Source organism: Paramormyrops kingsleyae, chromosome 10 (genome assembly GCF_048594095.1).
Source record: "Paramormyrops kingsleyae isolate MSU_618 chromosome 10, PKINGS_0.4, whole genome shotgun sequence".
Classification (NCBI taxonomy): domain Eukaryota; kingdom Metazoa; phylum Chordata; class Actinopteri; order Osteoglossiformes; family Mormyridae; genus Paramormyrops; species Paramormyrops kingsleyae.
The window spans coordinates 13847439-13991617 of NC_132806.1; the positions used below are offsets into that span (position 1 = coordinate 13847439).

Here is a 144179-nt window from a genome sequence, read left to right on the forward strand (position 1 = left end):
TCAATCACATTCCAATTTTCATCTGATGGCAGCTTCATGCCAGTGGGACAACGGAAGGGCTGGGTGAGAGTCTGATGCCAGCTGGGCTGTGGGTGATGGGCACGCACATTGGCACAGATCAGCCATTACATGTTTCATAAACCGTTCCCCTGGGGTATATCTATGGGGGACATGTTCCTGGTACCACAACAGTGTGTTTGGGGTACCCCTGCCATTTTCCTGAGGTCTCTCCTCTGCAGACAGATTCCCACTGTAGCACTGTTAATGATCAAGGCTCACACACTCACCTACACATTCTGTCTCACTTTCTCTCTCTCTCTCTGACACACACACACACACACACACACACACACACACACACACACACACACACACACACACACACACAGACCTGTACTTATATCCTTGTGGGGACCGTTCATTTCTATGGGCAAAACCTTAATCCCAAAAATGACAACCTTAACCCCAACGGAGTCCTAACCTTAACCATAAGTTACTAAACAAAATATAAGGCCATTTTTAGTTATTTGATTGCAGTCACAGATTTTTACAAATTTCCCCTTGTGGGAACCGAAAAAACATCATAACGTCAAAATAACAGGTTTTTAATCACATTGTGGGGACATCTGGACCCCACTATGTAATGTATATCTGATCCACATAGCCACACACACACACAAAATCTTGAGCGTGCTCACACATGCCTTCACCGTGATCCACAGACTTGTGTGGATAATCTGACCCGACGCCGGCGGTGGGTTTAGTTCATGTCGGCTCCCCTCTGGCCAGGCGTCACAGGAGAAGGACGATACAGAGGCCGCTTGAGATCAAACCTCACACTTGTGTGACACAGGCGGCATGGGGGGGGATTCACAATCCCCAGTGTGTGGAAATGTGATCAGAGCGTGTGGGTACATCTTTGATGGTGGTAAGAGGGGCGAGGGGCCGGGCTCCCCGAATGCCAAAGCATTAGTTAAATAACGTATTTCTGGTCTGGAAGCAAAGCCACAGATACCAAACTGGTCAAACAGCAGTCAGAGATCAGCTGACTATCATCACCCTGAGTTTTGGGATGTAACTTTTGCAAAAGATTACTTATTAGGAGTTATGTGTACTTTATGATTATGATTAATGCAATTTTATAAATAAAAAAAATCAAATACACATTTAATTAAACTGAACATTTAACATCAAGTTTAACGTTTGTTTTTTTTCTCTGAGGTATTTAATTGCTCTGTGTAAACTAATCCAGCACACTTGGCCAAACACACTGGGCGTGGCTGAACGTCACGCACTCAGCGTCTGGTAGAGTTTACAGCAGAGCGCTCTCATGGGATACACTTACGTAACATTTACACACGGAGATGTCCAGAGGCCTGCAGGTTGGTCACAGGGAGGCTAGGACTCAGAACCCACTGGCAACTTGCGAAAAAGATTAATGACAGGCAGTCGGTCAGCAGGCAGAAAGCTGGCTCTCAAGGTCACGCGGCCTGGGGACACGGCGTGCATCGACGCGCTGGAGCGGACGCGGCTTTAGGCGCCAACATGAACACATGGAAGGGAAAGTTATAAATAATAAATAAAAAATAGAGTGTGACACGAAGCCGACGCCAAATAAACCGAACCGCCGCATTACGGGAGTCTGCGGCCAGCTCGTTAACGGGGGAGGGCAGGTGCCTTTCACGCTCGTCGTTTGGATTTTCTGACACGCGTCTGCGGTGCCAAACCGCACATTTACTGCGTCTGGTGCATGACGACCATGGGGTGGGGGCCGGAACCAGACCAGGCCCTGGTGACAGGTGGACGGGACCCCTGGCAGTCGTTTGGGGCGCCAGCGATAAAAATAAATGAAGTGAGCAGGACAGAGAAATATTAACGGAAATGCTTTCCAAAAGGAATCATTACCCACGAAACAAGTGCAGGAAGTCATAGTTATGTGTTATTATTCACTCTGAACTGAGCTGTCCCTCATTATTCACATGGCATTCAGTGGGACCAAAGGTGCAAGAAGGAAAATTAGCCTAGAAAAGGTGGGAACTATTTTGTAGGATTAGCACGTGAAATTCCCTGATCTGTGGGACCTTATATTACAGGTAAAAATGTCTTAATACCCAAGAAATGAGGGCTGAAGTGGGAAATCGGGCACAAGCTGCCCCTCAGCCTGGACAGAATTACTGCCATACCCCTTCAAAGACGTGGCAGAAGTTATTATACTGAAAACCGCCCAAAACACGTCAAATCTGTCAAATAATTACTATCCGTTGAGTGTCATGGAAACTCCTCCCTGATTTCATTTTAAGTACACATAATGCGTAGGTATTCCGGAGGTAAGACAAGTCACGAGATCCTGAACGCAGCCCCCAGGAGGGGAGAATGTTTTAAAAGGAAAATGTGCAGAGAGGTGCGGGGCGATGCATGCGGCCGCAGAGTGCGCGAGCGGCGCGGGTCCCTGCTTACATAATCACGTCCGCCCTGATACGCCGCTTTCTCAAACTATCTGGCCTATCAGGTCTGTGGTGATTATGAGTCCATCTTCTGAGCCGGATATTATTCTTCATTAATCCAAGGTTATTTTCTAACCCTGCATCCATAATCCCTTTTTTATTTCACATCTTATCTCTGACGAAAAGTATAATTCTGCCGGTGTGACCTTTCCATGCGTCATGGTGAGGTACTGGTCACAGTTTCAGGAAAATCCCAGAACGTCTGTCATCAAAGAGGCAATGCCACCGCCGTACGTTTAATCTTCTCTCTTTGTTTTAATTGTTATCTTTGTATTTAAATGAATGGGGATATCCATTTAAAAAGTGTTTGGCAGTATACTCCAGAGAAAAGATTTAACTGGTCTATCCCGAATTTCCAAGAGCGTAATTATCCCTGACATCCAGAGACTGGGTTTAATTTTTGTGTTACATAACTGTGAGATATCCAACTGTCCTCTGCTTTATCTTTAAAGACAGAACTTGCCCTATTCACGATGGGATGCCAAACACACGATCAAGTAAGGTGACCAGCCACGGTGAGCCTATGCCATTGCGCCATCTAGTGGTTAGAGAGGCGCCTGACCCGAAGAAACGCGCCTGCTTTCTAATAGCGCCAGACCTTTGTTATCATATCAAACACGACTGCATTCGGTTGGGTATTTTATTATGCTTGGTAGTACATTTGAAAACAGTCGAAAAGGTGTAATGAGCAGGGGTTAAATCAAAATCAGCGAGGAGCGGGAGCCCTGTTGGATCATGAACGAGTCCTGCACATTAATTTGTTATCATGTATTTATGATCACAATCTTAAAGATGCATCATGTTCAGTTGCAGGCAATTTGTGTTTCCACAAGCGGCCTTGTGTCGTCCTTCTCTAGCAAAGCAAAACAGACTGAAAATGTGATCAAAGACTTATTTTTATTCGATTTGATTATTGCGAATACCGCGTGGTTAAACCCATTGATTTTAAAAAACGTAACCTGTAAATGACACTTCAAACAGCATCAAAATAGATTATCACTATTAATATTCTTGCTTATCATTCTTAACGTTCTCGTGAGAATGGATATCAAAATATCACGTGATTCGCGGATTGCTTCTTACACAGGTCTTACCTCAAGCAGATTCTAGCTAGTAGCCTATATGTATAAGTTTTGGCAGCAGTGCGGTAAGGGAAATAAGTCAAAATATAAAACCAATTAAACATGGAACAGAAATCAAGGCTTTATGTAGGAATATCTGATCCACTTGATAAATCAGAGCGAATAATGAAAATTAACATTAAAGCTGATGAAAAAAATTCCTTTAGCGCAAAACTGACCTTTTATTAAATCGTTCACTTTGAAATTTTTTTCACTAAATTTTGGGACATAAAGAAAACAAGGTTAATACTGAAGGAAGCGGAACTGCGCTCCGGCAAGGTGCGATTTGGACATAGGAGGCGGAGCTGTACTCCAAACCCTGATTATAAGGTATTACTGGAGTACCTACACTATGCGGAGGGGAGACGCACTTAGTTATACACACGTCTGGGGAAAAGTTTACGTTCAAGCCGCCTCACCGAGCGTAGCGTGCAGCTGAGGCGAAAACAGAACTCTAATAATAACCCGGGCCACCTGGTGTTCGTCTACAAATAAGCACTGTGATGGATGGTAAGTAAAGGCAAAGTAAATATAGGCAAAATATAAAATGCAGGCACAAACAACTCACTCACCTAATGGGTCAGTGTGTGCAAGGGCACTGCTGACCAGCGTGCGCACGTCGGACAGTTGACTGGACGGGACGCTCGTGACGGACTGATAGATGGAATTACCATAAGAAGTTGTTTACAAGCGCAACTGGCGTTTGTTTTAATGAGGATTCGCCGGAAAATGTATTTTTGGACGGGGCTCATTTTAACTCGAGAATCTGGGTTCTGTTTCTAATACGCGGAGATACCTTAAGACTAAGGTTAGACTCTATCTAACTTCCAACCACATACTGAGTTTACGATTACGGGCGGGGGGCTTGGACTTTATCCTAAGAAACACAAGGTACAAAGTAGAACCCCCTGGATGAGATGCTTATCCACTATAGGGCACACACGTCATTTTACTTACCTGCATCTTTGGTTATGCAGTATTCCTGCAATAGTGTATGTATGAAGTAGTTGTGTAATTATGTAAAACAATAGGTTCCAGCCACATTACTGACACACAGTGTGTTCAAAAACAGGAGGAAGTCTGAATGAGCCTATCAAACACAGCTTTCTTCTCTTCCATGGAACTCAAATATGCATAAACAAATTATAAAAATCCCAATCATTTTATACCCTGTGCCCTTGACATTTAATGTAGCACATTTCAGCACCAACACAGTAAGATGACAAATTATTCAATTCCAATAGGATTTAATTCAACATTTAGTATAAGTACACAACACTCGTTTTCATATTTTACCAGAAAATATCTATGTCTGGAAGACAGAACTTTTATTAGTCACACCATAATAGACATTAAAAGTTTTAATATAAAGTATCTTCAAGCCATTAGGAAGCTCATTAACTATGTAGATTGTTCTTGAGTCCAGAGCCGTGTTGGGCCCGAGGCCCAGTACTGTGATTAGGAGGTCTTCTGAGAACATTCACACTACTTAAGTAACTAACATCTCATGGGCGTAGGGCACACTGACCGCACTTCCTGTGGAAAATATATAAGGAACAGGTATAAGGTAAACATTACAGTAGTAACAGGCTTCATATGCTTGTTTAATAGTTAACATAGTGAGGGACAAGAATGGTACGAACCAACACTGAACTGTCAAACAGCAGTACCACATCCTAACCATCAAAAACGTGAGCAATTGGGGGGTGGGGGGCAGCTGCCGTCCTCAGGACCCCCACGGCACAAACACTTCACCCGTCATTCAGAGATTGAAGTTCACATTCTGCCCTCCCCCGTAGGATGCGTGGGGCAGCTGCTGAGGGGCTCACAGGGGAACAGTGGGGGGCATTTACCGGGGGTTCGGAGGAAGACCAGGAGGAAGACGATGTCTGGGTATGTGCTCCGGAGACGTGCACCTCCCCATAAAAAAAAAAATCACATTTCTCAGCTTCTGAGGAGAGAGTCCAGACCAATAAGTGGCCCTGTAAGTCTGAGGTCCATTATAAACTTTGCTAAAATGTGGTCCAGTTCATTTTTTTTTTCTTATTTTGCTTCCAACACTGAGGGTGAGAGCTTGACTGTCTTGATAGTCTTGTGGGGGGGAGGGCACTTCCTGCCCCCTCAGATCCCTCCTCTTTCAGCGGAACGAAACTCCTCACTTGCACCTCAGTGTCCCAAAGCTTCTTTTCCAACACTCACAAAGACATGCAGTACAGAGCAGGTCCGATCCTCAGGTTAGGTTACACATTTATATAGATTTATACACATACACACACACACATATAAATTTATATAATTTCAGAAATGCTAATCTGTTTTGTTGGTTTATTTATTTACGGTATGTAATAAAGCCTCATGACACATATACCCCACATATTTTTTTTTAAAAAACAAGTCTCTTAAAAATCCCTTAATAAAAATAAGTTCTATTTGTTTTATTTTACAATATATTTCTTTGGCCCTCACGCCATGTCCTTTCTGTGCCCCCTGGGGGTTTACAACAGGCACTTTGTGCAGCCGCATTCCACAGGGGATTCCAGCTCCTCAGAGAACGAGGACCCGTCGCTGCATTTGAAGACCACTTTCCGCCGGCGGATCTTGACGGGGGCGCAGCACAGCCCACCCTGGCAGGCCCGGGAGCATTCCACGCGGGGAACCTTGCTGGTGGAGGTGCAGGTCTTGTGGCCCATGTGTCGCTTCAGCACGTCACGGAACATCTCACCCTGACAGGCCAGCTCTGAAGGGGGAGTAGGGTGGAGGGAGTCATGTCTGGTGGATATGTGATCCCTGCAGATGCCCAAAGTTTCACTTATGAACCCTGTAATCCTAAAATTAAGCACTGCATTTGCCCTAAACCCCTAGACATAACTATATGAAACATTTACTGTTGGTTAATTGGTTATAATAAACTAGGCTCAGTTGTGGGAGAATCCCCATTGGCCACATTCATTTGAACAGCTCAAGGTTTGTAGTCATTGATTCAGTTTGTTTACTGGTGCAATTAAGTACCTTGCCCAAAGGTACAAAACCAGGCCCTCCAGGGATGCCATCCAGGAAATGAGTTATGCATCCTTAATATCTGTCAGCAACTGGCAGCTTGTTCAGGTCGACCGTGGGCGTGAGCGTGCACGCCTGCCAACACAGTGATGCTGTGAATCCTCAGCAAAAACTCACCCGTCTCGCAGGTGGGGCCCGTGTAGCCCGACTGACAGCGGCATGTTGGTTCACCACCGTCCGTTAGCTGACACTCGCCATGCCCACACTGGCGCCCCCTACAGGCTGCAGGCTCCTCCCTGCGGTCGCAGTATTGGCCGGAGTAGCCCTCGGAGCATTTGCAGCTATAGGAGGAGCCTTTGGGCACACAGGTGCCGTGCACACACCTGGAGCGGGGGGATCAGAGAAAGAAGGTAAGTAAAGAGAAAAGGATAGTATGCAAAGAAAGGCAGTGAGTAGATTGAGAGACAGACAATGGGTAAAGAGAGAGACATTGTGTAAAGAGAGATAAAGACAATGAGTAGAGAGACAATGGGGAAGAGGATAAATCAGACAATGGGTAAAGAGAGGCAAGAAAGACAGACTGCATAGAGAGAGAGTGAGTAGAGAGACAGACAATGGGTAAAGAGAGACAGACATTGTGTAAAGAGAGACAAAGACAGTGAGTAGAGAGAATGGGGAAGAGGATGAGACAGAAAATGGGTCAAGAGAGACATAAAGACAGTGAGTAGAGAGAGAGTGAGTAGAGAGACAGACAATGGGTAAAGTGAGAGAGTCAGAGTACAAAAAGACAGTGCCTAGAGAGAGAGACAGAGTAGGTAGAGTGAGAGTGTGAGTAAAAGAGACAGTGGGATGAGAGACGGAGGAGGAAGTATGCTGCTGTACGCAGTTAGCGAGCACAGCCTAATAATATCTAAGAGTTAGCATAACAGCCTGACATTATTTTTAGTTGTGTTACAGATGCTGCTATTAACTGTCCCTGATTACCGGCGTGCTACCTGCTGGCCAGACAGGGACTGGGCTCATTATTGTGGTCGCAGAGGAGTCCGCCATGGCCAGCCGGGCACTCGCAGGTCACCCCGGTGTCTCCCCGCTGATGGCAGGTCCCATGCCCGCACACGCTGCATAAGTGGCAGCCTGACTGCACATCCTGCCTCCCCCGGCGGCCGGCGCCCAGGTCCTGCAGCTCGCCATTCACTCTCACATCCAGGATGCAGCCTCTGAAGGCGTGGGAGCCGCTTTGCCGCAGAGCTGGAGCCCCCACCATAGGTGGCGCACCTGGGGGAGACACACAAATTTAGCAAGTCAGTGACGGGCTGGGGGGGGGTGCATTTTACAGGGTAACGGTAAAGGTGCAACACACTCTGTGCGAAACATTAAGATTACTGTTGAAGAAACGAGCAGTGTGTGTGTGCGCACATACACATTCAGATCTCACCTCCGACATACAGGTGCGTGTTGTGGTCGATTGAGGGCTGTCGCGACAGCTTTCCCAGGCTCTTGGGGGCGCCGTTGTCCACCACCAGAACTAAGGTGTGGTTCTGCATGAGAAGCTCGACTGTATGGAGGAGGCTGTCGTTTACGGTCTCGTCACTGAACAACAGAGCGGGAAAAAGTGGGAAGGAGGAAAAGACATGAAAAGACACAGAGGGAAAGAGAGAGAGAGCGGGAAAGGGAGTGACAGAGAGACAAAAAGGCAGAGGAAAAGAGAGACACACAGAGGGGAAAAATAGTGGGAAGGGGGGAAAGAGGGATGAAAGGACAGAGGAAAAGAGAGGAAAAGATAAATGAAAAGACATGAAAAGAGGGAAAGGGAGGGAAAAGGAAAAGAGAGAGACACAAAAACACAGGAACAGAGAAATAATGGGAAAGACAGAGGGAGAGACAAAAAGACAGAGGAAAAGACAGAAACAGAGTGGGAATGAGATGACAAGACACAGTGAAAAAGAGAGGGAAAGAGAGCAGAGCAGGAAAGGCAGAAAAAGATTGAAAGAGAGAAAAAGACAGAAAAAAAGACAGAAAAAGGGAAAAGAGAAGGGAAACAGGGAAAGAGAAGAAAAAGAGAGGGGAAGAGTGAGAGTGAAAGAGAACAAAGGAAAGACAGAGAGGGAAAGACAGGCAGGAATGACAAAGATAGATGGGGAGAGAGGGAAAGATAGACAAAAAGAAAGAGAGATTATTTATCATATAAACATACAGATAATGCAGCTTCTTGACTTCCTGTCTTGTTCCTTTTTTTGTGGAGCCACTCATGCTAAATTCATCTTATACAACATCAATATCAACATTATACCCCTCAAGTGATCTGGGGAGCACAGGGGGAGAGGGCTCAGAATCTCAAACTTCACTTAGGACCCCAGAAGGTACCCTAACCCTAGCATCTCCCTGCCCCTGCTCCCTGCATGACAGCTTTACGTTCAATACAAAGAACAATGAGACCAATCAGGTTGATCTGGCTCCTGAAACAAAGTCCCGTGGACAGAGGCATGCTAAATCCCCGAGGTCAACAGAGGCATGCTAAAGTCCCGTGGACAACAGAAGCATGCTAAAGCCCCGCGGACAGAGGCATGCTAAAGCCCTGCAGACAGAGGCATGCTAAAGCCCTGCAGACAGAGGCATGCTAAAGCCTCGCAGACAACAGAGGCATGCTAAAGCCCTGCAGACAGAGGCATGCTAAAGCCCCGCGGACAGAGGCATGCTAAAGCCCTGCGGACAGAGGCATGCTAAAGCCCTGCAGACAGAGGCATGCTAAAGCCTCGCAGACAACAGAGGCATGCTAAAGCCCTGCAGACAGAGGCATGCTAAAGCCCCGTGGACAGAGGCATGCTAAAGCCTCGCAGACAACAGAGGCATGCTAAAGCCCTGCAGACAGAGGCATGCTAAAGCCTCGCAGACAACAGAGGCATGCTAAAGCCCTGCAGACAGAGGCATGCTAAAGCCCCGCGGACAGAGGCATGCTAAAGCCCTGCAGACAGAGGCATGCTAAAGTCCCGTGGACAGAGGCATGCTAACATGGTCAGGGGCTCCTGGGCTACTTCAGTTGTCAGAGGCCCCCTGTCTTCTATGATGATGTAGTTGTCAACTGCTGGGAGGGGGGATTAAAATTTTATTAAACAAGGTTAGTTGATGGGGTGGTACAGTGGCAGAGTGGTGCCTCATACCTCTGGAACTTGGGTTCGAGCCTCCACCTGTGTTACATGTGTGGAGTTTGCATGATGTCCTCGTGTCATTATGGGGTTGATGGGTAGATGGATGGAAGGCTAGTTGAGGCCTCTTTTTAGGGGAGGCCTCTGGGCTTCAGGGTGGGTAAGCCTGTGCATTAGAGCAGCCCTGACTATGGCGTGGCTAGAGCCCAGGACTTACACACCACACATACAATGTCACATGCTCACTAACTGACACATGCTGCTTTTACACACATGGCCAATTATCCCATTTCCCTAAGCCTCCCCAGCAGAAGATGGGCAAGCCAGCTGGGTATGGATTTCACACCCCCTTTGATTTGCCCTCCTCCCCATTGTAGTCTGCGTTTCCTGTGTTACCTCAGTTCCATTTCCAAAAAAAGCTGGTCTCAGAATTTGGAACCATGATGTGAGTGATGTGACACTGGTAGAGAAAAACACTTTACACAGTTTCACACCCAGTCCTGCAAGGCACTCAGCTGCCAGTAGGTGGTGAGACACAGGGGACCCCAGCTGTCTAACACAGCCACAGAAAATAAGCCCATCTGCCCTCTTCAAGCCCCTCCCCCCCCGTAACATCACTCTGCCTTGACCCACAGTGCAGGACCCATTAAACGGTAAATACATGGACATTTGGCAACCATTTACAATTTTATTTATTTCGCAGGCACTTTTATCCAGAGCAATGTACATATTCCTGTTAGAGCAATAGGGGGTTAAGGGCCTTGCTCACGGGCCCAATGGTGAAATCACTCTGCTGACCCTGGATTTGAACTGGCGAGTCTCAAATCACACACTCAGCATCCTCACACACTGTGTGAGCTCTCAGCTCCACTGCTGAAACTGAACTTAACCAGCGTGGCCAGCAGATGGCACTGTAACAACATCACTGCCATACTATGGGTGTAACTGAGCTCAGATCACTGACACAGAAGACACAAACAAGCCGGGAGTATAAATAGAGATTTCCACTGCTGTGAATCTAAAACCCCGAAAACGTTCGTACACAGAAAAGCTCCACGTTTGGTCACAGGGAGGAAGTTGGCCCTTTTCTGTTTGTAGATAAACAATCTAGCTCCTGCCCACAGTTTATAAAGGCTCAAGCTAAACAAAGACACAGAGCAGATGAAAGCGTGGTTCGCATTACAGTGTCTGCAACTCTATCCCGATGCCGAGACGGGGTTCTGCAGCCAGGACGAGGGTCCGTCTGGGCAGGCTTCTTCTTGCAATGTGTAAATAGCAGAGGTGGCAATTTCAGGTCCAGAAATTAAAAATCCAGACCATGATTTACTTTCAATCAACCAGTTGAGCATAATGAGTCAGAGTCACAGAGTACTCAACTGGTTGGTTGAAACAAAATCTTGGTTGGATTTGTACTTTCTGGACCTAAAATTTCAACCTCTGGTAAATAGTGTCTCTGGGTTTGAAAGCTGCTTTTTAGTGTAAATCAAATCCTGAAAGTTGAGGGCAGTGTGCTTCAAAATGAGATATGGTGTCTCTAAGCGGAAAAGAAGGTGGAGCCAGACTTTACTCTGTGATGCTAACACTCCCCATGAGTTCAGGGTGGGGGTACAGGGACCAATGTGCTGCATAGCTCGTCGTCTCACCACTAGAGGGCAGCAGATGTCCAGGCCAACATGACAGTGTCTTTCCCAACAACTGGACATCCTGCCAATACTGGGCTTTGTCTATATTTTGACAGGCGGGAAGTTTCTACAGGCCAAGATATATTTTTTGGTGGGTGGGGGAGGGGTGGTGTCTTTGATCTTTAAAGTGGTCCATTATGGAATTCAACAAAAATAAACACAAAGCCGTTGAAGGTCTTGGCGGCCTCAGGTCCCCTCACTCTGGCGGAAGGCAATTTCCCCTTAGTGGGGAGTGAAAACCACGCTGTAAATGACACATACACAAACTTCAGAACAATTACTGGCGCCTTTATCTGCTGGACCTATCTGCAGCAGCAACCCCGCGGACATGTTTACATTTCTGAACCCAATTACCCGGCACTATCGTGGAACACCATCACGCTCTTTCCAGGCGGCCCTGCCAGAGTGGCTGGAGACGGGCAGCGCCGTGACCAAAAGCATCCGTAACTCCAGTGCGCTCAGAAGAGAGTGGCCCTCTCTGTGGTGTCTGGGGCTAGCGGGACGTCCTGGAGCCTGGGGGCGCAGTGAGGTACGGGAGGATCCCTGGATATCACAGTGCATGGGGATCCCAAGGCAGCGTGAGACCTGGAGGTCGGAGCTAAACTCCACCACCGCAGCCATTCTCCTTTTGCGTGTGCTGAGACTTTGGCCACGTCCGGCTGGGGTGGCAGTGGGCCTGTAAATTGTCACTTTGATCCGCACGAGCTGGCGGCTGTTTACGCTGCCAGGTCTTTGTGCCCGGCTCTAAGACGGAGCCCCTATTTAAGGTGGAGCTCCTCTTTAAGGCGGCGCCTCTGACAGTGCGGTCTGACATGGGCTCCCTGCCTCCCTTAATAATTTAGCTCAGCTGCCAGCATTTCAGACCCCATGGTGCTGACCCACGTTTCGGAAGGGGGGAGGTTGTTTCACGATCAGTTTTGGGAGGGTGTGGGTACTGACCGCCGGCCTCCTGTTCCTCTGGCCTGCTGCCAACGTTGTTCCTTAAACTAATAAAGGACTCCGAGTGACATTTTGGGGAAGGGCCACGGTCCCACAAGGCCCGTGCAGGTGGGGGTTCATCTCGCCTTAATCATGCGTCTTTGATGAGACCCCCATGACCCACTGGCCCCAGATTGCCCTCCTTCCCAGCCTGCACCTGTAAGGACACCGGCCTCCCTCACAGAGACCGGTCTGTCCTTGTTCTTTTGCCCTGCCACTGTACCTCCTGAAGAACCCCTCCAGGTGCTGGGTGGTTGTGCTACAGTTGCAGTGAAAACAGCCCCCCCCTCCCCACTTCCTGGGATGCAGGATCTGCTCCTTACAGCTTTTCCTGCTTCTTTCCAAGCCTGAAGGAGCACCCAGAGGAGGCCTCTGGGCTCTACCTTGAAGGCTAATAGGTGGTACACAGCGGGGTCTCAAATCAAATGCAATTGTAGAGCTGCAAAAGGCAGCAAGAGGCCTGCTCTTCCTCTGCCAGAATCAGCACTATACACAAACTCTGCACGAACTGCTAACTCCAGGCTGACCTCTAACTGAGCGCTAACTACTAACTCCAGGCTAACCTCTGACTGAGCGCTAAGTGCTAACTCCAGGCTAACCTCTGATTGAGTGCTAACTGCTAACTCCATGCTAACCTCTAACTGAGCGCTAACAGCTAACTCCTCCATGACCTTCATCAGCATAACGCAGCAGGACAGCCCCCCCGTCCCCCCCCCACCACCACCCCACGGCCGCGATGGGACCGCGCCCTGCCAAAAGGCCTGCGGCGTGATGTCAAATGAGCCAAGCCAGACTGAATTACAGAGAAACAAGGGAAGAGCCAGCAGCAGAGTTTAAACACATCAGCAGTTCACCTTATGTCCAGCGTAAGACAGGCAAGACGTGAGCTTCTGACATAAACAGTGACTCCAACATAGGAGGATGGATAGGAGGCCCATATTGTACCTATCAGGCATTTTGGGATATAAGTACAGCACGCTAGGAAAAGTGTGTGTGTACTGACCTGTACACAGTTGTGGGCGGATAGCCAGAGATGTAGTACACGAGGCGCACGTGGCCCTGGTACAGCTCCAGAGCCAGAGGGTCCTGGTCCGCTTTGTACAGCAGGATCGCGTTGTCTGTGTCCGTGACGACCTGTGAGAGGGTGGGGGCAGCGTTCAGAGTGTGCCTGTCTGCGGGTCCTGGACTCACACGCAGGGCACCAACAAAGCGTGCAATGACGGTGGCTCTCCACTAGGCTGGTCACATGCAGTGGGGCCATGGCACTGAAAATAAAGGCTTTTAAATGACTGGGGCCGCCGATGAGAGGGGCTCTATCAAGGTGTCAGCCCTGGATGGGTCTGCCCCACAGCCACCAGGTTAAAGCCACTCTCGGTGGCAGTAAGAAATGACTCAGAGACTTTCCCTGGAGAATTTGAAGGTGACATAAGAACATAAGAACATAAGAACATAAGAAATTTACAAACGAGAGGAGGCCATTCGGCCCATCAAGATCCCGTTGAAGCCTCTCTGCTGCTAGATTAGTATCTGCTACCCCGCCCACCTTAGTGTCGTCTGCAAATTTAACCAGTTTACTGTATGTATTCGTGTCAATATCATTAATGTAAATTAGGAACAATAGTGGTCCTAAAATTGAACCCTGCGGTACCCCACTATAAACGGAGGCCCACTGTGACATAGTGCCTCTAATAACTACTCGCTGCTTCCTATCAGTTAGCCAGTTTTTGATCCAAGCTGCCACAGTTCCTAAAATTCCTGCAGCTTTAAGCTTTAACAAGAGCCGTTTGTGGGGGACAACATCAAAGGCTTTCTGGAAATCTAAATAAATCACATCATAGGCCTTTTTGTGATCAATTTCACTTGTAGCTTCCTCAAAGAATTCAAGCAGATTCGTTAAGCAGGATCTACCTCTCCTAAATCCATGTTGGCTATCCTTTATAATGTTATTTGCATCTAGGTAATCTACCATTTTCACTTGAATTATAGCTTCCATTATTTTTCCAGTAATGCTAGTTAAACTGATTGGCCTATAGTTTGCTGGATTACTTCTATCCCCTTTTTTGAATATGGGTGTTATATTAGCATGCTTCCAATCTGATGGTACCACACAGTTGACTTCGCATCCCCCAGCGCTGCCAGTGGGGGCGCAGTTCTCGCCTAAACCGAGACAGACAGGCCACCAGTGGCTTTGGATTGTGGCTAAGCCAGCTGCCAGTTATTCTTAACACCCTCTGCCTTAAATTAATGAGATATCGGTGCAAAAGAGATCATCTCGAGTCATTTCTAAGTGGCTGTAGTGATAATGACTCGCGCCACACTTCATTAGCATAACGAGTGTCCCTGTGGATGGACTGCTTGTTCCAGTGGGACAAAAGGTGACATTCTAATAATGTCAGGCCATGTGACTGCAGACTTGTGCCCATGTGCCCTGCCCCCTTGCTGTCTCCCCTCTTCCTGTTTGCACTTCGTGTGGGGGCGGGGCACTACCTGGAGCGAGATCTGAGCAGTAGGGCGGGGCTTGGCACCCGGCAGCTCCACGTAGGCGTCCTTGCCCAGGAAGTGCACGGCGGCCATCTTGCGACACTTGCTGCCGAAGAATCCGGGCAGGCAGCGGCACAGGGGCTCCTCAGCAACCAGCAGGCACGGCGCCCCATTCTGGCAGTCTAATTGGTCACATGGGCTGGTCTGCAGGAGGATCATGGGAGGTGGGACCTCACAGAACAGCCCGCTGGGGACAAACAGAATGAGCGCTCAGGGTTAGCATTAGCGTTAGCCTTTGCCTTCCAGCACTGCAACTTATGAAACCCTAATTCACTGTTTGGGTCACTGTGGAACGTGCTCCTAAAGCCAGACTGTGCTTTGATGCCTTTGTGATGCAGATTTCGAGGCCTCAACCGTTATGGCACATGGCACTGGTGCATGTGGAGGGCGGGTGGCCATGTGAGAGCTCAGAGAACGGCGCTGTGATCGCATTTCTGCCAGGGTCACAAGGTGAGCACCCCCCCAGCTCCACCCCCAGCCCTCACTCAGCACCTCCGCCCAGGGCCCCCCCATCCTGCCGCCTGTCTCACACACTTACCAATAAAGAATTGCATTCTTTTCCTGCATGACTTCCTTGGGCCGCCTCCGGCGCCTTGTGTATGTATGTGTGTGTGTGTGTGTGTGTGTGTTGTGGGGGGGGGGGGGCTGTCACAGAAGGACAACCCTGCTTCTGTTGGGATCTGCCCCTGGTTCTCCTGTGCGTTGGCGCTCTGCCAGGGGCCTCACTGCACACTGCTTTGCCAGGGGCCTCACTGCACACTGCTTTGCCAGGGGCCTCACTGCACACTGCTCTGCCAGAGGCCTCACTGTTTTCGGACTGAGAAATCTGTGTCTCTTCCTACAGGGCCCTAAACACAGAGCGGAGGGCCATGGGGGGGTGGCTGTACCCACCTGAAGTCCTCCTTACAGATGCAGGTGTAGCCGTTGACGGCGTCGACACACTGCGCCCCGTGCTGGCACTTGTTCTCCAGGCAGTCGTTGTAGTCCTGCTCGCAGTTCTGACCCACGTAGCCCGGGGGACACTCACACCTAGGGGACACGTGCAGAGCCTCAGCTGCTGGCTGGTGACACGGCAAAGCCCCGCGGACACCCCGGCGGGAGGCTGGGAGCACTGACCTGTAGCCTTTGGCGAGGGTGCTGCATTTGGCGTCGTGCTGACAGGGGTCAAAACCGGGGGCACAATGATCGATGACCTCATCACACAGGTCACCTGCAGGGACACGCACACAGTGAGACGTGGGGGTGCTGATTGTTTCAGAAAGACCGAACCGACTTCTCCTCTGACTCCTGACAAAGTGCGCAGGGGTGGGGGATTGGAGAAATACTTTTCAAGTCCCAGATGTCACGCCGATTCATTCATGATTAATATGACTCAGCAAAGGTCGTACATCACACTTAAGTTCAGTTTTGAGTTTCTCCACATAAGGAATGTTTCCTTAAATCTGTCTCATGGAGCTTCAGAAGAGCGTGATGCATCCCTCTGCACACTATACAAACGTTACAGTCCCACACGTCATTGCTTTACCTTTCGTGTCCATTACCAGCACCATGGTTACCATTGCATTATAATTAGGTTACCTTCTGGTGAAAGGTGTGCATGTTACCCTGATCCTGTTGCTCCTTAGCAACGGACTGCAAGGGCCTACAAGCGACATGAACCCCAAAGAGAACAGCCGGCCCTAACTTGACAGCTGCTGACCGTAACATAACCAGTCTGTCACTCAGTGATGATCCAGCTGGAATTATGACACATTTCACACAAAACGCAGAGGTATCGTCTGGCTTCTCTGTCTTTGAATTACCAAGTAATTAACACCCTACATTGCTCAGTGGCCACTGGGCCCCGCCCCCTTGGCTCAGACCCTGCCCCTATGACTCCACCCCCTGCTGGTCAGACTCTAGCCCTAGATGTGACATCATCAACTAGGGCTCCTCCCAGTGCCCAGGCAGACTCCCTGTCTCAATGTAACTAATAACAGGGTATGTATCCGGCAGCAACAGGAGGCCCTACGAGGCAGCTGTGACAGCGGGACAAAAGCCAGAGTCCGTTTCGGGACGGTTCTTTAAACATAAAAAGTGCCCAGTAAACGTTTGTGTCAAGCTCCATACCCCCCAGCAACACCAAGTCCTGTAATTACTGCCAAAATGGGCTGCCAGAGCCCCGCCCATCCTCAGGGTCACAGTGGTCCATTGAATCCGCACCACAAGCTGGCTGGTGCTGTCTGCACTGGTCCTTGAACCCCGTGTGGCCCCCGACTTGGGCCCTACCTGCATAGTTGGGGGGGCAGACGCAGGTGTAGTTGTCGATGCCATCCACGCAGGTGGAGTTGTTCTCGCAGTCATTGTCCTCGCAGTCGTCGGGATTGATCTCACAGCGTTGGCCCTCGAACCCAGGCGGGCACACGCAGCTGCACGGAGGGAGAGTGAGAGAGAGGGAAGGGTGTGACGGGAAACTGCGGTACTCTCACTGCCTATGGGACAGCTGGGTCTCAGGGAAATGAAGCAACACCCAGCCCAGGCTGATGCAACTGGGAGGAAGAGGATGAATGTAATTGGAGGTAAGGGCACAGAAAAACTGGTCATCTCATAAATGTAAGAGTTTGTCGATGGTCCTACCTGAACTGGTCCTCCTGGCCTGGCATCACGTGGCAGGTCCCGCCACTGAGGCAGGGGAAGCTGATGCAGGCATTGATGGCTACCTCACAGTTACGGCCCTGTGAAGTGGGGGGTGGTGGGGCAGAATGGGTGGGTGGGGCTTTAGAATAACCATCTGTACCAGCGTCTCTTCACATCACACGCCACTATCTGTATCGACACCTCTGCTTCCTTCAAGTCACTGCTGTCAAACTGTATTACTGTCACACTCAGGGCCTGTTGCTAGGTGACTTGAGATTGGTTGTCTAGCATGACTTTGGCTACATTTATGTCCTGTGATCAGAGTTCTCCCTGCACCCTCTACAGATCAAACCCTTTTCACACATTTTAATAAGTCTGGGGTCACTGCTGGCTATGAAGGGCACACACGCACACACACACACACACACACGTTTGTGGGGACTCTCCATTAATTTCTATAGAAAAAACCCTAATCCCAGCAACGACAACCTTAACTCCAACCCAGCGCTACCCTCAACCAAAAGTAACCAAACAAAATGTAACACTTTTGGAAATTTTTTGTTTTTTGACTGCATAGATTTTTATAGAATTCAGTTTCTCCTTGTGGGAACTGAAAAGGTGGTACATTTGGTTCCCACAATGTAAAATATACATGCTCACTCACACACACACACACACTGACTCTCACTTTGACACTTTTTAAGGACACTAACCCCATTCCACAGAACTGAAAAGTGGATCAAAAAGAATAACAAATGGAAAGTTTTGGCACTTTTAAGTACAAAGGATCTTTGCTGTTTTTTAAAAATTACTCTCTATGTTGGTTTTTTTTCACTACATTCTCAAAGTCAACCCCCCCAAACGAGGGCTTAGTCTAATTAAAAAGGGTGCTCACAGCTCCAGTGTCTCCAGCAGGCCAGAGGTTAAGCCCTGGCTCATATCCGCGGAGCTGCTGACAGTAACCCCACACCCAGATGATGGGCTGGGGTCAGAGGTCAAGTGAGTGCTGTTTAAATGGACTGCCGCTCCTGTTCAATGACGCCAGCTCCGTACTTTTCCTGCTTTGGGGCGAGTTTGGCGGGGAGTTGTCACGGAAATGATCCCCCCGTAAAACAGCTGGCTTCCTGTCTCATTGCTTATGGAGAGCTGAATGATCGGAAGTATGAAAGTAGACCTGTCAACTGCTACCAGCCCACTGCCTTCATCTAAGACCATTTATTAGGGTTGGAGCTTCATTCCAATCCAAAGCTGCATGGAGTTTCCCCAATCAGAAAGGAGATGGGCTCTCCGGACACCATGGTCCTCAGGGAGGCCAGTGGCGTGGCTCACCTTGTATCCGAAGGGGCAGGTGCACTGGTATGAGCCTGAGGGGTCGCCCACACAGGTGCCATTGTGCTGACAGGGCAAGGCCAGGCAGGGGGAGCACTTGGACATCAGGTTCAAATCCACGGGGCCTGGGAGGGGGTAGATGATGGTGAGAGCGAGAGACGAAGATGTAGGGAGAGGAAGAGAGAATGAAAGAATGAGAGAGGGAGAAGGAACGAGACAGTTAAACAGAGAGTTAGAGAGAAGGAAAAGTAGATAATGTCAGTGCATCCCATTGATTCACTCATATCCCGGCCAGGTCCTCCACATCCCCACATCCCGTTGACTCCCACACATCCCGGCTGGGTCCCCCACATCCCACTGACTCACCCGCATCTCAGCCGGCTCCCCAAAATCCCATCCGACTCTCTCACATCCTGCCCGGCTCCCCCACATCCCACCGACTCCCCCACATCCCGCTACATCCCTATAGCTCCCTCAGAACCCGGATGGCTTCCTTGCATCTCAGCCAGCCCTCCCACATACCACCGATTCCCCCACATCCCTGCCGACTGCCTTGTGTCCTACATACCAGCCCTCCTGCATCCCGGTCTTTCCTGGCTCCCCCACATCCCCGCAGACACACCCACTCCCCCGTATCTCAGCCTCCCACATCATAGCCCACTCTCCTGCATCCCCACTGGCTTCCCTGCATCCTGGCCAACTGTCCCACATCCTGGCGAGCCCCCATGCACCCCAGCCCACTCCCCCACACCCCGGCAACACACCTTTGCACTGGAAGCGGTTGAGGGGGGTGGTGAGCAGAAGGCGGTCGGCCATGTCGGGGGGCCCGGTGCAGCGGGCGATGCCTGGCTCCTTGAAGCCCGCCTTGACCCACTGGGAGAGCCAGCGCAGGTCACAGTTACAGTACAGCGGGTTCGCGCCCAGGGCCCTGCAGGACGGGAGGGACCGCGGTCACACGCGAACACACACACAGCCCAACACCTCCCACCATGCCGCTACGTGGCTCACACATAAAATCCCTATTCTCCTATCAGGAGGATCAACAGGAGTCATTGTGACTGTCCCTGCAATTTGGAACAGTGGGGGCACTGTGCTCAAGCTGGACAAGGGAAAGCGGCGACATTCCCATGTCATAAATGCTTTTTACGGGTAATGAGACTTTCAGGTTTGATATACAGTAAAACTCCTTAAACCTCGGCACATCAGAGCGGCCGCTGTCTCCGAGCCCGACGGCGCCGGCATTAATGCAAAGACCCCCCACGCACCCCCCCTTCACACTTACAAGTGGGATAAAGACGTCAAGTGGTTGAAGGCTCCCTCCGGGATGGTCGAAAGGTCGTTCCCATGGAGGGTTCTGAGGGGGTGGGAGAAAGCACACACCCATTGGTCACCAACTCAAGCATTGTCATTGTCACCCGGCCCCATGCCTGCATCTACATCTGGGGGGGTGCCCTCCAGGCACCTTCCCTCGCCTTTCATCTGCCTGCAGACCTCCAGCGTGGAAGGCCCCCCCGCTCAGGGACCCACACCGCTGCAGAGCATACTGGGAAGGCGCCGGTCTGGAGGCTGGCCCAGTGGCACACCCTCCCAGCACCGGCCTTCGCAACGGGTGTTTCTCCCCCGTTTTATTTATCTGTAGCAGATCCAGAATGTTCCGCGGCCCAGAAGATAGATAGCTGGGAAGCTGTGAGGAAGAGTGGCTCATTCATCACAGGTCCCGTGGGGTGGGGGCACTTACAGGAGGCGTAAGGAGCGCAGTCCATCGAAGGCCTGCACCGGGATGCAGCGGATCTGGTTGTAGCTGAGGATGCTGGGAAAGGGGGGGGGGGAGGGCGGCCATTACACATCAGCAAACACTCACGCCCCACCCAAGGTGGCAGGCCCATGTCGTCATGGCAACTTACAGCGTGGAGAGCTGAGTCATGTTGCTGAAGGTCAGTGGAGCGAGCGAGCTGATGCTGTTGTTGCTCAGGTCTCTGCGAGAGAATGGGAAGCTTTCAGTCACGTCACTGACAGGTGACCGCAGCGTGAGTGTGTCCTGATCACTTAACGGCCGTCAGAGTGGGATAACAGCTCCCCATCATTAGATACATACGGCCTTTGGATCTGGCAAATCAATTCCCGATCATGGTATTCTGGCCCGGTTAACTGCCTCTCAATCACTCTTGTGGTATTTGGATCCGGATAATCAGCCATCAGATTCATGGCCTAAGGAAACTGATGACAACTCCCCAATCAGAATGATGGCCGTAGAATCTGGATAACCGCACTTCTGATATATTCCCTGCTTTTGGATACAGATAACTGCTCCCTGATTACATTCATAGCCTTCAGATCCAGATGACTGCTTCCTGATCAGATTCACGGCTTTAAGATCTAGACAAACCGCTTCCTGATCAGCCTTGTTTCCCAAGTTTCCTGTACTGTCTGGTGATTCTGTTTGTTCGGTGTGTCTGGTACCTACATGAGAGTCAGATGCTTGAGGCTCGACAGCTCCTTGGGCACTGAGGTCAACAGATTCCCTTCCAGGTATCTGAAAAGGCAGTGCACACACATACACACGCACTCAGTTCCTGTTTGCCATCATCCTCTGGGCTGCATTGCAGTAGCTTTATCACACAGCTGGCATAAATGCCACCATGAAAAAAAAAAAACAGATCAAATCCCACTGGACAGCCATAAACCCCGCCCACTGACACTGAGCATATGGCAGTTTGTTCTTAAGGAGGAACGTGTACCACGTGTATAGAACATGACTGCAGCACAAACACAGAAAGAAGGATTCAATTCAAGACATAATTTTGCCTCTTTAAAGTCAAACCTCCCCCGAGGAGGCCAGAAATACAAATGAAATATTAAGGAAGCAGCGATGTGGATGACAGTCATTGCACAGGGGCCGGGGGGGGGGGGGCGAGGTGAGACTCTGTTTTCCTACAGGGTCGGCAGAGGGCTCAAATGCTCCCGTCAAATACAAAATTGGCTCTATTTCCCCAAAGAAACCAGCATTTAAGTGGCGTCACCAGCCTGTCCTGGTAACAGTGAGCTCCCCTTCCCCGTCCTTCCTGCCTCCATACAGCCGTAAATCCCCCCACCTCCCCCCAACGCCTTCCCCCATTCCTAATAAAAGCAGTAGAGGGTGGTCAGAAATATTTTATGAGTTAATTATAACTTCACTTTAACAGTCAATAATTATTTCATGCCTGTTTTTGCAGCTTTCTGCGGCCCCAGGGGCTGCTGGGATTTCAGGACGATGCTGCCATAGCTTTCTCGACTGTGTGCGCGTGTGCATGTGTGTGTGCGCGTGTGCATGTGTGTGTGCGCGCGCGTGTACAGAGCCGGCTTGCTCACAGCTCCGTCGCGTCCTTGGGAATGCCCTTGGGCAGCGAGCGCAGCGCCCGGTTGCCGCAGCGCACCACTGTGTCCGAACATGCGCACGACTCTGGGCACCGCGGGGCCGGCTGGCAGCTGCTCTCCTCCGTACCTGCAGGGGGCAGTGCGGTGGCAGTGACAGAGACAGGAAGATGCATCAGCCACAGTTTCCTCACAGACCAGGCCTCCGAGGAGCATTAATAACATTTTAACAAACCACCCACATGACTACAGGGACCTGGACACTGGCGTTCCCAGCAGTGCCTCCCTGCAATTGGATGATAGATTTTCCAGAGTTATCAAGGCCTATTAGGTGGGGGGAAGCAATCATCATAATAAAGATACAAATGTTGAAAATCATGTTCTAAATATTGTTGTTGGCTTGAGAGCACATCCCCACCCCCTCACCCCCCCAGCACACGTGCTGTCTGGCTGCGTCCTGCTTTAATCTACAGCCATGGAGATGGTATCTACCAGAGCTCCAGAGATCACAAAGAAACAGCTCATTAAGGCCTTAATGGGAAGTCAGAGGCCCGGTCCAACAAAAACAGGCTGGGTCTGGACTAGCAGGACCAGGGCGTGTGTGTTTGGGGGGTATGAGCTGTTTTCCTGTAAACCAAATTAGATTTCTGTTGTGATTTTTTTTTCCCTTGCCAGTTTTCTACATCTTTGGTGTAACTCAAGATATCTATAAATAGTGTAAGTGCTGAGGGCGCGGCCACCGGGGGGGGCGTCTTCAGCACCACACACCCGTCTCGGGACGCCTCGGGCCCCGAGGGGGCACATGCCGCATCGTACCGCCTCCTTTCCTGGCCAGAGGAGGGCGGTCCAGACAGAGGCCAAACCACATTTCCTTTTCGGAGTAAAAATTTATGTGTAGCTGAAGGATTCCGGTTTCTCTGGAGTCGCCAAGGAAACGGCCGCCTTTGCCATAAAGCCCAGACGGAGTGGGATATGCATGAGGGAAGAGCCCATGGACCCTGGACTGCTCAGCACAAGTCTGAGACCCTGGTGGATCCAATCCATTTGGGTCGAGATTAGAGACCGCTACCGCAGAACACCAGCTAAAGGCTCATGGCCTTAAACGTCAGACCCAACCTGCTCCACCCATCTCCCCTCCCTGTCTTGGCAGGGGGTGAACACAGCTGGGGCCCAGGGAGCAGTGTGTGTATGGGGGGTGGTAGGCGTACCGTCGCAGGTGAAGTCAGGTCCCGCCACGTCCTGGATGGGAATCTCCTTCAGGAAGGCAGGTTTCTGGCAGCGAGGGTTTCCGCTCACCACCCGCGTCTTCTTCAGCCAGGCTCCGAGCCAGGCCAGGTGACAGTCACACACGTAGGGGTTGGACAGCAGGTTGCTGCGTGTGTGTGTGTGTGGGGGAGGGGGGGGGGGAGGGTGAACAGGAGCACAAAGTGACCCGTTATCCTGCCCCCGAGGCTCAGTCTGCCGCCACCTGCAGCAGCTATGTGACTTAAACTTCACCTGAATTTCTATTTTCCATTAAGCAAATTAGCCGGGAATCGTAACACTAATGATACCAACTTTGCTGGAGTTTTTCTCATCAGGAGTGACCTCAGCACCTCCCTCCCTCCCACAGGGACCGTCTTTCTGAAAGGATCAGTGTGTGGGCCCCTCCTGACCAGGACAGCTGGCCATGCTGGTGAGGTTCTAATCTGGATGTTCATGGCCGTTATTCTCCTGACCCAGACTGTCAGTGCTAAACACAGCATCCCACAAGAGCTGAAGCCTGGATAAATAATCATGGGGGCAGGTCCCACCCAGCCTGTGCCCATGCTGAACACCGGAAGAGGAGGTGAAGGTGCCCCGCCAGAATTAGCCACATGGCTAACATAGCAGCCCGGGTATCAGGACGCGGCGACGCTCACGGTGCGGAGGATATTTTTAGCAGCTCGCCGCTGGAGCGGATTTGGCTGCTCCTGCCGCGGAATAATTAGAGATCTGTTATGCCATGAGAGGAGAGAGAGAAGGGGAACAACAGGAGAGAGAGGAGGAAAAAAGGAGAGGGGGAATGACAGGAGTGAGAGGAGAAAAGGAGGAGAGAGGGGAACGGCAGAAGAGAGGGGGGAAATGATGGGAGAAGAGAGGAGGGAGAAAGGAAAGAGAGGGGGAATAACAGGAGAAAGAGGGGGAAAAGAGGAGAGAAGGGAATGACAGGAGAGAGAGGAGGGAAAAAGGACAGAAGGAAAAAAACAGGAGAAAGAGGGGATTGAGAGGAATTAGAAACAGGAGAGAGCAGGAGGAGAAAAAGAAGGAACAAGATGAAAAAGAAGTAAGGCAGAGAGGAGAGGAGAGGGATCAAATGGAGAAGGAAGGAGAAGAGAGGGATGTGAGGAGGAGGGAGAATTGCAAGTGAAAGAGAGGATGGAACAACAAATGAGAACAGAAGAGAAATTAAGTGGTAGTGAAAATGAGGCAGACAGTGAGCGAGACTAAAAGAGGCAGATGATGTCTTGGTCTCTGAGCAACATGCTTCTGGGATTTTAACTCTGTTCTGGACCTCCACCCCTCAACGCACCCCCCCCCCCCCCCCGGGTGCTGCTGCGGATGGGCTGTACTCACATGGTGGAGAGCGAGTGCAGCGTGCTGAAGGCCCCCGGGGCCACACTGGTGATGCGGTTGTCATACAGGGAGAGCAGACGCACAGAGCTCAGCCCAGTGAAGGTGCTGTTATCCACACAGCTAATCAGGTTACTCCTCAGCATCCTGGAAACACACAGGGGGCATCAGTTGACCAATAAGAGATACTGCACACGCTAGGCAGCCTCCTGACTGGTCGAGCCCAAGGACAGAACTGGGACACAGTGAAATGGGCATCTCTCTAGTCCTCAGCAGGTGATCAAGGACCTGGGCTGTAGGTTCGGACACCAGCTGATGCTCTGAGTCAAGTCTTAATTTTAAGCCCTATACTGGTCACAGGGATCAGAATGAATTGATTAGGATAATGGAAAATAAATAATTACAATCATGAGGGTTATGGGTTATGTGCTTGGGGGGGGCGGGGGGGCGATATTACAATGGGGTTACAGTGACGCCCCCTGTGGTAAGGTGTGCCCTCATCAGCTGCATCCTCAACAAGTGGGAGAAATTGGGGGCGGGGGGGAGTGAGGTGGAGAGCATTAAGGGGCAGACAGATTGGAGAGACCCCAGCCAAAGCAATCAGAGCTTATAACCCTCTGTGCAAACTGGAGAATATAAACCAGACCAGGGAGCTCAGCTTGCTGGTGCTGCCACACGAACAAACTCAATCTGGCCATCTCTCCTGAGACTGGGGGTGGGGGCTAGTGCTTGATTCTGTTTGCTGACTCCAACACGTTCCCCTCCCCAGGTTTGCTAATTACGGGCCGTTTCAGCTCTCTGAAGGCCTTCCCAGCCGTCTGAGGCTATAAACGTCTTGTTTTCTTGTTTTTATATCTAACGAGCAGTATTCATTACCCATGAACCTGCAGTCTTTCTGTGTGGCTGATGTTGCCCTTGGATACTATGAGCCTGAATAAACTGCAGACTTTGCTGTCCAGTGAGGGCATTCTGTTCTGGGGGCGTTTAAGGTCAGTGTTTGCCCGTATTTGCGTGCAGCTGTTTATCGTGTTTGCATGTGCTTTTGCACGGCTGTGCCTCACGTTTGTTTCCACATGTGTCTCTCTGTAAGATGCACCAAACATACATAAATGCACACAATAAACAGGAAGCACATGACTGACAACTCTCCTTTAAAAAAGCCCATTAATGTTCCACCCTGTCCTCACCTGTCCTGCTTATTCACTCCCTTATTGTGCATGTCCCACCCACACCCAGGCCTCTCCCCACCCAAAAACCACCCCTTCTTTACATACTGTCCATTCCTCATCATGGTCCCGCCCACTTCCTGTCCAAGCTCCGCCCCTTTCCTCCTTGCCCCAACCAATCCCCAACCCCACCCTCCACACTCACAGTGTCTTTAGGCCTGTGAGGCCCTTGAACATGCGCCCATGCACACTTTGTAGCCGGTTCCCCGTCAGCAGAAGGTCCTGGATGCTGCCTGCCCCCTCGAAGGCCCCCTCTCGGATGTCACGCAGTTTGTTGTTGCTCAGGTTGCTACACAGCAGAAAAGAGAGACCGAGCTGCAGTCAGGCTGCCCCCCCCACCAAAGACAGCTCGCTCCTTTTAAAAGATGACGACGGGACGTGGCTGTACATTTTGCGCAGGTTTGGAAGCTTCTTGAAGGTCACCGTGGCTTCCAGGACGGCGATGTCATTGTCATTCAGGCGCCTGTTGGGATTAGAGTCAGGGAGAGAGGACAAAGGGTCAGGACGAAGGATGATGGCACAGAGGAGCACAGAGTGCAGAGTCATCGCAGTTTCTCTCCCCTAGGGGGAGCCAAGCGATACTGACGGATCCCATTGGCATCATTCTAAACACTCAGCGTAGCTGTGTGGGGGCAGCTGAATGGTTAACAGCTGCCGTGTGGTGTGCAGTGGGCGGAGTCAGGCCTGACGGTGTGTGAACAGCTGGAGAATGGGGACAGATACACAGGGGTCTTTGCGTGATTGATGAGTGTGCCAGACAGGACTGGCCCGTCCTCCGCTGAGCGCAGAAGGGCACTGCCTGGTTTCCTTGGCGACCGGCGCCTTGGGAGATGCTGACAGTGGATGTCAGTGGCTTTAAATCGAGCCAGTGGAGGTGTATTAAGCACCATGATGCACAAACAGCCAATCTAAGGGCATGGGCTGCAAATAAGGCCTCTATATATTAACAATTAACCTTATCAGGGGACTGTCAGAGGAAATGCTGACCCCGACAGGGCATACATGAGCCAGGCCTTCAGCTGTCAGCCTGCTGGACCTACAGAAGCCAGACAGACAGAGGGTAATGTCTGGCCTGGCTGCTGTGGATCCAAAATGATGACAGGATGCAGTGTGGTTGCAGGTGTGTGCTGGCGTGTGCCCTCACAGGTCAGTGGTGTGGTCTGGCAGGTGGGCAGGGACATGCGTGAGCTTGAGGTTGGAGCAGTCCACCACCGTGCCCTCGCAGCGGCAGCGGTCAGGGCACACCAGGTCCTGGAAGCAGTCCCCACTTAGCCGACTCCGGTAGTCCTCTGAGCCTGGGGAGAAGCCATCCATCAGGCAGGAGGGACACACACACAAACACACACTCACACACACACAGCGAGCACAGGTCCATGTTACCACACTGATGTACGGTGTGACAAACTGAGAAACTGCATTCGAAAAAACATGCAGGAGGGAAGTGAAAAGAAAGACACGGACAGACCAGAACCACACAGAGACAGACCAGAGTCACACAGAGACAGATCAGAGTTACAAAGAGACACAGACAGACCAGAACCACACAGAGACAGATCAGAGTTACAAAGAGACACAGACAGACCAGAACCACACAGAGACAGATCAGAGTTACAAAGAGACACAGACAGAACAGAGTCACACAGAGACAGATCAGTGTTACAAAGAGACACAGACAGACCAGAGTCACACAGAGACAGATCAGAGTTACAAAGAGACACAGACAGAACAGAGTCACACAGAGACACGGACAGAAAAAGAGAGTCACAAACACACATACACTCACAGACACATGCAAACACAGTCAGACACACACAGAAACTCAGAAACACACACACAATGGTTGAGAATAACCCTGGTGACAATGCTGGCTTTTTTTTTGGGGGGGGGGGGGGGCAGGTATGCTTTCACATCTCAGAGAGCCACAGCAAAAACGGAGCCAGAATCCCTACAGCGGTGAAGGGGGAGCCATCTTCAGCCTCGCCGGCCCCTCTCAGCGCTCCCCCTTTTGCTGTCATCCTTTCTCTGTGCTGCCTTGCTCCACTGCGCCAGGGGTAAGCGGGAGTCCCGCAGTGCTATCCCACAATGCCATGCTGCGTGCGGGTGCCCAGCGGTCCCTGGTGCTTGACGGAACCATGTGAAGGCGAGCGCAGGCGGCGGCACATGGTTAGATCAAGCACAAGAGACAGCTGCAGCAGAAGAGGAGGGCGAGGGCGACAGGGGCAACTAAGACAGAGCAGCCAGGAAGCTGGGGGCGTGGCCTGGGCTGGGGGGGCGGGTTGTAGGTGGGGTCATTGAAGAAAGTCTCTACCCCCAACCACACAGACACCCCACTACGTCAAACAGAGAGGCACCCTGAACAAACAGACTAACCAAAGAATGAATTAACGAAAAAAAAAGACTTCAAGGCAGATGGTCCAAAGCAGATCACATTGGCCTGGTAAGAGAGAGTCCTGAGAGATTCCCACTGATACCCAGAGGAAATCCCACTGAGCACGGGCTGTAAATCCCAAACCCAAGCTCACGGCCCCCAGCCCCAGGGCCCTAGTTAGCCCCTCCCATCCTGACAAGGACACACGGTGGCTGATTACCTGAGCAGCGGAACTTCTTGCTCTTCACCTGGCTGATGCGCTTGTTGGCCAGGCGGCGCGGGTGCGAGCAGCGGGCGCCGCTGGTCTCGATGGGATTGTCGAACAGGAAGTCGGCCAGCCACTTCAGGTGGCAGTCACACATGAAGGGGTTCTGGGCCAAATGTCTGATGGAGCACAGAGAAGGAGAGTCACCCTCAACGTGGCTGACACGGGGAGTGACTGTCGCCATGGCAGCACAGCATGTGACGTCTGACACGGGAGCTTCACCCCAGTTCCGGATGCACTATCCGGCGACTCCATGACCCACGATCCTGCCTGACCCTGCCCTGCTCCGCCCTCCCACACCCTAACCCCATCCACCCCAGCCCTGGCCCCACCCCGTCCCCCAGAGGGCAGACCTGGCACTCACAGGGTCTTGATGGACCGCAGGGGTGCAAAGAGGCCTTTGCTGATGGTCTGCAGCTTGTTGTCGTACAGTGAGAGGAGGTTGAGGTTCTGGAGGTCCTGGAAGGTGTTCACTCGCAGGCAGGTGATCTTGTTGGCATTGAGCAGCCTGCAGGCATGTCAAGGTGAAAGAGTGTAAGCATCATGATTAGTACTATACACCACTACCATTGGTATGACTGAAGTCACAGGAAAGGGAGGCCACAATGCACCAATACCACTCCCAGGACAGCTTGGAAACATAGGCAACACAACAGAAACAGGAACAAAGCACAGGGCAGGCTGGAGTAACACAGGCCACACAGCACAGGGCAGACTGGAGAAACAGGCCACACAATACAGGGAAAGCTGGATTAACAGAGGTCACACAACACAGGGCAGACAAGAGAAACAGGCCAGACAGCACAGGGCAGGCTGGAGTAACACAGGCCATACACCACAGGACAGGCTGGAGTAAAACAGGCCAGCCAGCACAGGGCAGACTGGATAAACAGGCCACACAGCACAGGGCAGGCTGGCACAACACAGGCCGCTCAGCAAAGGCCAGACTGGACTAACATAGGTCAAACAACACAGGGCAGCCTAGAGTAACACAGCTACACAGCACAGGCCAGGACAGCACTACTGATTGCATCGGGGCTGGTCCAACTCCACCCGTGTGCTTTGTCCTCATATCATTAGGCTAATGAGGTCTGGGGGCAATGGAGGTGTTTACCACCATATAAACCATGCATTTGTGGGGGCCCCTGAAGTGGCCTTTCAAGTGGGCCCCCAGAAACAACAAACTGGCCCCTGTCTGGGGGTACTGAGGGTAAAAAATAAACCAAAGCAAGTTGCTTGGTGAGCAGCCCGGGGCCCAAGAGCGGCTCCACCCCCCATCCCGTCCCCCACGCACACCGCAAACTGTAAACACACAAACAAGCAGAGACCCAAGCATCTCCGTCTAGTGAAACGGATAAAGAGCTGGAGACACGGGCGGCCCTCTGGGCTCCGGCGTCACGTTTGAGCGATGTTTCCATTTCGACATCCGCATAACCAGGTGTGAGAGACGTACTCTGTAATCACGGTCCATTTAGATGCTAATGATCTCACAAAGGCGGCCGCACGCTGTGGTGAGCGTTCCGGACGAGAGAGAGGTTCTTGGAGGATGTGCAGCACACGCACACAGGTCATACAGAGACAAACAGAGACGCATAGAGACACGAAGCACAAACACAAAAGACAGACGCTGACACACAAAACTGGCACAGGCAGACACAGACACACAAAGTGACACACACAGTCCTCCACCCCCACAGCCTTTTCCAGGGACTTACAGGAGCTGCAGGGACACCAGCCCATCAAAGAGTCCCTTGGGGATGTCGGTGATCTTGTTCCCATACAGGACCCTGTGGGGACACAAGCGTGCTCCATTTACGTAAGCACCTGAAATCATTTCCTGCAAATGCGTTCTGCTCTGGGTACCAGCAGGGGGCCTGGTGGTTAAGGATACACTGTACTTCTGGATGACAGCGGAAGGAGAAGAGTAATCACAGGGCTGCCAATGGTAATGGGACAGAGCGTTGGTGAAAGTGTGACAAACCCGATTCTGCTCCCATAAGGAGCAGCGAAGCTACACAAGGTGCTAATGACTTCCTGAAGCAGATGGGGGCGGATGGGGGGCCTCCTCTAATGTGTCTGCCCCCCCAGGCAGCCCCCACACGTGTCACTCGTCTTCCGGACATTTAAATGGAGATTCAAAGAGATGCCACTGTGCCCCATAGCTGCAGATACTGGCAGATTCTGAGCTGTCTGCGTCCCGCCTTCTTACTGTGCCTGTGTATGTATATGTGTATATGTCCACTCTAATTCCGTCTTACAGCACATTCTCTGTTAGCGCAGGTGTGTGTTTGCAGGTGTGTATTTGCAGGATTATGTTTTTAGGTGTCTGTGCACATTCCACTGCTGTTTCACTTCTCTATTCATCTACGTTAGGTCAGGAATATGTCCACCGCATGTTTACAGTGCACGTTTACACTGTGACTTTACACTGTGTGCTTAACAGTGTATATTTAGTGTGTGTGTATAGCGTCTGTGTATAGTGTGCTTACAGTGTGCGATGGTTTACAACTTACAGTGAGGTGAGGGACCGCAGGCCACTGAAGGCATCAGCTGCAATGTCGGAAATCTGGTTCTTGCTCAGGTCTCTGTCGGAGAGTGAAAGAGAAACAGGGCTGTCACTAGGTGTTATAAAGCAGGGCATTTTCACAGGCAGGGGCAGGGCATGGTCAGGAGTGAGGTACAGCTGGGGGCCGGGCATGGTCAGGAGTGAGGTACAGCTGGGGGCCGGGCATGGTCAGGAGTGAGGTACAGCTGGGGGTGGGGCATGGTCAGGAGTGAGGTACAGCTGGGGCGGGGCATGATCAGGAGTGAGGTACAGCTGGGGGCGGGGCATGGTCAGGAATGAGGTACAGATGGGGGAGGGGCATGGTCAGGAATGAGGTACAGCTGGGGGCTGGATGAATCCCCCCCACCCCTGCACTCTGCACTCACATTCTCTTCAGCTTCTTGTAGAGAGAGAAGGCCCCGGCAGGGATGCTCTTGATCAGGTTCTGCTCCAAGCGACTACAGGGGAGAGCAGATGAGGGTGGTTAAAACACAGGTTCTGTCTGACTGCCACGGCCCGTCCAACTTGGCCACGTCACAGAAGCCCAGTTTTGTGGCCCTGTGGACCTACATGAGGCACCCTAGAGGTAGACAGCCACTACCTAACATGGACCCGATCACTCCTGATTGTGAGAGTGTGTAAGACGGTATGAGAATTTGGTGAATATTAGTGCGTCATTGTGTATGATTTTAGATGTATTTGGATGTGTATTCAAATATGCATTTGATTATATATGTGTATTTTAGTGTATTTAGACATGCATTTGACTGTGAATTTGATAGTGTGTTTGAGTGGGTATTTCCATGTCTGTATTTAAGTTTGCATGTGCATGCCGGTCTTCCTTGCCCTCTGCCTGCACAGTTGCCTCATCTCTGTCCGGGCTCTGCCCTTAACCCTAACCCCACCCTGCATCAGTTACATCCATCCTCTATCTCAGGAGGCAGTGGTGTGGGGAGGGGGATGTTGGGGTCAGAAAGCCATCCACATCCCACGACTCATTTCGGGGCACCCAGGTGTGACGAAGAGGAATGGATTCAGAGCCTCAGGGGACAGTGAGCATGAGAAGCAGCTCAGCCCGTCGGTATGTAGCGATAACAGGAAGGGAGGGAATGGCAGCGAATGGCCCCAGCGAGCACAGCGTGCACGTTTACCCGGACTCGTCCGTCTCTGAGGGCACGAGGGAGGCAGCACTGAGTAATGGATCCTACCTGACGTTGGCTTTTCAGCAGAAAGGTCATCCCCCACACAGAAACCAGAGCATGCTGAAACGGACGCCGTCACATGCAGAGCAGTACTACCTTAACAACGCAAACAGAAAGCTTTCGCCAGCTAATCTATACATGAAATGGTCGCACCCAGGTTACAGGGGCTCACTGCAGAATTAACAGGCAATCCTGCTGGTGTGAGGAAATAACATTAAACCTTGAGACTTCGGACAAATCTCTGGGGGTTAAGGGAACATTTCTAGCAGAGTAAGGACTCCTGATTGGCCTAGAAGCATGAAAAACGGAGCCACTGAATAGTCAAAGCCTAGGAAAAATAATATCTGATCTAGGGGTGTGGCTTGGGTGTGGTCCATTTAGGTGTGGTCTGGGTGTGGCATATGCAGACACTGGGTGTGGCCTGTACACATCACTCACATCTCCACAATGCCCTCGGGAAGGTTAGCAGGTATCTCTGTAAGGCCCTTCCTACGGCAGTCGATGATGTTGTTGTTGCAGGTGCAGGCCGCCGGGCAGACCGAGGCCTGAGGTGCGCAGGTGCGAGGTTCTGCCTGGGTAGGGCCTGAAGAGGAGGATATTGTGGATGAACAAGGCATCTCTGTACTGATGCATTTCACCCAAGACAGGTCGGAGGCCAGTTAGCCACACAAGTGTCTCCCACCACGTCACTCCAGGTCACTCATATCGTAAATACCTACCTGTGCACACAAAGTCCTTCTTCTGCACATCGGGTACGTTGAGACCTCTCATGTTGGCGGGGGTCATGCACTGGGTGAACGGTGCCAGGCTTCTCCTCTGCCGGAGCCAGTCGGAGAGCCAGGCCAAGTGGCAGTCACAGTGCAGGTTGTTGGAGTGCAGACGCCTGTGGAAGGAGATGGTATGAGGTATGGCGTTCAATTAGTCTCAGCAGAAAGCCCATCCTCTCTATGTGTTTGCACAACAATCACTCTCTCGCTCGCACTGCGTTAAATTATTCTTAAAACTCGAAGCAGGTGCATGCATGCGGCGTGAACAGAAAACCCCTCTACGCGCTTGCACTCGCTGGACCCTCTCCGCTTCTGCTCAACACTCGCTCGCGCCACAGGTTGAGTTTTGAGACTTTGGATTTCTCCACTTTGTTGATTGGTCACTTTGAATCCTGTGATTGGCTGATTGCTTTGGAAGAGGATGAAGATGATCACTGACCATTCGATGAGAGAACAACTAGTTTCATGCTCTGTCATGATGTCGGAATCTTTCCGAGATCCTATTTTAATACTGTATATTCGAGGTGATAATAGGAATCAGACATGTGTCTGAAGACATCTAAGTGAAAAATATACGCTAATGTTATTAGTAATGCAGGTAGCTAATGCTAATGTTGGTGCTAATACTGACACCGGCACTGCTAATGCTAACAATGATGTCAACACTGCTAATGCTAATGCTGGTGCTAACACTGACACCGGCACTGCTAATGCTAACAATGACGTCAACACTGCTAATGCTAATGCTGGTGCTAACACTGACACCGGCACTGCTAATGCTAACAATGACGTCAACACTGCTAATGCTAATGCTGGTGCTAACACTGACACCGGCACTGCTAATGCTAACAATGATGTCAACACTGCTAATGCTAATGCTGGTGCTAAAACTGATACTATAATTGCTAATGCTGATACTAACTGATGCCAACAGCACTAATGGTAACGCACTGCCAGCGTGGCAGCCTCTGGGGCTCCATGCCTCCCCCCCTACCTCAGCTGCCCTTCAAGTGACTGCACCTTGGGACCCATTATAAGACAAAAAATAAAAGACGGATGAAAAATAGCCACAAAAGGCAGCGTGACACTTTTCAGGCCTGTCTATGTCATTTCTGCAAAATCCTGTTAGCGGCACATTTCTGCTCATTGAAGACGGCAATATGGCGTAGATTCACAAGCCCCTCCTGCTGAAAACCCTGTTTATGGCCTGCCGTAGCCTGGGACTAATCACGGCAAAGTGGGATTAAACTGGCATTGGGGCAGGGGGATTTAAGGAGGCCGCAAATGCAGGCGTAGACGTGGACGACCCGGACCAGGACGGCTTCATTCAGCTGAGACCAGCAGAAAGATTGCGGGTGGCGTGGTCATCAGGCAGCGGGGGGCACTCTCTTCTCCGTGTCTGCCCCCGCCCCCTCCCCAGCCTGCTCAGGGGACATCCATCTTGGTAATGAAATGGAGGCGGCTGCGTGGAAGTGGGATGAACCGCCCCCCCCCGCATAAGAAACCAGAAGCCCACCCCCCAGCCCCACTAAACAGATTACAGACATCTCTAAACATCTGATTTAATAAGCTGTTTTTACAAGCAAAAAATTCAATATTGAGACCTCATGGATATTACTGGAAGAAAATTCAATACAAAGGCAGAGGCAGGGGGGGGTGGGGGGGGGAGTTGTGTGGTGGGCTGGTGTGGATAATTCAATACTGCCCAGAGAACTGGAGGTCTGGCCAGGACAGCGTCAGCAAATTCAATCCCGCAAAAGAGGTTAGGGGCCCCGGGGCCAGGGGGATGGGGTCCTGGGCCTGTCGGCCTTCCTGATGGATGGGGGGGCCGTCCTCTTCGGGAAAGTGGAAAATCTCAGACCCCTGTGCCCCCAAAAATCACGGGGGGTCCCCGTCAACACCAGAGTGGGGCTACAGCAGTGTCTCTGGGGGAGGGGAGGCTCCATATTTTCATCTCAAACCTTCCTACCCCTCCTCGAAAAGGCCCAAACTGGCCAACCTTGAGGCGGCGGCGGGAGAGGTGAAGGTCGGCCATGGTCAGACCACGTTCCAGGGAGGCTGGCCAGCCCGCGGGTCTCATCCATCGCGGTCGCATCCTGACAGCTGAAATGCCGTGCTGTGACACGGGGCCGCAGACCAGTCACCGGGGCTTTTCCCAGGCGGCGCCTGTGCTGGCAGGCTGGCGGCCTTCTGAACTTGTGGCGCATTTTGCGCAGCGACAGCGGCACGTTTGAATCTGCCACGGCCCCTGCTGCACCATGTTGGGAATTACACAGCAACGCTCTTGGAAGGAGATTAACCTGTGGCCTGGTGCATTCAGAGTGGATAGTGCAGAACTGCCTAGAAGCTAAATAATTAAGGATACAATAATGACAACAATGGAGGTAATCAGTGACACTTACAGAGTCCGCAGCTTGGGCATATGGTTGAAGCTGGACAGTGGAATGAGGGAAATGTTGTTGTTGTTGAGGGTGCTGCAAAGACAGAGAGGGAGGGGGGTTTCATTAGCATAACTAAGGGGGGGGGGGTTGGAATCTGGTGAGTCTCTGCTGCTCCCCACACCCCACCCTGCCAGGGACACCCCCACAAGCAGTCCGTGGTGCCAAATCTGTATGGGTGAAGCTTCTTATTGCAAATAGTGTAACTTTGCAATCCAACCCCACAGCGAAACCCCCTAACCCCCCCAGCTGAACGATGAGGGCTTAAATGGCGCTGAGAAAGCAGCTAAACGGCGCCTCCTAGCAACTTGCGCTTTACAGCTTTACCTCTTAATGACAGGGTTACCGAGAGACGGCGAGGCTGTTCCTCCCGGCCAGCGTCAAGCGCCATGCGGCCCGTGGTGCGGCGGTCCGCTGATGTGCGTCCGAGCACCCCCCCCCCCCACCCCCGAGGGAATGGCCTCCCACTTTACGGTATAATAATCCCTTCCCAAACATTACCATACTTGTGGCATTTTCAAGGTTTTATTTATAACGAATCGGAGGGGGAGTAAGAACGGGGTAAAACATAACAACCGCAAGAGAGAGAAGATGGCTTTTCTGCTGAGCGGGAGGACGCAGGGGCGACGTCTTCGGCACACAGCGTAACGTGATCCCTGCATGGCGGCAAGGCTCACACACGGGGCCCTGCCAGAGTTTCGGGGGAGGCGGGCAGTGACGTATGACCCGTGATTGGGGGAGAGGCGGCAGCAATAGCAACGTAAGTTAAAAAACAACTCTGCTACCCAAATACCTGGCAGTAATCTTGGAAGGGGAAGGGATACAACCTTGACAAGACCACAGAAGAGTGGCGAGGGATCAAATCTGTGAGTAAGGCAAAAGCACCTCCCCAGCCGTAAAACATAGGCTGATTTACAAGAAGCATGAGACGAGGGCAGCAGGCAGCACTGAGAAGAAGAGCTGTGTCGAGACTACAGACAAGATGCAGGCAGACAACGAAGTCTCATACTGCACACACTGCACACATTGCATCCAGACAGTAAAGTCTCACACTGCATACACTGTGGCCAGGCAGTAAGCTATCACACGGCCAACACTGCATCCAAGCAGCAAAATCTCACACTGCACAAACTTCATCCAGGCAGTTAAGTCCCACACTGCTCACACACACCGCATATAGGCTGTAAACTATCGCACCGCACACACTGCAGTAAGGTTATACAGTCTCACACTGCACACACTGCAGCCAGGCAGTAAAGTCTCACTCTGCACTCACTGCAGCTTTAAGTTTCCTAATTACAAATATTTTGGTTTCATATGCCATGGAAATGCTGGTAGAGCACATATAAAAACTGAATAACCACAGTGATTATGAGGAAACAGCGCCCTCGAGACAGTGCTATCTTCAGGCTCAGTCTCGACCTCCATGCTAGTTTGCTGGAGACCACGGAATCAATGCTCACTGTCTGCATTCCCTGTGAGCAGTATGGTGGCCACGTCCACACAGGCTTCCCATAATTACTGAAGTCGTTCTATCTGCTCCTTGTGATTCTCCCGACTCTTGGGAACAGAAATGGCCTGAAGGAAGGGGCAGTTAGGAAGGCACAGCTGGGAGTAACATGAGGGCAGGAGAGGAGGAGAGGCAGGCAGAGCAGGATTTCAGACACACCATGTGGGGGGCAGACAGGGCACAGTGTAGGTGTGACGCCTGTCACAGCGCCTGGGATTTCTAGCCTGATTATATGTTTCAACCCTAGGATAGGAAGAGTGTGGTTCCCTGCTTGTGCACATGTGAGAGACAGAGTGGCCTTCAAAACATGAGGAAGGTTCTGCATCTTTCTGTCTGTTTCAGAATCCTGAGAGCACCATGGGAAAATGCGCCACTAGTCACCGATACCACGGCAACAGCGCCCGTAGTGTCAAGGCGGCCTTGAGTCGGGCCTCGAAGTCAAAACAAATGAACAAAGTGCCCCCAGATGAGGGCTAATTTCGTTACGGGATCCGGGGGCTCTGCAGAACTTGTTGCAGTGTGACGGAGTCGGTCCAAACAGGATGGGAATGGGTCTGCCTTTGTTTTCAAAGCACGGGGAGCTTTGCTGAAGCACGGATCTGCAACTGAATGCTACGCCACTAACTCAAACAAAACCTCGCTAAGGGTAAACACAGGCCTACAATCACCAGTAGCACCAGGTCCACACCGTGAGCCCCAAACCTGAAAGCAGGATCAGTGAAACAAAAGCAAAGACACCAGAGCTTTATGCTTGGAAAGCGAACCCTGAGCCCTCTCCAGAAGGAGGTGATGAAAAGGCCACACCCATGGGAGCCCCGAGCAGTGGGGGTGGCAGGGACGACATGAGCGGAGCGCTGACGAGGCCGTTATATCATAAACGTGGACAGATCGGGTGTAAGCTGCACCTACCTCCAGACGCTCAGAGCGACATGATAAATTGTCCCCCGGTGTGAAGCCAGCAGAAGAGATACTTACAGATCATACCTGATACCACCACGCAGCACCGTGACCGCAATAACACGGAGGAGGCTCTGTCTGGGGGCAGGCGCATTTCTTGGGCTTAAAAACATCACGATGATTCGCCCCCTCTCTCAACTGAGCTTGTTCCTGCCCCCACTTTCCCGTCCATCATGGTGACAGCCACATTATTTAGCTAAGGACTACAGTTTAATCGACCATGCGGAGGTCAGATCAATAGCTTCCACAAGGAGGTGGGCTGCTGTCAGCTATTAAAGAGGCATAGAATTGCTAATTAGCGTCACCTCGGGGGGTCCACTCGGCTCAGTCCTCGGGCCGTCTTTTTCTCTGCCTGCTCAGGTCAGGCACGAGGGTTGATCTTAGTACACGCTATATAACCAGACTATTATCTGGCAGACGAAACGTCACCACAGGTCTCTTTGTTTAGCGTGTCACACGTGTTGTCAAAACCATGCCAAGGGGATACTGTGGGTCAGAGACCCAGAATTCATCTCATGGGTTTATAAATGCCGTTTCCATGGTGGCGGGGCTAACAGCAGAGACATCCGTGCTCCATGGACCTCTTGATGATGTCACCTGGCTCCAGGAATCTAAGATCACGGCTCCCTGCGATGCACGTGCCAGGGGGACTGGCTGACCGAAATTGTGGGTTGGGCCCTCAGCAAACTAAAAGTCCATGCCACAGCTAAATGAAAGTCATTGGTTTGGAGATGACTGTGTACTCCGAATTACCAGCATGCATGAGTAATTCATCAAATACCCCTGTGCTCCTTGAAAAGAGGGCCTGCAGGAAGGTCTCCAGAAAGCCTGCAGTTCCGTGAGTGGAAACTGCAGGGTGAAGAACACCGTCTGGCCCTGCCTCCTGCATTCCTGACAGTCCCTGCCATCCACCTCCTGAAAGATGCAGGTGGTCTGTGACTTGGCATTTTAGGATGCTGTGCCTCTGATTGGAAGGTCGCCGGTTCAAATCCCAGGCTCAGCAGAACGACTTCATCATTGGGTGCCTGAGCGAGGCCCTTAACTGCCAAATGCTCCACAGAGTGTCTAAAACGTCTATTGCTCTGGATAAGAGTGTCTGAAAAATAAATTGCAGAGAACGTCTCTATGTTCCACAAAGCCCATGCTTGCATACATGCAAGGTGTTAATGTTAAAAAAAGGGAAGTAAAATAAAGACTTGGGGTCATTTTGAATCAACATGGTGTTCCTGTGAGCAACACCCCACCACTTTGGGGTGAAGTCAGCAGAGCTGCTCACTGCTCTGCTGCAGGCGGCAGACATAACTGGCTGACCCCTGGCTCTCAGAGGAGTTTGGAATCAGCCAGCGTCTGGATTGTTCACGAGAGATCTGACAAGTACTCAGGGAGACATTCCTCAGAATCCCATCAGGACAACATCTTATCTCAAGAAGATATGTTCATGAAAACATTGAAAACTATAATTCATTCCCGTTTCTTCAGAGAACTCACAGTTATTAATAATCATTTATTTAATGAAAAACACACTGCACATGAAAATCCACCAACTAGACCGCAGCTTTCAGCAAAGAGTGTGGTTCAGGGTCTGAGATTATCGATGCTAAAATCTGAAGACCCACCTTTGAGCCTGAGAGGGCTGTGGTTACTGTTCTGGTTCTGGTTAGCACTGCTCACGCCTAAACAGCGGGTTCTGTTTTGATAAGCGATGCCGGTGAGTGGGTCCCGTACCTCCCTGCTTACAGGCAGATGGCCCTGCATTGTATCTGCTCAGTGAACAATGAAATGGAGAAGCACTGGATCACAGCGGCTTTAATGTCCTTTATTTTCCTCGGACCGTCTCGATTTCACGCCGTTGTCTCCGTGCAACAGGCCACGTGCTTTAAATTTAATAAAGCCACCTGTTCAAATGGGGCATATTTCCACAGACGGAAGGCCGTTATTAAAGGTATTAACTCTCCACAGACAAAGCATGCACTGAGGTCATGTGTTCATGCTCCCTGGGAAACGTGTCACTGATGGTCTGAAGAAATATCAAAGAAGAAATACAAGCAAATTGAATTATTATCATTACTAACATACTTTTCAATGCTGGAATATTTTTGCAGCTGTGTTCATTTTTCAGAGCTACGTGCTTTTCTGGAATGAGCCCTGTAAGGACTTGCTCCGCCATTCCTGCTTCTCCACTTTGTAATTTATTGCAGTTTCTTTCGGGTTGAAAGTTTTCCAGATTTTTACAGCGTGCCGGAATCACGCCTGCGATCTTTACTCTGGCTCATCGAAATGCGAAGCAGCATCGGGGGTGAGGGAAGGCGGCCGTGCTCGGAGGCCATTAGCCGAATCGTTAGCTCGCTCATGTTTTAATTTGGAGAGGAGCAGAGGAGCCACGTTACTTCCAAGGGTGACTGCGCCTTGGCCGTCGCTTAAGCGAGCCGCCCTCCCGGATAACGGGATCGCTTAAAAAACAGGAGAAATTGGCTGCGCGGTCATGACATTCACATTACGTTTAGCAGAAGCTTTTATCCAAAACAATGTGCATTTTTGAGAAAGCAGGCTCAGACAGCCCCTAAATTATCTGGGGATTAAGGGCCTCACTCAGACACCCACTGATGAAATCACTCTGCTGGCCCTGGGTTTTGAACTAGCAACCTTCTTATCACAGGTATGGTACCCTACCCCAGTGAACCACACACCCTCCCCCTATCATGAGAGGACTTCCCAAGTGAATCCCGGTGAATCCCAGCTGAGATGGCTGGACTTACATGGCCCTGCTCCTTCCTGCCTGGAACACTGTCCTCTGTGAGACCTTAAACAGCATCACCGTGTTGAACAATCTCCAAACTGCCCCAGCGTTTCGCTACAAGTTTGATGATAATTTGACAAGAAACAGGAACCAGCACACGTCCTCTATGAGCCATGATCATCCACAAGGAATTTGCAATATATCACCAATATTCTGCGCTAAGGCAATATTGCTTTTTGTACTGATAAAAACCAAATGAGATGCACGATTACATAACATCAAATTTAATAGCGTTATCTGTTTCTGCTCAGAAATTTACTTCACACTCAGGCCCGGTATAACAATTTCTGTGTTTAATAACTGTGTAATAAAACAATCTGGAATGTAAATGACTGCTTCAGAACAAATGAATTTCTCGATGAAGAATATGAGACACGACTTAAGGCAAGGCCAAAAGTGCTAAACAGTACAGCTGGCTGGTGAACGGATGAATGTGTGAATGACGTGCAGTTCAGTTAACTGCATTAGAGGTTCAATGAATGAATGGCTGAATGCCACCTCAGATCAGCCAAAGAATACCGTATTTAACATATACATAATTCACCTATATGCCAGCCATATTTATCTAGCTATCTAAGATCTGCTTCTCCAGAGTGGTTCTACTTATATAATTAATCGATCTGTGTAAACCCTGATTAGGAACAAAAAGCTATGCAGGAGAGGTCAAAAGCCCCCACACATTTAGCTAGTTAACAATGAGTCCTAGATCTGAAAAGAGGTTTGTCTACCAGCCACAGGTTCAACACTGCCTGCAGGAAGGTGAGACCCACACTCACTGGGGAAGACTTTGAGAATGTTATCAAAACTATCTGTAGTATCTGTATCTCAGATAAACCACAGATACCCGATGCCAGCACTAACTACCAAAACCAGCCAGAGACACTGATCTCCAGCACTAGCCACCAACACCAGCCACAGAGATCAGTAACTACCTATACCAACCCACGGACACTCAACACCAGAACAAACTACCAAAACAAGCCCACAAACACTCATCACCAGATCAAACTACCAAAACCAGCCCAGAGACACTCATCACCAGAACAAATTACCAAAACCAGCCCACAGACACTAATCACCAGAACAAACGACCAAAACCAGCCTACAGACACTCATCACCAGAACTACCGAAACCAACCCACAGACACTCATCACCAGAACAAACTACCAAAACCAGCCCACAGACACTCATCACCAGATCAAACTACCAAAACCAACCCACAGACACTCATCACCAGAACAAACTACCAAAACCAGCCCACAGACACTCATCACCAGATCAAACTACCAAAACCAGCCCACAGACACTCATCACCAGAACAAACTACCAAAACCGCCGCAGACACTCATCATCAGCACTAACCACCAAAACCCACCAGAGACACCACTCACTGGCATAAATGCGGGACCGGCAAGGCCACACTGCCGCTCAGAGGACACTCAGGAAGAGAAAACGGACAGAGAGGAAAAGGGAAAGAAAGATCGGAGAAAAGAGAAGGAGCTGGCTCAGGCTCCCCGGAGCAGGTGGTGCAGGAACTCACAGAATCTCGAGGTCGCGGAGGGCGCGGAAGGCTCCATCCTCAATGCAGCTGATGTGGTTGCTGTCCATTTGCCTGCGGACCAGAGACAGGAGTCAGAGTTGTGGGTGAGGGTGGGAGTGGGGGGGGGGGCATGAACGGGTGGGGGGGGGTTGGCAGTGAGGGGCAGAGGGAGACGCTGAAGACACCAGCCCCACATGACGGGCTTTCAGTTCTGCTAACCGCAGCCCAAAGACAGAGCAGCTGGCTGGAGCGGCCATCGTCTCATTATGCCTGCTGCTGTAGGAGCGAGCAGGGGAGAGAGGGAGAGAAAGAGAGAGAGAGAGAGAGAGAGAGGGACATTGAGAGAGAGAGAGAGAGAGAGAGAGAGAGAGAGAGAGAGGGAAAGGGAGAGAGGCTGGCAGTGGTGCACAGCCCCTCACACTGTCAGCCCTCTCTATGTATTCATTTTCTATCCTTCTGCATCCCTCCCTCCCTCCCGATTTTGAAAAGGGGAATGGCAGTTGTTTCATTACATTAGGGTGCCCAATCCATTAGGCGCTTTTACCGGCCGTCACTGCAACAATCTCATTAAAGGGAAGCGCACGTTTGTAAATCAGCTTTGCCTTGCCGCTGGATGCTCTCCTGCTACAAACCTCCCATTTCGTCACTTTGATCCTCAGGCCTAAGTGGCCACCTTCCCACACCTCCTCAGAGAATGGGACAGATGGTGAAGGGGAAAAATGCAAAAAATTGTCCTATTAGGTTCCGTAACAGCCATGGGGGGGGGAGGTGTGACTCCCTGATAGAAGTCTCCATGGCGATCGGACCCAACAGGAAGCTTCCCAGCTCCCGCCCTCTGTACCAAGATCATGCTCCATCTCAGTCTGCCTGTTACACCTCCTGTGCCCCTAAACTGGCTCCCCATCTTTCTGCAGTCCTATCTGGACAGTTCCTGCCTTGGGGACAAGAGGGGACCAGTGTGGAAAACAACAAAGCACTTTCTGGGGTCACTGATAATCGATACCAGTAAACAGAGAGGATGTTTCTCATACTTCAACTGGTTCACTTCTGATGACATTTCTGGTGCTGAGGTTCCCTGTGATTCCAGTTATTTGAACAACAACGAGGATGGGGGAGAGTTAGCCTTAGTGACTGGAACTGTTCAGGGTTAACATCCTGCAGTGGGGGCTGGGACAACATGCTGGGTGTATGACGACCAGAAATACAACAGAAATCCTGTTCTTCTGTTAGATGGGTCCGTCATCTCAATGATGCCAGCTCTGGGGCAGCAGCAGCTGTGGCCCTGCAGACTTTGCATCTGCAGTATGTGGGTTCAGATCCCAAAAAGGCTTCCCCAGCTGGATCAATAGGTCAGCATCAGCTGCACAACCTGATGTAGCATCAGTCGATGGAGCTGGTTTGGATGGCGGTGCTGAGTGTGTGCAGGAGAGCCGTCCAAGGAGCCCACACAGATTTTAAGGTGGCCATCACCCATGTGCTCCCCCCCCCCCCCGCACTTACAGATCCAGCCGCTTAAAATTTCCCCACTTTCCATGACAGGTCCTTGACAGGACCTTGACTGGCTCTTGGCTGGTCCTTGACTGTAATGAGATCCCCCACGATGATGTAATGAAAAAGGGGGCCGGCATGATCCACCCCTCAACTCTCTGTGTGTAAAGTACTTGCAATGATCTATCCATCCACCAGGGAGAGCAGTAATCTGAAGTGACTTACCTGAAATCAGGTAAGATACCTGAATCAGGTATTGTAACTCCACTGCAAAAAATGAAAATCTAAGCAAGTACAATTTCCCTATATTTAAACAAAATTCCAATTTCATTAATAAACTTACTACACTGCAATAAATGGCCTGTGAAATTTAGAAATAGTTTCTGTTGTGAGGCAAAGATGGCCTAAAACTGTCAAAATGTGTTTTTAGTCAGTTTATTGATGAAATTACAATTTTATTTTACTTCCCTCTTTGGAGATGAGGCGGTCCCAAGATATGTCCAATACAATAATTACAGGCCTAAACAAAGTATTAAGACTGATATTGTCAAGCAATGAGAGGTATATGAAAATTAATCAGATTTGAAGCCCATTAAGCTTGTTTGGCACAAGATGAAAGATTTCATGCGCAAGGAGGCCAAGCCAGGTACAAAGCAGCAGCATGTCCAAGAGTTATTTTGGGAGAAGAGAGTGACCCAAGATGTGTGTGACAGACTAATTACAGGTCTAAACAAAGTAATAAGGTTGACTGTGGAGAATAAAGGTGTGTTCTTTCTTTCTGTCTGGCTAACAGCCGGATAGGCTGCTGGTGGCTGCACATCCACGGGGGGGGGGGGGGGGGGGGGTGATGTGTGAATGTGTCATTAACTTCTCTGCTTGGCCACAATGAAACAATGAGACAGATGAGACAGATGTTTGAAGCGGTCAAGGTGAGGTTATTTTTTTAACATAAGAAACACTGCTTTCAGATCATAAGAACATAAGAACTATACAAACGAGAGGAGGCCATTCGGCCCATCAAGCTCGCTTAGGGAGAACTTAACTAATAGCTCAGAGTTGTTAAAATCTTATCTAGCTCTGATTTAAAGGAACTCAAGGATTCAGCTTGCACTATGTTATCAGGAAGACTATTCCATATTCTGACTATCAAGCCAGTCGGTTAAATAAACACTACTAAACAGTCATTACACACTACCAGTCAAAACTGTTGTTGGCATGTAAATTAGAAACCAGAAGACTATAGTGGAAAAAAAGTATGATTGTCTACCAAAAACATTTATACACTGTATAGTCATGACTGACATGCTGAGGCTGGGTTTGAACCAGTGACCCAGGGAACACAAGCACACAGGCTTAGCCCACTGAGCCACACAGGGACCCTGAAAGTGCAAATGTTTTTTGCATGAAAGTTCACCATAGCAAATACCCTGAGCAAGGAACTGCCCACAAGCACAAGAAAAGTGGTGGGGCTGGGGGCTGGGGGCTGGGGGCTGGGGGCTGGGGGCTGGGGGCTGGGGGTGGGGGGTCAACTGAATGTGTGAAAGTCATTAACATCTCTTTTGACTGGTAGTATGTGTGTGTTTGTGTGTGGGTTTGCATAGATCACATTTGAGGACCAAATTGCCCCCAAAGTGTAGTAAAACCTGAAATTTTCCTACTTTTGGGGACATTTTTTGAGGTCCCTATTTGGATAAACACTTTTAAAGCCTCTGATCACAAATTTTTCTGAACACATACAAATCGAATTTCAATGAAAAAGTTGGCCAAAATTTCACATCTGTTCACGACTATACGCTCGGGTGGTGAACAAAAGCACTGGCAAAGTCTTGCATTTCTGAAAAGTTTCAATACGCAGAAAAAGGCTAGTCACATTAGAAACGCTATTTCGTGAAGTCTGGTCCACCATCTAAACGGCTAAACACACCAGAAGCCCCTGAAATAGAAGAAATCACAAGACAGAAAACATTTTAACATCCCTCCATCACAGAGCCAGACTCGCCATCAAAACTGTAAGCTCCTCTAAACCCAGCTTATTGTACCTTGATACCTTGTACGTTGCTTTGGATAAGTCTGTTAAATGCTTTAAATGTAAATATAAATATTGTACAGTGTAAAGCCATGTAGCAGAAATGACTTGGGGTCAGTAATCCAGGAAACATGGAGGTGTACAGTAAATATCCATTGTCTTCCCAACATCAGTCACTGAATGGTATTAAAAAAGCACTGGAGAGTTCAAAGCATACAATTCTCACAGTCTAACAGCACCACCAACATTCAGATGTAAATGAGCTTGAGATGTAAATGCATGCTGGCTGACCAGATCACCCCCCCTGGAAAGAAAATATCCCTATTCCCTTTTATTGTCCTTGGTGATTTTAACAGAGTGAATCTACACCAGGAACTTCCTAAATACAGACAGCATATCGACTGCCCCACCAGGGACAACATCACACTGGACCACTGTTACACCATTTTAAAAGATGCCTATCGCTCTGTCCCCCGGGCAGCTTTAGGACATTCTGATCACTGTATGGTCCATCTTATTCCAATTTACAGGCAACAGCTTAAACGTGCCAAGCCTGTAGTCAAAACTGTGAAGAAGTGGACCAATGCAGCAAAGCAGAAACTGCAGGACTGTTTTGACTGCACTAATTGGACTGTCTTTGAAGCTGCATCTGATAATCTGGATGAGTTGACAGACACTGTGACATCATACATCAGTTTTTGTGAAGATGTGTGTGTCCCGACCAAGACCTTCTGCACATACAACAACAATAAACCATGGTTCACTCCCAAACTGCAACATCTTCACCAGGCCAAGGAGGATGCCTACAGAAGTGGTGACAGGGCCCTGTACAGGCAGGCCAGGAACACGCTGACCAGTGAGATCAAAGTGGCAAAAAGAAGCTACTCTGAGAAGCTGAAAGAACGGTTCTCAGCCAATGACCCTGCATCAGTGTGGAGAGGCCTGCGAGATATCACCAGCAACAGACGACCCCTACCCCCCGCTGAAGCAAACAAAGACCTGGCAGATGAGCTGAACAACTTCTACTGCAGGTTTGAGATAAACAGATTCACACCCCCCATCCACCCCACTCCAGAGACAATAACCCCCATCACACCTCGTACCCCCCTATCCTCCCCCCTGGAACTCAGAATACACAAAGCGGAAGTGAGCCGGCTGTTCCAGAAACAGAAAACCAAGAAGGCCCCGGGACCAGACGGTGTATCCCCCTCCTGCCTCAAAACCTGTGCTGATCAGCTGGCTCCCATCTTCACCCGCATCTTCAATAGATTCCTGGAGCTGTGTGTAGTTCCCTCGTGCTTCAAACGCTCCACCATTATCACGGTCCCCAGAAAACCCACCATTACAGGACTGAATGACTACAGACCTGTCGCCTTGACGTCTGTGGTCATGAAATCCTTTGAACGCCTGGTTTTAGCCCATCTAAAGGACATTACAGGACACCAGCTGTACCCCCTGCAGTTTGCCTATCGGGCAAACAGGTCGGTGGATGATGCAGTGAATATGGGGCTGCATTATATCCTGCAACATCTGGTCCGTCCAGGAACTTATGCCAGGATCCGATTTGTGGACTTTAGTTCGGCTAAACGAGCATAGATTTTAACGAGCAGTTAAAATCATTTCAGATCCGTCACATCCTGGACACAATCTTCTCCAGCTACCCCCCTCTGGCAGGCGCTACAGATCTGTTTACAAAAACTGTTTACACTCTACCTCGCACCTTAAAATTGCACAGTGTTACTCACCTGTGTATATTTATAATATTTATAATTTTTCACATTTGTATTGTATTTGTATTGTATTGTACTGTATTTGTACAGTATTTCTTGTATACGGTATTTTGTTTTTATAGTGTCACTTATTGTAGAGCTGGGTGATATGGCCTAAAAATAAAATCTCAGATTTTTTCACAAAAAATCTGATTTCCGATTTTAATCGATTCTCCCCTCCCCTACTCAAAATCAAACTACTTTATTTAGCTTTTTTTACTTTAAACCTGACCTTTAGGAGCAGTGTGTGGCTCAGTGGGCTAAGCTGTGTGCTTGTAATCAGAAAGTCACTGGTTCAAGCCCAGCCTCAGTATGTCTGCAGCTTCTTGAGCAAGGCCCCAACAGGTGGCCTTCACAGACAACTTATTCTTCAAAGATCAAGTTGAGGGAGGCATAAACACAATTTCCCCACGGGGATCAATAAAGTGTCAGTTATTATTGTGAACACTTTTAGAAAGGTTTCTCTATAGCTTATTTTAAAACTGGCAACAACACAATACACCCTCAAACTTATAAATAAAAGTAATAAGTAATATTGTAATAACAATAGAAAAAAAACACATAATTTTATCATGTCAGCTTAGTATTAAGTAAATACTTTATGCCATTGGGTTTGACATATTATATTACAATTACAATTACAAATTACAGAAGTAGCAACACCTTTCTTTGGGCACGTGCCATCTTTTCCCCTGTCATTGCCATGTTGTTAGTGAATCTGCTACAGTGTTAATTTACCCGTGAGGAATGGTGCATCGCATTAGTTCCGCATTTGGCGCTTGTGTGTAAAAAAAGTAATAAAATCAATTTCATGAAAACATATCGTCCTGAACTGTAAATTCGAATTAATCAATTAAATTGATTTATCGCCCAGCTCTAACTTATTGTTTGTGTATGAGAGAGTATCAAACTGTGGGAAACTAATTCCTTGTGTGCCCCAGCACACTTGGCGAATAAAAGCTGATTCTGATTCTGATTGCTGCAGCAGGTGAGGATCATGAACTCCCAATGACCTACAAATTCTTTAATCAATCAACAGTTACAGTATCAACAATCAATGGCTGGACAGTTGATACAGGGACAATGATCACAACACACATCAGAACAGCCTTCCCAAAGCCAACAAACTGAACCCTATTGAAAATTTGTGGACTATGCTTAAAATAAAGCACTTTAAAACAAATCAATATACTGTAGGACCAAAGTGCTGTACAAAGGATAAATAAGAATAGACAATAAACAAACCAATAAAGCATATTAAAATAAAATAAGTAAATAAAATAAATTAAAACAAAAATGAGCTTTTTTAAGTCATAGCAAAGACCATTCAATCATTTAACCCTGTAAAAAGAAAAGTAAAGTTTTTGTAAAGACAGCGCCATCTAATGGTATCACCCTGCAAGTGAATGAATGGGCGGGTTTATAGTCAAATATAGGCCCACCCCTAGAAGAAGGGGGGCTCTACCTTTCGGATGGTAATTGGAAGGAACTTGGCTGGGATTTGGCTGCCAGCCAGACTGGAGGGGAAATTTTAAGTGGCTGGATCTGTAGTACTGTCTGCCTATTGATTATACATTCCCTGTCGCCTGGAGACCACCTCGCTTGGCCAGTCGGATGGTCGTCTTGATGGTCTGCTGAATGTCGTTGCTGAACAGAGATGAACATATCAAGGGATGAGTGTACATGGTTGGCGGGTGGGGGGGCGGAACACTGAAATTTAATTACCCTTAATCTAATTATTGTAGCCTTTGATAATCCCAGTGATAAGAGGCACTAGCAGACTTGCGGGGGGGAGGGGGGAGAGAGGGCAGGCGTAGGTCCCAAGCCCCCACCACTGTCAACCTGGGAACACAGGACTCAAAGATAGCACACGGTACCGAGTCTCACCATGGCTCATTAAGGGCTGAGAGATGGTGGGGGGGGGGGGGGGGCGGGGGGGTGCACGAGGGGGCGCTGGCAGCACCGCGGTTTCCTGTCTGCTCGTAAAACCTGCTGCTCCTATCGCCCGCAACACCATAACTCACAGGGACTGCGGCTGCCACGGCATTCTGGGTAGGAGAGCGTGACACCAGCAGGCTTTTTATGAGCTTATCTCAGCGTGGGGGGCTGAAGGGGATTGTTACACGTGTGAATGTGGCCCAATCCATGTCAGGGGCAGCTACGTCTTCGCATTTACCTGTGAATCACTCTGCACTGGTCTCATCTGAGGCATAGCTCAACTATGAGGCTTCTGTTCCTACAGATCTCAAGAAGGTCCGTAGACCTCCAGTCTCCACTGATCTCCACAAGGTCAGGGACCTTCAGTCTCTGCAGATCTCAGCAGGCTACGCAGACCTCCAACTTCCATAGATCTCCACACTGTCCATTGTCTCCCCAGAGTACCACTACAAAAGCCCCGTTTTCTCTCTGTGGGACCGTGAATCTCTTCATGTGTCTTTTGGAATGGTCAGTGGCATCTGACTGTTGACAACGTATAACGTAATGCAGACCCCCCCCCCCCCCCAAGTAGGCCAGCGCTTGCTAATGTGGAGACAGACACAGGTAAAGGAGAATGATGGGGCAGTGGGCTTGAAGAGGAAGACGGTAGGCGAAGGGCCCGGGGAGTGACAATAAGGACATAGGACATTCATCACCATCACTGCGAACCCCCAGAGTAATTCACCCCTACTTGTCCTTCCACGGGTCCTGAAGTGGATGAAGTTCTGTGGTGTTGTTGTTAACTTTTGGACACTGTGCTCAAAAAGCACAATAAGGAAGGGTGGTATTTATAATAACTAAAGCCTCATATTTCCGTGAGGCCCCCTATTGGTCACTACACTAAATATTAAATCACCCATTCCACAGTCCAGATTAGATGTGCATTAAGGCCATATTGGAGAGGAGCATGAGGTTAATGCCAGATAATGCAATAGCACACGCTTGTGAAGAGTAGCGCTGAGCTCTGGTGGCCCCCATCTGACTGTCACATGCTTAGAGGTCCAGGTGGAAGATGAGAGACCTACAGCAGGTCCAAGGTAGTGCCCTAAATGCACTTTCAATGGGCTCAAACACACACCCACACACAGGGCCCCTTGGATTTCGCTGCTTAGTTACCAAGGGAAGTATCACACCATGAAGTGTAACTTCAACAAAGCGTCTTGTACGAACTTTGAGGGATCACTCCCGGTCCCACCCAGGCCTGTTTCCGGACCCAGCTGTGTTTTGGCAGCCAGAAGCACAGTGTTTCCTGGCCTGTGCCAAGGGTCCGAACGTTGGCTCCCCTGCCCCCCTTCCCCGACCTGAGCATACTTCCATTCTGTAGCTAAAACTCTGTGAAGTTCTCCTGTGGCTACGTCTCTGTCTCTAACACATTCATCTGGCCTTAATGCATGTCTAAATTGGATTGTGGACTGCAAAAATAATTAAGACTGAAGATAAAATAACAAAATGACTTCAAAAATTTATATTAAGTCTTTTTATTACAGGGTCTAATTTCTCCTTTATCGAAAAACTTGTTAAATTAGCCTCACAGTTTACTAGACGAAATCAGATACCTAACCTGCTACAGTATTAGTCATGGAAAGACAGTGTGGTCACCTGACTTTATTTACACACAGCCTGAGAAATGTCCTCCTAAATGGACATAGGGGGTGGGGGTGGTACTTACAGGTTCTTGACAGCAGTGATCCCCCGGAAGGCTTTGCGAGGAATGGCCTGGATCTGGTTCTCGCTCAGGTCCCTGTCGGTTACACAACACAAAAGGGGGAGGGGGGTGTGCTTTAGCCAGGTGATCTCAGAAGTACAGTGAGTCTTCAACAACGGAACTTCGTTCTCTGTGTGTATAAGCAGTACATCCATCCATCCACCCATCCATCCATCCATCCATCCACCCATCCATTCCCAAAACCCTTATTCAATAAAAAGTTTCAGTGGGACTGGAGCCCATCTCAGGAAGCATAGGGCACAAGGCAGTGGGCATCCTGGATGGGATGCCACTCCGTTGTAGGGTACAGACAGAAAATCACACACTATGGGCACTTTTGATGGCACCACAACCCCGCAATGGAAACCTGCGCAAACACTGGGAGAACATGCAAAGACTCACAAATAAATATATTTGATTAATTACAGAGGAGACTAAGACCGCAAATCTCAGTGACGTGAAGAAGATGAACAGAGATGGAGGCCGGGGAGGGAGACAGACTCTCGCCGCATGTGAGTCATGACTCGGATTATTTCTGACATGTCAGAATGGGTTCGCTTAACTTAATTAAGCTTGTTTGTTTGTGGACTCTGGCTGGCAAATATAATTCTAAAACCAGAACGCAATTACCGGGAATGTAGGAGATGAACGAGATACAGATATCTGCCTGGCCAATCAGAGACCCCCTCTTTCGCCGCTCTCGAGAAACAGGACCACCAATTGGGTCGACCCCCATGACCCCGCTACAGCCAATTCTGGTGATAAACATTCAGGCCCGGGTCCAATGCGCGGCATGAACCGCAGTGGAACCCGGCCAAATCCCAGTGCGAGGCCCCGGGGATCTACGAGCTAAATGGCGAGCCGGCAATTTCCTCCTGAAGCGTTATAAAAACTAAATTTACTGCACACACAGCCCAGGAAAGCAGCGAGTGTTTCTGCTTGAAGTGACTCGGGTTTCAGATGCACACGCTGAATGAGGCAGTGTTGTGGCTGCCCCACGTTGATGCCCCTTCGACACGTCCAGCGCTGCGCCGACCCCCCCCATCTGTCACCCCCCCTCCCACCCAACAGACCTTTCCCGACCAGCAGCTTGCTGTTTTTCTGTCAGGCGCCTCTGAAAATGTGCTGCATGGGGGAAGAATGAACAGTAAATCTGCAACCGGCCATGGGGGGGGATACTGCACAAGTACATTAGGGCAGCCCCTTTCGTTCACACTGCGTAAACAGCGCCGCATTAGCGAGCTCCTCATGACGCCTGGCGAGCTGCACAGACGACTTTCTAAACATCCCACCCACCCCCCCCCCCCAAGCTAAGTCGTCATAAATATTTGATTGTTTTGTTTGCTTTGCGGCCTTTTTTTTTATCGTGCCAACGAAACATAAATACAGTCTGTCCGCCTGTGCCTGTTCGCCGGGAGTCACTGAGAACTGCGGAGACACACAGGCCCCCATTAAGACAAACAGGCATTATTTAAGGCAGCTGCAGAGCCAGAAAGACAGGGGCCTTAGAGCGTGTGCAGGGGCCGCCCGCTCAGGCATGCACACACACGGCCGCTCATTAACTCATTCATCCGTTTATTCATTCATTCAATCATCTGTTCATTCATTCATTCACAACGACCACTTCATTCATTACAGAGAACCTCCCCCACTAAATTCACGAGACTCATGCAGCCACGGCCCCCTCCTCCCAGACGCATGACAGAGACGAGGGCCTGGGGGGGATGGAGGAGTGCATTCGTCTTCCAAAACTGACAATCTGCTTGCAAATTTCATTAATTTCCTTTTGCTGCGCTGCCCTCCTCTGGATGGAGGCCATAAATCTCCCGGTTTCTCCCTATTGATTCCATTACGGCTCCCCTGTCCAGACGGGCCGGCGGCACCACGGCATATTACAGATAAAAAGGCGCAGGGCGGGTGTGAGGACAGCGGATCGGGGCCCAGGGGTCTGCCGGACAGAAGGGCCCACCCGGATGTAGCAGCTTGCACTGTTAGCATCCCCGCTCCCAGATTAGCATCAGGGCCTGTATCCTAGGGACATCAAATTCACCCCTCAAAGGTAAACACAGAGCCGTCTGACTGGGGGATACATGAGTGGCAAAGCTGCTGATCATTAATGTGTGTGTTTGAGGTTGGGTTCATATGGAAAAACGGGTGACTGACCGCACACTTGTGGTCCAGAGGGGTCTTAACCATACCCAGGTTATCTGACATGAAACTCACTTTTATGGATGAAAAAAGGAGTCCTGGTTTTCTGAAATCAGCTTTTTGTGACTGACTGACTGTGAGCCTCCCCATGCATCGATGATGGTGATGGTTTGTAGCCATGTGTTAAAACAGACCCAGCTTGAAAGAGGGGGAACAAGCTCCCATCCCTTAACAGGCAGCTTCCAAGATGACAGTGGCTCCTCGTTTGTCTTGGATATAAAAAAAGTATAAAAATGTTCCGCCCTCTGGCTGAATGCCCCAGCAAGGGCAGCACCCCCCACCACCGCCATGTGCCTCTCCTGTGGTTTTCACTCCTCCACAGTTCTGTTAAAACAGTCTGGGAGTAGGGGGAGGCTTTTTGAGTGGTTTAAAGGGGTCCAGGGCCCTTTGATTGAGGATACCCCCCCAAAACAGCTGGATCCCAGCTAACCTCCCTAAGATGAAGCTAAAGGCTACATGCTAATTCTTCCGAGCATCGATATAAGGGAATCAAGGCAAAAAACTGAGAATGAGATATGGGGGTCACATTCAAGTGGTAGACTCTGTTTAATTAACTCACTGCTGAATAGACACATTTTCATATTAATCATCCCAGAAACTGACACAGGCTGAAGCTGGCTAACGTGGACCAAAACCAGCTGAAGCTAGCTGACGTGGGCTGAAACTGGCTGATGCAGGCTGACACAGGTTGACATGAGCTGACACAGGTGGAAGCTGGCTGCCATGGGCTGACAAGCTGAAGCTGGTTGATGCCCTTGTTGATGCAGGCTGACATGAGTTTACACAGGCTGAAGCTGGCTGATGCAAGCTGACACGGGCTGAAGCTGGCTGATGCAGGCTGACAGACTGAAGCTGGCTGATGCAGGCTGAAGCTGACTGATGTGGGCTGACACAGGCTGAAGCTGGCTGATGCAGGCTGAAGCTGGCTAATGTGGGCTGAAGCTGGCTGATACAGTCTTATACAGACTGAAGCTGGCATACATGGGTTGAAGCTGGTTTATGCAGGCTGACATAGGCTGAAGCTGGCTAACGCAGGCTGACACAAGCTGAAGTTGGCTGATGTGAGTTGACACAGGCTGAAGCTGGATGATACAGGCTGATGTGGGCTGACAGGCTGAATCTGTCTGTTACAAGCTGACAGAGGCTGAAGCTGGTTTATGCAGGCTGACATAGGCTGAAGCTGGCTGATGTGGACTGACACAGGCTGAAGCTGGCTAATGTGGGCTGAAGCTGGCTGATACAGTCTTATACAGACTGAAGCTGGCATACATGGGTTGAAGCTGGCTGACAGGTTGAAACTGGCTTATGCTGGCTGATATGGTCTAACATAGGCCTTTCCATGCTGTCCTAAGCTTTGCTTACAGGAGCATTTAAATCATCACTCAAATGGTCCCTGGGGCACTGGCAGCTCTTCACTTCAGCTGTGATGCTCCCCCAGCGCTCGCAGGAACACGCCTGTGCATGGAAATCAGACATGGAAATAGTTTTTCCCCTTGTAAGTATCTATTACGCTTTGTCAATACTTTAATGAAATTGGACAGCTTAATGTGATTTATCCTGATCCATACGCTTTATGGTCATAAAAGACTTTTTGGCTCCACTCCTGAAAAACACTGAGCAAATTTAGATGAGTTGCTGGTAGAAAAAGACAAATAGGCGCAGAGCCTCGGATGATTTGTTATTGGTTAATTCACTTTTATTCCCCTTTTGCCATTTATGTGAATTCTCTGTTCCCTTTCTGAACAGGAGGGTGCGACAGCAAGTCCATCTGGGGACATTTACAGCAGTAGTAAAATGCAGCTGTGCTGGACATGGTGGGGGGGTGTGGGGGGGTGCTAGGCTGGGATGAGATCCCCAGGGGTTCTGACACTTCAGGGACGGAACTTCCAATCATTAAAAAAGAAGAGCCTCCCCTAGACTGTTCACACCACCCACTATGTGCAGGTACATTGTGGATAGACAGAGTCAGAACCTGGGTCTTGCCAAGACCACAAGAACGATATCTGTGTTCTTGGTATTAAAAAACACCCCATGACAAGATGTGTAGTTTCCAGTAACTATGACAGGGGAAGGCCTCCCGTGGGCTATCGGGGCATCACCTCCATCCAGGCTCCAGGCTCACTGGGCCCTTTTCAGCACAATGCAACCAGAGGAGCTGGGGGTCGGGACCTGTACAAAGGCAGCCGTGAGAGGCACCTGAGCTGGGCAGACTGCTCGTAATCCCCCTGTAAACACAGACCCCATTCAAACAGCCCAGGACCTACAGGTCTGTCCCATGATGAAAACATCTAATAAGACCTGGGAGAGCAGGCAGCCCTGGACCTGTCGGACATTGGGGGTCGAGGTCACAGCTTGATTAGGTGAATCCCTGGCGCCCATTGGAGGAGCTCGAGTGATTCCGCCATGCCAGGAGCTCCCAGGAAAAGAATGTTGGAGGCGTACCCTCTTTGTGACCTTCTACACACTCCGCAGGCTTCTACTGAAGCTGTTAACCCACAGCTTCAGCCCTGCCCTTACAGCATGCAAACCCTACCAGCCTTACTGCATCTAAGTCTTTCTCACAATGCTACAGGATGGAGCTGTGTAGGAGCCTTGGTAATTTCTATGTTTGCTAGATCTACTAATCTCTTTATAATGGATGTAATTTAGTTAGCTCCAGTGAATGGCCAGTGTCTGTCTAACTGAATAACAGCCCAAACTGATCTGGTCCTGTGAGAGGACCACCTGCTGGGCTTTTTAGCAGGATCAGAGACCCCGAACGCGCAGCCTGGAAGCTGCAGATATGCCCTGCTTGGCTCCGGAGGGGGAGAGTGGGGCGGGCGGTACCCCCCTGCTAAATCCAGCTTCAGATTTAGCCCCCCATTTCATACCGAAACTCCCCTGCCTTGATCCTGTAGCTGTTCCGCTGTGCGAACAGGTAGTGAGAACATTTTAAGCCCATTGCTACTTGCTTTGGATGCAAAGGAACTTCTGAAAGTCAGTAAATCAAGTTAAAAGGAAAAAATAGGCAGCTTGTGACAAAGAGCTTGTACTTGTCTTAAAAGGATGTGTTTTAAATTACAGTGCATCACATGACCTTCTGCAGGTGGCAGAGAACAAGATACAAGGTCATAAATGACAAAAGAAATGAGATGGGGGTCTCTGGGCACGCAGGGTGGGCAGGGGAGGACTAGCTACTCCGCAAGAGCTGGGAGAGAAGGTCCCAAAAAGGTGAAGAGTTCCTGTAGATCCTCTGAAGCTTTTAACCTCATGGGTCACAGCAGACGTCACACGGCGACTGGATGGCGTCCCACTTCTGGATGAGGAGAAAGGAATCCTGACTGAAAGCACTTGGCCTCCAGTTCACACACAGTTTCTGGGTGGGTGATCCCCTCCAGTTTCAGCTTATAGGGGCCACACAGGACTGGGCGGGAGATCAGACAGGAACACGAAGTCAGGTGAACAGGAAGTTAGATGTGATTGGTCGGATGGGGGCACTGTCTCCTTCACAGGGCCCAGTGAACACTAGAGCTGCCCCAATAGGGAGCTTGAGATGAAGGACTGATCAGATTGCTCATGAGATGCGTGTATGGACTGAAGTAGCAATGCAGACAGGACAAAGGTCCCATTACAGAGGACAGAATACTAATGCAAAGCCACTCTCTTTGGAAGACTCTGCAGGCCAGAGAACCTTCCAGTATGGTTAAAGCAAACAACTACAAGCTAAGAGACCCATTTCCTCCGAGGATAGGGGTTAGTCGTGGACACTGTTAATTAGCACGGGAATTTGGATGTTCCGAAAATAGGGGGAAGCCAGGAAGATTCCAGCAGCCTAGCGACCGAGCCAAAGAGGGCCATTGTCAGGAGAGTTTTCTTCACCCCATAATTACTCGACATATGATTCGGAGAAGGTCAGAAAATGCCCTGAAACCCTGGTAATTAATATGTAACCCAACCTAAGAACACCTTAATTGTATCCAGATATAGGCAAAAGGGGACTCTGAAATTAACCAAGAAATTAAAAACAAGAGCCCGGCTCCAAGGCCCCCGCTGGCCCGCAGATCCACTCCACACTGAAGATCTACTGTCTCCCAGTCAACCTGTAAGCATCTGCCCAGGATGCTCCTGCCTGCAAGACGCAGGTGTCCGTCTGTCCACAAGATGGCGCCCACTGGCTTCTCACTGTCCTCAAAGGCACAAAATCAACACTGTTTTTTTTGGCGGTGCGGCAAGGAGATGATCAGTGGTGTAGTTTTGGCCAGAATCCACATTCCCAACCATGTTTAAATGTGAACACATTATTGCATATGACGCCTAGGAGAAAGCAGAGGCCTTGGACACCTCTGAGGAGACCCCGACTGTCCGTCAGGAGGTCTGGATGTGTGGTGACAGCAGGGCAGTGGACTCACAAGCGTCACTCCTGTCCATGGTGGGTGGGGTCAGGTGCCCCTCCTGTGAGACTGGTAACTCTGGTATCTATGGATACCACAGGAGGCCAAGCCCAGAGGAAAAGGTGTGATGTCGCATTCTGATGAGGAAGTGAGACCATTCTCATGGGCAGGTTCTCTATGCACTGTCACACAGCCTGGGGACACCATGACCCCGTCACCGAGTTCCAGCATGCAAACAAGTCTCCACGCTCAAAAGCTCGGCTGGAATTTAATCAATCACAGCTCCTCTTGAACTGGGTCGGCCAAGGAAGTAAAATCTATGCTTCCCAGTTAAGTTCACCAGTTGCCACTGGGCAGTTGGGAATTGGACTCCAACCTCATTCGTGCCTGGGTTCACGGCCACTATTAGCTGAGTTCCTCATCTTACTGCTCCACATCCTGCCCTTACAGCAAATGCATCCCACTCAAACCCAGCATTCCTTCCTCTATCTTTTGCCTGTCTTTTGATTTCCTCGCTTTTTCCATCCCCTCAGCGGCGTCTGTATGTTATCAGAGCCCGCCCCGCCCCGCCCCGCCCCCCCCCCTCTGTGTTTCCACACTGCCCATCCTGGACACTCCAAAAGCTTTAAGGCGGTCCCATGGGGTGGCCCTCAGCAAAGCTGAACAATTTGCTGAAATACAAAATTCAAGGGACGGAAATGCCAGAAGGACCCCGGGCCCTACGCCCCCCCCCCCCCCGGTGCCCTCTGTCGAGCCGCGTGCTGATTAAAGGGACACCGAGGCCCACAAACACAGCGAGTGTCTGGCCGGCTTGCCCATTCATGGCTGACGTGAATAAAGCAGCCGTTCCCACATTTATACTGTATCTGAGCAAAGCCGCTCATTTATTCATACAGAGCACCACAAGCTCACTGTGCGCTCAGCTCTGGGCCACCGCTCGGTCCCCCTCCTGTCTCTCCTGCGCGGACATTCCACCAAGAAGTGGGGAGGGCGAGAGGGAAGGTTCCAGTTCTCCATCACGTCTGGCCTTCTGCACAACCACCTTGCACCAAGCAGTCCTGCTCTGATGGCTCCGTCCTCGCGGGTCGCTGGGCCCATGAGGCCCCCCTGGGAGGGGACTGGGACAGCCGGGCGGTGATCCCCACCCCCACATCCACAGCCTGTAAAAGGCAACCCTGCAGAGATCAACTAAAAAACATCTCAAGATGGTCCATATAAACCCAGCATGGAGCTTCCAAGGACCGCCTAGCCGAGGAGGATCGCTCATACTCCTGTCCAAAAAAATGGCTGCCAACCCCCCATGAAAACTGGGACAAAAAACCTCAGGGAGGCATTTTGGACAGATGGACAGGCAGACAGACAGATGGCAGATTGTCAGACAGACAGACAGAGTAGCAGGCAAACATGCATCCGAACAGACAGCCTTGTAAATAGTCAGAGTGACGGAAAGGCAGGTGAATAGACAGACAGGGGAATCATGGGAAAGCGTGGCCCATGGACCACAAGACCGGGAGCCTTCCATACTGAGATCATGCAGGGATGTTCCGTGACACACTGGAGCGTGGGGTGAACATGACGTACTTCCCCCTCCGTGTGGAATGTTCTACAAACGCACGTGCTGTCAGGCCCCCGGCAGCGGGGAGATGACCTCACTGATTATGACATCACCACGTAAGGTTGATTTATACGGGCCCTCTGCCGTGTTTAAATAAACACCCCCCTTTCTTCCCACTGAGGTGGTACTGCTCCTCAGGGAACTATAGACTGGCTGGGGGTGGGGGGGAGATGGCAGAAAAAAAATTGCATAAGGAAGTGTTCCTGGGAAGGGGGGTGGGAGACGTGAATCAATAAACTACATACTCTGGCCTTAAATGCCCCTCCCCCCAGCACCTGGATAATAACCCCCACCCAGGCATATTCCGGACAAAAGGCTCTGGGTGTCCTCTCTCACCTGGTCCATTAAAATTGGGGGGGGGGGGCAACAGGTCCACACAGGACGCGGGGCTCAGAGGCCAAGCGGTGTGTCCGTGTTAACGCCCCCCCCCGGCCTCAAATTGAATTCAGATGCAGGCTGGATTGTGGAGTGTTTTACGTGCTGGACTATAAATCACCAGGCTCACTAAATGCTGCCCCTCTGACTACACCCCCACCTTCCCGGAGAGCCTGTTAGCGGCCCACTGCTGGGCGGCCGTGCGGGACAGGGGGGTGGGGGGTGATTATCAGCATGAGCATCTCCCTCTCTGACCTGGCCATCGATGAGATGGAGAGGGAGAGCGACATAGGGTGTCATCCACGCTGGTTTGCTTTTGACGGCGGTTTGTACATCCGCTCGTGCCGTGGGGCGGCGTTGACGGTGTGTGCAAGCGCATGTTGGTTCGCAAAGTTTTATATGTGCTTTCTCACGGCGGAGCAAATATGGCAATGAAGTTAATCACCCCCCCAGGGCCTCGCTTTTATGGTGCGACACCGAGGGGCTCCGACTGCGCTGCTTGGGGAACTGCCCCTATACAGGAGGAAAGGGCCAAATACCTTTTTTACTCTCTGGGCAGTTTGGTAGGCTGGGGGCCAGAGGGGGGGTGGTTTCACACTGGACCCCAGAGAGAGAGAGAGCATTAGAACATCATCCAACAGGAAAGGAAAACAAGAACTGATGTGGAAGAAAGGTTTCTGATTAGTCACGGGGGGATATGCAAGGCCGGGGCTGGGGGGCCCAGTGAAAACGGAGCAGGAGTAGCCGTTCCTGTGCCCCGGCAACCATGGGTCAGGGTTATCTGGGACCGGGGCAGTGGGGGGGCTCGCCTCACTCCCCAAAAGACGGCCTGCACTGAATCAAGGTCTGACCAGCTGTTTTGCTCCCTTCCCATCTCTCCTTCGGGGACGTCTGACTGGGAGGGCTCCTTTCGAGATGGAGAGATCCGGTTTTCCATCACGTCTGCCCTTCTGCACCTCCACCTCGCCCCAAGCGGTCCTGCTTTAACAGCTCCATTCTCGTGGCTCCCTGGGCTCACAAGGCTACCCTGGGAGGGGACTGGGACAGCCCCCCTCCCCATCCAGAGCCATAAAAGGCGACCCTGCTGAGGTCCACTAAGAAACACCTCGAGATGGTCCACGTAAATGCAGCAGGGAACTCCCAAGGAGGATCAGTCGTACTCCTGTCCAGAAACATGGCTGCCAAGCCTAGGCTCTGTTTGTAGTTAGGGCAGCTGACAGGCTGAGAGAAACGAAGGGAACCAAGAAAAACTCCCACCCTGACTGGGGAAATAAGCATCAAGAACAGGCAGCCCCCCCCCCACTGCTTGGTGACCGCAGAACTGCAAGCTCATGTCACTTCCTGCCAAGAGCATTTCACCATAGCGTTTACACGCCGGGGACACCTCCTCCAGAGAGCTACTGGAGCTCGCTCTCCAAAAGTGCTGTGTCGGCCACCACACAGAGCGTGACCGCAGTAACCCCTTCAGCCTCGCACCTTCCCAAAGAACGTCCTTCCAAGGCCTTCCACATGGCTAAATCGACAGACGGAGCTCTTCCTGAGTGCCCAAGACATCTCGGCCCGACCTGTTCTCATGCATAAATTTATTCCCACTCGATGCCTTACAGGAAATATAGTGATGCTAGTTTGTGATATGTGGCTCAGCAGGTTAGAACTGCCTGTGATCAGAATGTCGTTGGTTCAAATCCCGTGAGATGGTGATTTCACTGTTGGCCCATGAGCAAGGCCCTTAACCTTCCAGGTGCTCCTGGGACTGCCTGACCCCGCTTTCTCAATGATGTGTGCTGCTCTAGATAAAAGCAACTGGTAAGTAAATAAGATGTATGTGCCTTTGGGCTGCAGGAGCGGAGCATCTGTAAGAATCTCGGGGAGAACATGCAAACTGCATACACGGATCAGGAATGTGCGATTCGAGCCCCCAGCGCTGAAGGGCTGAGGCCTCTAACAGTTCAAACAAGGAGAAAGTGAACGTTGGGAAGGTATCATGCCACAGGAGGCCAAACGCTACAATACACACAAAATTTACAACCAGCAGGGAACTGCATTTTTAATTACAAAGTACCATTAACTGCGCAGTTTCATCAGGCTCAGCTGGAATGTACCCCCCTCTCCCCCCAACCTGACTGCCCAGGCTAAAGCATGCAAACTGTTGGGGGGGGGCAGACTCTAATAGGACAATCGAAGATGTTTGTTCACAGCCTTACAGGCTTCTGTCAAGTGCCCACCCCAGTCTGGAGGGAAAGTCAAACACAGCACACTGGGGGTAATACAAGCCGCTCTGTTGACTTCCTGAGCTTGAGGAGCACCAGGGTCACGACGGGGCACCTGGAGATGTTTGCCTTCTCTGGGCCATTGTTTGGCCGGAGCCCATCCAGGAGCTTAGTCGGAGGACGGCCGGAGAACGGCTGAGACGTCAGCCCTCCAGGCCACCTTCTGCATCCATAAGGTTCGCGTCCACTTTACTCCGTGTTCACAAACGCTTGATGTGATACTAACATGGCGCCTGCTAGGAAGGAATCAGAGCCGGAAACCGGGACATTAATGTCCCTCAGCTGCAAAAGGTTATGGCATTAATAGCCACAGATATCCCTCTGCTACCATCAGCCAACCTCGGCACCCCGTGTTCTACCTGAAGCCAGCCAGCTTGATGGCCTTTCCTCCCCGAGTGGCCGGAGCGCTGGGAAAAACGCGTGATCCTCGTAACTATGGCGGCACAGGAGGCTGTTTTTCTGCTCTACATAGCATTTCTGTGATTCAGCCTTGGAGCTGGATCAGGCGAGCGGGCGGTAGGGGGCTAAAGTCGGGAAGTTTACTTTAGGCTTGTCTGCTGCCGGGGTGCTCTTCTCTCTGGGCTCTCCTCGCACCACACAATTTGTTTGCGAGCGGGGCTCAAACAGGCCTGAAACAGACACCCCCCCATCCCGACAACCCCCCTGTCGCTCCTCTTTGTTTTACTGGATCCAGAGCCCCTCCCCCACTAAGAGGATCTGTTTTGAATTTTAAACACTCTTGTGTTTGGCCATACAATTTAGGAAATTTGAACCAGCTGATGCTTATAAATTTGACCCCCCTCCCGAACCGCCCCCTGCCCGCCCCCTATTCGCCCCAAATTTAAATGCATTTTTTATGCGGTTTTCTTCTCTCCCCGGTCCCCTATCATCTCTTTACGTCTTTAATAAATGTGTGCAAACATGCTGGACTCCTCTGACTGGATGACAGTGCTGACAGGAACGGGGCTTAGAGTACAGGATGAGCGTGTCCAGGAAAACAAATAAACGATGATAACCACCAAAATTCCACCCCCCCCCCCCCCAATCCATCTCCTTGGGGTGCCTTGTGGCTTCTGTGAACGTGTGTGGGGAACAACGGCAGTAACCAAGGTACATGAACTGCCATCCTTGTAAGACCCATCTACCCAATCCTCCATGCTAGCACAGATATCACACACACTGGTCTCAGTGTCCAAGTATGGTAGTATGCACCCTGACCACAGAGCGAGATCTTCAGAGCCCTCAGCAGTATCAAAATAAACTGCTCCTGCTTGCACACGTCTGACCACGTCGCATGTTGGGCTGTCCAAGTGCACGTGCATCCAGGGCAGCACGGCAGGATGTGCTGTGAGCGCAAAAAATGGGTGCTGCTCTGGGGGAGGTTGTTGGAGCCACTTCAACCCATGGTAACATCACTAACTGCTGCTGGGGCCCAACGCTGGGTGTATGGTGGGGAGGGGGTGGAGTTCGGAGAAAAATTGCTTGGGCAGAAATTCTTTTGACGCTGCTAATCCGCTAAAGATCGCTGTGAAAGAGCAGCTCTGGTAATGACTGCCGAGCAGAGGCTAGCTGCCTGCACTCTCAATTTGACTTTATCTCAAACCAGGGGCTTCTCCTAACCCCCTCCCCCCCCCGACATGAAATTGCACCGAGACTGCTTTTTAATCGTTTTCACCAGATGTGTTTCCGTCTGTGGGACCTGCAGACCCTATCAAGACTGAGAGTCCCCATTATCCCTGCGACAGTCTGTCGAACACTGAAATACTGCAGCCATCAATCACTGGAGACATCATTCTGCTGGAGTCGCTCCCATCTCTATCTTCCTCCTCTTCTTCTTCATGTTAGCCGTCTTTTTTTGGATTGGACACTGCTCAAATCTGGAGGATCAGACTTCCAGTGTCCCCCCCACGTTGACCCCTCTTATAGCCACCCAGTCCGTAAATCCCGGACTGTCTCCATCAGAGTCACCCTCCCCCTAATTCCCCGCAAACCACTCTAGGCCCACTCACAAACCCTCAGCGCCCATTTCCCAACAGCCCACATCCAGTCGCTGTGGGAGTCCCGCCTCAGAGTACACACAGCGTTTCCCCAAGTATGTTTGGAAGTGATACCGGGAAATTCATTATCCTCCCAACATCAGGCTGGAATCATATCACTGTCCCTTTCCTTCAACCCTGGGCCCCTACAGTCTTCAGGGACAAGGGAGGGAGACTTACCCATGCAAAGATGCCTCTAAGTCTGAGAGAAAAGTGAGGAGAGCCGCTGGAAGTGTGCGGACTGGCCTGCGGAGACGCTTCCCTTTGAACCAAGTCCCAGAACAGGTCGGTGTTGACAGAACTTACCAAGAAGAGAAGGATTCGGCACCTTGGAGTCGACGTGCAGTGGGGGGGCCTGGGGGCCCTCAGAGGTCTGCATGATTTTTTCATCACAGCCCTGGATCACGTTTGGCAGTTCTAAGGAGCCAGGGAGGTGGCTGTCCATGATGCCCGGAGATACCATCACCAGGAGGAGCCAAGATGAACCGGCTGGTGACTGACCATCAACCTCATACTCCCAGTTCTCTACAAAGGAACTGGAATTGCCATGGACTGGGAAGGGATTCTGGTGCGGCCCAAAAGGCACGGCCAAAAGCAACAAAGCAAAGGGCAAAGAAGAATACGTAGTTCATCTGGATTGGAAGAGCCTTGGGCCAAGGTGTGCTGGACATCCCTGCAGATCCAGATGGCTGCTACTGGCTCAGGGCCAGGGGAGCATAAGCACAGGTTCCGGAGCCTGAGAGAGCTCCTCGCGCCCAGATGGATGACAGACGGGCCCCCCTCCAGACTGCAGCTCTTATTCGGTGTTCCCCGTCCCCGGCTCGCTCGTGCCATGCCTGAATGGCCAGCCGTGTTTCGGATTAAGCCCTGGGGATGAAAAGGCTGTTGCTCATGCATTTGAAAGCACAACGGAGACCAGCAGATAGTGGGTCTGCCGTAGTGTGGAAACATAACAGTTTGTTTTTTTTACCCCCCCCCCCACCCTCCCATATGCCTGTGTTCAAGTATAACAAAGTAAAAAACGAATGTGGTTCACCGAACCTGCCTGCTCCTCAACAGCGCAAGTTGTAACTAATAAGCGATGGTCTGCTCTCACAGGAAATAGACTGCCTTCTGGTCACAGTGACCTACCGCTCATGAGGCTGTGAAGTGAATCCACAGCATCTGCCTTGAGCAAGGTGATCAAGATCAAGATGCCTGGACTCGCAGGGACATTAACGGCCGCAAAAAAGTTCCCCGTGTGTCTTCAGAGTACCGTCCTCTTAAAGGCTGTAAAGAGGGCCTGGCCACACAGGCCATCTCTCAGCTCTTTCTGGAAGATTCCAGTACACTAGGGAAAGGCAGTCACTCCTGTTTTGTATCATCACGGATGGGATTACAGCCGGCAGATTCAGAGAAGTTCAGCTGGTGCTGCAAACAGACCTCCATCTACTGCTTGCGTGTGACCCCTTGCCTTGAGCTTCAGGCTCTAACCACACTCATATGTGCCAAGCACATGGGACTAGTCCCTTAGCGGGATGCCACCTGATCTTTGCCTGTGGGGGACACAATAAGGCTTGCTGGGAGAGATACCTCAAAGTGAAATCTGAAGACATTTCATACCAGAATACAGTCAATTTCTGGCAGACCACAGGACTGCCATCCATGCCCTTGCAAGTTTGCAAGTCTCTTCCTCTTTGGAACTAAAACCAGAGTCCTGCGTTCCCAGAGACTGGCCTCCTGGAGGGCATTTCAGAGTGGAGGGGGCAGTGTCTCACCTGGGGTGGTTGTCCTCCATCCTGCTGCCATGCTGTGCACAAGACAGGACTCATCATCTGGCCCCGCTAGTCAGATCTCCTTCTGGGAGGATGAGTGTGCCCAGAGAACATAAACCCCAAGTGCGTTTTATGGGGCTGAGTGAGAGAACAAGCCAGACGGTTAGAGCCAGCCAAGTGGTACTGTCCCCTCTGGAGATACCATCTGGGACTGTAGGTGATGGAGCAAGAAGGCCCAGCAACCTGACAAAGTCAAAGGAAAAAGCGGCACGTCTCTACAACACATCTGCCACAGTATCGACCTTCCCATCTGAAACAGAAGCCAAGAAGTGCTCATATACTCAGAGAGCATCTCTATTTCACTCCTTACTGAAGGTGTTTACATTCCTCGCAGCTGCAAAGCCACATTGTGGTTCCTCTCTCTGTGAATACTCGAGATCCAGCACTGATAAGATTTCCCAAGGCGCCCGCCACCCATATGAACACAGCCTGATTCACTGCGTGGTGGGGAAGGAGAGGAGGGGGGGGCTATCAACCGTAGTTTGTTTTCTCGAAGATGCCAGTGGTATCTATCTGGCTAGAACCTGTAGAGACGCTGCAGTAGAAGCCTCATACCCAACTGGAAGCAGTGGTGCATTGTGGGACAGCTGGCACCAGCTATGCTCTGGTGAGGTTAATGAGATATGCAGGGGTATCATAATTATGCTCAGGAGGTACTTCCATGAAGCAGAGAGTCTATTGTAGTTATTAGATTGCCATTGATTATTTACTTGGCAAACGCCCTCTGAGCTGTTACCACAGCAACTGTGTCAGGGTTACCCATTCATACAGCTGAATGAATGTTCAGATATATCAAACTAAGCTCCAGGCTAAAGCACACCGTAGCAATATTTACGAAAGGCCCAGTTCCTGAACCATTTTCCCACACAGTAGCACCCGAGGCTTGAGAAACACTGGCTTGATCTCTGGGCCAGACAAACTCATCTCTGTCAATTTGAACACCGACAGGCTGATCTTTTCAGCTGATGTTAGACATACAAACCTTGTTTAAGGAACCTTGTTATGCCACTGGGTTTCTCTGTGTTTGAGGGTGGTGGGGGGGGGGGGGTTCCAGCCTGCTCCATTTTTGATGTATCATTGCCTAACCTTAAGGTGAACTTCGGAGAGGCGGCTTGTCACAAAGACTCCCTCAACAGCTCAGATGGCTGCTTTGCCTGTGCCTGAGGGCCACCAAGCGCAATTTCTGCAGAAAAAACCACCTTCAAGATGGAAACTTCACAGTCTGACAAGCTCACACATCTGTAGCACAGTCTGACAGACCTCACAGCTGAATGCAGTCTGTCAGAGCTTGACATCTGTACCACAGTCTGACAGACCTCACACAACTGAATGCAATCTGTCAGAGCTTGACATCTGTAGGACAGTCTGACAGAGCTCACACATCTGTAGCACAATCTGACAGAGCTCACATAGTTGTATGCACAGTCTGACGGAGGTCACACGGTTGTATGCACAGTCTGACAGAGCTCAACATCTGTAGGACGGTTTGACAGAGCTCACACATCTGTAGAACGGTCTGACAGAGTATACACATCTGCAGTAGTCTGAAAAAATCGCACATCTGTAGCAGTCTGACAAGCTCAAACATCTGTAGCACATTCTGCCAGAGCTTACACAGCTGTATGAACAGTCTGACAGAGCTCATATATCTGTAGCACAGTCTGACAAGGGTAACACAGCTGTATGTACAGTCTGACAGAGCTCACACATCTGTAATACAGTCTTACAGAGCTCACCCAGCAGTAGCACAGTGTGACAGAGCTCACCCAGCTGTAGCACAGTCTGACAGATCTCACACAGCTGTAGCACAGTCTGACAGAGCCCACAGTGCCCAAAATTTTAGGACGAAGAGCTTGGTCCAGGCAGGGGCCAAACAGCCACCAGTCTGGTGTCAGGCAGAAATTGCATTATGTGTACTTTTCCAAGCCTTCGGTGGAGTTGTTTGAAGAAGTTCAGACCATGAAAGCAGGCCACCCGGAGGCTATTAAAGGGGGCGGGGCTGTTGACTTTTACACTGTTAAGGTGTCTCACTGCTTGTTCGGCTCTAATGAAGAACTATTAACTGCCAGGCATTTATTTCCTGGATCCCCCATTTGTGTAAGAGGACCCCTGAAATCAGCCCCCCGAGGGTAAATAGAGAGCAACAAAGGGGTAGGAAAGGCCAGCTTCACGGCACGGACCCGACACTTTAACAGGTTGCTGATTTCATTTGGTCCTGTGGTTCCCACGAGGGGCCTGATTGCCTGTTACAGGGGATCACAGGTCCACTTATTTACGCTCAGAGGCCTTATTGACGAACCCTCTCTAATTCAAGCTGGCGTCCACCTGCAGCAGTAACAGCCAAGGAACGCCTCAGACCTGATTCAAACCACTCGTCTGCAGCCAAAAAGCATTTCTGTAATGAGAACCAAGAAAAATTTGGTCTGTCTGTTTTTGACTGCACCAGAAAAATTGGCTTTACAGCCCTGAAGGAGGAAAAAAAAGGCAAGCAAAGCAAATAGCAGGCTGGACGTCGATTAGCATAAAGCCCATCGGCTGGTCCTGGACATGCTGATTTGGTCTGCAAGCTACATCTTTACAGCTTTCATAAACACAGGAGCAGCTTTGACTCCCGGGTTCCGCCATTCCTCCATGCGGAGTGGCAGAGACGACGTACTGGTGCCCCTCGTGCTGGAGACCAACCCCTCCGAAGACCGGCATTACCTCGCCGCGCAGATACGGCCCCGGAAAAGGCGGTTTAAACATTTCAACTCAGGTGCGTCACCTCGGTGTCTCTGACTCGACAAAGTGCGTCGGGAACCATTACGCGCCACTTTGCAGGCCATGGAAATACAACGTTGAATAATTAAGCAAGCAGATAAGACCCCCCAGCCTGCGTAATGTCAGAAACGTGGCCCCCGAGGGAAGCTGGCTGCCCGGCCAGGACACATTGGTTTAATTAGGGATCACGCCACTGTTATTCTGGCTGATGGATGCATGGTGAGGAAATGCAGTCGCCTTCTGGTGCCGTTGAGATCAAATGAGACCATGGGGGCCAGACGTGGCAGCCATGGTATCCCAGAATGCACCAGCGGCGCCGGCTCCTGCCGCCCCGAAAACTGGTGGTCGTGTGACGCTGCCCCATATCTGTGCAAGATGGCTGAGTATGAAGAAACATAGCTTCCTGCAGGCAATTACGTCACTCAGCGGACCACGTGGGCAGCAGCTCTCTTAAGTTTGAGGGACGGAGGGAGCCCACCCTGTTCATGCCTGCAAGGTAATCAAGAGCAGAGCAGAGCAGACATGGACCAACCCTCTCCAGTGCCAGGAAGACCCTCAACAGCCTTTCGGCATGGCTCACACTCATCCTAACCCTTTATCACTAGCTCTTCATGTTGGCTGTCACCACTGCAGCCTTGGGGATGCTATTTGGCTCTCCTAAGGCATCTTGTGCGTAGAACACCTCAGTAGGCCCTCAGATTTCACCGGTGTAGCATTTACATGCAAGTATTCATTTACATCACTTCACAAAGCTGCTGAAAAGGACCAGGAAGTCAGAGGAAGTAGAATGCAGTCTGTACCGGCTCACCGGATCGTTCTCATTTAGCCGTCCCCCCCCCACCAGGCTTGGCACCAGCCCTGCACTTCACCTCAGTCACCTCTGATGCCTTTTAAACACCCACAGCCGCAGATTTCATTTCCACTGGCCGCTCTGTGAGCCACATACAGCTCATAAATACACATTCACTCTAAGGCTCTCCATCTCCGGCTCTCCTGTTTGCCCGCACTCTCATGCACACATATTTTTAAGTGATCAAAGGCAGCCGATCTATTTCAGTCACAGTGTCTGAGGGAGCTTCCGTAAATCAAAGTTCAGAACTCTAGTGAAAAAAAAAGAAACAGAATAAGTGGCAGCCTAGAACCTTCCTGTCCCAGTGGTGCCATTAAAGGAGCTGCAGGTACACAGAACGACAAACGCAGATGGAGGAACTCATAACTGCAACCAATCTGGAAGGATTATGGTTAGGATTAGTTAGGGTTTAGGACTGGAGAGGTGAAGAGTACTTAGGGTTAGAATAAATAGAATAGTGATACTTTATTAATTTCCGTGGGGACATTCCCTTTTCGCCTACCCCTTCCTGCACTCCATAAGACATACAACAACATAAACAGCTACAGGCTGTCAGGGTCAGCCAGCATGCAGCTCCCTGAGAGCTGGGGGTTAAGGGCCTTGCTTAGGGGTCCACAGACATGTCACTATTCTGCTGAGGCCGGGACTTGAACCACCATCTTCCGAAGGTGTACAGAAGCCTAGTGAACTTCAGGGCTCTTCAAACATTGATGTAAATCAAGTTCGTTGAGTCTTCATTTCGTCCTGGGCTGCCTTCTGCAGCCTCGCACAGATGAGTGTGACCCCCCCCCCCTCCTTTTTCATCCTTTTACAAGGATGAAGCACCTGCTTGTAAAAGGCTAGAAAAGTGAGCGGGATTATGGGAAAGCCATAGTCACAGTCTCTCTCAGCCTACCATTTTTATAAACAATTATTTTTCTGTGAAACAATGTAAGTCATGGCCTTGATACTGGCCCTTTCTGATTAACAGTGAACCAGATTAAAAACACCCCTACCCTGCAATAATAATCATCAGGCCAAAATGATGTAATAAGGGTAAGATTTTCTCAGCTGGACATGAGATCTAGATGGTGCTTAATGAGGTCCCAGCTTCTCTTGACACATATTCTGCAGGTGATCACTGCCTTTCAAGTACCTCTCCATTTCCCAGGATCCATTGCTCACTGTCAGCTATTACTAGAACCAGTCTACTGCCTCCTGTCTGCACGAGAAAGGAGAGGGTCAAGCCCTGCCCTAGGAGCATCTGTCAGCCATTTTCCCTAAATAACATGGAGTAATTAAGATGAGGCAGGTATTTACGTTGAGATCAACTGAAGCTGCCACCAACTGATCTTGGTCTTTGTGGCTATTGTTGTCCAGTCTGGTTCGCTGTGATGAAGGGGCCTTTGTTGAGGGAATAAAAAGGTGCCCAAAAGCGAGTGTGAAGCACACACAGTGTCCTGCACTCCTCCCTGTCACCATTGCTGCCATTAATTTAGGCCGAGACCTACAACCCTTCATAACACAGTCTTCAATTTGCCATCCTTGGCATTCTTCTACTTAGATACGCGTTCTGCTAAGCCGGTCTCCATGGATCCGTGGTGGAATTCCTCAGTGTGTACGGAATGAAAGAGCGAAATGGAAGGTGGAACAATGGCTCGACGTAAATAGGGTAAATCACGTTGGGTCTGGGTTGGCTTCGGGGCACATGACAAACCCGGCAAACATCTGTGAATCATCCCCCATGGCGGCCTGGCTCCTTTACACACGGGCGGACTTTTGAGGAGAATATCCAAAGGCGTCTGCAGCCGCGCTTCCAAAATATTTACCCAGACAACTCATTTGCATGTGGCCAGGCCCCGGGGGTGTGTGCGTGGTACCGGGACAGAAGGTGGGGGAGGTCTCTGAAGTGGAGAGATTGCGCTGATGTCAGTTCCCGAGGACCCCGGTACCACCCGGGCGCTATGGATGAGGAAACAACAAAATGAAAAAACAACAACAAAAGCAGAGAGGCACCCCCGCCTCTTACCCGAGCCATGATCTTAATCACTACCAGCAGAGCTTCTCTGCATAGATTCCTTACCCCAAAATGCCACAAAGAGGGGTACAAAACAGAAAGAAATGACCACAGCCCCAGTGGGACACCCAGGCGGCACAGTGTGGGGTCCACTCCCACCAGCTCGCTCTGACATCTAAGTGAGCAGAACTTCTAGAAAGATCTCCTTGGCTGGACGTGGTGCCATTCTTCAGGAGCCAATTATACATTACCAGCTGGCCTAATGGCGTGGAACGCAAAATATGAAAGCTTTGTCAGAGGACACAACATGCTTCGGCCTCCATGGGGCAGGGGAGCTAAGAAAGGGGGGGCTAATGAGGCTAATGAGGCTAATGAGGCTAATGAGATTCCAGATGAGCTGCCTATTTTCTGGAGAAACCACTTGGTTCAGGGGGCTTCACTGCACCATCAGGAGCACTAATAATTCGACATGCTTGAGGTACAAAATCCAAATTAGAGCCCTCTAGGAACTCTTACCAAAAGAGGCACAGCGCAGTCGCCGAATGGAAGTGCATGCAACTGCCAAAGTCCTGTAAGAAGACCCCCCCGAAATGTCCCTAATAAGGCCCCTATCTTCTCCTGCATGCTGATTATACTGGCATCTTCTCAGGCCCTCAACACTGCCCCCCCCCTCAGAGCCCTTCACAGACATGCTACACTAAAGGATCCTGTAAGCAGCTGACATTAAGACAACGGCCAATCACAGCTCCTTAAAGGGATACATTTCTGCCTTTAAAGGTGATGCACTTGCAAAACCTGCACAGCAACTAACTGTGATAATCTCATCAAATGCCGTGATGAGATAATTGAGGACCCTATGACCATCTTTCTCCAATTCTGCTCAAAACACCAGCTCAATTATGTGGACGATCTGTAATTTAATTCCTTGCCTTCCCATTACTCTCAGTTCCAGGATGCTTTGAAGTATGAAGAGAAGATTCCAGAAGACCTGCCCTCCTGGCACTGAGAGTCGTTACCACACAAATCCTATGGCACATCACCTATTCTTATCACGACTAAAAATGTACAAGAGGTCGCAAAGCTTCTTCTTCAATATTGCTTCACTAATTTCGTGGTAGAAATAAGTGAGAGCAGACGTCTGTAAACCATATCAAGAGAAGAAGAGTGGCTTCCCCTCTTCCGAGCAGTACGAGGTTATCCAGCCATCCACATCAAAGCTGCATTTGCTCCACACGCTTTTACACACATAGCGCAGAATTAATGATGTGTAAATTATGCAAACAAACCGTGTGTCTTGTTCGCCTGCTTCGTTTGTCTAAAAATAGAGATTTTTCCAGCTTATTCCTAACGGAATGAGACAACATGGGAAGTGCCTGATTTCCTTTCTTCGTTAATACCCTAAATCTGCAAATAAGATCCCATCTTTGTGGACAGCTTACAGTGTTTGGGAGACACCAGAGGACAGGAGAAGTAATGCATGCAAATGTAGGCCACGCCCACCACACTCTTTCAATTAGCACCTGGTTCCCCATCCCCCTCGTCAATCCAACTCCATAGGTAAACATGTCCATTCTGGGAGACCCCCCCAGGTCAATATAAGGAGGTGGGACTGTCGCCGTGCACCTGGGAGTGTTTTCTCCTGCTTGTAATGATGAGCCTGGGGAATGGCCTTTCCGGTCGCACCTAAACCCCATTAATGCTGACATCTGAGAGCAGTGCCAAGAACAACTGAACTGAGAGCTTCGGTAGGGAGCCAGGCTCATTAGCGGTCATTAGCGCTCTACCTCCTGATTGTGTCTGTGGATAAGGACACCACGGGGGACCACGTCAGACCCTTCCTCTGTTGACAGCTGTGGGACTTCCTTCTCCATCAGCTCAGGAAACGCGGATAATTCCCCCGGCCTGACATGTGCCGCACGGACGTAGCTTTTGATCTGGCCACGAGGGAGCTGACAGAGGAGATGAATGGAGACGACAGGAGCACGACGAAGCTGGCGAGAATGCAAACAATCCGAGGAGTGCCGGGCCACTGGGAAAGACGTGCTGCAAGAGGCAGGATCCAGGAGGTGCTGGGAATGATCTCGGGCTGCCGTGGATTCAAGCAGGAGGCACAGTAGCGGGTAGGAGGATGAGTTCTGAAGCAGATACTCACGATTGAGGTGACCCGCTGTTCACACTTTGTGGCAGTAAAATGAATGCTCGCCACTTATGGCGGGAAGCTGAGAGCTCAACCCTAGTGCGCTTCTGGTTCAAAACGAATCAGGGTGCCGTAAATCTGCCTACATCCAATGCTGCCATTCAACATTTCAACACCAATGAAGGAGGAAGAGTAATGGAAGAGGCTTGTAATTAGCGGTGCTGATTCAGCAAAGCCAGTGTGGCAGCTCATCTAAAATCGATATGGGTGTGAGAGGGGTGCGGCATTGGGGATTTGATTAAGTAAACACCGTTAACCAGAACCCACAGTGAACTATTCACTGGTTAGCAGTTTAGACCAATAGCCATGACCTGAACATCTTTGAACAACCTTCCATTAGCTCATCCCTCAATTGATTATGATGCACGGACATTAAAGGAAAATAACTCGCATTCCACTCGTGACCATATTATCTATTTATCAGAAAGTTAGCAGGAAAGGCAGGAGGACCGTGAAAAGCCCTCTGTCGTGGTCTCCAAATGGCCTCCTGCTGCAGACCAGGCAGCCTGAGATGCTCTGCATTCTCTGCATATGGTTCATCGTAGGGCTGCCACTAACGATTCTTTTTCTATAGATTTATCTATTGACAATTTTAATGATTGGTCAATTAATGGAAACGATTAATTTTCCATCAGAAAATCAACTGGACCATTTAATTTAAGGTCATTTCATTTTGACAACAACAAACTGTATGCCACTGTAGAGCTTCAGATAATGTCTGCCGGCTTTCTGGCACTACACGTACATTTACGCCCTCAATTCGATAAGCCGATCAGTAGCATGCCTGAGAATATTAATGAGATGCGTGTTGTGATGCCCAAAAGATAGTAATCTGTATAAATTTGGCGTATCCTCATGCTTAATAGATTCGGTTAGCGGTGCGGACCAGATGCGATAAGCATGGAAGCGGCGATGAAGGAAGCAACAGATCAGCAGCCACAACATCTTTTAAAAGAGGAGATTCTGTGGTTAAACAAGGTAATACGTTGTTGCCTGTGTGTCGGTACTTTTTGCAGATCAAAGTCGACAGTTTTTTTTTTTTTTTCCGTAAATATGGTTTTCATTTTCATTTCAGCTCACAAAATATTTTCATTTATTTAGTGTCCGTTTTCATTTCAGTTTCAGTTTACGATAACAACACTGGTTCCAACAAATCCGACGTGCACAAATGCGCACACTGGCAGCGTCAATCAATGTAGAATAATCCCAGACTTTAGCCTAAACATTTTCACAAACACTTATTCAATGAAGATTCTAATGTTTAATGTTTAATAATGAGTGTTAAGCAGCTACAAGGGCAAAAGATATTTAAAAGCTCTCTATTCTAATGCTCATTTAACAAACATGAGTAGACAACACTTAGGGTCTCGTGCGTTTTCTCTTCAGGTGTTTCTGCATACAGTAGCACTGGTGCCGCTATGGTATGTCATTGCACCTTTTGTTTTGTGATAATTTGAACTACTCCCACAATCACTTAGTTATACTAAAGGAAAGCACTCGTTATAATTAATTGAAGCACTTTAGAAACCATAAAGGTAATTTTATGAAAATAAAAAAAAAACGATGCGTTGATTTAAAATATTAATGCCGACACATTTTCAGCGTCGATGTCGTCGACCATGTCGACAACCCTAGTTCATCGACTTACGACGGTAATGATAATGGCACTGCTGTGGTCACTAATGTGTCATTTCCACAACTTAGTGGTTTGTGTGGTGAAGAGGTGAGATGGTTATGAGACCAAAGCCTTGATGGCCTGTACATGGGAAGAAGAGAACGAGAGCATGTGAGACGGTGACGCTCGTCAGATGGCCCACTGCTGGAGAGAGAAGCTGTTCTTACACTTTCCTAGGGCTGTTCTTCATAACATGAAGGAGGACAGGTACCTACATTGCAGAATAATAGTGGCGCAGCCCTTTCCATGGACTTTGGGGTAGGGAATTTAATAAACGATACAAAAACACTGCCTTATTGTCATTGATAATAGTAAGAGATACAGCCAAAAACACTGGAGATAGTGTGCGAGCAGCAGATGGCGAAAGGCAAACGGAGCCGTCCGCAGGCATCCCAGCGGCGGGATTCCTCATGCGGTCTCCCAACACCTCTCGGTGTTCCAACATGTGCTCCCCATTGCCAGGACCTGTTATCTTTCTTAATCCCTCCTGTCAGATAGCGTTGCTTAATCATAATAACGTTAACGAAAAACAGAAAATAAGACGACGGGAGAGTGTGGGGGGGTACAGGTCCACCCTGAATGGCTGCAGCTGCTCCATTTGGGAAGCAAAATGGGAACCTCCTGGTCCTGCTTCAGGGTGCTGCTCCCCCCATCCCATGAACCCCTGAAATCTTTGGATTATTATTTAGTGCTTGGAGTAAAGTGAGCACATAGGCCACACTCTGCTTCAGAGCCCCCAACCTGTCCCACGTTAGTTTTGCTCATTCCAGAGAGACTGCAGTGCATTATGGGTACCAGGCCACCCATTAATGGTGGGTCAGGGATCAGGTTGGGTCCGCTTGCCTGCCCATACCCCCTACTGGGCACGACAGGGGGAGGGCTTGTTTTAACTACACTGTATTTGAACACACCTGTTAGGGGGGGGGGGTATGTTTTGCATCCTCTCAAATCGAGTTGTCAGACAAGGAGGAAAAGAGGAGACAACTAACAGAGCAGGAGAAAACGAAGGAGGCCAAGGCCAAACTGGAGTCTGATGGCACACAACCCCCCCCCCCCAAAACTAAACAAACCCAAACCAGACTGATAGTGCCCATCTGATTGTTCAACAGGATAACATCTGGATCCCAGCTGTGCGGATCAGCGTGATCTAGCACCATCCCCCCCTCCCCCACCCCCAAGGCAGACCAGGATTGGGGCTCAGTGAGGGCTTTTGGGGGGGTGGGGCGATTGGCACAGTGGAGTAATCAGAAGTGACGGTGCAGTAAACCTCAAACGCCCCAGCTAAGCATGTGTTCTGCGACGAGGAGCGTCAGCAGTGGGGTCCTGGGCCTGGCGGTGTGCTGACCGGCGTAATGCGGCAGCCGTGGGGGGAGGGAATCCAAGGCCGGGCGCCGCCTGTCATGCCGCCTACCCACACCACCCCCTCGCCTTCCCATGATTCCACGGTACCACACAATTTGTTGCTGTTGGCAGCCGGCCACAGCACATGTTACCCATGACACCAACTATGTAGCCGCATGTTGTCATTCAGCCAAGGCTGGGAGAGAATGATCAGGTTATCTGCAGCCCGGGGGCCAATTCCGGGGGGTTGGGGGGAGGCAATCAGTCAGAGAGGCGCACGGGGAGGGACGCCGGGTGAGTGCTCTGCTAATCGGCACGCTAACCGGGGCCCTGTACATCAGGGCACCAGGCCACTCTGTAAATTTCAGCCACAATCTGCAGTGAATGGAGACTGAGTGCGATGTTTCCTCCCTGTTGTAATGACAGGTAATTTTGCGGGAAATGATGTCTCCTGCAGTTATTAGTGGCTGTTCCCCGAACACAAACATTAGTGCAACGTGCTGATGGACAGCGAACATGCTGGCGTGGTCTGGCCATCAAATCGGGCTTCTCCTCCCCCCCCCACACGTCTGTGGGCCCTCCCCCACACTGGTGCTGAACGTGATGAAAGTCACTCTCCCGGACCCCTGTGGGAAAAGCGAGCGGCCGCGGCCCAGCAGCCGGGCGAGACTCCGCCAATTAAACAATTCAGAAACGGTTACGGCCACCGACGCCGAACGCTCTTTGATGTCAGTTTTTATGGCGTCGCTAGTAAACACAGCCACATGCGTCGCACATTCCCGATATTCCTGTAAATATGAGTCAGAATTTAATTTTTTCTGGGGGGCCTTTGATAAATTAACATACTTGTAAATCATGTACAAAGTGCCCCTGTGCTGTTTGTCTCCCCCCGGGACCCCCCGATGTGAGAACGGCTCCAGACCGGCCCCTGTCTCCCCCTGTCTGTCACACCCAGCCCAGAGATCAAAGGCCATGTTCCAGCCAGCTGTGAGTTTCTCTAACCCTGCGTGCCGAGACTTGACCTGTCCAAACGGCTGCCTAGAACCTGGAGGGAGTGAGGCGGGCTACGGCCGGAGGAGCAGCAGTGACCTTTGACCTCGGCTCCCTGGGGTCACAGGTCATCGCTGCTCTGGGACGAGGAAGAAGGCGAATCCCACCGGATCCAAGTTCTACATTCTACCCGTCCTTCACAAGTCCTGAAGCAGACCTGATTTTCACAGAGGATGTGATGAAACATCTCTGAGTCACCTCCTGCGTGCATGTGTGTGTGGGGGGGGGGGGGTTGGGGACAAGTCACCAGGCACAGCAAAGGTGTCACGGGGAGGATCCCATGCAGGTGGCTCCCTGGTGCTGGGTGGTCCATCACCTACCTTTGTAAATTCCTTCGCTGTTGCCTCAGGTGCTCCAGCAAAGTTATTTTAGTAAGAAATGCCAAATATTAGCACCCAGCTCCCATTATTTTGTAAATTATTACCCCATAAAAATAGGTACCCTGTGACAGCTTGAAGCGAACATTTGTTTTCGGGCTGCTCTCGGTGGGACATGTGGTTCTCATTCCTCCATAGCCAGTCATAAACGTTGCTGCAGTTTAGAAACATTAAAAAGAGCCATGAGAAGGGGAGGGCTGCGGCGCGTTGTGCAACGAAAGCCGGCGAGGCGGCCGCTGGGCGAGGAATCTTCCCAAAAGAGCGAGAACCAGAGGAACAGTAGGGAAGGATGCTGAGCCACTCCCTGCGAGTGGACAGGAATGGCGCGGGGCCCTCCGTGGGGGTCACCGGCCCCTCCGCACACGCCAACACCTAACAAATCAGACCCTTGCTCCGCTCGTCCTGGCCTGACGGCACCCCCAGCCGGAGGGGCGCGAGTCCGCAGGGTGCGGGGTCGGCAGCGGGGGCGCGGTGCGAACACGCCGCAGCTGCCGCAGCCCGTTGGGAGCTGGGAGCCCAGACAAGGTGTTAAGGGCCCCGAGGAGCCTGCGGGCCATCAAAACGTCCGCGCCTGCTGTCAGCGGCCAGCGGGAGCGGCGTCTCTGCCCGGGAACCTTGCTAAAATTACACAGCCGGCACTTCAGGACATCCAAGCGGGACGGCCCCCGTTTTCCTGCTGGAGTTAAAAACGGACACGGGAGAAAGTTTTGTGGGAAACGGGGAAGCCGCGGGTCCTGAAGTGGCAGAAATGCCGATGTGTTTACAAGGAATGAAATAAACGGCACACAATTAGGCAGCCATGATTCCAGCATTGAAATAGGTCACCGCTTATGCTAAACGACCCCCCCCCGCCCCCCCCCCCCGTCCTGTGGCATCTTCAGCATTTTAAATTATTCCAGATAATGCATACTTCGGATTCTGTCCTTTTTCATAATTAAGACCCTTCTCATTAGTCCAATAAATCTAATTAAAGAAAATGTTTTGGCACAGCTTGCTGTTTTTCCCCAGGATGGAAACTGGAGGGACGGGTCTGTGGAAATTTTTAATTTAATTACAAGTAGGGCGCATTTAGTTACCGATGAAACCGTAATGAGAGCGGGAAGGCAGTCACATGACATGAAGCGAGGAGAGAGGGAGAACACGGCCGCAGAGTAATCACAACAACAATAATAATCTGCCACCGCCCTCCATTTCGAGCACAGAAAGAGAGATAAATCAATTTCCATGTTTTATCCCCTTATTAGGTGATAAGAGAGCCAAGCAGAATTAGTGAGCAGAGGCTGGAGTGATTATTGCGGATTTAATGAGTTCAGCTCAAAGGAAGAGTCTTGGTCTCCTCCCAATGCCACTGATTAAGCTCGTTAAAAATCTAATTAAGAGTGGGCCACACAGGAAGCTTCCGGCTGGTTCCGTCGTGGTGGAGGAGATGTGGACATGGGTAAGGCACCGACAGCAGGATACACTTCCTGGCCAGCTGAGAAGACCCAGTGAAGGCAAGCATGCAAGAACCTGCTGGTGGTAGAACTGAAGATGTCTAATCTGTTCTACTACTGTCTCAGAAACAGTCATCTCCTCCCGTCAGAGACATCTGTACCTGTTCATAGATTTTTCTTCAGTTTTTGACCCCATCCCCATCCTTACCAATATGTATGACATCCCCTGCAAACAGGTGATATCCAAAATATGTCTCTCTGCTCCTCACGCACTCACTGGCGAATCACACTCATACCGGTGAAGTCTCTCACCTGAGGCCTTCCTCTCAAGGTCTATAAAATCATATAACCTCCAGTGGAACCTTTAACCCAAAGCACCTCACAGCATTTAACCATTCATCACCTCGTTCAAAGGTCCAGCAGAAGAACCAGCCCGGGATCCAAATCAGGAAGCTTCAGGTTACATATTCATCTACTTGATAAGTTCTTCCTGACCTACATGAGGGGTACACATCTCTGACCTCCATCTGTCCCCCCATTGCACATTAACATTCCACTTCGCATTTTAGCAATAATTATTTTACCATTCTGTGATATATTTGTATCCTTCCCCATTGCACTTGTTTATTACTCATCATCACACATTCTTACTGCATGTTTGTCTTTGTCCTGTTATTGTCTGTATGTGCTATTGTCCCCCCATGCACCTGTCCCCTCACCTGCAACTGTGGCATAAAAATTTCACTGCATTGCTCCACATACATGTAGCAATTGAACTTGAAAAAACTTGGATATCTGTATGTACTCCTGTTCACACCCATATACACTCCCTACCATCTATGAAACAGTTTGGCAAACAGGGGTTGCTTGTTTGTTTTATTTTGTTTGATTGTTCCTTGGGTTTCACCTTGAGCCATTTGCTGCACAAATACCCATTAAAGGGTTAATGAGGCGCGACGGGTGACCAGTGTACCCCCAGAACAACCCAGAGTGAACCAGCGCTGTGACTGAAAGAGTGTCTCTGCTTTCTGCAACCAGGACAGATACTCTCAACAAGGACATACAACAGGCTGAAGAGGAGGCAGTATTCCATAATGAAAATAACCCAATGCATCTCCATAGTAAGGCCCTGCCCCCAGCCTGAGGGGAGCAGCTCATTGATGGAATGCTTGAGGTTCACATTAATGGCAGGTCTCCCGGTAACCATCAGCAATCTGGGAGCCAGGCCCGAGAGGTCACAGGTCGCCCAGGTGTCTCATATCGACAAACGCCTACTCTTTTGAAAAGTAGTACCCTTCCCCTCTCACTAACGGCGTCAATCAGCTGTCACTTTCAGCCGCTTCCCATTCATTTACAACTGGGCTCATTCCAGGGCCCCTCCCACCAAACACCTCCCATGTACCCTCACTTCCCCTGTGTGCAAACCTTAACCTACCGATGGCCTCCGCACAGCTGGACCCCTGCAGGTGATAAGCTGGCCCAGAATCACGCTTATGGCCTCTTGAGGCCATGAAATGGTCCGTTACTTCACTTGATTCTTCATTTAGGCCTCACCCTTCATTTGCTCTTTCATTTAGTCTTTCATCTAGTCCTTCCCTTCATGTACTCCTTAGTCAGGTCCAGATCCCTCGATGGTTCCTTAGTCAGGTCCAGATCTTTTGCTGGTTCCTTGGACAGGTCCAGATCCTTTGATGGTTCCTTAGTCAAGTCCAGATCCTTTGATGGTTCCTTAGGCAGATCCAGATCCTTTGTTGGGTCATTGGCTGATCCAGATCCTTTGATGGTTCCTTAGTCAGGTCCAGATTCTTTGATGGTTCTTTGAGCAGGTCCAGATCCTTTGATGGTTCCTTGGCCAGGTCTAGATCCTTTGTTGGGTCCTTCGGCTGATCCAGATCCTTTGTTGGGTCCTTGGGCAGGTCCACATCCTTTGATGGTTTCTCAGTCAGGTAAACATCCTTTGATGGTTCCTTGGGCCGGTCAAGATCCTTTGTTGGGTCCTTGGTCATGTCCAGATCCTTTGTTGGGTCCTTGGTCAGGCCCAGATCCTTTGGTGGGTCCTTGGTCAGGCTCAGATCCTTTGTTGGGTACTCTGTTGAGTATGTATCCTTTGTTGAGTCGGTTAGGTATCCTTTACTGGGTCCTCAGTCAGGCCCATATAGCATTCATAAGGTCCTCAGTGTGTTCTGTATCCTTTATTAGGTAGTCGGTCTGGTCCGTATCCTTCATTAGGTCCTTGACAAGCGCTGAGTGAAGGTGAACCCCACCTCCAGTTTCTGTGGAATGCCACTTTACTGTGGTAATTAGCGGCATTCCCCATAGCTCTGCCACCATCATCACCTACACTGTAATTATCCATTTAATTCCAAAACATGTTTCTGGTCTTAGCTGAGCTAAAAGTAAGCAGCTTCAGCAGCGAAGAGCATGATGGTGACAGTGTCTAATGACCATCCTCCAGAGATACAGTCCTAAAGAAGCAACAAGGCGATGGCAGGCAGCAGTGGGAACATCTAAAGCCAGGTGTCCTCCCAGGAAGTATCACCTAATGAGACAGATTATCCTAAATGTGGAGCCCGTTTCCAGGAAGGGTTGGTCTGTATGTTATGGCTCCCACCATTTTTGCTGAAATCAACTACAACAAGACCATACGATCAAAGTACTTTCTTAGGAACTTGTTCACTTGTCCCTGTTTTTCCCCTGAGCAGTTCATGCCATCCATAACTCATCATCTAGAGGATAAACACAACTCTCCGGCCATCAGATTTCCTGGTACTAAAACTGGCTGGGATTCCCTGTCCAGTTTCCACAGATGGTGAGAGATTGGGCTGGGTGGCATATTGAATTTTTAAAGTGTATCAATATATTTAAATAAGAGCTAAAGCATAATAAAATACCCTTCATATCGATATACTTTTATTGTGCGTTGTTATTAGGACTCTTTCCCAGAATCCACTGCTAAAGTCAAACCAATTCAGTTTGACTCACGAGGAAGGAGATCAAAAGCAATGAATCATTATTAGCTTCATTTACATTAACTGCTTCACATTTACAAGGACTATGGGTGGAAGATCCCTACCAATGTGAAAATTCACAAATAACACTTGGGCACCCCTAACCCTAACCCTAACCTTAACCACAACAATCCAATTTCTAAACAAACAGTACTTTGATTATCAAATTACTTCATTGTCATTCCCCGTCAAGTCCCTTATATAATATACAAGCCATCTAAATTATACCCCTGTATGTACAAAGCTGCTACTGTATGCACTGAGAGCACTACTTTTTGGATTCATGATCAGGTTAGGTCAGGTCAGTTTGGGGAGCATGCGCGTTGCCGCACCCACTACATGACGAAACTCCTCGGGATCCCGGCTGGCAACCCCCTGGCAGACACACGGTCCAGTCCCACCCTCCGGAAATGGCCATCCATCTGCCGCAGCCAGGTGTTATGTGGGCGTCCCTTTGGCCTGGTCCAGCCGCTCGGGTCCTCAGCAACGAGGATCCTGCGAGCCGGATCACCCTCAGGGAAACGCGCCACATTAGCAGGTAATGTGCCTCATTCGGGACTCCTCTAGCAACCGCTCATTTGACACAAAGTCAAACCAGCAGTACCCAAGGATTCTCTGAAGGAGTCCAGTCTTCGTCTCAGCTCACTGGATAGCGTCCATGTCTCACAGCCATGCAGCAGGACAGGGAGCACCAGGACTCTAAAGACTTGGACCTTCGTCCTCTTACAAAGATATCGGGAACACCACACACCCCTTTCCAGCAACCTCATGACCCCCCATGCTCTCCCAAGACATGGTTTTTGGTGAATACTGCCTAGTCCAAGAAGGTGGTGAGTAAAAACACACAGCTGATCTTGAAAGAATGAGGGCTATTGTGTTGATTCAGAAGTATTCCGTTAATGGCGATTCCATTAATCATACATGCTTCTGTCATCACTGCACAGTGATTAGCAATCTCTAGATGGGACCCCCACATGCAAACAGGCTACCATGAAAACCAGAGACCCAGGAGGACCGAGCAATCTCGTGTGGTGGGAGTGGCACGGGACAACGGCGACAGTTGTTACGGAAAGTTTTCCGGTCTGATGCTTATCAGTGATGCAATTAATGCTGGAGGTGCTGCAGCTTAAATATCGAGAGGAAAGGGAGAGCAGGTGTGATGTTTGGGAGGAAAAGGATCTGGCTGTGACGTGCGTCTGGGGAAGGAGAGGGAGCATGCAGAGTTGACGGACACGTCCGTGTCATAAGCCCGCCTCTTCCTGTCTGGCCCGGGCTCCTACCTGCCCACGCCTTTGCTGTTACACTTGGTCGAGTATTTGGCAAGAGACCCAGTGCAAACATTCACTTGAAGCCAACAAACACAAAGACCTAAAATGACGCCACGAGTCCCACAGCCGGCAGCGTACAGTGAGTCCCGAAAGGGACCTTCCGACACTTGCCGTAGTCTCACAAGACCTTGCTGTAGTGTCACACGACTGTTCCATTGCTGTGCTGGGATAGCAGGCTTGAGTTCCCTTCCAAATGTGCCTCAGACTTATTTGATGCCATAAGAGTCATTTGAAAGTAACGTCAGACAATACATCCATGGAAAATGAAAAGCGAGATCCAGCGTGACCTTTCTGCTAATAAACAAAGAGCTGACCACACAGGGTTTGCACCCCCCCCCCCAGAGCTCTTCCACGGAACACCCCTGTTTACTACGAGGCCCAGCAGTGTCACCATGACAAGATGGTGCTTGCGATTAAATCACAGGCCTGAAGCCTTGTTGTAATTCTCGCCAGGCCTTGTACGCTCAGAGGGCGTTTATATATGAATTATTGACTATCCTGAGATTTAATTGCCAATAAACAAGAATCAAGCGCGGAAATCCAAGGCATTTCCAGCACCTGCCGTCCTCTCGAAATGCTGGGAGATCCTGAAAGAATTTTGATGAATATTCTGTGGAGACCCTGAGGGAGCCCTTATTTTCCTGTTTTGTATTTTTAAAGGAGTTTGCTGTCTTTTTGTTGAAACTCTCCCAGTCACTGTCAGCCTATCGCTCTAGCAAACACACATACTGTTCCTTTTTTCTTGCGCTGATCCAAACATCTGTATATTTTCAAAGTGCAGTTATCCGTGGGGCTGCACCTTCCCTGCACTTTGCTGTTGCACCACACCAATATTTAAATGTTTTCCTGGGACGAACAGCAACAAAACTTCCGGCATGTGTCCAGCTCGGCTGATGTGAAGGTTTTAGAGCCGGCTCACTTTCCATCCGTGTTGCTTGGGGATCCACGGGGACGGATTCGGAGCACGGGATCATGCATCTCTGTTGTGTCCGGGGAGAAATCCCAGCTCCAGAGTGCGTTCTGGAATCCCGTCTCCCATGGTGGGTGGAGCTTATCCACAGTGACTGGAAACACATTTTTGCCCCGCGAACCTTCTGCATGATCACATGCACGTCTGATAAACACGTCAGGCTTTTTGCTCGTTAAATTAATGAATTCGGCCCCGTCTTTATTTCCTTCCCCGGTCCATTCTTTCTCTCCACCCTTCATTGCTCACTCTCTCTCCAAGTAACAGCGGTTTGACACAAACCAGTTGTAAAAGCTGGCATCTCTCACATTCCTTTGAACTCCTTTGTTGCACAGGGCGGGATTTTCACCCCAGCAGGTAACCCCACAACCAACCCTGTGCTAAAACCCAGCTTCTCCAGGGTCATCTAGCTTGTGCATGTGGCGCTTCCATCCAAAATGGCCACTCCGAAGACCAAACAAACACTATTACTGGGTATTAATCATGTAAGTGATAACAGCCCCAGCTGCTGGTACAGCTCAGTTTAGCTGCTGGCTATACTGGGAGAGGCTTCTCTGCCTTAGCGGGCAGATCAAAGTGTTTCACCTTCAGCAGAGGGAAACTGGGGTGTGAAAAGCCTACCACCTCCACCAGTCACGCAGCCATAATTACAGGCTCTCACAGGAAGTGCACGGCTGACCACGCTATGCCTGTCCCCACCATAAATGCTAGTGCAGTGAAAGTCCCCGTGAAAGAGGCAGATAGTGATTCGGAGTGTCAAACGTGGGATAACATAAACCGCTGTCCCTGAAGGGCCCCCCCCACACCACCCACCCGGACAGGGAGGTGGCCCAAGGGTTTGACACGCTTTCAGGGAGAGGTGTGTGTCCAATGGAGCCGTCATTCTCAGACGTGTTTTATCCAGAGGGATGTGGACCAGAGTTTGCTGGACACACTGGAATGACCATCTAAACCGGGGCAAGGTAATCTTATCCTCAAAGGGCCAGTGTGTAAGCAGGTTTTTGGGATAACCTTTAGGTCAGCTGTTCAAACCCAGGTATGAGGACTCTTCAGATAATAAGTCCACTAATTAGTAATCTAATTAGGGAGTTGCAGTGAAAACCCACACATACAAAGGTCTTTTCTGGATAGGACTGGCCACCCCTGAGATAGACAGAACAGAGAATGCCGATACGGAGGAAGTGGAAACAGAGACCTATATACAAGGCCAATCGGCCCAGTCAACTTCCCGCAACTGGTAGTGATTAAACATAGACTGAGGTTGCTAGAGCCCAGCTTAAACTCCTATGTCCAAATCGCACTTTGCTGGAGTGCAGCTCCGCCTCCACAACATTCCTCTTTTTTTCATAATGTGCCAAAATATAGCAAAAGATTCAAAGCGAATGGTTTAGTAAAAAGTCAGGTTTGTGCTACAAATCATGTTTTGTTCCATCAACTTTAATATTAAATTTCATTGGTAGCTCTGACCAGACAGTCATTTCGTTAGTGGATGAGATATTCCTGCATGAAGCCTTGATTTCTTTGTTTTTGTTTTTTGATTTTTTTCCGCTTATCGTACTGCTGCCAAAACTGCACTTACTAGCTAGTGTCTGCTAGAGGGGAGACGTGTGAGAAGCATGTGAACAACTTGATATTTTAGTGCAATTTCACGGGGACATTACAAATGAATAAGCAAGAATATTACCTGTCGCGATAAGTCATTGTGATGCATACGTTTTATTTACGTCATGTTTAAAGAAGTCCATGTACTATTTAATCATGCTATATGTACATTACCCATATCAAATAAAAATAAACTAAAAATGTGATCAAAAAGTTATTTTGTATTGCTTTAAAGTGGTAACAACATGCCAACAAATGAACATACTGCATCTTGAAGACTGTGGTTATAAATACGTATGATAAAGAACAAAGTAATGTGCAGGGTGGCTCATTCAGGCCACCCCCTCCCCGTGTACCAGACAGGACACCCCCTCCTCACTGATTCTGACTTAACCCCTGTGTACTGGGACCTTAAATCAAATACCAACCATATAAACCATCTCTCAGGAGCACTATTGTGACTCAGCTGAAAGTGACCAAAAGTGCTTTGTTTTGATTTTTAAAAAATTTCCAAAAAAAATCATCCACGACTTCCCAAATTTGTAATTATCAAGGCCACAGAGTGTTTCAAACTCTGACGTTTAAAGTCGAGTGGATAACATCAACACTGCAGCCTACATGTTTCCATCACATAACTAAGGAGGGTGAACTAAGATGTAAACACTTTGGTAGTTTATCAGACATTCTTGCAGAAAGCGTCGATATCCTGGACTAACATGGACACAGGGCAGCCGCAGGAATGTGGGGCTCCGCCCTTTCGGATCTCTGAGCGGGACTTCGGACTAAACAGGGTTCTGTCCAAGCCAGTGTGTGAAACCAGGCCCCCATCCAGCGCCCGGTGGGGGCCAAAGCCACACACTGTGCCATGAATACCTACCCCCCCCCCCCCCCCCAGCCACCAAAAAGGAGGCCACCTGCTTTCATTTTGAGCACAGCGGAAGTTGGACTCAACCACCCCCCCATCCTCTCTTAGAGGGTGGGGTCTGTGTGCATTAACAGCCCATTTGACAGATCCTCCCTTTGTCTCTTTGCCCCCGGCCCCCCAAAACCCCCACCCTCTGAACCCTGCCAGTGGAATGTAGCTCTAGTTGATCTCCTGAAGGGGGGGGGCACATTCCAGCATCGCACACACCTGTGGGGCACCTGGGGTCAGTGGGCGGGGGTGGCCTGGACGGGCCAGAATCACCGGTCGCACCCCCCCCCCCCCCAAATGGCATCCTCAGTTCCCTGGGCTGAGAGCTCTCAATCGGATGGATCAAAGCAGCAATCGCTGCACAAGGGGGACAAATTGAGTAACGTGTGAGTAAAAAACACAAGGAGGAATTACAGCCAGTGGGGGTGGGGGGTTAACAGCAGGACACCCCACTGCCGTGGTTCATAGAGGAGCCACGATAGCAGAGGAGCACTGAACCAGGACGTGCTGGTGTCAGAACACTCCATGGCAGCTCTGCACCACCATTGGGTCAATAAAACTTCAGCGATGACAGGGACATGCCCCCCTTGGCCACACCCCACCCGACACTATAATAAGTGATGTCACAGATGGATGAGCGTGGCTAGATTACCACACGGCCGCTGGTGATACCGTAAGGAGACGTTCAGGAGCATTAGAGCCTGTGAGGGAGGCCACAGCCACGCAGACACTGAAATTAATATACACAGGCGCACACTAACGACACGTACACCAGGGCTCTTAGATACAGATAAACAAATACACAAGTGCTCTCAGATACACGCTTTCTGACACGCACACAAACAAAACAGGAGCCAGCTCCCGTTCCCGGGTCCCGCGGCAGACAGATGGCCCTCGTGTTGAGTAAACACACAGGAGGAGCAGGACCCGCAGATGGAGCGTGGAGGGTGCAATGTTCCCCCGAATCTGCAGGTCCGCTCCAGCCCCAACCGCTGAGCTGTCAAGGGGCAGGCGGCCGCAAGTTGGGGAGGGGGGAGAGAGAGGAAGGCAGATTATGAGAGCAGCTCGGAGATATCCTGCAGACAAACGTCCAGGCCTGGCGGAGAAAATCCAGGAAGCAGAAGCCAGAGCTACTTGTGTAAGAGGTCTAAACCCAAAAGGACGCCAGGGCCCCGGAGGTGTGTGGGTCGCGTGGTCCGTCGGGCCGCTCCGGTAGGTGCGCAGACATAAATAACTATGACTCAAACACCAACCGGTGTGGAACAGCGTCCAACACACCAGCTGCCTGAGAGGAAAATGCTGCGCTCTGTGCACTAGGGCAGCAAGGGTAACGTCGGATTAATTCGACCTGACAGTTTTATTCCAGGAGGAAACTGGCAAAGGCCACCGCCTTCGTCCCACTGAGCCAGATTCACGTGAACGACAGCAACTAACCCTTGCTTACGTCACCCTTGGTGGGGCATTAAAGAGAAGATGCTCGGGTGCGGCCAGGTGGTTTGGTCATTATGGAGTCTGTGGGCGACTCTTGCCAAAAGGGGAATCCTCCCAACATGCCAGAGCGCCTCAGAGGGCGAGATGACCGGCACGTCGGCCTCTGCACCCCTACCTGTGCCATTGGAGCCTGAGAATGACCCTAACCCTAACCCTAACCCTAACCCTAAACTTAACCTTATCCCAACATGTGACACAGCTAACCTAGACAAGGTTGTACCCTGCCAATGTGGCCTGCGAAAGGGGGTAAGTCAGAGTCTGTGTGCGTTACTCACAGCAGATTACTCAATGGGCTGAACCAGGATCGGTGGGAAGCGTGGAGACCCGCTGGGTCAGACAGAGAATGAGGCAGCCAGACATGTATCGGGGTTAATGGTGTCATTTACAGAACTGGTGGAACGCATCTCTACAGCTTGGACTGGAAACAAACGTCAGCACGGATGGGTTTGGCTGGAGACAGGGGCCTGGCCAAAGGGAGGGAGAGAGAGAGAGACAGGGAGGGAGAGAGGGAGTAGGGGAAGATGGCTCCCAGGAGGCGGAGATCAAAACCCTGTAACTGGGTCAGTACCATTCAGAGCAAAGAACTGAAAAGCGCTCAGCAGTCACGGTCAGTGTGTCAGTCGCTCCCAGAGGTACGGTCAGTGTGTCAGTCCCTCACAGAAGCAAGGTCAGTGTGTCAGTCCTTCACAGAGGAAGGTGTGTCAGTTGCTCACAGAATCACAGTCAGAGTTCAGTCACGCACAGAGTCACAGTCACTCTCGGAGTCTCAGTCACAGAATCAGTCACCTGGGACAGCTCATATTGAATCTGCTTCAAGAAAAGGGCACAGGGTCACAGCACAGTAATCAGCAATTACTTAGCAGATGCCTTCATACAGAGACATGCATCCTCTTACCCATTCATAAAGCTGGATATATTTAATGATGCAATTCAGGTCAAGAGGCTTATGTTACAACACTGCTAGAATTTTTACAGACAGTTTTCTGGTTACCAGGCTGTGGTCCTTAGTTACCATACTGTGTATTACCCTGCTGGCACCGTGGTCCATCCCTCCTGTCAGAGACAGGAATGCATGGCTTTCGTAAGATCTCCCAGCTTGCAGAGTGCGCCCCGAGCATGCACACACACGCACACACACACACACACACGCACACACACAGCACACTGACCGCACACTAAGGGCTCCCAGATGGGCCTCTCTCACTGCCACAATGGACTGGGGGCTTCCCTACCCCACGCTAAATGGCCCCATCCTCAGGCTTGACCCCTATAGCCTCCTCCGGGATTTTCCGTCTGGCAGCCCCCACCTCCTTCTCCCTGTCCCCGACTGGGACGTCTTCATCAGACCTTCCTCTCATTCCTCATACTCCTGAACCACTGCACCAGTCATGCTGCTCCACAGGCCCGGGCCGCCTCCCGAGGCCATCGTCAGGCAGGATGGGGGTTGAGGCCCCAGGACGTTGCCAAGGCTGAAACAATCCAGCCTCCAGTCAAGCCTGCTGAGCCTTCAAACAAACCAACCAGACGCTGCAACCTCCATGAGGGAAAATACCATCACGCCAAGGTAGCTAGCTCCCGCTAATCAATCAATTAGCAAATGATAAATGAGGAAAATCACCCCTCAAAAACCCTACAGCATCAGCAGCAGACCCAAGTGAAAATCACCCGCCACACCCACACTGTCCTTACCTCTAGCACCACGTGGGGGGGGGCACAAAGTACATCCCTTCAGCTCAGACTCCACGCAGCCATCAAGTAACTGCTTCACAACAACTTGCTTCAGTAAACTTCAATAATCTAGATGACTACAAAGTTCATTTAAATATACCAATGAATCAGTACCAGTCCTAGCCGGTGTGGCACCCTAGGCGAGCATCACCGCCAGCGCCCCCCGCTTGAGGCAAAGTGAAATTTGCTGGCAGTTCGGCGCCTCTTCAGAAGTTGGCGCCCTTAGCATTTGCCTACATTGCCTATGCAGGCCGGCCCTGCAATGAATAGACATCGTTAAGAGGGGGAATCCCAAGCTTCCCACACTTTTTGGATTTGGACAGTTCTTTCATATCGATGTGTCGTGTATGAAAGGGAAAAAAAAAATTTAGACAGCATTTTTAGCTACAAAAGAAAACTGCCATTTAGAGACAGAGTAACTGTCAGTGTAGGAGCGAGAAAGCTGTGATTTGGATGATTAGGTTTAGAGGGTAATTACACGTCCAGACTGCGGAGTTTATTTATAACGACACGAAATGAGCGCCTTGCGCGTGTAACGCTGTACCAAGCACACATCTGCAGCGTGGCTTGCATACTCCAGCCTGCGAGCAAGTTTTAGGAGTTGTGGGGGTGTAAGTCTGTGTGTTTTTATAGCACACACTATTTACAGTATATGCACAAATACAAGGCATAATCACACAATTCTTGTTATTCTCTCAAAGCGCTCCGCAGCACGTATCTGAATGTGTGCGTACATACGTGTTTATGTATGTACATGGTACATGAAAAGGTCTGCACCTGTGTTTAAGTGTGTGTGATAATGCCCATGTGTGTGCCGGTGTGTGTCTGGAATTGTGGGTCTGTGTTTATGCGTGGTTTTTACTTCATGGTCATGTGACTATATATGTCTGAGCGTGTTTGTGTATATAACGGGGGGCTCTGTGTGAGAGCTTGTGTTTGTGTCCTCTCTGTGAGTGTTGTTGCCTTTTCCAAACTTTTCTAGAGAAAATGCCCCCATCCTGGGAATCAGCCCATCCGGACCCATTCCTCATGAGGCGAACGACTGGCTTTAGAAAATACAGAGCACTGAAGTCTTTTGTTCGCTGTCAGATTTCAAGCTTTTCACTTCTCTCAGAGTGGACTTGACATTGATATTTGTATTAAATTTAGACTTTGTGGAAGAACACACCATGATAGCTAAAAGAAAGTCTGTGTAACAGTGTGTATACTTGTGCATATGTGTGTGTGTGTGTGTGTGTAGATTATGTTGTAGAGACCAAACGTTATTTTGACATTGAGGAGACCATTTTTTTGGCCCCCACAAGGGGAAATTCAATTTTATAAAAATCAGTGACTGTAATCTAACAACTAAAAATGCCAAAAGTCTATTATGTTTGGTTACTTATAGGGGGTTATGGGGTTACAGTTGTCACAGTTGGGATTAGGGTTTTCCCATAGAAATGAATGTATAGTTCCCATAAAGACATGAATACAATCACGTGTGTGTGTGCACGCACGCCCCACCCTGAGCTCCGGGGGGCGCCGTGTACCCAGGTGAGGGTCGAGCAGACCAGCCACTGAGGCTCCCAGCCAAACAGCCTTTCATCCTGCTGCTGAAAGGTCCTTCCGGGCTGAGTGGCCCGTTTACTGAACTCCTCTGTCGGTTATTACTGAAACATTACTGAAAAGGGTATTTTTCTGGTGATTAATGTGAGTGCAAGCATGTGCGGCTTCACATGTGGCTGCGGGTGTGTGTGCGGGGGTTATGTATATATTACGTTGTGGGGACCAAATATGCCCACAATGTGATAAAAACATATTATGTTATTTTGACGTTATGGGGACCATTTTTTTCTGTCCCCACAAGGGAAATTCAATTTTATAACAATCTGTGACTGCAATCAAACAACTAAAAATAACCAATATGTCCTCTCTGTATGTTATGCATCAAGCAAATGTATCAGTAATGGAGGAGTCACAAAGGGAGTCCTGACATTCCCTTTCCTCAGCATCTGTTCTTCTCCAAGCATATACCCAGGCCATTCCCCATATTCCCAGGCCATTCCCCATATACCCAGGCCATTCCCCATATACCCAGGCCATTCCCCATATACCCAGACTATATTTCTATTTCCTTATGAGGGATGGCAAAAAACCTCTCAGGGGAAGTGTAGCAATGGTAAAGCCAAAATTACCTCAAGGGCAGCGGTAAAACCAAACTGAATTCAGCAAGAGCAGCAATATTCAAACTGACTTGAGGTACAGTGGTAAAATAAACAGACTTCAAGGTGATTCTCAGAGCTGTAAGGACTTCAGGAACGATGCTGAGTGTCAAACAGACTCCAGGAAATGTGAGGTCATATAACTTGCTGCTTCAAATTATGAAGGAAACAAAGTGCCCAGATGCGGAGTGACTGGCTCATCTCCCATGGCACCACTCAGCTCCCCAGGGTCACCCGCAGGAACCTTTCAAAGAGGGTCACCTCCCCAGGAGTCCCCGTCTTCAGGGGTGCCTCCGTTTCAGGCATTTAAAGACAAACGCATCCTGGAAAACACACAATTCAGGAAACCATTCGCAGCAGAATGTCCCTTTTGCCTACTTTCAATGTAAATAAAACTATACAGCTCTTCCGTCTCAACCTCTAGGCCTGTATGTTGATAAATTTAAACAACAAAGCTAGAAACGAGCATTTTTTTATACTTAAAAGGCAAAGACTCCCAGATACATGACTGAACAGAGTGTGTCAGTGGTTTTATTTAGCTTGCTGCACTGGTAGAACTGAAGCCCTCTGAGGTCTTTGAAACATGACGTGACTCAGTGACCTTGAGAAAGTGAGGCGTTCTGAGCCTGTTGGCTGCTCCCTCGGGGTCTTCCCCTGGCATCCTGTCAGCCTTCAGACCCCCGAGCGGGAGCCATACTCGACCAGAACTTCTTCCTCCTATAACTCTGTCAGAATGCATCACGCTGCATCTAAACACAAACCCCGGAGATTTCTGCAGGAAAGATGAAAGTCGACGAAGTGAGGACAAGTCCACGCCCCAGCGGAGTCACAACACGGGACACACTCATTCCCTTAGCTGGAGGCTCGGCCCTTTCGCTCGGTGAGCTAATCCCGTTTCCTGCCCGGAGGGTCTCCCAGGTCGTAGCAGGGCCAAACGCCTTATGTTATCGATACATGATCGTACCTTCGGCTCAGGGGTAGCCTGCGCTCCAGGTCCGCCGAGGCTCGGCACTGGGACACAGGGGCCACTCCAAAGGTTGGAGCAAGTCGCTGTTCCAAGAATCGTAGTGTTAATGAGGGTCATAATTACAGACAGAAGAGCGTGTCACTCAGCTATGCAGGGAATCTGGGGCATTCCGCCTTGCGTTCGCAGTTGTTTATCTGCACGGCGCTTGGCGCGTCCCCGCTGTGGTTTCCAAAGCTTGCTGGCTCTCTGCTCTGTCATGTTGCTGTCGCCCCATTCTCCCAGGACTGCCCCCCCCACCCACTCCTGCTGATATACACCACATGCTGCCTGCCCCCCCCCCAACACTGACAGAAGGGACCAGAGCAGAAACATGAGCAAATTCAACAGTTAAGCTAATTTAATATGCTGCTCTTTAGCTTGCAACTTGTAATCAATCTCAGTTCTCTCATCCCCATGCAGCCAATCAAACCAGAGAATTTTAATGAAAGCCCAGGGGGTGTAATTAAGCGTCTCAAGATCAATCCCAAATCGGGGGGCAGGAGGGGGGTTAATGAGGGGGCATATATTACGGCTTGACTCTCACTGGGATGTGAAGGGTTAATACCTTGGGCAACAGGAAATGGCGAGGCCACCATCGGCCACGACGAGATAAGCTCACCGGCTGACCAAGACCAGGCCCCAGCAGAGCCTGAAATCGTTCACGGCTGGCCCAAATCAGGGGTAATTATCCATACAGAAATATTGTATCACGCTTAATTAGACACCAGCATTTGCTTTACTTTGGATCAGATTTCCCAGATGGAGAGAGGAGGAGATTTGATGGGTGATGCTCAACCTCCAGCTATTTGGGGACATCTAGCTAAACCTTGTCTTGGCGAGAAGACCCACCGACGCCCAGAGACCCCCGATCAAGACTACATCATGACCCCCGAGAGCATCTGCAGCCATTAATTCACGTCTGCTCTAAAGCCCGAAGATTCCCACATGCCTTCAAGTGAGTCACTGACGATCATGACGAGAAATGACCTAAAAACCTGCGAGCAGGCCCCAAAGACGTTGAGAAATCGCAGTGCCCACAACCCGGTTGAATGCCGATTTTCCAGAACAGACTGACAGACAGTTGTTCCAGTTGTTCCACCTCATAAATATTTACACCAAGATGTCGACTGACCTGTGTGTCTAGGCCACGGGATTCAGGAGCCGTGGGGATGGGGACTGGGGGGGGGGGGGTTGTAAGAAATAGCTGTCCTGTCATTCACACCCTAAGGGGCAAGTGCCAAGACCCTGAGGAAAACGCCTGTCTGCACTGACCGAGGTCTTGGTCCTAGTTGAGATGAACCAGCAACCGGCTCCTCACGCCAGGTCACTTTCATTTGTTTGTTCAAAGTGACTCATTTAATCCGAACGGGACCAGAAGGGACCACAGAAACTTCCAGAGCCGCTGACGGCGACTGGGCCGTCACGCACTCAGGATACTCGTCAGGATACTAAAATCCCCTGTGGTCCATCTCCCCCCCCCCACCCCCCATGGCCGGCTGTCTCCATGAGAGGGCAACAGTCTGGGAGCAGGGTGCCCCCCTTATGCCGAGAGTGACCGTGGGAGGGGGTTAAATAAGACATAAGACCCAAAGAGACCCATTTTCCAACATTTCTCAGCTCCCTAACGTGTCACAGGTACACCCCTGTGCTGTGGTACCCCGCTGGGCTGCGGCCTCCTCCACGCTGGGCTGCGGCCTCCTCCACGCTGGGCGCTCTGCCTCCCTCTCATTACTCGGCCTCCCCGGTGCGGGACGTGCTCCCTGCCTGACGTCAGCCTGCCTCTAAGTGGGACGCCCTGGCTTTTTGTTTCACTTCCCGATCTGTAATGTTCACGACGTTCTCTAAACTCACACTGCAATCAGCTCAGAGAATGACATCATCTTTCACTTCCATGTGACTGATTTAAAGTTAGTTGAACCAATCAAATGACGCCTACTTTTTATGTATTATACATGATATACACACAAAAACATATTTTGCAGTTTTCCCAAAATCAGTTCAGTGCAGCTGTACACGACTGGCCTGGTGGATTTTTTCCCATTCCGATTGTGGATCCTCTTTTGGCATAACAAAGACAGCCCCCCCAGGAATCTGAACCTGTTTTTTTTTGGGCCCCATTCAAGAACTTTGACCAATATATTACTTTGTTAATGTTCCCTTTTGTTTGTGTCCATCTGGGGGATCTGCTGCATGTACAACTATCACCTGACGAACAAGTGGATTCCACTCTCCAGATGCGGTTAGTGCACGATCTAAAGAAAAACAGCGCAAAGGAACCACGGATCCTTCCAGAACCCACAACGCCACATCCGCTCTGGGACCAGTGCTCATTTTAACTCACCCTCAGCCCCCCCCGATGTGCTTTACAGGGACAACCGCGGTAGCCAGGCTTAAAGCAGTTTTATGAGTTCGTGCGAGGTCGACCGGGGGACAGGGGGGCTGCACAGTAAACCAAACGGCGAGGACACAAACCACAGAGTCCCTCTCGCCCCCCCAGAGCCCTCCGCAAAGAGGAACTGCTGCACGTGCACCGGTCAGAGGGAAGGGAGTGACCCAGACCTCATCAGTTTGCTTGCCACCTTCCCCCCCCCCCCGGGTGAAGAGGCGTGACGTTCCCATGAAACAGCCGTGATGCGCTGAGCCGTCTGCACCTCCGAGTGACACGGCCGTTACCGGAGCCTCGCCCCGACGACCCGCCGGGCCGTGAGCGAGACAGAAAGAGCGAAACTCGAGCCTCCCCTTGCAGCCTGTGGGGATCTGGGGAGATGGCCTGCGGTCGGAGCCCCGGCTCCCATAAAGGAAGCTGTAATTAAGCACCCCTCTGGTGTTAAAAGCGGCCCAGGGGCCAGAAGGCTGGGAGCGAGGCCACGATACTGTGCAGACGCGACGGCAAGAGGCAGGGCCTGCATCGCCAGCTCCCGGCTCCCCCGGAACTGCAATGAGGGGCCAGGGACCGGGTACGGGGCCAGCCAGAGGACAAGATGGCCGACAGGTGGCGTGGTGTTGGGGGCTGACCCTGAGAGTAACAGCCATACAGAGAAGCAGCCTTTGATTGGATGCCTGAGTGGACTTCTAGGGAGCCCATTTCCTGAATCCCGAACTACAAAGCGCATCACACGATGTTACACCGAGGATGCTGACAGGGTACCTGCCTACAAGGGCGTCTGAACACGTCCCCTTGCTCGTGGCCGCGCATTTCACGCCCAAAACATGTCACCTGCACCACGTCCGCGGCACTTGTATAAATAAACGGCCGAAGGCACAAGCTCCCAGCAGAATAACTGTGATAAAAGGATTTTAAAGGAAAACCGAAAGCTAAGAGGTGGGGGCCCCGTCACTTCTCACGTTCAGCTCGCCTGCTGCGGGGGGGGGGGCCACGTTTACCGCTTCATATGGCACCGGGTCCCGCTGTGTCTCCCGCTCAGATGAGTACATACACATATAAATATCCATGTTTTCAAGTGGCTTAAGCACATGCTGTATTTACACAGGCATGTGTCCGCCAGGCCAGACAGCCGAGTCCCCCGACGATAAAGACCGTTCTGCTTTTGGCTTCTCGCGAGCCCGCCAACCACACCAGCCCCGGGGACGGTTACCCTGCAGATTGTCCAAGATGGGCCACAGGTCCTGCGGTGCCCAGCTCTGGCACGGTCAGCTGGAAAGCCCATTGTAAGTGGCCACACCCGCTTCAGTCCTGCCGCACTTCCAGCCTAGAAGATCGACGTCAGTCAGAACAGAGCGCGAAGGGCTCATTCCAGTCCAATTACCGTATCTTCTGGTTGTCATGGGAACCACCTGCGATAAAAACATCAGCCCTCAAAATGATCTGGCAAATTACAGGCGACCTCAGGGCATTCGTGGTTATGCAGGGCACTCAGCCAGTGCCCAGTGGACCACAGCGCTAGGGCGGAACTGCTGCACTGGCAAGCAAACCCCCCCCCCCCCCCCAGTAGTCTACATATTTTAATCAGGGTGCTGCGGTCCGCTTCAAACAGCATGGGGAGGAGGGAATTTACATTCAGTTACAGCTGTGCAAGGCATCCAGGAACAAACCTGCCAATACAGTACACCTCTACGGGTTGCTACGGCGATGTAAGAACCACGTGAACCTGGGATTGGTGAAGGGGGACAACTGAATCTGGGGGAACCTGGGACACCAACCTAAAGACACCCAGAGGGATGGTCAAATACAAACCCTGTTGAACCCGAATAATCAGACATTTGCTCCTGAAAGCCTCACCCATCACCCCACCACAACAGACAGGAGTGGCCAGCATATGCTGACCACGCCCCCCCCCCCCCTTACATCTAGGCTTCACCAAGCCTGGAAAACACCAATTGTGTCTGACCAAACATGCTTTGATCTCCTGCGAACAAAGCAGGTGTGTATGAGTGTGTGTATGTGAGATAGAATGTGTACATCTGGATACATATTTAAACCCCCTCCCACCCCCCCACAGAGCAGTGGAAAGTTTGTTTGCGATACACAGAAGTTTGCAGGGGCCAGGTGAAATTAAACTGCCAATCAGAGAGGCAGAGCAGGGACATGGCAGCAGTCGGGCTAATTCCCATCTCTGCTAACGACCTCTCGTGCCGCCAGACACCCTCCCACCCACCGCACTGCGCCTCTTTGCCGGGGATTTCCACAAATCCATCTGTGAAACATTGCATCCTGCCAAGGAACCAGAAAACCATAAGACTCTCGGCACTGTGATCTAGTGGTGCACTGCAACTCCACGGAGCACTATGACATCAATGAAGCCCTGCAATACCAGTGAAGCACTCCAATACTAGTGAAGTACAGCAATACCAGTGGACCACTGCGATACAGTGTAGCACAACTAATCAACAGATGACTGCGATACCAGTGGGGCACTGCTACTATCTCAATGGAGCACTGCAACTCACTCAGTGGAGCATTGCAATACCCGGTGAGCACTACAACTAATTCAGTGGAGCACTGCGATATCATTAGAGCACTGTGACTCAACGGAGCACTTTTGTATCAGTGAAGCACTGCTATACCAGTGGGCTCAATAAAGCTCTGTGATCCAGTGTTAAATAGAGGAGCACTTCTGGGGCACAGAGCACCCTCGACCATATTCCATGTACTGTAGGAGCCTGTAGATAGACAGGCTGTGGGTAGCAGGCTGTGTTAGATGCTTCTCTCAGTGTGAATAAGGACAGAAGGGTTGCGTGACTCCTGCCCTAACAGGATTAGCCAGATCCACCCTCAGCCACAACCCCAGCTGCCTGCGTGTGAACCGAATGAGAGGCAGTTAACGGGCCAGGAATCCCCAGGTCAGAATCCACCTCCACAGGAGGGTCCTCGCCGTTATTTGGATACCAAATTGCTACCACGTGCGTTGTGCTATTTAGGAACGCACTGCGTGCGTGTAAATGTGTGTGCAGTAAAGTGTGGGGCGAGGTCCCAGCAGCCTCCGGTACACGTCCCCTCAGCGGCCATGCACAGACAGGGCAGGGACTGCGTCTCAGGACCAGAGAAGCCAGCGCTCCTCCACACACCGGCACTGCGTACACGGCCAGGGCTGTCCCTCCGCGGTGACCCAGGTTCCAAAACTGGGTTCCTCCCTTCCCCATTGCTCTACAGCACCCCCTACAGAGCTTAAAAATCAGTGAGGGGAATCAAGTGAACGCTCTTCGCTGCGTGAGATCATTGGTACAGGAGACCAGAGACTTACAAGAAACGGTGTAACTAATCGTTCCAGGTTGATATACTGTGGGAAAGTGCATTAATTAGCCATGATTGAAGTATTAGTTAGACACCTAACCTGATACTAATAAGCCATTTCAAATCCATTTACCTTTTGCTCATGTTCATTGAAATGATCATGTGCAAACACATCAACTGATTTAATTGTTTTGAACTCTGCCAACCAACCTGCAATTTCTTTGCCAAATCAAGCAATCACAGTCATCCACTTTCCACAAAAATTGTAATCCTTGTAATTCTTGGTTCTAATTATGATTTAAAAAAATTGAAATCTATGCAGGCTATTCACTTTGTAACTTAGTCAAGCAGAATTAATTAGTAGCTTAGCCGTACGGGTGGGAGGGGCTCATCTGCCCCCCCATCAGCAAACACAAACTGAGAGCGGGCAATGACCCAGGATGGGCTCAGTCGCCCAAACTGACCTTCCTTGTGGGACTTCCTGCTTCTCAAAGGTTTACGACTGTCTGGTAGCAGTACGTCCCAGACCACGAGGCAGAAGAGAGACCACCTAGCCTGTTAGATGGATATCGGAGCCAAAACGGAGACATTGGGAATCACTGGCCGATTATGTGGCTCATCGGACACCTAGAGGAAGCTGACTTCATTCCATACCCCCAAAAACATGCACACACATATCATCATATCATATATATTTAAAATTTAAAATACGGAACGGCAGTCATGGGAAGGTTTTCACTGCTTCCCTGGGCGTGTGTAAATAAGAGTAAATCACAGCACTGCTGGACCAGATCCAGGCCCCCTCTTCGGGATATGCGGAATGATCCAGAGGTGGGGAGATGAGGGGAATGCCATTGGGTGGGGGAGGGTTGGTGGTTGCAGCACAGCTGGTACCAGGGGAACCCAAACCAACATAATCCTGCACCAAGCTACAGCCCCCTACATCCCCATCATGGGAATCAGTTTCCCGTAAATTAAAGGTGCTGTACAAATTAACATTCCAGACCGGGGGGGGGGGGGGTCTGGCACTAAACCTGGAACAGCAAGGGGGTCCGCTGAGACATATGTAGGTTCCGGTTCTGGATCCAATGCTCTAGGACAGCAGAGGGCTTTCGTGTCACCCAGTTTGAGAGTCAGCCGCCCCAGCGCCCGCCATTACATTCCAGCAGAATAACTGCTCCGGGGAAAGATAATTAGGCTGAGATTAAAGGGACGGCCGCAGCGGACTCGGGATCGGACAACATGCCGTATTATCCCTCGTCCCCCCCGCATGCAGCGATCACATGCAACCTGAGCTGACAGTAATGCCCCGGAAGCCTTCAGACCCATGGGTATCGCTGACAGGGACACGTCAGGGCCTGGAGGGTCCGGGGACAGGACGAGACGGACAGGAAGTACGGGAGCTGTGAGCCTCCAGGGGCGTCTGTCGGCTATCTGTAAATATTTGCAGTATGGGGAATGGCAAGTTAGGTAGGGGGTGAGTCAGCAAATCCAGAGAATTTCCTGGGGTAAGTCAGGCCAAGCTTGTCGCACACACACACACACACACGTGAATATGCTCACGCACAAACCGTACAGCCCTGTATCACCCAGTCTACTCCCGCTCTCCTCAAAGCCAGCTGCAGGGTTCACCAGATGACATCTTCCTGCCCCTCTCGGCCTGAAGACAGGTGCTTACGCTCTTTTGGAACTGCCCGGCCCGGCTCCGGTTCCCGACAACGCGCGGCACTTCCAGCTGGTCGGACCCCAGCTCGGCAGGGCTGGCGTTAAGGGCGCGCCAGTTCACGTCACGCTAAGCCGGGCTGGACCGTAACGCCACATGACACACAGTGGGTAAGAGCCGGGCCATAAAAAGGCTGTGAGCCGGCCGGCTGGCGCTGAAGCAGATGGGGACACGTGCCGTCCAGCGCTTAAATGTGCCGATCGTCAGAAACACCAGGCTTATAATCCCACAAGCCACTTGGAATTTTCAGCCTGTTTCCAGAGTTTGGAAGCAAACTGGATGAAGAGGGCGTTTCCTCTGACAGCGTCAGTGTCAGTGAGGGTTTATATGGGACAGCGTGGGGGAGGGCAGGGGAGGGTGGTTCTGACAGCGGCCAACATGCCCAGGAGAGAGAACTACCCTCTGCAGAGTAGGGTGTCAGCCATGCTGGTGCAGGTGAGGTACTGCTGAATGAATGGACGCATTTTTTTTTTTTTGAAAATGACCCAGAGCACCAACTCCCTGCCGCTTCCTGTGAATATTTTCAAAGTGACCTCAAAGTTAGAAAGCTCAATCCAAACCAACCCCCCCCCCCCAAAACAAAAAATTTAAAAATCTCAGTCTCCCCTCCACGTCTCATGTGACCTTCCCCAAAAACAGACAGTGAATCCCGGGCTGAAGGCTAAAAATCAGGAGAAGTGAGGGAGAATACAGAGGCTGCACTAAAATTCTGACCTCCTGCCCAGGTTCCGAGCCAAACACCCCCAGGTGCACGTTTGCTCCTGCCCCACACACCGCGGCAGGCGATACTGACATGAACGGCCACGAGTCGCGACCCCCCATCATACACCCATGAGGCTGACTGCTTCTCCAGCTACGCAGAAGCAGCTGACAGTGGCCGGAGAGGGAGAGGTGGTCACTCACAGGCGGCCCAGTTTGGGCGTAGACTGGAAGAGAAGCTCCGGAAGAACCTGCATCTTGTTCCGGTTCAAACGCCTATGGGGTCGAGAGAGAGAGAGAGAGAGCAGTGAGGGAGGAGAGAGAGCAACAACGACAAACTAAATACCTGTGGTGTTGATGAGAATTGTTAACACTGCAGGTCGTTAAGGTTCTGATCGATATGTTTGCGGATGTTGGGTAACTGGGTGCCAAAACACCCCATGGAAACTGGGTTTTTTGTTATCATACAGATCTTGGGGGAACTGACTGAGTAGCAGTGTAACAATGGATGAATCTCTTTTCAGTGGGTGTGTGTTAGAGAGACTGCTGCAGTGCCTGTATGTGTGAATATCCAGAAGAAACAGGGACGCCGGGGGGCAGCTAAGTCATGGCCAGCCGACAGGTCGACACTGATGCTTATACAGCAAGGCTGTCATTGGACAGGGGTGTGAATCAGGCCATCAGCGATTGGCTGGTACTGGGTATTTGTCCCTGAAGGTGTTGAATGGTCACTCAGAATTACACCCCCACAGCTGCGCATGGGACAGAGGTGGGGTCATATGGTGGGGGGGGGGGAAGTACTGTGAAATTCCGAACGTCAGTGAAAAGTGGGCTGAGAGGACAACGGCACCCAATGGGAAGGGAGGACTAGGGGTCTTGGCGTTTACCTGCCGATCAGATAGCCATGGGGGGGGGGGGGGGGGGGGGGCACACTAAGCAACACACCCATCTAGAATCAGGCCTCCCTGCTGAGTGTGAAGCTGCTGCTCATATGATGCCCACCTGCACGTTTTTGTGCCAGGATTCCCCCCCCCCCCCACACAATGCTCCTCACAGGAGCAGCTTAACATTCACAGTATTTATGCAACTGCTAAGCAACAAATCGCACAGCAGAGCTGACTGGTACAACAAGGGAGAGCAGGCTCTGTCTGGATTGGTCTGTCTGAACATCGAGGCTCCGTTTCACCTATGAGGGTTTATCTGAACTGTCATTCCATTTATCTGAACTGTGGGTCTATCAGGCTTGTTTTTCATACCCTACCATCCTGGGTAATGTTCTTCTCCAGGTCAGCGAAACATTGCAGAGTGCAGGTTAAATGGAGACATGTACTAATATACCTGGACAAACATCGCAGCATAGATGGAGTACGATGTAGACGGGGAGTGGGTGGAGCATCAGGGAGGAGTGTGGGGTGGGGAAAGTCACGGATGCGGCATCAGCGCACTCAGGAGACCAACACCAGGAGATACTCACAGCCTCTCGAGCTGCTTCAGGTCCTGGAAGGCTCCCCTCTCGATCACACTGATCTGGTTATCCTCCAGGTGCCTGCAGGACGAGGAGAACGACAGAGCAGTTAGCACCACCATCTCCAAACCCGGGGCTCCCTCATCTCCGAATCCACGGCCCCCGCAAGCTCTGAATCCAAAGCCCCCGCAAGCTCCAAAGCCGCAGCCCCAAAATCTCTCACCCCATGTTATCCTGGTCCTGCACCCCATGTTGCGTTTCACGTTCCATAAAGTTTTCCAGATGAAACCTGCCAGGAGCATATCTCCACAGATACTCTTTGTTTAGATTGCAGTCCTTTTAGATTTAGGCCAGCATGGAGTGCTGGATATGAAAAGCACATGGACGTTCAGCAGGGTAGCTGAACATCTCTTGATAAGCCAAGCCAAAAAAATGGGAAATTATCCGTCACTCGCAGTGTGGAATTCCAGTTTGGCAGATATGGGGGCGGTTATAAATGGCCTTTAAAACAAATGTTTACGTGCATGTGACCATTTTACAGTCATTAATCCATGTTTTTTGTCACATTATTTTGTCAAGAGCAGACGATGAAGTGGGCTCCACTGAAGGGTCTCTGAGGGGCTACCGTGAAATGCAACACGGCTTTGAGCTTGGGGTCCATGGAGAACCCCCTCCCTGAACCAGCCCCTGCTGCTTTGGCTCCAACTGTCTCCGGGTAGAAGCTGGAACACTGGGCCCACACAAACCACACACCCAGACAAAAATATCAAGGTCTCATCCTCAGTCCAAGTCCAGGAGATCGCCAGCAATACTGTCAGCTGGGAACAAGGCGTGGAGCTGCGTGGGCTAAAACTTGGGGCTGTCCGGAATCTCATTCCAACCCGAACCCTTACAGTTGAGTCTGTCCAGAACACGATGTAACCTAAACAATCGGGGCAGCCCAGAATCTCCATCTAACCCTGATCTGAATAGTCGAGGCTGTATGGAATCATGATATTCTGAAGTGTAATTGCAGGGGATGTCCAGAATCTTGATCCAACCTTAACAGTCGAGACTCTCCGGAATGACAATCTAACCCTAACCTTAACAGTCGAGACTGTCCGGAATGACAATCTAACCCTAACCTTAACAGTCGAGACTGTCCGGAATCACAACCTAACCCTAACCTTAACAGTCGAGACTGTCCGGTATCACAACCTAACCCTAACCTTAACAGTCGAGACTGTCCGGAATCACAACCTAACCCTAACCTTAATAGTCGAGACTGTCCGGAATGACAATCTAACCCTAACCTTAACAGTCGAGACTGTCCGGAATCACAACCTAACCCTAACCTTAACAGTCGAGACTGTCCGGTATCACAACCTAACCCTAACCTTAACAGTCGAGACTGTCCGGGATCACAACCTAACCCTAACTTTAACAGTCGAGACTGTCCAAAATCACAACCTAACCCTAACCTTAACAGTCGAGACTGTCCGGAATCACAATCTAACCCTAACCTTAACAGTCGAGACTGTCCGGAATGACAATCTAACCCTAACCTTAACAGTCGAGACTGTCCGGTATCACAACCTAACCCTAACCTTAACAGTCGAGACTGTCCGGGATCACAACCTAACCCTAACTTTAACAGTCGAGACTGTCCAAAATCACAACCTAACCCTAACCTTAACAGTCGAGACTGTCCGGAATCACAATCTAACCCTAACCTTAACAGTCGAGACTGTCCGGAATGACAATCTAACCCTAACCTTAACAGTCGAGACTGTCCGGAATGACAATCTAACCCTAACCTTAACAGTCGAGACTGTCCGGAATGACAATCTAACCCTAACCTTAACAGTCGAGACTGTCCGGAATGACAATCTAACCCTAACCTTAACAGTCGGGGCTGTCCAGAATCACAACCTAACCCTAACCTTAACAGTCGAGACTGTCCGGAATGACAATCTAACCCTAACCTTAACAGTCGAGACTGTCCGGAATGACAATCTAACCCTAACCTTAACAGTCGAGACTGTCCGGAATCACAATCTTACTCTAACTGTAAAGTTGACACTGTCTGGAATCATGATCTAACCCTAACCACAATAGTCAAGGCTGCTCAGAATCATGATCTTACCTTAAGTGTAACAGCTGAGGCTCGATCTTACCCTTATAGCTGGGGCTATCTGAAATCTTGATCTAATCCTAACCCTTATTGTTGCAGCTGTCTGGAATCCCAATCTAAAATCTGGATCTCTTACTAAACTGTTGCGTCCCTGCCCATGGCAAATGCAAAAAAAGGCCAATGTCATGGGTAGTCTACAGCGAGACAGACAAGAATGAGAACAACTTATGCCTTTTGGCTACCTTTGTCTCTATCCCTTGAACCCCCAAAGACCAAAGGGGCCCATTGTTAACCACTCCACACTCATTCACCCAGAGGAGATGGCAGCGGGTACAGGGGTCCTGCCAGTGACTACGGCTCCCAGAGGTGCATCTGGCTCTGTCTCCTGGGAAACAGGCCACACATGCAACAGCGGTAGCCGACCCCCTGAAGGAGGATGTGCAACTCAGCGGGAGGTGAACTTACAGAACACGCAGGTTTTTCATGCCGGAGAAGTCCACTTTGGTAATCCGGGTAATGTTATTCCTGTCCAGGTCCCTGGAACAGAGGACAGCATGGCGTCAGTAGCTGACTTGTAAACACAATTTTGTTGTTTAAAGACGTATATGAAATGCAGGTACAGCTCACAGGGAGCAGGGTGACATCACACACACACACAGACAGAGACACACATGCATGCAGGCTCTTCTCCTGACAGTGTCCATGCTTAGTGTGTGTTTCTCATAACGTGCATAAACATTTATAAATCTGATTTAAAAGCATATTGTATTTCAAAAGGCTCCTCCGGCATTAGAGAGGGGCACCTTGGACGCCTCTAATGGAAGCCATATTCTAGGCCGAGCTGGGCGGGGGGGCTGCTTCTCTCTTGTTCCCTCCCTCCTGTCCCTTTCTATAGGTTTCTCTCTTTTTCAGCCCCCCTCCCCACACGTACCCTTCTTTGTTTTCCTATTGACTCATTTTTCTGTATGTAATTAATGACTCTAACCCTCAAGCACAAATTATATGAAAGCTGATAAATTAACATTTTTGGATTTTTTTTTTTTTATTCTGACTACCGTATATTAAACAGAGACATTTACCTCATGGGGACATTTCCTGGTTTACAGCATTAGCCATTTTTGTAGGGACATTACTATCAGAAATGTTCCCACAAGGTAAGAAAAGCACGCACATCCCACTCAGTCAAACTCTCTCTCGTTGTTACACACACACACAGTCCACATATTCATATCTTTATGGGGACTCTCCATTCATTTCTATGGCCATATCCTTCAGCCCAACTATGATGAACCTACCCAGCCATAACCTTAACCATAAGTAACCCAACAAAATAAAAATGCCAAAAGTCTTTTTTTATTGCATTCGATTGAGGATGCAGTTGAGGTTGTCCATATGGGTACTAAAAAAATGTCTCCACAATGTAAAAAGTTACAGGTTTTTATCACGTTGTGGGGAAATCAGGTCCTCACAATGTAATAATTACAAACGCACACACACAGACTATCCGCTTTGTATGTGGTGGACACACAGAGGACCTGGCTTCATTTTCCAGAAACATCACCCCTTTGGAGGCATTTTCCCATGAGACCTCTGCAGAACAACACACACTCAAGCAGCCGGGAACCCGAACGGGACGCCCTGTCTGGTATAGGGGCCCACACGGCTGGCCCAGCACAATTCATGAGCCAGGAGTATCCCAGCAGCCCCTGGGTTTGTTTGCCGGGGGTGGGGGGGATAAGCTTGCGGTCCACACCGCAGGTGCCAAGAGCACCGGATATCACTTAGCCAGGCTGACTGCCCTCTGGCCAATCACAGAGCAGCATGGGGTCCAGCCAGGCGAGTGGTTCTTTAAACCGCTAAACAAACTAGTGCAGCTTATTAACTTACCACCCGCCCAAGCCCCCACCAAAGCCCCCCAGAGGGCCACTTCAAAGGCAGAACCAGAGAGGGGAAGAGGCAGGGAGAGGGATAAAATGAAAAGACCGAAAGGAGGGCAAGCAGGAATCCGTTCAGAGGTGAAAACATTTATGAAAACGGTATAAAGGTGTAAAGGTGTTTGTTTTCTGCGACCAGACTCTCCACGTGCTGCGAGGCCCCTTTTCCCTTCCTGTAAACGCTGAACATTATCAAACCCTCTTTGAGCGCAGCATGGGGGCACTTCGGGGGGGAGGTTCGGAGACATTTCGGAAACGCTCCCCTCACGCCCCGCAGGCTAGAGGAATCAGACCCGCGGCGTGATGTTATCGCCGCGTGACAGCGCACCTTCTGCACGGCATGCTGGGTAGGGAGTCATTCCGAGCGGAGATACGGCAGACCTCTGTGATAACGCGGTTAACGCGCTTCGCCGATAAGGGAACTGCAGCCGCATAAACCTAACACTGGCGGGCAGGCGGACGACGGCCCATTCAGCCCGTCAGAGCAACGGCGTAGAAAGCCATTAACGCCTGAGTGCGACAAGCTCAGTGTTTGCCATTTACGAGGGTCAGCTTTCGAGTTTAAATGCTTGGTGCTGTGGCTCGCTGCCCGCTCCTGAGGCTAACCCGTTTGTTGAGGGTGTTGGGTGGACCGCTTCACAATGTAGAGCCACGCAGGGGCAGCGTCCAATAGGATAGCAGGGTCTGAATCCATTTCCCTGCCCACAAAAAATGGCCGTCTTTACTAGCAGGCCATATGCCAGAGAAATAAAAGATCACCAGGAATGCCCTTCACTCCTCTGGGATGCTACAGTGGTTCGTGGGAGCGGGCCGCAAAGCAGGCCTGGCCCGGCCTGGAGCTGTAAAGGCTGGCTGCTTCAAGCTTGGTGCTGCATTCTCACTGTTTACATTTTACAGCCTACAGGTCCTGGAAACAATTAAAGTGGAGCTATTAAACGTAAAGCATTTAGCTTCAGGGTAGAGCAGCGATGACCCCCTGGGATGTGAACCCGCACCTCCTCCCCCAAAAGTTGCACAGCTCACATTGTTGCTGTACGTTATGGCTGCCATTGTTCAGCTCCATGTTCCTTAGGGTTACGATATGCGAGGCAGGCCTTCTCCGCGTCACGCTCACTGGCCGTGTTTCCCACCTCTTGCGGGCGAGGCCAGAGGACAGTTTGCTTTGGCTTTCCCTCCGTTGAAACAGCCAAAATCTCCCGGTTTTTCCTCGAGTTTCTCCTGATAAATGAATCACACAGCTCTCCTGACATCTGGCTTCACCTAACAACGGTCAGAACCTCCCGGAAACAGCAGTCCCGTGTCCTACACGCAGAAGTATACGACGCAGCCGCACTCCGACCACGATCCTTACAAGAACAAATTCCCGTGAACCCAAAGACACGTTTAACTGAACTCCAGGAATCCCCCATACTTCATACACATGATATCGACCAAGCCCCACACTCCAGCCCTGACAGGAGACCCAGCAACTATACATTTTTAGCGCCTTTAGGTTGTGGTTCTGTTAGCCTGAGGTTTCACGTCCATGATGAACCTCTCAGGCTTCCAGCCAGTTCCCCTCTCCTCCCGTCAGCCTTATGCATCTAATTAAATCCCGAAAGACATGACAGGCCACCCCAAATATCTTAATGTCTGTCAGGCCCCCTGGGTGATCGCTGTACTGATGGGCATCTGCCTCCTGCTGTGTAGGCCGTCCATTAACCTACTTCAGCAATAACTACTCAGATGGGCCCTTAGAACACCAGTGGCAAAGCATGCTGGGAGACACAAAGCATCAATGATAAATTCAGAGATGCGATCATTTAAAAACTGTCCCGGTGGTGCTGCAGTGTGCTTCTTCAAGCTGCGGGGGGCACTCTTTCCGAGGAGGTGGCTAAGACACGCGGAGAGCTGACTGTACGGTGAGCGAGCATGGCACCCCCAAGATGTGCCAAGATGCACCATGGCCCCTCCCACCTGATGCTGAGAAACCTCAAGGTTAACAAAGCAGTGGCAAACCTAAAAATCCCACATAAAAATGCGACTTTTTAACAGAGGCACAAGGCCTGCCCCCGGCTATGCTCAGCCTACAGCAGCTCCGGGCCCCCGCAGGATGCACTCCTCTAGCCAAGAAAGCAGCGCGTTTCGGTGGGAAAACAAGCTTCCATATAGACTTCACATTCCCCTCGATATTCCGATGAATCGCCGGCAGCTGGGTAGCTCGTTACCAGCTTACTTGTCTGCTTACCAGGTTAATGGTCTGTTTACCAGGTTACTGGTGAAGAGACCCAACATCAGAGGACCATACAGTTTATTTGGGAATATGAGCTATTATAACCACTCAGGAAAATCCTGGCAGGATTGGTCCCACTAGAGAGTAGTAGTTAGAGAGGTACTGCCTCCGCAAATGCCAGAAGAAACCTTGTCGAACCCGGGACAGTGCTGTGCGCAGCTCTGTGTCATTCTTGGAGGACTCTTGAATTTTAAGAGCATCTGGACTCCTGGACTCCACTCCCACAAGGCGGCCTTTGATGTAGCGGCTTGTGACTGGGCACCTCGACATGTTTCCCAAGGAGGGTTTCTCACAAAGAGACGGGAACCGCCCTAGGCGTCCATCCGACATGTCCCCTGCAAGGAGGGCTCTTGTCTGACTGCATGGGGCCACCTGACCCACAGCTACCTGGCGGCCCCCAGCTTGAAGCCCCTCGCCTACTAGCTTGTGTGTCTCATCACGCACGCCGCGGCGGTCAGAGTCGGCGCCGTAACCGCATCGCCGCTGGACCACGACAGGGAGGAATGGGTCCCCCCGTGGTCCCGTCTCCCCGGGGGAGCTCTGATAAGAGCCAGGAAAGGAGGTCTGGGGGTAAAACCGCGTGCTGGCAAGCCTCAATGTCCTGCATTGTTCCTAAAGTGGGCTGAGGAGGACCTTCAGCTGGGGGTGTGGGGGGGGGGGGGGGGGAGATTTAGAGCGTGCCCTCATGTGTGAGAGAAAAGAAAGAATTTTCTGGGTTACTGACTGCTCTGCATTATACACACACTTAGCGGGTCCAAGAGGCCCTTGAAGAGGCGGCCATCATGTCTGCCATAACTGGTCATGTGTTCTTAATACTCAGTAAATATACGTTTATGGGGAAAGTGGTGTTGCAACGTTGACTTTAGAGAGAGGCCACCCAGCCTGCGTGTGTGCGAGTGTGTGTCCATACATTAACAGTCCATGGTGTCCTCTGGGTAAACACCACTGGTTTGGCCGCCTACATCATGGCTCACGCCCTGAGCGGCCGGTGGCCGGGCCTGGGCCGTCCCACGCGAGCGGGCTACCGGGCTGACCAGCCGTGGCCGACCACGGCGCTCAGTGACCCGGGGCGACGCAGGGGGAGCCAACGCCCAGCTGGCCACGCCCCCGCCCCACCGCATTCCTCATGTTCACGGCGACGTGAAAAGGTCCAACCACACATGCGAGGGGCGGAGGGAAGAAACTTCTGAGTAGGTCAGGAGAAGCAGGGGGCCTTCCTCCGGTCGGCTTCTGATGTCCTTATTTAGCTAGAAAAGCACATCATGATGCGACGCCCACGTTATACAGGGTCTGTGAGGTTTAGCGGGCCCTTGCCTAAAGGAACAGCCCTGTCAGCGGGTGGCGGGGGGGACATGTATTTTTCCCCAGGGCCTAGACTACTGGGGGCCCAGAATGAAAGGTATGTCTTAAGTTATAAAAGATGAAATCTACTGAGAGGGACCCCCCCCCCCCGACTCAGTTACCATGGGGGCCCAAGGTGACATTTCGCTGCTTCCAAAGAAAAGGCTTCCGCGTTGGGAACCTATGGTAAGGTTATATCTGGTCATCAGCCTAGGGGTGTTTAGGCTCTATGTTAATATGGACAGGCCTCTTAGCAGAACCCAACCACAGTGGCACCACAACCTCTCCCTCGGCACCCCCAACCCGCTCTCTCCAAAACAAGCTTGTGGTTCTCCCTCCATGTGCACCAAGGTACACACAAGTGCCACGAGACGATTAATCAAGGCTGCATGCTTCATCGGGTCCCTCATCAAGGCCACAGGGGCTGCCTTTTTAAGCGCCCAGGCTTGACAGACGGACCCGCAGACCGTTCCAGGCTAATCTGGCTGCTGGCACCCCGTGCCGACTTTCAGCCGGACCTCCAGTCCAGCACAGCTTCCCCCAGATCTTTGCAGTCGCACAAATCAAGTTTCACTTGGAAACGCCACCATTAATCCAGCATGCCTGTCTCAGTGCTGGACAGGCTCTGTGAGCCTCTGCCTGCCAAATACCCCCCACCTTTCATCAGCTGTCTGTGGGGAAATATACTCATTTAAAGAGGATTTCATCTCTTCTCATCAGAACCATAACTTGTAGTCCAAACATTCAGTTCCCCATAGAAGTAGCACCGCCGTCTCTGATACGCAATCAGCACTTTAAAACGATATACAAAACAAACTGTCAAAAACATGTATTTCAGCTTGAACAACGTAATTTAAGTTTGTTCTCATATGTCCCTAATTTGTTATAGCTGGTGGATTTAAAACGATGCTGTGGATGTTAGCGGATGCCATGATCGTAACGCTCATGCAGTTAGAGATTAAAGTTTGATAATACGAGGACATCGGCTCTATTTTTACCGTGCGAATGACGAGCGTCAACCCAAAGTGCCAGCGAAAATGCTGAAAGCGGCGCCCTTAATTTAGGGAGCGGGCTCTAAGTGCCGCTCTTCAGGGCACCGCATCTGAAGCAGAGATTTCCTTACTTATACCTTTTCATTTATTTGGTAAGAGGGGTTCAACTGCCCAAGGTGAAAACAGGTGTCAGGCAGGTAAAACTCACCGCCGACATTACATTCGTTTCCGAGCAGGGTTATTGAGACATGTAAGTAATGCGTATTTACATTTATTTAGTATATATTTATGTTTGGAGGTCCCTGCGTTAAATACATGCCGAAAGGAGGCAGCGTTCACAAGTGATGTGCCTTATAAATTCATCAGACACCCGGCGGTACTCACAGCCTCTCGGCGCTCCTGGAGATCCCCTTGGGTACGCTCCTAAAGCCCTGAGTCTGGCACTGCACATGGGGACCCGAGCAGCTGCACTTGTGCGGGCATCCGTCCACGGCGATGCCGAGCAGCAGCAGCCCGCACGCAAGCATCGCCGGCCAGCGTGCAGCCTGCGCGTCCGGCAGCATCATCCCGCCCGTCCGCCGAAGGGAAACTTTAACAAAGAAACGTCTCGCAAATCAAAATACAAAAAAATCCGACGGTGGTCGGTGACCTTGTAAAGTCCCTTAATTCCCGCTGATAGGTGAAAACTGGACGCCACCTAATTGATGCGCATGAATGAGTCAAATTAGCTTATTGCAGCTGAGCAACTTCTGATAGAACTCTGAAAACTGACGATAATTTCCACTGGTGATCTGTTGCTTCAGCACCATTGAAACTGAGAGACTGTGGAAAAAAGAGAGAAAACGGAGCAAGAGAAGGTTCAAAAGTTATGAAATGTTAAAAAGCTTCTGTCAAAATGATTATAAATACGGGCAACCAGTTACCCGAATAATGCGCCTTTTCTTCGCTAGTTTTCAAACTTCTGGGTAAAGTTCATTTTGAAAGTTAAAAAAGGCAAAAAGGAGAAATCAAAAGAAAAATATTCCCCGGTGTTACCAAAGAGCGCATCTCTTTGCGGACCTCCCGTATAAAATCCTAATTGCAGTGGCACCTCTCCGCTCCCATTGATAAGTATTTTGAAGCCCAGCCTCGGACGGGACCGCGCACCTAGTTTCCAGCCCCCATCTCCTCTGGCCCAGTTTCCTACTGGTTCCTGCCCGCTGATGTCACTGGGTTTTAGGGGGCAGACGTTGCTGGATGTGGGAGCCCGAGCAGCGGGGTATTTCTCCGCAAAATAAGGTTGAGCGAAGGAAGCACGAAACTCGGATTAATGCAAACGGAATGCAAACACTCGGTCATGTTCATCACTTTGACGCACGCAAGCCTTTTCACTTTTATTTAAAAAACAACCATTTTAACGAGTTGAGGAACCGATCGACAGTATGACTGCAATGTGAACGCTCCATTCCGTCTAGGTGATCGTCTTCATGTCTGATTTTAGATTTTTTAATCTTGTATGCCGATCGTGAGGCAGATTATATAATTTATTTTGGTTGTTAAATCGCGAGTACAGAATAGACTGAACACTTAATAATCCCCTTTGAAGTACAACGTACAAATACTGCATCTTCACAAATGTGGGGGGCGAAATCGGTTTGTTATGCGTGTTGAATTTCCTCAGAGCAACCTTCTCCTGGTATTCATACATTTAATATTTTTATGCTTCGGGTTTACAGTTTATTAATTAAATCAGACCCAGTCCAACACACATTACAGAGTAAGGTATGCATTTTCCAACACTTCAACTTTGAATCTCAGTGCAGGTTGCCATTAACCCGAGCAAACTTTAATATTAAACTGGTTGCAAGTTTTGAATCCTCACAGTCTTATCAGGAGCACGTGACACTGATTTTTAAGTGAATCAGCGTGTATTTAATACGATGTTGGCCATTAAACGCATTTTCCGTACGGTCTTCGCCTGCCTCTCCCTCGGCTGCGGCGCCCTCTGTAGGCGTTATGGCTTCATCAGCCTCGGACGTTTCGATTAATACGTTCCACGACAGATTAAACGCCTTGAATGAGCCCGTAACGGGAGACAGCGAAGCCCATAACCTTGATATCACGTCACGGCACTGGTCGGAGAGCTTTTTGGTCCATATATAGCGGGATGTCTCGAATTTTCCCATAAAAATCTGTGATTCGCTGTGCAGGTCAATATGAATTTGGTGGACATTGACCCTATACAGTAGATGCTCGCTTGTGCAGTGGCTCAGAACAGCCCGGTTCCTGCACCACACAAGTTGGACTGAGCATGAAGGGATGGTGTAGGTCTGTCCAACACAGCAGAAAGACGGAAAGGGAGATCTCCTACCCTGAGGCGCCTGAAACATTAAAACAAAAAAAGAGATTAGACTGTATTTATATTACCACTGAATAAAAAGTATAAAACTTTATCAAACAACCAGAGTGAATATTCTTTCATTTTCCTGCTTTTGAGGAAGAAGTAGTGATTGGAGAGACTGAATACTCAATTTTGTGTTTAAATTAAAAACAGATTTTATCTTTTACCTTTCACATATGGTTGGAATTCCACCACACAGCTATTGCGCTTAACCAGCATGCCCCACTGGTGTATTTTTTGTGTGGCACCCTGTTAGACCAGGGGCAAACAGTGAAATACAAAGTGTGTTTTTGCATGTGAGAGAGTCACGCGTGTTCCAGCGGACATCCTGGTAGCTGCTCGTCACCAGCGGAACATCTGAGGCGTCACACTCCACAGCATAAAAACAGGTGGGAATGAACCACCATGCGAAGTGGCGAGATGAAGTCAGAAGGAATGGCAGAAGTCCCGATTTTCCACACTTAAAAAGCCCCGTGAGTGTGAAGAGACAAGGGAAGACAGGAAACAGATGACAGCAGAGGAAGAGGCAGCACGTGGAAGGAGTCTATTCCAGTGCAGAACCTGAGGCCGGGTCCAGTTTGGGCTTCCCTTACACAGCCCTGGGTGATAAAGGTGACCCCTGAGCAAACCTGGGCCCCCTTGATGGGCTGTGAGGTCAGGAGGACCCCCTCCCGACCCCCCGCCATTGTGAACATGTAGTCAGAATGTGGGGGGTTGGCAATGCATGTCGAGTGTTAAAGATCCACGCTGATGGCGTCATACAAATGATGCAATATGCTGGGGAAGAGGGTGGATCGCGTATGTTCTCCTCTCTCCGGCCGTGCTGGAGGTGCTGCAGAGAGTCAGCATGGACGACTGTGTGTTCTGGACGGTCCAAGCAGATCCACTCCTGGCAGGTTGCATGGCCAAGCCACGCAGCGAGCTGTTGGACAGGAAGTGTGTGCATGAGAGAATGTGTGTGTATGTTTATGTGAATAAAAGTGTTTGCATGCACATGGGAGCGTGTGTTGTGCATGAGAGAATGTGTGTGCATGCAATAGTGTGCGTGTGAGCAGATGCATGCTATTGTGTGTGTATGTGTGTGTGTGTGAACGAATACATGCAGTTTTTAGTTAGCTTTTTTTTTTTTAAATGAAAAAAAACTTTTAAGTTTTATTGGTATGGAGTTACATATGCAGGTGCATTTAATTATATGTTGCATTAAAATGAGAGCCAGTGTAAAACATTGTGTATATGTGTGTGTGTGCGAGAGAGAGAGAGAGAGAGAGAATTATGTATACACGTGAATGCATTCAGTGTGTGTGCGAAGTAGATGAGTGTGTGTGAAAGGGCCTTGTGGCTCATGTGGGTGAGGCTGGGAGTGAGCTGCCCACAGAAGGGGTGTTAAACTGGCCTCTCTGGTTCATGTAAAACGCACTTAGCCCAAGGACTCCTGGGACCTGGTGGATGGGATCTGGGGAAACTTGGCAGCGGGAGTCGGGCAGCGAGTGGCAGAGTTTGGCCGGCGTGCCGTCGGACGCAGCAGTCGAACCTCCGCGGAGCACTTTAACAGAGACTCGCATGCAGACTTTCCACCGGTTACGTCCATTTGCCCACCCGCCTTCCTGCCTCTTAGGCTCCCCCACCAATGCAGGAGAGCAGCTCAGAAGAGCCAGCAGAACTCCTCCGGCGCCACACGGTTCTCCCGTGTGTTTCCGTGGCCTGTGTTCTTGGTCCAAAATGCCTGTCTTCCTTATTTTTGTCAAACATGGTAAAGTGATTTGGGAACTGGGAAACAAAGTTGCATCACACGCAGCTACTTGTAAGGAATATCAGTCAAGGATATCTATCATGGATATCTGTCAGGTATATCTATCAGGAATATTTGTAATAGATATTCTGGATTATCTATCAGTGATACCAGTGTAGGATATTGTTGAAGGATATCAGATAGGGATTTTAGTCAGGGTTCAACAGTAGCTAAGGATTTTCTGGGAAACAAAGTTGCATCACACTTATAAAGAATATCAGTCCAGGATATGTATTTGGGATATCAGTAAGGGATTTCATTCAGGATATCTATCAGGGATATCAGTAAGGTATATCAATCAGGGATATCTGTCAGGTATATCTATCGGGAATATTTGTAACAGGTATTCTGGATTATCTATCAGTGATACCAGTTTAGGATATTTCTCAGGGATATCAGTCAGGGATATTGTTCAAGTGCCTGGCACCACTGTTTACCTCGCAGTGATCCGCAGTGGTGGGTATGCATCGAGTGAGCTGGGGTACATGGAGCTACGCTGGTGCCATGTGCCCCGGTGGAGCTGTGATCTCACGCCGTCGGTGTCAGAGTAGTGGTGCTAATCATAACCACATTGACTCATAAAGAAACGCCTTACAGCCCAGAGGTGACAGGGCAGTGCGAGGGTGAGACTTGGCTTGCTATCCCCGCTAAAGGCCTCTGCTGCCAATACCACCCGCCCCTACAGGGCTGGAGCAGCCAGGCAGGGAAACCAAGTCTTTCTGACTCGTGCTATCCCTCGTTGTGTGGAACAAACACAAGAAAAGGCATGAATTGGGAAGACATTCAAATGGAAGACCAGATGTTGCCACAGATCTTCTCCTTCAAGTGTGGGACGCCGGCAAACTCCGGCTATCATTGCTCAGTGCCACATCCAGCTGCTGCACTCATGGCACTGACTTTTCACCTTTGACCTTGCCTCCCCTGACCATGTTAGCATAGTGTTAGCATGATGTTAGCACAGCATTAGCATGATGTTAGCGGAATGTTAGCATGGTAACAGCATGGAATCCGCAGTCGCACATGTGGATCGCCTTGTACACGTACTCTCCTCTGCCACCCAGGATCCCTTGTTCCCTTCTGTGACATGCGGGCTGAGCAGCGAGACCGATGCCGGATGAGAGGAGCCGCAGAAATAACAGCAAATCCCAGGAAGTCGAGCCTCGCTGCTTTGGGAAGTTCACAATTAGTGGGCCTCTCATGTGGATGCGTGACGGCGGCCGGCGAGGGCTGAAGCGGTGCTGGTGTGAGCCAGGGCTCTTCCGCTCTCTGTGCCTGGAACAGGATTAGGCTTTAAATAGTTCCACATGCACCTCTAACCCTTACTCTGCCGGCAGGATTTCTTCCTGTAAAACTGGATGATGGATGATCCAATTTGCTCGACAACCGTATGCTGAAATGGACCCTACTTCTCCCTTCTGGTCCCCTACCCTCCTTTCTGACTGAAATGGACCTTTACCACATTTTCTGGTTCAAACAGAATATTACCCTTTCTGAATCTTTGCTGCCATCCTCTTTGGGCAGTGTTTTCTGCTGAAACCTTGAAAGCAGTTTGTTGATGGAATGGGGGAACAGTAAGGGAGGTCATTAAATGTGGAAGGAGACCCTTAATCAGAGGTGTGAGAGGTCCTGCCTGGGGGAGGGGGACTTCAAAGGCTCCTCAGCAGTATCTATCTTGAGGTCCGCTATCAAAGAGGCTGAAATGCAGCCCTAATAGAAATCGAATTTCAAGACCCACAGACAAGTATATGTGGCGAGCAAGGCTGCTGCTAATCGCTCCCAGGCTTGGGACTGCTCAGCGAGTCTGCACTCATTTACGGTTCGGCGATAATCTGTAATCAACGCTAACCTGTGAGATCAGCGCTCGGTCAAGAGTGATACACGCTAGCCTTTGAGTCACTCCTCTGTCATGTGTCAGCCTCAACACGCCTGAGCGTTTATCTCAGACCTCTACAGGTGGTGCAGCTGAACGGGCTTTTATTTTCACACTTAATTCATTTGGATGCCCAAGTGAGCAGGCTAGCCTTGCCTTGCAGGCTGCAGCCTTCGGAATCGTGCTATTGAAGCCCTGTTTCACGTTGGATGTGGTCCAGATATCTCCGTGGCATGTTGCCGTTGAGTTGAGTGCCACTCGGGCCCCTGCACAGTGCTCGTCCCAGGACCCCGACCTGTCCTTTCGGCTGCCTGAACTCCACTCTATTCTCCTTTTCATAAGGACTCAAACCAAGGCCAGCCAAAAGACTAAGAGGTCCTTTGCTACCTCTTCACGCTCTTCACGGGTTTCATTCAAAGGGCCTTGGGCCCAGAGGGCACTGAACAAACAACATGCTCTAAAGCCTGGCCCAGCAGTTTAATTAAGCAGGCTTGGCAAAGCAGTATTAGCTTTTCTGTGAATGGAGATGGGACCGACTAAAAGTTTGGGGACCACGCTGCAGTGCAGAGAGACACTGAGCACTTATTTACCGAGGAGAGACTTTTGTAGCTGTTGTGCTGGAGGCTCATAATGTTCTGGAAGATGGCAGGAATAAAAAGCATGCTTTTGTGCTGATAGGAAGTAGGAAGTGAAGGAGCATGAAGGTGGCAGAGCCCCTGGATAGGTGTAACAAGCCTCTGCAGTTATGTTTGCAGTGTATCAATAAGTGCGGTCTGGTAGGGGAAGGGTCCAGAATGTTCCAGAACTTTCATGAAGACCCTGGTTCCAGTCACACACTTGGTCTGTTGTTTGGTAGGGGAGGACGGAATCTAAATAAAGTTTCAATTCCAATTCATTGCCAGACAGTGGGGCGGGTGTGACAGGACCCATAGGTTCCAGAAAGTTCCACGATGTGCAAGTAGAACCAGAACGGCACACACAGACCACGCTAGAACAGGAGCCCCCCGTGCAAGAATCTGATGGGCTGACAACGGTGGTGGACACTGGTGTGGGCGCAATGTGTCCAATGTGTTCTGACTGCTTTAGACTTGTCGAAAAGAATTACCTTCACAATTGGCGGTTCTTACCCCCTGCCTAGTCGGCGTGTGGGGGGTGCCTGACTGCCAGACACCCCCCAGGGTCTAGAGTACCAATGACAGTTTAAGTGATTTATTGCACATAAAGAATTCTTCGCCTTTTCTTGGACTGCTGTGAGGTGACATTGGACCTGAGACCCTTCCCTAAGATCCCCAGCTGGTGGGGAGGGAGGTCCATCGCCTCGTTGAGGCTGAGATCAAGTGTAAGTCAGCTTGGGGCCTCCAGAACCAGGGAGAGTCGGTGTAGGCCAGTCCTTGACTGTAAGTTTGCTAAGGTAATATACTTTACTTCTCCAACTGAGATGGGTGCTTATGCTTGATCATTGTCTTCTGTAACCATGGGAAGTTCTGGGTGACACAGCAAGGGACTAATTAAACGTGTTTCTGACTCTCAGCCAGAATGGAGTCCATTTATGTCTAGATCCTACAAAGGATGTCTTCAGCTTCCAAATGAATGTCTGTGTCTGACAGGGTTGGAAATCCTTCCAGGATGTGCCACTCATTAATGATTTGGCCTGGCAACAAAGGCTGGGTTATTATTAGCCCTCCCCCGCTCCCCCAATACTTATCCGGGTCCAAAGTGAGCCCAGGAAATGGGCCAGGTGAGGGGATAGAGATCATGCTGCTCATGAAAGCCAGATCCTTCCCCTGCAGTCATTAGCATTTCCACCTATCGCCACCAAACAGGAGCCTCCACGACGCTCCTCGTGGTGCATGATGGGCCGCCTCCCCTACTTCCCCTGCTTCTTGACTTCTGGATCCTTCTGGAATTCTCTCTGTGCTTAGCTGAATGCCTCCAAAGCCACCTCAGCAAACATGGACTGTCTGCTGGCCCAAATGTTGCAGCGATGTTGTTTTAGCGCTCTATACTGGTTAAGCGCTGACCCCAGGGAATGTCGCCACGGGAAAACAAACACCCCCCCCCCCACAATGTGTGCTTAAATGTGGTGTTTTCGTTTCACACTAATCGTGGGAAGTGCCACTTCAGCAAAATGGACCTTTAGCTGGCAAAAATGCTATAGAAATGCTGTTTCATTCTTATTATTTGGTAATATGACAAAAAAATTTAAAAGACCCAGTTACATGTGGTCAAAGCTGTGGCTTCACACCTCTTGAGTTATGGCCTTGACATCTGCCCTGGCTCCTTTGTGTGTGTGTGGGGGGTGGGGGTTACATAGGTCACATTTGGGGACCAAAATGTCCCCAAAGTGCGGTAAAACCTGAAACTTCCTTACTTTTGGGGACACTTCTTCAGGTCCCCATTTGGATAACCTCAATTTTATAAAAATCCGTGAATGCAATCAAGAAAATAAAAATGCCAAAAGTCTTGTATCTGGGTTGGTTACTTATGGTTAAGGTTAGGGATGGGTAGGGGTTAAGGGTGTCGTGATTGGGATTAGGGTTTTTCCCATAGAAATGAATGGACAGCCCCCATTTAGATAGAAAGACCAGCTTGTGTGTGTGTGTGTGTGTGTTTCTCTGCATGTGGGAGTTCCCTCTGGGCACTCAAACAAACCTGCATCTGATAGGCTGTTATGGAAAATTGATGGATAGGTTTAATAACCAGCCAAGTAGCCTCAGAAGATTGTGTTCTGTCCTTTCTGCAGAGGAGGAGTCCTAAGATTTGGAGACAGATCAGTGACCTCTCCACTGACCCCAGTGTCAGTGCTGTATTTTACCTGAAGAGGGACAATATAATGCCTGATTTATGTGATATGGGAGTCACCGGTTGCCTCTTTATGGACATTTAAATGAATCTTTGACTATTTTGGCCTTTAGTAGTGAAAATTATTTTTAAATAGTTTGATTATGAAATATTTCCTCACTGTCCCCAAACCTCTAAGTGGAGGACCTTAAGCAGAGGAGGATTCATTAAGGCAAGGTTAGGGAAGTCTGTTTGGAGGGTGGACTGGGGGTGGGCACTGGGCGTGGGGGCACTTGGTTGTGACCCACGCACACTGCGGAAGGCTATCCGTCCCACCCCAACACGCCATTGTAGGTTTCTGCCATGGCAAGCATCCACAATTTAAAGTAGAACTTATACTTCCGTATCAAATTGACTCTGTAAGTACAGTGTAACCATGGACCTTACACTGTACTTACACTGTAGACTGACATGTATCTCCCCAGTAATGTAACTACACGTCACGGCGACACAGACTGCAAGAACTGTAATTGGTCTGCATGGTAGCATTCCTTTTTTTATGGGTGCAAAGAAAGCATAAGTACACATCGCTGATTGAAACAAAAGCCCTATTTATATCTAGCATCAAATAACCCACTCTAGGCATCGTAGCAACAGACTACCTCCATTAAGTTTATTCTTACTTTACAAGACAAAAAAGTAAAAAGTAGTACAGACACTAACTTAAGAAGGGAGAATGCATAAAAACTGAAAGAAATTTGGAGCAGCACAAATATAACCAAGGCTCAAAAAATGGAAACTTTGTTAAATGTTTTTTTTTTTCAGTTTCAATTGCATGATTCAACAGTTAAATATATCACAGAGTGGGAAGACAATAAATGCAATATCCAAAACTATATATCACCTAGTGTTTTGGCGGCATAATCGCTGAGAGACACAGACACGCCATCGCACAGGTATAAATACTCACGACGGCATAGGCCACAGCATAGGTCACGACGCAGAAGTATACATCAGCCCTTAGGGTCAGTGAGTTTACGAACATAAGAGCCATGGGCACGCGCCTTGCACAGAGAGGAGTGGCTAATGCGTTTGCTGTTTCCACGGCGACAATAGAATGCAGCAAGGCTTCCCCCTGGGCCCTCGTATGCTCACTCATCTCCTGCATTTCACATGCGCAGCCTCGGTTTATCATGTTACAGTTACGGCTGTGGGAGCCTCAGGAGCGTACAACCTGAGAAGTGAGTTTTAAGGGTCTGTAAAAATAAGTGTGGAATATTTGCAGCATCCCTCAGAGTGTCACTGATCAGGGTTAGCGCTACTGTCATGGCAGAGAGCTTCAATGTCAGTGTCCCTTCAGTTTTCTGGTGAAGGAAACTGTCAGGCAGGAAGCTGTCCTGTCGGGAGCAGCGTGAAGATGGTATGAATGTACCGTAATGACCCAGCGATCTTCTCTCTGCTCTGGGGACGGCGTGACTCCCTCTGCTCCTCCTCTTGCCGCCCAGCCTGGCCTGGAGCAGGTGCTTCCCATTACCCAGGCTGTCCAGGCTCTGCATGTGTTTGAAGTGGGGGATCACGGGAAGGGAGATGATGGCTCGGTGATAAGCCTGCACTTGGCCGGCAGGAAGCCCAGTGACCCATGGTGCCAGGATAGGAGTGGGGGTGGGGGTTTTAATCGCCAGCCACTGGTGAAAAGAGTTGGGGAAAAGCTGAGAGCTGGATGGCCAGGAGGGCCTGGGAATGGAATTAGTCCAGGTGAGTCTCCCTGAGTCTCTGTAGCCAATGTAAGTCTCTCTCAGTCTCTGTAGCCCAGGTGAGTCACTCTGAGTCCCTGTGTCCCAGGTGAGTGTCTCTGAGTCCCTGTGTCCCAGGTGAGGGTCTCTGAGTCCCTGTAGCCCAGGTGAGTCACTCTGAGTCCCTGTGTCCCAGGTGAGTGTCTCTGAGTCCCTGTGTCCCAGGTGAGGGTCTCTGAGTCTCTGTAGGCCAGGTGAGTCACTCTGAGTCCCTGTGTCCCAGGTGAGTGTCTCTGAGTCTCTGTAGCCCAGGTGAGTCACTCTGAGTCCCTGTGTCCAATGTAAGTCTCTCTCAGTCTCTGTAGCCCAGGTGAGTCACTCTGAGTCCCTGTGTCCCAGGTGAGTCACTCTGAGTCCCTGTGTCCCAGGTGAGGGTCTCTGAGTCTCTGTAGCCCAGGTGAGTCACTCTGAGTCCCTGTGTCCAATGTAAGTCTCTCTGAGTCTCTGTAGCCCAGGTGAGTCACTCTGAGTCCCTGTGTCCAATGTAAGTCTCTCTGAGTCTCTGTAGCCCAGGTGAGTCACTCTGAGTCCCTGTGTCCCAGGTGAGTCACTCTGAGTCCCTGTGTCCCAGGTGAGGGTCTCTGAGTCTCTGTAGCCCAGGTGAGTCACTCTGAGTCCCTGTGTCCCAGGTGAGTGTCTCTGAGTCTCTGTAGCCCAGGTGAGTCACTCTGAGTCCCTGTAGCCCAGGTGAGTCACTCTGAGTCTCTGTAGCCCAGGTGAGTCACTCTGAGTCCCTGTGTCCCAGGTGAGTGTCTCTGAGTCTCTGTAGCCCAGGTGAGTCACTCTGAGTCCCTGTGTCCAATGTAAGTCTCTCTGAGTCTCTGTAGCCCAGGTGAGTCACTCTGAGTCCCTGTGTCCCAGGTGAGGGTCTCTGAGTCTCTGTAGCCCAGGTGAGTCACTCTGAGTCCCTGTGTCCCAGGTGAGTGTCTCTGAGTCTCTGTAGCCCAGGTGAGTCACTCTGAGTCCCTGTAGCCCAGGTGAGTCACTCTGAGTCTCTGTAGCCCAGGTGAGTCACTCTGAGTCCCTGTGTCCCAGGTGAGTGTCTCTGAGTCTCTGTAGCCCAGGTGAGTCACTCTGAGTCCCTGTGTCCAATGTAAGTCTCTCTCAGTCTCTGTAGCCCAGGTGAGTCACTCTGAGTCCCTGTGTCCCAGGTGAGGGTCTCTGAGTCTCTGTAGCCCAGGTGAGTCACTCTGAGTCCCTGTGTCCCAGGTGAGTCACTCTGAGTCCCTGTAGCCCAGGTGAGTCACTCTGAGTCCCTGTGTCCCAGGTGAGTGTCTCTGAGTCCCTGTGTCCCAGGTGAGGGTCTCTGAGTCTCTGTAGCCCAGGTGAGTCACTCTGAGTCCCTGTGTCCCAGGTGAGTGTCTCTGAGTCTCTGTAGCCCAGGTGAGTCACTCTGAGTCCCTGTAGCCCAGGTGAGTCACTCTGAGTCCCTGTAGCCCAGGTGAGTCACTCTGAGTCCCTGTGTCCCAGGTGAGTGTCTCTGAGTCTCTGTAGCCCAGGTGAGTCACTCTGAGTCCCTGTGTCCCAGGTGAATATCCCCAAGCAAAATCACTCCTAGCCTATGCGACCCCAACAGGAAGTTGGCTTCAGCTGGCGCTGCAATGACATAATAAAGGCCAGGAAACATGGGCCTTTCACAAAGCACCCACTGGACCTGAAAAAGAGCAGCAGCCCAGGGGATTATGGGTATTTACAGTGGCCAGGGAAAGTATTTGTTTGAAGGCTTCACAGCGTGGCTGGCGGCGCTTTGTATCCGGTGCGATTTATCGCTGTTTTGATTGCCCTTTCTCTTATCGGCCGGCACTGTTTTCACTGGCTGCGAGGAATGCAAGGCTGGAATGTGTTGATGTTTCCGTGGAGCCCAACAAGCGTCTCCTAGTCAGCACCCCCATCTGGCCCAGATAAGCCCCGCTATCAGATGGGAAGGAATGCCGGGGGCCGCCAGGACGCAGAGGAGTCCGCCGTGCGGGGCGCTCTCGTCACCACCAGAGCGGCTCCACTCAGAGGCCCACCGGCGAGGCCGCAGACGGCACAGCCATTAGCGTGGAAGCCCAGGGCTCGGCTGCTGTCAGGGCAGACGGCACGGCTTGGACTTGAGCCCAGCTCACCCTAGCACTTGGTTATAGAAATCCTTCAGCTTCCTTGGGATATCTGCATGTATAAGATGGACCCTGGGGACACCTGTAATCCTCTCAGAGGCACATGTGCTCTATAGTTTTGGGGTTTCCCTTTTCCTCCAGTGGGATCTGCCAGTGGTTCTTCATAAGGGGGTGTTGCACAAAAGGCCACCTGGCACTGACAGTGGGAGCCCCTGTAGAAGCCCATAGCTGCCACTCAGTCCCCCAGCTCAGTCCCCCAGCTGTTGGACGGCTGCCACAGTAAACACCTCCGACTGCAGGGGTGCCAGTAAGTGTTAGGGCACTTGCACCCCTCTTCCGGCAGTCGGCCAGGTCCTCCGCAGGCTTCTTTGGACCAGGAGCTCCAATCATTTGCCTCAAATCGCTGCTCCGCCTGGGACAGCTGGTTAATCATGTGGTCTTGCATTATGATGCTGCTCCAGGTTCAGCTGAACTTGCGTGGGCATCAAAGCATCAAACATTAACACTAAATCACACACAAAAACAGCAGTTCCCGCTTTTCTGTTTCAGGTCCCATTTTAAGAGTAATGTTACATCTCTGTCCTTTACCTGACTATACTATGACCCCCCGACTCACCTGGGGCACCAACCTGATTTTGGTTGTATGTCGTGCAAAAAAACCAAATTTCATTCTGAGACACAGAATGTCCCTATCAATTTCCTTTTCAAACGGACCTAAATAAACCTTTGGAATGGTGTCGCTATGTGCAATATTTTTGTCAATGACTCAGTGTCCAAGATTTTATAGGATCGAGGTGGCAACTCTACCCATGACATAATACACGAGAAGTAGTGCAGTTGTACTCCAATATATCACGCCTGGGAATCAGTCTTAGGATGAGGCCGCGGCCGTGATATATTAGAATACAACTGCACGAGTATGTTAATGCTTTTATACAACAGCCCATCGAGTAGCATTTATAAGGCAACAGTAATAAGATTTTGTTTATTTGATTAAACATTTGCAGGCCTCCACAAAAAAAATAGTTCCCATAGCGTCAGCGAAAGTGGGACAGGCGATCGCTCCAAACCATCCGCATCCGGAAAATTCAGTCCATAACTGATACAGTTTTGTGTAATATTGCCGGTGCCAACAGCGGAAGAACTGGCCAGGTTATTAGTGGAAAAACTTTGCATTCTAAATTAAAACCACGCTGCAGGACTAAAAAATTAAATATTGTAGCACTTAGGTGGCGAAGAGATCATGAGGCGGACAGTGAAGTTGTTATTAGCAGACTGTTTCACTGTGCGATCCTTAAAAGGACAGCGGAATAAGAGAGCGAGATTAAAGAATGAATTCACTTACACACACAGACAGGGAGCCTTTAAGGAGACGAAAGTGGATACAGGCAGTAGAGACAGTGCACAAGTCATAATCTGAAAACTTTTTCTCGGTTCGGCAGCTTATAAAAACTTTAAATCCGAAACAGATCAAAATAAATCCAACAAAACAGAATACATATGAACCTTTACTTTACTCTCACTTCTGCCTACGTTCAAGGGCAGGTTTCAAAGGGAGCTGAGCGAGAACCAGCCCAGCACTGGCTCCGTGTTGGTGGAAATGAGGCATAAGTAATGGTGTTAAATCCACCTGTAAAGCAGAGTGATAGAGCTTATGCAAAATGTCTGAGTTTGGTTATACTCTGATAACAGCATTCCTAGAACGCCTCTTGTCCAATCAGATTTCTTGATTGGAACTAACTATTATGTAAAATTCATTACTAAACCTGGCCAACAATCTGTTGTTTACCACTAAACAAAAGTGATATTATATTTGATTAATATTATTCCATCAGCTGGCACCAGTGATATTAGACAAAAATATATCGGTAATTGATCGTATTTTCCAATGCAGAATTATGGAGGTGCAAGTAAAATATGTATTCATTAATGCATTTGATTTAATTGAGATACAAAAATAATTCCATCTACTCAGTCAGTAGGAACTTAAAAAGGTGCAGGGATTACCTCCAGGGAAGTACAATCAAGCCAAGTTCCTGTGGTGGGAACACGACAGAAGTTCCTAGTTCCTGGTTTCTGAAAACCTAGTTCCTGCAGTTGGAAAGTATCTATTCATGGGGTGTCATTCATTAATGAACTTTAACAGGGGTCTCATGACCAATGCTTGCCTTTGGATTCGCGAGTGGCCTGATTGTATTCCTCCTTGAGGATGAGAAAAATGTCTGAGAGGCCCTTAATCGCTGTGGAGGAACGCCACAACTAATGACACACACACACACACACACACAAAGCCACATGTGCCTCAGCATGGCTCATTTTAAAAGATGATGCATTTATTTCATTTTAGTTCAAAAAGCTGATTTCCTTTGTGATGTTCGAAACGTTTAAAAGCAGCGCGGGCAGATCTGCTCTGCAGTCGGGACAGGAAAGATGATATCTTGACTTCACAAAGCAGAGGGCCACCTCATTTAAACAAAGCCATGCCGTCCCGGACGCTAAACGTGCTCCTAATTGCCGCTTTAATGCAAAGCACTTCCCATTGGGTCCGCAGCGCATAATTTAATTCCATAAACACTGATAGTCATTTTTTTACGGTCAGCCGAAGAAAAGCAGGGGCACTTTGGCGTAAATGAGGGTTGACGTTTGCTAGCGATGCCGGCTTTAGGTGTCTCGCGTTTGAAATGCATTTCCTTTCCCAGGGTATTTAATGAGGAAATGTCACAAGTATGTAAAGAATAAAATAGCGAGGGGGAGGGGCTGGCCCCGGGCCTGGGTCGCTGATCAATCCCGCGTCGACCAGCTCCTCCGGGAATCCATCAAAGGCCTCCGCTGTGTAATCGCCCTGCCAGTACTTTTTTTTTTCGAGCTGCCCCTCAGCTCACGTCCGTCGAGGGGGCCTCGTTGAAACTTGACGGAGCCTGCCCACCCCCTCCCAGACACGCAGCCCTACAATTACTTTCACATGTTGGGCTATGTGCGTGGCAAGGTGGGGGGGCTTTGGGATTCACAGTGGGCTGGAATGGGTTGTTCCTGGCTGGGCAGAGAGGGGGGAGGGGGGGCTCAATCAAACTACCCCATCCCATCTGCCCCACCCCAGTCTCAGGCTGCTGGCCATATTAAATGGGAAATAGACATAATATCAGGAACAGAGGATAACATTTAAGGACAAAAGGCTTCCCGGATCCAGCTGCGGGTGGGGGGTCGTGTTCTGTTAAGGGCCAGATCACACCAGAGGCACACTAACAGGAGCATTCAGAGCATCCGGATCCACTGGCATGCATTGCTGACTGCAGATGGCATTTAAACAGAAGCAGAACAAGAAAAAAGCATAAGCAAGAGGAAAGGGCACCCCCTAGAGGAGAGGAGGGTCATAATTCAGTACAAGGAAAGCTGACACAAATTCTGTCTCCATTATTTCTCCAGTGTAATTAAAATCCTCAAGCAGACTGAGGAAAAGCTGATGTGAAACTATGATGGTGTGGTTCCAAATAATCTGCTACAGGGGTGTCAAACTGCAGTCCTGGAGGGCTGGAACCCTGTGTAGCTTTAGTTCTTTCCCTGTTCCACCACAAATGATTCAGATAAAGAGCTGTATGGTAATTAGCACAAGGAGGTGCAAGGAGTTGAATCAGGTGAGTGTAATGAGGGGAAACCCAAAAAGGGGTAGGGCTCCGGCCCCCCAGGACTGCAGTTTGACACCCTTGTTCTACAATTTAACAGTGAGATGAGGTGAGAGTACTCTCTGCTGAAGGGTAATCTCTGGGATAAAGTACCCCCCCCCCCCCAGGGATATGAAAAACCTGCTGAGATTTCCCAGACTGCCCCTGGGCTCAGCTTTGTCACACAGGGCCATAATTACCGTGGTCCTCTTGCTAAGGAGGCTGGTAAGGACATCCCAGCCTTTCAGCCTGGCTCTGGGGACAGCCTGACAGCACAGTGCCTTAAAAAGAATGTCATCCCTCGAAGAGCACATCTTAGAGAAAAGCTTGCTGTCTTTGGAGCATGAAAGAGTAACTCTGAGGACAGCGGGAAGCCTTGGCTGAGCCGGGTCCGGCGTGAGGTTTTGGGGAGGCCGGCTGGCACCGATACCGGGGGAGTTTCTGCAGAGGGCAGCGCTGGCCTGCTGCAGGAAGCTCACGCGCTCGAACAATGCCCGACTGTTCCCAGGATGTTTAACAGCCCACCGCACGCTACGGGCACCAGATGCGCCAAGACGCACCCAATAGAGAAACACCTCTTATAACAACAATATAAAAATTACAATTGGGCAGAGGCGGCCCTTGTAAGACCCTCCCCTTCCCACAATCCCTGTGTTCTACATCACTCCGGGTCCAGTTGCCATCACTAGGCTTGCGCTTGGCTGCAAAGGTGGAGATGTTAATAAGAGGAGAGGAGCTGCGACAATGAGCTGAAGCCGGTTGGTCAAACGAGCCAGGCCAGGCAGCTCTTCCCCACTCTCTCACTAGCCTCAGCTTCGAAATGCTTCAGCTTCTGCTTTCTTGAACGCTGACAGTGTGACCCTCCACACACAGATCCTGAAAACGAGTCCCATTTAAGAACTCGCCTATCTCTGCCAGTAGAACCCCCTCCCCACCGCGGACCCGAAAGCCGCCTGGGCACTTGACAATTCCTTGGCGGCCGGGAGAAAGACCAGACCTTTTCACTGGACCTGAAACATTCGCTTTATTGACTGGACGTGGGGGTGGGACACCTTGGCCTTAATAACGGAGGTGATGTCTGATGGCCCTGTTGCCGTGGTGGCTGAGGGGGGGGGGCTGGTCATTGAACTTGGTGAGGGAGGGCATCCGGAGGGTGCTTTGAGTGTTTGGGATGAATTGGGAGGTGGGCTTCTAGAACCTGCTTGCTTTAAGTGTCTTTCTTGGCCAGTATTTTCATGGGAGTTCTCTTGGCTGTTGTGTGGGGACCTCATTCTCTACATACAGCAACCCCCCTGTCCAACCCCCCCCCCCCCCCCCATGACGGAACTACACAGCCATCTGTGGCCTCATTTGCTTGCCTTCGATGGCTTTACCGTCGCACTGCATGGCCAATGAATCAGCGACCCATCAGCACATCCTGGCTCCTGACTGGTGGCGAATACGGGAATGTTACCCACAACCCTCTGATCTTCCCAGGCCACCCAGTGAGGTCACTTCAGTGTTTCCTTGGCAATCGCAGAATCCCAATGATTCAGAGCAAACACAGGAACACATTCAGACAACCGGATGGTGCAGCAGAAATGTATTATTAAGACACGGATACCTTAGTGGGGTAGGAGAGATTGAGATGAGCAGCGTGCTTTTGGGGGCCATGTGTGGTTCAGTGGGTTAGGATGTTGTGCCTCTTATCAGAAGGTTGCTGGTTTCAGGGTCTTAGGATCTCAGGGTCAGCAGAGTGGTTTCACCATTAGGCTTTTGAACAAGGCCCTTAGCCCTCAAGGACCGTCTAACCCTTTCTCAAAAAGGTGCATTGCTTTAGATCAGGGGTAGGTAATGTTATCCACAAAGGGCCATTGTGTGTGCAGGTTTTCGCTGCAACTCCCTAGTTAGATTACTAATTAGAGGATTGATTGACTGAAGAGTCCTCACACTTGGGTTTGGGCAGCTGACCTAAATCTTATCCCAAAAACCTTCGTACACACCGGCCCTTTGAGGATAAGATCGGCCACCCCCGGTTTAGATAAGGCTGCCTGCTAAGTATTTGAATTGTAGATGTCAGGTATACAAAGTGGTGACCATGGCAGGACAAGAGAAAGCAATAAAAACATAAAAAAATGTCTGTAATTATGTGGCTCTGAGGGTGGTTAGTGTGACGTTGTGTTTAGCTCTGCTTGTTTTATGTCTTAAATATCATAAGTTAAGATGAACCAGAGTTTCTCTTTATATAATTAAATTAAATTTTCATGAGCAATAACTTGTTTTCATTTAGTCATTTGTGGGATGTGTTGTGTTGCAGCCAAAAATGAATTTAGTTACCCATCATGCACTGCCTGAACTTTAACATTGATTCCTGTTTTCAGTGATCGCGTGGAGTGGTTAATGACTAGCTTCTGTGCTCTTTGTTAATCTGGTTGAAGTTGAGTGCAGTCTCCCTGGTTTGGTTCCCTGTCTTCTTGCTTTAGAGGTTCAACTCAGGCCGTGTACGGGATGGAGTGGTGTTCAGATCCCTTCATGATCACATGTCCTGAACCCTAAATGCTATTTTGGTGAATTACGTCAGCTCTGCTGCACCTCGCTCCAAGGATCGCAGCACATTTTAGGTGACCCATACAGGACATGGGCTCTGAAAACGCTCCCGACCCCCAGAGCAAGCTGCCCGCCTTCATTTCCGAGAAAATTGGGCCTTTATTTAACCCGAGCACCGCTGGCACTGCATCAGAACGGGGACACCACATAATGATATGGCATCATTGGTCCAAAAGCCGGCACCGTAAATTCACTAAAAGAGCCGCTCACACTACTCGGTGCTTCATGCACCTCCCCGAGCGCCCATGGACCCGGCCGGCCGCTTTGTAAAACCTTGTTTATTTATCTTTCCTTTTTTTTTTGCCATGTCCAGTTTCTCATGCCCTAGGCTGGCTGTCCAACACAAACCTTTCCATGGGACAGACTGCTTCTAGTTGTCACACACCAGGGCTAATATGTGGCCCGAGTCGGGATAAATAAACGTGATAAGTAAAAGGAGGATCATGTCAGAATTAATAATGGATGAATAAATGGCAGATTGAGTTCAGGTTAATTAACATAATGAGCTGAGCAGAAGCCTGAACTTCGGGATGGGGACTCGGTAAAGTCTACCCAAACGCAACCCCTACTTTAAAAATAAGGCTTGCATGACCCAAACATTACTAGGAAGTCAAGCTGTATCCTGTCTCCTGTCTGTGGTAGTGTGGGCACCCAGAGTGGGGTTGGTGTGGTGCTGCCTGCTGGCGTAGTCTGGCACAGCACAGCATACACATCACAGCACAGCATGACACAGCACAGCATGGCACGGCGCAGCATGGCACAGCACAGTACAATATGTCATGGCACAACACATCACGCCACAGCACAGGATGGCACAACACAGCATAGCACATCATGGCACAGCGCAGCTCGGCATAGCTGACAGCATACCTTGGCACAGCACAGCATGGCACAGCACGACGCATCACAGCACATTACGGCAGAGCATGGGAGAGCACAACATGGCACCGCGAAACATGTCATGGCACAGCACAGCATGGCAGGGCGCAGTATGGCACAGCCAGCACAACACAACATGTCACAGTACAGCATGTCACAGCATGATGCAGGACCAGCACAGCACAACACAGCTAGCACAGGATGGCACAGCACAATATAGCACAGCAGGTACAGAACAGCATGGCACAGCACAGAACAACACGGTCGGCACAGAATGACACGACATAGCACAGCGTGGCACAGCACATCACAGCACGACTGGCACACAACATGGTACGGCACAGCACGGCACAACAAAGTCCAAGCTGTTTCCAGTATATAAGAGACATGTTTTGATAAAGATATGCATATGTCCATTACCCCAGCTCTCCTTCAGGAGGCTCCACTGGATCAGCATGGACTATCTGAGCCAAATGGCACTGGGCTCCTTAGATGATCACCTGAGCACCTCCTAATGTTGTCCTCGGGCTGCCGTTCTGCCACCCAGTGGGCAGTACCGTCCTGCAGAGAGTCTGCCTCTACGTCTGCGCTGCGATATTACTGCAGAGCCCCCACCCCCCCTCACCCCCAGGCACACAGAGGAGGGCGCCCCCTCTCATAACCCTCATTCCTGCAATGTGTTATGCCAGGGATTCTGGGTAACAGGCCCCCACCCCCACCAGCCCCCCGCTGTGAAAAAAAAGCCCTTCAGCAGGAGCAGCAGATTGTACACATTCTCTGCTGATTGGTGCTGATTTTGGTGGGGGGGGGGAGCTGCCTCCCCAGTGATATTTTCACAAATAAAATGCTTTATTTTTCTTTACACAATAATTGCACTTCAGCCTGACGATAACCTGAAGACAATGATTCGCAGTGTAATTTAAGAGAATGCAAATTAGCTACAGCGCTGTGTGCTAACCTAATAATCAGAGGCATTCCATGGTTACGATCCAACCATGAGCCAGCGTGTATGTAGCAAACAATGCATTTTGCTTAGAAAAGATGCCTATATTTGTAGGGTTGCAGTCACCAATGTTAAGGCAATCGTAACAAGAAAAATTATACATTTTTTTAGGACAACTTGTGGAGTTTTTTGTGGCTTATAAACATTATTTTGTTTTATGTTTGTTTTGTGTTTGTGCCACTTCAGTAAAACATTGAAAAACATAGTGCTGTACAATTGAGAGCTTGATAGTACACAAAGCATTTACGCTACTCCACAGTTTCATTTCATCTGGCAGTGCTGCTGGGGGGTAAAAATGAGTAACGACTGAGATTTCTGCTGGAGAAAAAAAAAATAATTACTGTTTTCCTTCAGCAAACCAGAAGAAACTGCAGCATGAATCTGGCGGATGATCAAATATGCAGCTTACACAAGGAACTGCATCTTAACCAGGGGAACTGCTTAATATGTTAACACATTAAAAAATGAAAAATTACACGCCTATCATAATATTTGCTAAATGTTTGGAAAATACAGCACATACATTTCAATTTGCTGCCAGAGAGATCACAATGACGGATTACCTTTCAGGGTGGACATTGATTTTAAAATTATATAATGTTTTTACCGTATCATGAGAAAACAGTAAAGTAAGGAAGCATGAATGACGTGTTTCATTGAATATTAACCTTCAGATGGGAATAGCTCATATCTGTGTTTTGTTTTATCGCTACATTTGGCTGTAAAAACGTTTTTCTTTTTCTGTCCATGCAACCACTTCACCTATTAGAAGACCGATTGGAGAAAGCATGTATTTCAGAGGATTTGGATACTTAAGCGCGGCTGTTTCGTGTTCAAAGTTATGACATGAGACACCATGTGATTTTTATTCCAAAGATAATAACACAACTTACACAAATGTACTGCAGGAAACCATCATATCCGTCTTGCTCCAAGATATTTGGCAATATGTGTGTTTCTAGTTTAGTCATGAATTCTCGGGGCAGGCGTACTTATTACTGAAACATCTAGAACTCTTTGAAGCATTATCAGCTAATCAGAAAAGCTTGATCAAAGATTTTTAGCCAGACAGCATCTTCAAGGAAGGGAGAAGTTTGTTGCCGTGTCCTAGCAACCATTGAGTGAAAAGAGCTTCCATTTATGAGGATCTGTGTTCTCCGCTGCCTTGGTCTTAAGGATTTGTGGAGATAAAAGTCTTCAAAATGGAGGTTAACATTTCTTATAACCCAAGAGAGATGAGTACATAATTTCATACAAATTAAGCCACATCTTTTTGAAGTCCAGCTACCCATTATTCTGGAAGTAGTATGAAAAAAGTATGGGATTCGCTTCAATTTGATAGCAGCAAAAACTCAAGAGACTGAAGACCCAAAGACTCTTTGGCTGTGATTACAGCAGTCAAGCAAAAGTGCTGCTGATATTTTTCCTTTAAATGAATTTTAAATACTAATTTCTTTGTTGTGGAAAAATAAATGAATACTGAATGAGATGAGTGTGATGATTAGCTGTCTTCCGCATCTTTTCCAGCGAACGTGGTTGGGTCTCCTCCCCATATCTTCTCCATACCTTCATGCCTCACAGCTGTTTGACAGCTGAATTTTACTTCATCTTGGAAGCAGAGTGATGACACCCCCAAAATCAAGTTTTTCAAAAAACTGCTAGACTTATGCTTTCCTTACCTGTTTTTTCCACAAGGTCTTGGCATGAAAGAAACAGTTTAAAGCGTCTATATCACGGGGAAAAACCTTTTAAACTGTAAAACAATTGTTTTAAAAGAAATGTCAGTATAACGAAAGGAGGCCTCAGACAGACACATGCTTGCTATTAATTTTTCAAACATAGAAGTTCACCGCAGTTACCTTCAAAATCACAATTTTGGCCTGATACATGGCTGCCATGACAGCAGAGGTTAGAAAGGGACCCCATGTGCTTCACAGACCCTGAACTAACTGCGTATGGTGCCCCCCCCAGCTGTTCATGGCTGGCACGATTCCTCCACCAACTGCAGGCAAAGGCTTAGATAGCTACGTTTTTCTTTGAAAAACGATTTTTATACTCTAAAACGCTTTCAGCTTTCCCAACTCCACACACTTCACACCCTTCTAAATACACTGCAGCCTGTCCAAGTGCTTGTCTTACGTGAGCCAGGATTGGCAAACAGACATCCCATAAAATTACCCCTTTTCATTACGCCATCACACTACCAACAACCACGGTAACAATAATAGCAACAATTAAAAAATTTTTCCTAGTCAAAATGATTTTTAACAACTGGCTTCAAAGAGATCCAACTATACTGGGCAGGGTCCTTTTAAGTAAGGAAGAAGGAGTCTCTCGGTTTGTGTGCCGTGGTGTTCAAGAGTCTACCTTTAAAAATATGACGGATTTATTTGTTGGGATTGGAAATATAAGCATCACTGTTTAAAATGCCAGAATTGATTTGCAATGGACAGGGGCTTTGGGGACCCAACAACTCTCTGGTGGTGAAGCTGTCTGAGTTAGTGTGGGACATACAGTTGGTCTTTCTTCCACGCATATTATAGGCTCAGGAACCAGACGTCTTGTTCAGGGGTGCTGTGTATCCTACCCTGCAGTTCGCCAGAGAGAATGATCTCAGGCTGGTTGGGTGAGACTCAGAAGTCCCAGTCTAAAGCCTGTGTAGCTGGAGTTTTTCCCAGTGGACATGAGGGGCCTCTATGCGACTGCAGGTGGCAGCAGAGAGTGTATATGCCTCAATCAGTGGCTTGGAGAACCCAGTGAGTGAGGGGCTGGAAGGGATCCTGCCACACACTCGGTGGTTCCACTGGGAGGCTCCAGTTCTCATGTGGGGAACCAGGGAGATACCTGGGGTCCTGACTGTGGTACCGGATCTAAACCCAAGTGGTGAACCGCTATTGGAAGCTATGGAGTGTGGGATATGATGGTTCATGGGAATTTGCCAACACAGTGTACATGTGCTTTGTGGACTTGGGGAGAGCATATGACCATGTGACCCGGCACAAACTGAGGAAGTACGAAGGCCGCTATTGCATGCTATCATGTCCTGGAATAAACGCAGTTGTGTCCACATACCTGGCACAAAATCACCGCATACTTAGGTCTTGGCTTCTGGCAAAGGTGCGTCTCGTATCCAAGCCTGCTTTCTAGGGAAGACTGCTGGAGAATGTGTCCTGGGCCCAGGCCCAGGTGGCGGCCCAGGAGAGAACATAACGGGGGCCCAGTTGAAGCTATTTTGTCCCAGGCTGGGTATTGTGCGACTATATCCAGTCTGATTTGTGATTCAGTATCAGTAACATGAAGGCATATCCTTGGTATCTGCAAATGCTGTCATTCATCTGGTCTCATCAGGACCAACATGTGCATTTGAGCAATTCCATTGTGGATCAGCACCTCCAAATCCGAGGCCACGGTGGAAAAGACTGGATCACTCCTTTCACATAACGGGGGAATGTCTGCCCTTAGCGAAGGAGGTGAAGTACCTCAAGATGAGTGGTGGTAAGAGGGAACATGAGATTGACAGGCAGATCGGTTCAGTGAGGGAGCTCTGGGGTGGCGAGTTAAGCTGTCAGACAAGGCTCACAGTTTCCTGGGCAACCTACGGCCTTCTCCTCACCTGAGATCATGAGCTGTGGGTAGCGGCTGAAAGAACAAGGTCACCAGTACAACATCTCTGGGAGAGACTGAGGAGACTCAGAGGAACCTTGAATCAGAGCTGCTGCTGCTTCAAATTGAGAGGAGCCAAGGAGAATTATGCCTCCAGGGAAGTAATTTTGGACGCCCAGCTTTCCAGACGTTAGCAGGGAGTTAAGCCTGTTTACTTACATTCAGGTTTTGTATTTCTGATCAATTCTGTGAATTACATTTAAATTTTTCGCATACCATGTACCCCTGTGATGGTAACCCTTCGCAATTTCTAGATGTTGATGTAAATTTCCGTAGAAGGGTAAAAAAAAAAAACCTGGAGCATATGTTTTTTTGATTGAATTTAAAACTTTATGGCCGTGTTTTTTTTTTTTTTAAATCTTGATTATGATTATGTTGTTTCTATGAATTTCATTTTGGGCCTTGATTTTGTTTGGGAGATTCACAAAGCCATGTCTGAAAGTTTTTGTAATTGAATTCAATCTGTTTACTGATTCTTAAATTCTTGAACGTGGTGAAGGATTGAGTCCCTTGTCATTGTTGACTTGTTTGTTGCTGCTTTTCCACCCTGTAACCCCAGTCATTACTTTCTTCATGCACTTTGATGTAGATGCCTTTTGCTGTGAGTTTCTTGTTCCACATTAAATAAATTTAAAAAAAAAAACGGCAATAACACTGATTAGGTAGAGCCCCATAGCTGAGGCAAATATGGGGGTGACAAGGGGAGGGGGGGGGGTCTATAAAATAATCACGGGGGGCCTTTCTTCAGTGCATGGGTCCTCCTCCTTACCCTTATCTCAGCTGCCAACACCCCCTTAGGCATGTGGAGACTCCAACTCTGATTGTCGTCTCTGACCAAAGGATGTTTTCCCAGCCAGTCGCCTGGCAACAATCGCTTGTTTGCCAACAAGGGCCTTTTGTTGGAGGTGTCACGTTAAGATCCTGAGGCCCTGGAGCGTGAAGACCCTATCGCGCAGTAGGATCTGACTCCAGACCTCCCCCCTGCCGAGCTCCACCCTCCAAACCTCCACGGCTCCTTCATGCTCTCACATGTCCCAAAGCGGGGGGCTCCTGCGTGGAGGACCTGACCCAGGAAGATGGTCTTCAGCTTCCCCCAGGTGAGGATCTGGATCTGACGCGTGTCCATGTTGGAGGAGCGTAACGTGGCGTGTGGCGAGCTTACGACCACCGTGCAGGAAAGGTTACGCAGGTGGGAAGCTCAGATTAACCTGGAAGAATGTTGGCGGCGTCCAAAATCAAAGAAAATTCCGAAGAAAACTGACCTCTTCAGAGATACGTAAAACATGGAGGCCGTAAACGTCAGAGAAATTTATACGGCATTAACTGCTACAAGCTGCTGTCCAGCCTGATTGCCTTCACCGTAGCATCTTCAGAGCCACAGTGGACCTCGTCGAGATGTTTTACTCTGTGCATGTGCGTGTGCGTGCCTGCATGGTTCCCTGGGGGATGGTTTCTGGAATCCCTCACAGCAACCAGACCGACGCAAAGTTTTTTTTTATGAATTTCTATACATATGTGCACCAGTCCTCCAAACCCAAAGTGTTTTGGAAAATCACGCCCCTTAAGTCTACTAAGTCCTACTAATTGTGAAGGTTTGAAGTCAGCCGGGACGGACCGCTGACCTCGACATCCTTCTCTCAAGGAGACGGTTAGAAGCTCGACACCACATCCACATCCAGACTGAGCAGCGAATATCTGCCCTGTAAGATTACGGCCAATTCCCCCTCGCCAGTTCCTGCCATTAGCCCCACTGGCTGGTTTGGCTGCACGCATCTCTCCGTTCATTTTCATACTTTGCTGACAAAGATTTATTATATATAAATTATCGTATATCCACATGCATATAGTTGCCCGCCCTGCTATTTATATACAGTAAGTATGGGCGTGTTTCTGGGGCTGCCCTCAGCTGTGTCATAATTAATGTCGGTTTCCCGACGGCTGTGTGCTGAGTCCAGCTTTTTCCTAAACACACTTTACGAGTGGAAGGAAGCGACTTTCGCAAGAAGGGGGAGGGGCCTGATGATGTCAGAAAGAGAGCGGGCAGATTCCCAAGCCCAATCAGCATCAATGAAGAAGTGTGGTGACGCAGGCTCTGATGTGAGGCCGATGTCCGGAGACGGACTTTTTGACGTAACTTGGCCATCCAAAGAAAAAGACCCCGGCTCTTTAGTCTGATGCGCGGTCACTCACCGCCCACGGACCCCTGGCAGGAGTTGTCGGTGGGAGGCTTGATGCACCTCCTTGGGTGGACCAGGGCAGATCTGTTACATCACTGCAGCCTGGGGCACACATGGCTGCAGAAGAGAAGAATCCTCCTGGACAAATGAGCTACAACCTGTTAATCCCTTCCACATTTTCCAGGATGGACTCTCCTGCCAGTGCGTGTTACTGTAGAAGCAGCCTCGTGCTTCCTCACTCTCGTTTGTGACTCTCTGAGTCTCCCCCCCCCCCCCAGGCTTCCATCCTCTACAGGGTACAGACAGGGAGCCCCCTCGGATCACGGAGGTGCAGAACCTCCCGGCTCCCAGCTGACAGCCTGCGTTTCATCACAGCGGGTCGAGCCAGATCCACCCTCAGCTTCACCATGCGCAGTTAGATATTTCTATGGCTCCACCAGCACTCCCCCCACCCCCCCGCCCCCAATTCCCTGGCTTTTACATTTATAGGTACCAGCTAAACATCTTACTCTCTTCATAACCCCCCATCCTGCTTTATTGGGGTTTCCTTCCATATCAAGCTTTTTAGGCCGAAAACCAGGCAGATGACCAACCGGATTCAAGCAGAAGGCTCCCTCGGATTCGTCAAGCTCCATTCATAGAGGTTCTCCTGGCCCTGGATTGAGGTGGCGTCTCAGCCAATCGTGTGGCGGATTCCTTATGCAGCCAGCGAGCCACACAGCCGCTTTCCATTATTCCTGCCACATAATGCCGTTAATAAAAAGCGAAAGGGGCGAAACCCCAAACCACAGCTGGAATCCCGGCATTCTTTCACGAGTGACTCCCCACCCAGCAGCTCCTCACTCCTGTCGGTCCGACTCCGGGCCCCTCGGAGCCATAGGCTGGCTGAGACCCTCCCATCTATCGTCCACCGACCCCTGACACCAGTCTCTATCTATTTCCACGATGGAGCCAATACATCTCACATCGATGAACCATTCCTCAAAAACATGACCAAATGCAATTTCATCTCAGTGTCACTAAAATAAGCAGGGAAAACATCTCTTAATGCAGGAGGACCTCAGTGCAGCTGTAGCATTTCAGTTTATTCGATGAATAATCAGATGTAAATTATCGTGGATCTCTCATGAAGTTGCCCAACATGATAAACACACTTCTCACGTAACAGGAGACCGATTTCACGGTACGGAGACTCGCTCTGCCTCTCAGAGGTGGTCATAGCTGTTTCATCCTGAGCTTGCCGGTGGCTGGCCAAGTTCTGCCCGATGCTTTTAGGGGTTCTGGGTGTTCTCCTGGCCCTGGGATAGGAACGGCGGATGCACCGCTGAGGTGTAAATCCTCCAGGACGTCAGGGTCCACGGAGCCCCAATGCTATCTCTGCCTTTTCAGCGGCTCTCGTTCATGTATCTCTCCATCACAGTCTTCATCTCACTGTAGCACTTTTATGTCTTTTGGCTGCAGAGGGGGCAGTTCTATTCGCCTGGCTCACGCGAGCGGCCCGATGCTATGGAACCTGCACTTATCCGTGAGTGCATCTGGCGTCCATGCGAGCACGGTAAACGCTGCCTCTATCTCCGGTCGGCCTGCATGACCACCTACGCCTGGATGTCGAACCCGTGTTATCTGACACGCTCCCCTGCCTTGCTTTCCTGTGCTTGACGGCCCTCAGCTGGAGCAGAGACACGCACCTGAAGGTTAAAATCACAGCTCCTCCTTACTGTTCATTATATTGCAATTATTCAAAAAATCACCAGAGTGACGAGGGCCCAAGCACTAGAGCTCTGATATTGATTTGGTTGAAGCCTTCAGGGTGCAGACCACGTTCAGGAAACCACAGCACCTCAAGCCGTTTGCAGCAGAGGAGTGTTCCGGGCCCTCGTCTATGTTTCCCTCTTCATGAAGAACACGGTCAGGACTAGGAAGATGGGACATCCTCTTGCACTGGGGATCCCCACTTCATGCGAGACATATGCTGTTACTTAAATACCAACTTTTAATAATTCCACACGTCCGTTATGATGCTCTAACGACGGGTCTGCCTTTCCTCCCCTCCTGCCCGCGTTTGCTGTTTCTCCCTGACAGACACATGCTGCAGTAAAACTCAGTATTCAGAACAAATTTCCTCTTAAACTAATGTATGACATTCATTAATTTTGCAAGCCGAATCTTACGGAGAGCAGTACTGGAACCCGCTCAGTTTCGTGGCTGCGGGTTCGAATCGTGGCCATTTCCCTTGTATTCAGCTGTGTCTCTGCCAGGGAATCTGGTTTCCACTCACAGCAGGAATATTAATGGTTCTAGTGGATGGATTCTTCTGGTTTGGGCTTGATGTGAACATCAGATCTGTGGATTGCCATGACCAGGGTTATCAACATCTGAGTATGTCTTTAGCTATTTCATCCAAAGCAACATACATTTGAGAAAGCAGGGTCAGTCAGTCCCTATAGCAGTTGGGAATTAGGGCCTTGCTCAGGGACACAATGCTGACATCCCTCTCACAACCCTGGGATTTGAACTGGTAACCTTCTGACTAAAAGCACAGTGTTCTAAGCCACTGACACATCATCTAACACATCATCCCTCAAATAGATTGGATATGAATGGAGACTCGTGAAAAAATGATATTATATAATGAATGCTGTGATGCACAGCAGCATTAAAAAAAGAATATCAATGAATTGTGGTGAATTGCACCTAACAGTGACATGTGGGTACAGTATGTGTGACAACAAATTACAGAGAATCTCATGATTTGCACTACATGCCACTGGCCAACCGCCAAGACCCCAGAGGTGCTAGTCCTGTAGGGGGCGCTTTGCGTGAAAAGACCCTGAGGAGGACAGCAGGTTTGTATGAGACGACACCGGGAGTGTGTTTCAGGTCCGAAAAGCAGCTGGTTTCATTCCAGGAAACCTTAAAGGAATGATTAGACAGTGATATTGTTAAAGAAAATCCCAGATATCTATAAAAATCATAACCAGCTGTCTGTTTGAAGCCCCCAGCCTTCGCCTTTTGCAGGGTCTGGAACACGTCATTAGAGTCCTCGTCCTTTTCATTATTACGTCCTTTCTTCAACATTAAAGCTTTGTGAAGAGTGAGAGGGAAAAAAAAAGTGATTATTTAACAGTCCCCTCTTGTTCAAAACTCCCTACAGTTGTGGTTTCTGCGGCTTTAAAAGAGATGACAAATTAAATATTGCTGCATGCTGTCATTCACTTCGTAGCTCGGAGCCCAGTTTCGTCCTGAGCCCCCGGGACAAGTCCCGGGGCCGTCCTCTGCGTTCCTGCTAGGCCTCGCTTCAGCTCTGATGAGCACTGAGGACACTGATGCTGACATATTGCATGGAACTGGGGGTTCAGCCCCCATCCATTCTATCTGACGCGGCTGCATGATTAACAGGGACATGAAGCACATGGTATTAGAGGCTTGGAGAGGCTGAGCTGGAGGGATCAAGCCAGATTCGGTGCCAGGGGTCAGTGCACCATTAACCTGCAAAGCTAAAGACTCCTCAGTTGAGGAGGTCATGGCTTGACTTGGATGACATCACTGTCTTGGTGGACTTGGAGAGACCAAAAGGCTCCTCTGAAAAATCATCAGCACTGTTTCTTAAGGTTGCGCAGCCTTCTTATAGATGGGATGCTCTTTTTCATCATGCCTTTGTTGATTCTTTAAGCTATAGGACGGTTTCCTCCTTTGACCCTGTTAACCTGATTGCCACATATTTGCTACTAATACTAGCCAATGCTTGTCAGGTGTTAACAACATAGGTAATTTTTCATGTGGTGTTCATACCTCTGGGAAATTATTTAGAGGAAAACCCTCCTTAGTGTTAACACTCTTAAATTATACACACAGTGGTGGGGTGGTCGCTTTTCTCCTATACCCGGGTAAAAACGACCATTAATGACAATTACTCGCTCTGTAGTTCACCGCCCTGTCTCGTAAGTGTCTTAATGCCAGAATTGTTCTGTCACTGAGTAAATGGAAGTAATTTATATATTTACTCATGTGTTAACAGTGCAGAGGGTAATAACTGAATCACAAAAGCAGATTTAAACGTTTGGTGGTTTTCATGCCTTCATGCATATGTGCACAAATCTTTCACGCTGCGGACACGGGCGCATGAAAAGCCTCTAAGAGAATCCATGTGTCCCATTTCACGGAGCCGGGCACGTCGCGCCGCATCTGGGAAAGCCGCGGAAGGACAGCCAACGCGTCGGAGATACAGAAACTGTGTTTGACAGAACATTTAGTTTACAAAATACCGTGGACATCAAACTGCAGGGAGACGATGTAGAAAAAACCCAATGATTTTCAGAATGGCTGTAGAGAGCCTCCCCCAGAGGCCAAAAAGAGCTTAAGTCACTCTCACGCCCCGTTCCTTACAACTATGCAGTATTGAGGTTATTGTGCCTCAGACCACTAGAGGGAGACTTTTGGACTGTCAACATTTTTCACAACCTCTTTCAAAATGTACAGGAACACATTGCACTGTAATATGAATCTGTAATTAATGTCTATTAAGATGTATATGAAATTATATAGCACCGCTTTGGATCTTCAGGGATAGGGTTTTCAAATCCCATCCACACTCTGTATGTGTGCAGTTTGCATGTTCTCCCTGTGTTTATGTCGGCTTCCAAAGACATAGTCTCTAATTTTGTGAGTGTGTGTTTGCGTGCTCTTTCCTGGGTGTCTAGGCCCCGGTGCTGCCTGGAGCAGACCCACCATGTCTCAGATTTGATGGCAGACAGATGATGGCATGTTCGGTCAGAAGGTCCAGGGCTGGAGGTTTGAGTACTGCCCCGCTCTGTGTGTGGGGTTTGCATGTTCTCCCTGTTTTACATGTATATTGATGTAACAGCATGCACATTTGCAGCAGATGCATCATGGGGGCTGTCAAGGTGACCCTGCCCTGTTGAAGGTCACAGGCTGCTGACCATCTGCTCATGCAAACAAGCAAACTGACGCAGTGGAGTGTAGGCTAGTCAGCTAAGCCAGAGACATGGAGTCTTTGAACAAATTTGACACTTTAAAGCAGAGAGCAGGTCTGCTTCTCGTTCTTGTCCGGTTTGCTTACTAGCACCCCCCCCCCCCCCCCCACCCGTAATGAAACTGTACAAGAGCATGTTCTTTCTTTGTAACATCTATAACTAAAAAGAAAGCTTTGAAGAATGTGAGAGTGCTGTTCCTGATTCTGCTCAGGTTCCTGGGCCTGTCTGT

General features: G+C 49.9%; 1 protein-coding gene across 1 annotated transcript; it reads right to left on the reverse strand.

The window, feature by feature from the left end:
* Positions 1–4852: 4852 nt before the first annotated feature.
* On the reverse strand, positions 4853–113647 carry slit3 (slit homolog 3 (Drosophila)). Its single transcript, XM_023794981.2, has 36 exons — positions 112662–113647; positions 106204–106275; positions 103635–103706; positions 102365–102436; positions 51400–51471; positions 42471–42542; positions 35630–35701; positions 33180–33343; positions 32899–33043; positions 31645–31716; positions 31227–31298; positions 30429–30500; positions 29078–29221; positions 28669–28832; positions 27225–27375; positions 26469–26543; positions 26226–26369; positions 24858–25001; positions 23471–23634; positions 22260–22392; positions 21376–21444; positions 20816–20887; positions 20650–20721; positions 20194–20265; positions 19676–19839; positions 18912–19036; positions 17583–17680; positions 17235–17374; positions 16083–16176; positions 15858–15995; positions 14913–15153; positions 13429–13559; positions 8058–8212; positions 7618–7897; positions 6800–7005; positions 4853–6362 (listed from the first exon to the last, which is right to left on the reverse strand). Exons 1-36 carry the CDS (start codon positions 112841–112843, stop codon positions 6121–6123), a joined length of 4557 nt encoding a protein of 1518 aa, XP_023650749.2. The 5' UTR covers positions 112844–113647; the 3' UTR covers positions 4853–6120.
* Positions 113648–144179: the final 30532 nt, after the last annotated feature.

Coding starts and splice junctions, on each gene's coding strand:
- slit3 (XM_023794981.2), bottom strand. CDS start 112,843: ATGATGCTGCCGGACGCGCAGGCTGCACGCTGGCCGGCGATGCTTGCG. Junction 33,344..35,629: donor ATGCCCAAGCTGCGGACTCT/GTAAGTGTCACT, acceptor CTCCTTCCACAG/GCGTCTGCACTCCAACAACC. Junction 20,722..20,815: donor ATGACTCAGCTCTCCACGCT/GTAAGTTGCCAT, acceptor CCCCTTTCCCAG/CATCCTCAGCTACAACCAGA.